This window comes from Phycodurus eques, chromosome 7, assembly GCF_024500275.1.
Source record: "Phycodurus eques isolate BA_2022a chromosome 7, UOR_Pequ_1.1, whole genome shotgun sequence".
Lineage (NCBI taxonomy): Eukaryota > Metazoa > Chordata > Actinopteri > Syngnathiformes > Syngnathidae > Phycodurus > Phycodurus eques.
In genome coordinates, this window is record NC_084531.1 from 23,916,856 (window position 1) to 24,061,034 (window position 144,179).

A 144,179-nucleotide genomic window follows, 5' to 3' on the forward strand; every position below is an offset into this window, starting at 1 on the left:
TTCATCAGTGCTAATTGTTCATGTCTCGCTGATGTGCGGATTTATGAGAAGAGTTTCCCAGCATTACCTGTAAGTGTCGCTTAAGCACCAAAAGCTGCAGAAACGTGCAGTTGGCGTGAGGCACCGCGCAGTTCCACGGTCATGTCACTATTGATATATCTGAACTTTGCCATGAAAAAGAACGGACGCCACGTTTTTGTGCGTTCGCACTTTTTGTACATGAGGTCCCAAGTTGTTGGTGGGCCGCAAGAGGTGAGCACTGGTTTGCAGGGAGCAAGGGCAGATGGCAGACCGGGGACAAAGAACAAGAATGAGGTAGAGATAAAATTACGAGATCTTTGGGAAGCAAGCGATAGACAAGGTGGCTAGGCTACGAACTCGACGTAGAGTGTTGACAGTCTGGTGATGAGTTGGAGTCCCACAATGTCTTAAGAGTAGTCAGGCGTAATTAGGAAGATAAGGTGCAGCTGCTAGACTCCAACACGTCAACCCTGCAAAGCACTCATGAGACACACACACACACACACACACACACACACACACACACACACACACACACACACACACACACACAAGGGCTGGACTCAGCCCTGACACCTTCTACGTCATTTGCAGTGCGCCACCAACTGGGCTAGTATGGGAAATGAATCTGGCATTCACTAAGTATTAAAAGAAACTATTGAAGAATACAGCAAGATGTTATAGGAGCTGACAGGCTTAATCAGCATTTTGTCATCTCCTACTATTGACTTGGGTGAAAATATTTTTTTTTAACAAAAAAAATCAAGTTGTGGATTCCAGCTTCACAGTACTCAAGGCTCCTATGCAAGCCTAATTTCTACCTTGTGTGGGCAATGTTTACTTTTGTTAGTATTCCTTGTTTATCTCTGCTAGAACAAAGCCATTTTGCGGTTTTGCATTTGCCTTGAGGGAAGGCCGGTGAAATTCACTCTGCATGTAATGTACTAACATCGACTCAGGCTGGTGACCTCACCTCTTTCCTGAAAGTGAGCAGGGATAGGCTCCAGCTCAGCTATGACTGTAAAGAGGACAAGCGATGTTGCAAACGGTAAGATGGACAACAAGGACTTTTCATGATGATGTCTTGTAAAAAGAAAGCAGTATCGTTTCCTCGTGGCTAAAGGCCTTCATTGAGGGTGTCTTTTGTTATTATTTTTGATAAATGTTGCATTTGAAAAATTTCAAGGCACATGGAAGTTGTGCTTTTTTCCCTTCCCTAAGACTGAGATAGAGCATCACTCTACTGCTATGCTGATGCAACGCTGACGATATAGCTGCAAGTCAAAGATATGGCACTTTTTCCACAACACACACAGACTCACACCAGTGAGTCATAAATAACACGATGCGGTATAGGTGTGAAGAAAGCACTTTTTTTCACATTTTGCCATACATCACGCTCCAACCACTGCAATGAGCCATCAATACGTGCGCTGAGGGGTGGGTGGAATCGCCGTCGGGTTAAGAGGACTATCTGGTAGTGGGTGTGGAAGCCTTGTCAATCAATTCTCATCAGTCACTCGTTTGACTCTTCTCCTCCCCCTCCAAAAGCAAAGTTATCTGAAAATAGAGTGACTCTAGACTGTCCTCTTTCTTTGAAAACGGATGAATATTCTGTTGTGTGGGAAGTACAGAGTGCTCACACTTGAATAAACCTGCGAGAGCACCAATGGATGTCACAAATTCAGTGCTCTTCTTCATTATTTTGCAAAGCATGTAGCATCTTTAACATTGGAAAACAGAAGCCCAATATTACGGCACAGTGCAACAAACCTACTCCTCACTAATTTATTATAATTTTAGAAAAACAAACTATCTCATGGTCTAGAGTCTAGACTCATACTTTTTGATAAAATACTGCACACTGAAAATGTCTGCAAAATAACACAAACGGAGGCTTGTAAAAAGATCATATTGTTGTTTGGTATAAGCCAGTGTCACGCATGACCTGAATCAAAATCTATTTTTGGATACTTCTTGACACAGATCCTATTGCAATTACCCATAAAGTCCTGTACTATCCCTGCAAATGTACAGCATGATTGAAACTCGCTACAAAAAGGACTGCTTTAAGGGCTGGTGTTGGAAGTAAAAAGAGAACTCATAAAATGTAAGGTATAACTGTCAAATGTGGAAGCAATAAAGTCTTAACTGGTTCTCTGACAAAGTATGGTGTCCTTGTGTTTAGCGCTTCAGTCTCACAGTTCTGAAAAATAGAGGTTCAGGTCAAATTTTGGGCAGGGGCATTTTTGAAAGACATTTTATCCAAACTTGGTAGACACATCAAAGGATTACAGATGTTTTTTTTTTTTTGTTTTTTTTTAAACCTGTTTAAAAAAAAAAAAAACTGTAAGGCATAGCTTTATGCCAGGTCAAAGAAAAATGGCAGAACAGATACCCCGTCATGTCACCTAAAGGGTGACTTTTGTATCTGTTTGTGTGGGATTAATAGTTTAAGAAGTTCCTCTTCATGCACACATTACGAAAAGACTTCCAGTTTCTCTTACATATTGTGGGAACGGCACTTGTATCTCAATATTCTTTGGTCCTTGCAAATCAATAATTACAAATTACAGTCAGCTCTAGTGTGTGGCCCTTTGGTCCTCTAATTTGTAATAGATGTAACTGCATATATATGTGTATATATATATACACTATTTGAAAAGCTGTTCATACAATATAATTCATTTTGGATGTTGGGATTGGATGTGATACTGATGTTGAACCTGACACAATGGATGACTTTTCATTCGTCAGTGAGCTACGCAGCCCAACAAAGAAGCTTTACGCTGTCTGAGCATGAGTCTCATCTGCAGTACACAGTGCATATTGCATGTGTGCGCCACAGAGACGGTGACCCATAGTTGATCTAAGGGCTGCTGAATGTGGCTGCGCTCATAAATCCGACCAGCAATAACGGCAGTGATTTGCAGCTTCAGAGGAGCCATAAACATGGGGACTGAGCGGCCTGCTGCCCTCACAGGAGGCTGAATTAAGCGGTGAGTGCTTAGCGCCGCACGTTGTATAGTGTGTGCGCTTATGCTCAAGGACACAACTTGCTTGGGGTGAGAGCCAAGTTCTTACTGGCTGAAGGTTTGAGGGAAATTCATCGACGCTGCTCCATTGACTGTGACAGCAGAGAGGAGGGACTCGTGCAGCTGGTCAGTTAGCCGCTGTCACCTTTCTAATCGGCGACATTCTTCAACAGTAGATGGAGCGCACAAAGAATTACAGTGGTTAAAAGGAATTCACTAATATAATACAATACAATTCCTCCCGTTGGTCCCTTTTGCTTCCTCCCTATGTTTTATGCTGCAAAGTCACTTGCTTGTTTAAATTACATTAAAAAGTACAATTACATCCATTTTTCTGTACCGCTTTATCCTCACAAGGCGTGCTGGAGCCTATCCCAGCTATCTTCGGGCGAGAGGCGGGGTACACCCTGAACTGGTCGCCAGCCAATCGCAGAGCACATATAAACAAACAACCATTCGTGCGCATATTCACACCTCAGGGCAATTTAGAATCTTCAATCAACCTACCACGCATGTTTTGAGGATGTGGGAGGAAACTGGAGTACCCGGAGAAAACCCACGCAGCCACGGGGAGAACATGCAAACTCCACACAGGCGGGGCCGGGATTTGAACCCGGGTCCTCAGAACTGTGAGGCGGATGTGCTAACCAGTTGTCAGTACAATTACATATGTAGAGAAATTGCTTTAACATTGTTATGCTTTTCTTTCAAGTATTCATTTCAGGCTGACTGCAGTTTTTTTTTTTATTTTACTTTTTTTTTTTGCAAGGAAGAGTGATTCAAAAACACCTAATGCTGCAATTAAAGCAAAAGGTACTACACCGATGCAACCATTTTTATATTTTTTTACATTTTCCCCCAAACAAACTGTTTCTTATTCAATTAAATTATACATATTGTTATCTACATTATTATTATTATACCTACATTTTTTACATTTATTTAAGCAAATATTTCTTATCATTGTATTATAGTCTTATTTTATCAATGCCATTATATTATCATTGAACTTTTTACAGGCGACCATTTCATATCCACAATTTTCGACATCCGCTTGCTTATGTGCATTCTGCCAATCCTGTTATGACTAAGTAATGTTGCTGTATGCATGGATGCATAGGCAACAATGGCAAGTTTCATTGTTTGTATGTTTTATCATTTTAGCGCCAGCTTTGTTGTCTCCCACTGTAAAGCTCCCTTCTTAACATGACAATAATGATTGATGCAAAAATCGTTAGTGGTGACGTGTAAAGGTTAGGAAAAGGAGGACATCAAAGTAAAGCTGCATACTGTACGTCTGTGCAATATACCATTTGTGGAAGTTTGCAGTATTGATTGATTTAGAAAATCAATCAAATCAATCCAGAAAGCTCTTGTGAGATGGCGTGTGTGGCCAGTGATGTGACATTGATCCAGTATTAGAGAAGTACTTCAAATAGAAATCTGAGCAGCAAAGCATTGTAAGGGGAAGCAGGGTGGTGCCGGTGGGAAGCAGAGAATCTGTTCCGTTACAATTCTTCTCGCGTCTTACCATGATGGGCATCTTAATAAATTGCTGCAAATACACGGAGCACAGATATGGAGTTTCTATACTTGGCTCACTGGAACACAACACTGATTGGAAAAATCCCAACAAATAGTTGAAAGCAAATCCACGTTCATCTTTGACAAACACACGCAAAGAATTCCGAGTGAGCAGTCATTAAACAGAGCAAGATTTAATTCCGACATCCCTCTGTTTGTTCTTTTTAAACAAGTGTGCTACTTTAATGCTGAGCGATCTTCACAGTGTTCTGGCCCATCTGTTGAGCATCTGGATTGTGCGGAAATGGTTTACCAAAGAGAGCAATACCAGCGGTCGTGATGACATAAAATACTAATGCGTCCTTTTATAAGGATGCTGAGTAAAGTGTAGGAACCGTAAACCAAATCATTTCAAGCTGCTGCATGAAGCAAGTGACAATGTTTTTATTCCCAAGTGGTTTCAAGGGATGTGCTCCGAAAGCTATTTGGAAGTCTGCCTTTTCCTGTCAGAGGAGGAAAACCCACATGACAAAAGTCTGCGATCCTATCAATTCTCAGTCGTCCAACTGTGGAACATCACCTCCAATGTTATATATACACTGACATGAAAAAAATCAGTCCATTCTCTAAGTCAAAATATTTGTCCTCTATTCAAATCATTCATCCATCCGTTGTCATGAACACGATCAGGGTGTAAGCCTATCCCTGCTGACTTTTGGGAAAGAGGTGGGATGCACACAATCACAGGACACATATACAGTGCAGATGTTAAACAAACCATTCACACCGCAATTACGCCCGTGGGAAACTTTTCGTCTTCAATTAACCTAACAAGCATATTTTTGGAATGTGGAAGGAAGCCAACGTTTCGAATGCAGAATATTTGACTGAAGAAGACGAGTTAAACACATGTGGCAACTATAAGTTGAAAATTCTCCTGAACATCGTACCCATTATTAGCTGAAAACATGCAGGGCGGAATTGAAATAATCTACCTTCAGAGGTATTATCAGCCAGAATGACACCTATGTAAACAGGGGTGTGAAGTTTAACACTCGACACTTGCGACGCTGTTAAACAAGTATTTCATGTCACAGATGTATGTACTGTATGTATGTATATGATTGTACGTAGGTTTTGAGTTGGGCTTTGAAGGTGAAATAGAGTCTTTGTTCAGTGGAGTAAGGTTCCAGAAGAGGGGGCAGGCGGGGCAGTGAGGTGGAGAGAGAATTAGGATCTAAGGGTGACCAGATGACTTTGGGCGAAAGGCGGACTACACCCTGAACTGGTCGCCAGTCAGTCGTAGGGCACATATAGACGCAGACAACCACTCGCACTCACATTCACGCTGTCACTGAGTGGGAATTGAACCCACACTGCCAGCAACGAAGTCAGGCGACTGCACCACTGCACCATCAGTGACTAGGTGGACTACCAGAGACAAATTCCTGGCAAATAAAGATGATTCTGATTCTGATTCTGAAGTAACAAAGTACAAATGACATACTGTACTTCATACTGAGCTACATTTTGCTGGTCACTGTAGTTTACTGAAATACAGGAAGACTTTTACTCACTGCATTCGAAAACAGATGTCTGTAGTTTCTATTCCTTTCTCAAATTAGACTCATTACTTTTTTCAAACTTTGCTGATGTCGACAAGCAAAAAAGTTGTAAATAGAGTGAGTTAAAGGATACGTTCTGAAATACACTCCAAGCGCGCTCTCTACACTGTTGTTGGAGTGTGCCGTTCGGTTATTCTGGGTGTGCCGGAGTGTCAGGCAGGTCGAGATGTTGACAGGCAGAACAGACACATTCAATATGGCGGACGCACTGACATTGGCCAATGGCCAACGCGCTCGTTCGTAAACTCATAGAAAAATGGAGCGCGCTCTGCTTCTTAGAGCGCAGTGAGAGCATCAGATTGAATTTCTGAACGTACCCAAAATCAAGATTTTGTATTATGGATGGACTTGGAAAGTAAACATGCAGATGGATTTTTCAATGTATTTGAAATTTAACGGGCATCCAGTGGAACTATTTTTATGACTACAGTGATGTGGTGCAAGGAGGGGTTCTACACAGCTTATCTTCATTAGGGTCACACGTGAGCTGGATTCTGACAATTGCTGCTTGAGGACTGTTTTTCAGTGTCTGAATTTTTCAACCAGACAAATCTCTCCTCTACTATTCCTGAGGAGTTCCTTTTAAGGTCTATGAATGATGCACCAATGCTTCAGTGTGCTGGGACATCAGACGTTGGAGTGAAGAAGAGAGAGAGACAACATGAAGCGATGATTGTAGAACAGAGACACAGGAAACTACGATGAAAGCGGGATCATGGGAGGGTAAAGGTGCAAAGTGTAGAGATGTGCTGATAGCAGACCAGACAGGCACAGAAGGAGGAAGAAGAAGCAAGACGGCACAGCAGCACATAAAAAAAAAAAAAAAAAAAGTAAAAAAAACCTTCAAGTATTGTGAGCCTCAAGAGGGGATCAGAGTACAGAGTGACGAGTGACCTTGTGGTCATCTGTCAGCTCCTCTCTAGAGTCACTGAGAAACACAAACACACAGTTGTAAACTCACTGGTCACAACATTAGGTACACCTGCACAATCTGATGATATCCAATACAAGAGCTATTTTTTCATTGATGCGATCATAAAAATATTAATTTAACAATATAGTAGGTGGCTAGATCACAAACTAATAAATATTCTTCTCAAAATTCATTTAATTTTCGTATTTTATAAATAAATGTAATTTTCCTTTTTGGTTGTATTTGTGATCGCTTGGCTATTTATGACTTCAGTTGTTCCTATAAATGTAGCTTTCCTTTCGGGATGATCATAAAATCTATAATAATGACAATAATAATTACCATTGCAATTGTTGCACCTATTGAATTGATGGCTGAGTGAAAGGTTTCCTCAAATTGTTTGGCATCAGCGACAGCAAAGTGCCTGAAGGGTGACGGGATGCAGGTGGTAATTTAGTGCCATCATTGAGACGAGCCTCGGGAGTGCGTGTCAAGTATCTCACCAGATTCTCTGCTGCACGCATTGGTATCGCTCGATGCTGCGTTTCTCGTCATCGGACAGAGAACTGCTCCGCTTCTCTGACTGTTTTTTTTTTTTTTTTTGCTGCTCACTCCAGTATTTTCAGGTCCGTCTGCAGACTGGAACACAAAATGTACAATCCTCTATCACGGACAAACTGAGTTTAGGAGCTGAGGTCGGATTGGCCACGGCCGACGTATCTGAAGTTTGTTTGTAACTGAAATGTTCTCTCGCAAAACGAATTGACCAAGCGATGACGCGTAATTTCGAAAGCTCATAAGTTCTGGCGCTTGTAAGTCAAAGTGTGAAGTGTTTCAGTTGCAATAAATACGTTCCAGCCCTGACAAGGAAAAAAAAAAAAACCCATCAACATTCATTTTTCAAAGGTATTTTTCACACTTTCACGCCTTTTTTGCCGTGTATAAAAACAAAAAGTAATAATATTTGCTCTCCACAGATCCTGTCAACGCGTAAAATGAGAGCACAAAACACGACTGTACCTAGTGTATTGTCGGTACTTCTTCCTCTTTGGGGACTACTGGCGGCCGGCATACAAGCTTAATGGTGCAGTTAGCGTCACCAACTGATATTGTTCTCCCATTGCAATGAAACCAATGTGAATTGATCATGGCCAGATGTTAATTCTTGTTTTCTGTTTGTTTGTTTGTTTGTTTTTTGTTTTTTTTTAATGAAATGCGTGGATGTTGTGAAGTTTACTGGCGCCATCTAGCTCTATCATCCATGGGCGTCGAACTGGGGGGCATGTAGGGGTGCCGGCAGGGAGTCCCTGCTTGTAGTCACCTGAGGATTCTGCTCCTCATGTGGGTTAAATTGTAAATCTCTCTGTCACGCTTGTCTTTGATGTAGTAGACATTGCTGATCATGCTGTCGGCCAGCATTTGTTGATGTTCCCTCTCCAGATCCTAAAAAAAAAAAAATGACTCAGTCAACTCTTAACTAGTACTTGAGACTAGACAATAATAGTAACCTCACAAGCAGCACATATTAAAAATGACATGTTTGAAAATGGTCAGTTTTATGTTCTTAGCCTTGAGACTTTCTTGCAGCTACAACCGAATCCTTTAAAAAAAAAAAAAAAAAAAAAAAAAAGGAGCAAAGAGTTGACATTGTGGATTAAGTGTCTCCCCTTTTGCAAACTGTTCCAAGAGCAACACTGAACTTGAGGATATATTCTATCTTCATACCTGAAACTCAGCAAAGTGTTCGGCCCTCTCGGCATCGTACTTATATTCCGGATCCATCATCAGCTCGTGAATTTTAGCTTCGTACTCCTCCACTGTCTTTTTCCTCTCCGCCAGACTCTCTTGCTGCGAGCACACCATCGCTCATTTTCATGCACAGCTGATGAATGACAAATGCAAATGTAAAAGTTTTTGTCTCCTGACCTGCTGGTCCTACACCTCCTTGAGGCTCTGCTCCCATTCTGTCTGGTCTTTCGTGAGCAAGACTTCATGTTTCTGCTGGTAGATGCGCCACAAAGGAAGGGTGACCATTAGTGACACGTTAAATAGCCTGTGATAACCAACCCACGGACAGCAATGCTTTTAGCTTTAATACTGATATGAAGCAGATGTATGTTGTCCTATTAGTAGTAGGCACACGTGCCAACTACATGAAAACCTAACGAACGGCATTGATGTTATTGTGTTAAAACGCTTTAAGCAATTGATATTTGAACACAAACAGTGATGTAGACAGATAATATAACAATACTCACAGGCATATGTTCTTTATCATCTACAAAGAATGCATAATATGAATGTGGCTTGTACTGAGCGATCTACTGTATGCAGAACGTCATGTGATCAAACCCTGAAAACAGAGTTCCTGTGCATGCTATGCTAACGAGCATAACTATAGTTTGATTCCCTGATTGTTTGAAGCCAAATTTTTCTTCATGGCTGGTGTCTTTCATTGAAAAGATTCCCTCATTTCATCGTTTCCTTGTTTCCTTCCTTGTTTCCTCATTTCCTTGTTTCCCTGTCTGTATGTATGTAATGTATACTGCCCCCAAGTGGCCAAGGCATGTACACTAGAAGGAGCAGCATAACCAGTTGAAGTGAAGCAAAAATATGTGGTAACATTTTCTGAATTTCTTTACATTCTATTTAATTATGTTTAGGGTTAGTTCAAAATTCTAATCTCCGTTGCACGGCGTCTTTATGTCCCATTTTACATTCAACCAAAAAGCTTTCCCCCTTCGGTGAAAATACATTGGTGGGTTTGCGAGCTGTGCCACCGCGTTCCCTCGGCTCAAGCCATAGTAATAATACATAAAGGATCAAATGTTGATTAACATCAATGCTAAACTATATTCATAATGTGCCTGTTGATGAAAAAGCATAGCTTGTGACCAGAATGTATGCAAGGTAGATCCCTCGCTCGGTACGTTAAAAGATGAATGGAGCCGGCAGCTTCCTTGCTAATATCCACACTTTCCCTATAATTCTCGCCAGCGTCCTCTGTCTTTAACAACCTGCTTCTTCTTTAACTCGTCATCTATCTTTTTATGGTTTAAGAAATGTGATCAAGTACAATATATTGTACAAACAGCATCAAACGCCTGTACGTCCATATATACAGTTGCTATTTGGGATGGACATCTCGTTCCATCTGCGTAGCCTTCCCTTTCCGCGTGCAGCAGCCAATCATGTTGAAGTGTGGCGGGTCTTGCCGAGAAAGGGCGTGGGATTTCTCAGAATATCTGTGAAATGGGACATTCCCTTTCCGGGTGTTTCGTCTTTTGTAATTTGTTTCGTCTTTGTGTTTCGGTTTTTGTTAATTCGTTTTCTGAAATGTAAAAGTGTTTTTGGCTTTTGTTTATTTGTTTCCTGAAATATAAAAGTGTTTCTGCTTTTGTTAATTTGTTGTCTGAAATGTAAAAGTGTTTACACAATTCGTTATATTATTTTGCACTTACAGGCCACTGTAAAAAACAGATGTACCATCAATGAATCAGTGAATAAGGGAAATGACAAGGTACTGTATGTCACACCGGAAATACTCACGTTATTAGAGGGAGGGCAGAGGAACTTGAAGAGATGTGGAACCCTTTACTGAACTTTATTAATCAATGGGGTTGGTGGGGGTTGGCTTGGGAGGAAGCATTGGGTCCCTGCGGCCTCCTCTGGGTGGCCGGTTGTCGGGGTGCCTCGGTGGGGCCGGTGGACCGCCTGGGTCCTTCGGTGCGGGAAGCGTCCCGTCTGCTGGGCTGCTCTCGGGTGGACTCCTGGGCCCGGCCCCACCTCTCTTGATTGGGTGGGGTCCTCAGGCTCCGCGGTGCAAGCACAGCAATTACAGGACACTTCTGTCAGTCATTGTGCAATGCGAAACGCTATCAATTCACTTGCATGTGTCGGCAGGGACACACCCCTGGGACTTTTTCGCTGGGTGTGGGGCCACTCACTTATTACGACATATAACTCATGAATATGCAAATTGCTTGAGTATCCCCTCACTCTGGTCCTATACCATTCTATAATTTACATAGCCACTCCCACCACACTTAATTTTCACTACCCTTGTCCTGCATGCTTCCTCTCCTGTCCTTGTCCTGTCTTATCTTGTCCTGTCCTTCCCTCACAGGGGTGTAGCACTACTGCCCCATACAACACTGATATCTAATGTGTCATTGTTCTAGATATATAATGATTTACTTTCCTCATCTTGTTTACAGTTAGTGCTTTATCTTTTGTTGTCTTCTTTTCTCACTCCCCTCCAGAAACCTTGTTCTGTTCGACCGATCGACTATGATTCTCAATAAATATTCATTATAATACTAAGAAACCACAGCAGCAGCTTAAAAACTCCACTGTGACACAGTGAAACTGTTCCGGTATAAAAGGGATACAGATCCTCCTTTCTGCTTGACCTAACAGCTGAACAGGACAAAAAAAGAAATCAAATCAATGGGGTGCATAACCACCTATTGTATTGTAATTTAATGTGGAGTTGCCTGACGTGTGGAAGCTCTGTTGTTGTTTTTTGTTTACTGTCATTGTCTTTATAAAATTTGAGAAAAATCAATAAAGATTATTGTGAAAAAAAGTTAGATGCAGGTCATACATGTTTACATGAACTGTTTCTCTCACACAGCCACTTGTATGAATCTTTCTCTTATACACACACATTAAAGGGATCAAAATGTTCTATTTACCCACATTGACACCTTTGCTCTATATGCCGTTCAGCAGAGCGAATGCAAATAATGCTGTAAGCCAACGCTAGTCTGTGCTAACATCTGCCTTCGCTTTGGCTCTGACATGATAGTAAATCTGTGCCGTCTGAAAATGGCAGCACTGCTCCAAGCCTGGTTACCAAATCATTGACAGAAATTCTGAAATGTTTACATTAAAAAAAAATAATTACAATCGCTCACTCACACACACATTTCCGAAGATTCGAAGACAGCTAACAACACATTTACTTGGTTGTATGATTTCCCATTTATTGGATGGGCAAACACTCCAGAGACACAACTATTTGTATACAAGCGATTAAAAATAAATTTCTATACATTCGGTGACAGCAGCTTCCTGACAATGACACACACGGTCCTATTACGGCTGACAAGCATTGTGTCATGGTCTGTGTTTTGGTTTGGGTTGTGTTTAGTTTTGTTCCATGTTTTCCTGTGTTCCATGTTTGTCGTGTGCTCATTAAGTTGTTGTGTCCACCTGTTCTCGTCTGCTTTGTGTCGACCAATCAGCTCTCTCCAGCCACTCATGTCTTGTCCAGGTGTTCCTCGTTGTCTCGTCTATCTGTTTGTATTTAGTTCCCTGGTTTCTTTCAGTTCTTGTCGGTTCATTGTCGTTGTCACATGTCTCTGCCATGTCATAGTCGTCAGTTGTCTTTATCATTGTGGTATGTCATTGTCAGGTGTCATTTTCCCTTTCTATTCCACGTCTTACTCACAGGTCATAGTTTGTTTCCAGTTTTAGATATTTGAGTGTTTCTTTGTTACTTTGATTTGATTGGTATCTGTTGTGGGACTTTGTTCAGTTTTCCCTTTTCTAAGATTAAATATTATTTTGAGACTCCTGCACTCCTGCCTTGCCTCCCTGCTTCCCTGCAATTGGGTCCACCATGTTCTTACCTTGTGTTACTCGCCCTCTCCCTAACCACGTACGTGACACATTGCAAATCAAGAGGCTGAAGAATTGTTGGATTTATCTCACCCAACACCTATAAAAATGCACAAAAGGAATGAAGACGCTGGTTTCTTTTTCTCATGAGGAGGGCGTATGGGAGATTGTTCAGATTACAGCCTCTCAACACGCTCTAAACAATCTCTCTCGTCGCTCCTGTATTTATTTGCAATAGGGAGGTTTCTGAGTTTACAAGACATAATGTACTAAGCTTCAAGACACAACACAGTAGGGTTTCAAGGTGAAAACATGGGACCAACACCTGCCACGTTACCGACCACGTCCTTGGTCAAGGCGCCCTTCCATCGGATGATTCCTGCTGAGTCATCTTGAAGGCGAGACATCTTCCTTTCTCAAAATCGTCCATAATACTAATGCAAGCTAAGCAAATAAATGATAACTTCTACAATATATTTAACATTTCCCTCCTGTTTATCATGTATTTGCACAAATTCTCATATCATTTTACAGTCACTTCATTTCGATTTTTTAACTGTAGAATCATTTTTATGAAACAAATACATTTACACTCAGAGTAAACTTGACATACATGAATGTTGTAGTTTAAACATCGTAATCACCTGGATCAGGAAACAAATCCGGTAAAACAACATCATCATCGTCATCATTATCAACATCCAATAAATGATACATCTGCTCCATGCGGTTCCATGTGGGTAATTGCTGTGGTGATTAATCTACAAAAACATCCATCCAGCTGTCCCACAAGGAGTGTTGATTGAGGGTCCGTAGACCATCGGTGGCTCTGGTCAAGCTGCCATCTGAAGCAGTATTGTTTGTTCTCCAAACATACCGCAAACACCTCCCTCTTTTGCGAGGAGCATGTCGACAGCTATGCGGTTTTGGAACGTCCTTGAGCTGCTCATGCACAGCTTCCAACCCACTCTGAGTCCAATTTCCTCATCTCTGTACATTGAAGTGGATATAGTTTATCCCATCAACATTTTTATTCATCGTACACCACCAGCATATGAAGTGTTCAAATCCTCCTGCAACTTGGTCAGCTAATTTCTATTGATTAGGAACCCCACGTGGAACACCTATGGCGTCGATGTATGTTTTATGTTGGATAATTGTGCCTCTGCCAGGATAAATCTCTTTTTTGTCTATGTTCTAGATTGGACAAAAACATTGGTGCCCTTTCCATTAAATCTTGAACAGGCATAGGGTATACTGACACATGCAATATCAAAGTGATAATAGCGCACAATCCAGATATATCTTTAGGTAATCTATCAAACAGTCTATCATCTCCGCACCACCGCCAGATGTCGCTCCGTGATACTGGCATAAACTTTGGTCCGACTTTTAAGGTTACTTTACACTGTGTGTCGTTCAGTGGTCCTCATTTTTTGCCTTTACTAATCATGTTTATACAAGTAAAATTATTCGGTGCTACTAAAGTAGAAAACATTGGTTTGTGTTTATCTGCTTTTGTTATGGGATATATAGGATCCCATGATTTACACCTCTCAGTTGGTACAGTAGCGTTCATTAATGGAATAATACAATCTTGTGATAATTGTGCCGGAACTATGCGTAACAAAGGCCTGGGACCCATGCAAACCACACAATCTTTTCTCGTTACATTTGCTGCTTGTTCCACCAATAGTAACCAATTGTTATTTTGTCCTCAAACCCCTGTGACAACAGGGAACCAATCATCAGTAGTTATGTTGTTAACCATTCAAATTTGTCCACCTTTCTTTGAAGTTTTCAATGGCATTTCTGGTTCCCATAACACAATGCTACTCGGAATTGGGGATCTTTTCCGCCAGAATATGCCCACAAGCTCATCATCAAACACACTGGATGACTTGATTTTGTATTTCAATATTAAACTATGGGCCGTTTTGCTTATGTTAAACTTCTTTCTATGTTCTTTTGCTGTTTTTTTTTTTTTTTTGACCAACTGGACCAATCATAACCTGTTTCACCAATGAGGTGTTCCCATCCAAAGCCTATAGTTGCATACCAGTCATATCCAAATCCCCAATTCTGCCCATTCTCTTGAGCATCATTGGTGAGAGCCGCATATGGAATTATGATTAAAGCAGTTTGATTTTGGGGGGCACAAAATATTAAACCAGTTTGCCGCGTTTGGAGGCCATGCCCACAGTTCTGATCATCAGCTGTACTCCTTTTGATACGAGTTAATGATTCAAAATTTTCCATTATTGGGTTCGTCATATTGGTCCAGCTGGTAGGTGATTTTCTATCTAAAAAATGCGTTGTATCGTTTAGGGTGGGACGTCCCGTGTACCACATCAACAAAACCAACACCATAGTAGCCAAAGTTGCTACATAACAACTTATCGAATCTCGTAACCAACGTGGGTGTGCCATTCTGCTGAGTTCTCACTAAACGCGTTGGTGTCTTTTTTTTCACTGACCAGCAAGTGTTTTCAGAATCTACACATCTGCTCCCGCTCCGTTATCAGACTTTTGCTCACCTTCCCTATTTGAGTACTCACCTGAAATGACTCTTTTACAGTGTGTTAAATGAACCCACGTATTTCTTTCTGCTATTTTTAGGGCTGTTGGAGTTGTCAATAACACTTGATACGGTCCTTCCCACTTTGGTGAATGCCAGTGCTTCTTTTTGATGCTTCGAATTAGGACCCAGTCTCCCGGTCCAACCAACTTGGTTTCCTGCTGGGAAACATGTTTACTTTCAGCAGATACTTTTAAATCATTTTGTTTCTCTAACAACTTTCTCATGTAATCAGCTAAGTTTGTTTCGTCATCAAGTTCCCATTTTTGTTTAAACAACGGAAGTCTATAAGGTCTTCCAAACAATGTTTCGTAAGGTGTTGAACCTGTGGTGCTTGTAATGTTGATGTACATTTTAACGAGGTCAAGACACTGTGTCCATGACTTTCCTGTCTCTTCCATACATTTTTTCAGTCTATTTTTTATTGTCCCATTCATTCTATCCACTAGACCTGCACTCTGAGGGTGGTAAGCACAATGGTTTTTCAAATTGATGTGGATGATGGTTCCTGTTTTATTGATTATTTGATTTACAAAATGAGTCCCATTATCGCTGTAAATGGTTTCAGGTATGCCATATCTTGGAATGATGTCTTTACATAGTGCTTTTGCCACCGTCAGAGCATCAGGTGATTTTGTTGGGAATAATTCGATCCATTTAGAAAATGCATCTATGATAACCAAACAGTACTTCTTTCCCTCACTTTGACTTAATTCTATGTAATCCATGTGAATGCGTTGGAAGGGGTATGTAGGCACTGGGAATTTACCTCTAGTAGGTCGCAATTGTCCTTGCGGATTATGTCGTGCACAGATCATGCATGCTCTACAATAATTCTTTGAATATAAATTGAAACCATAGGTTGTAAAGTGTCGATGTATCTGTGCCACCATCCCTCCGGTTGAGACATGTGACACACCATGGCTCAATATAGCAGCCCATTTGAATAGTTTTTTTTTTCTTTTTCTTTGCTAATGTAAATTTCATTTTGTAGTTTTGCACTTTGTTTTTCCCAATAATTGCGTTCTTGTTGTGGAATACGCATATTGGCTATCAGTATAGATTGTAACATCTTTATTTATCATTAGTTTGCATGCCGCCGGCACGGTGGACGACTGGTTAGAGCGTCAGCCTCACAGTTCTGAGGACCCGGGTTCAATCCCCGGCCCCGACTGTGTGGAGTTTGCATGTTCTCCCAGTGCCTGCGTGGGTTTTCTCCGGGCACTCCGGTTTCCTCCCACATCCCAAAAACATGCATTAATTGGAGACTCTAAATTGCCCACAGGTGTGATTGTGACTGTCAATGGTTGTTTGTTCCTATGTGCCCTGCGATTGGCTGTCAACCAGTTCAGGGTGTACCCCGCCTCCTGCCCGATGACAGCTGGGATAGGCTCCAGCACGCCCGCGACCCTAGTGAGGAGAAGCGGCTCAGAAAATGGATGGATGGATAGTTTGCATGCCTCGGTCAATGCTACTAATTCAGCAGCTTGTTCAGCCAATTCCTGACAATCATACTGCGTGCCTTCATCAAGTAAGGGTATTAGTGTGGCTGGATTTAAGGTTGTGTATCGCTCAACAGTCAAATGTGGTTGTGACAGCAAGATGGCCATGCAAGATAAATGTCTTGCAGGTGATAAAAACGCCATATTCGTTTGCAATAGGAGAGCAGACCCTGTATGTGGGACCTTAAGAGTTAATGGATGAAATAACACAATTGTGGAACTGCTCTCTACTGCCATCAAGGCTGCCACAACTGCTCTGACACAATGCGGTAATGCACACGTCACTCTGTCCAATTTAGTTGAAAAATAAGCTATTGGTCTTAGCTTATCACCGTATTGTTGTGTAAGTACGGAGGTCATGTAATAGCTTTTACAATCTACCATTTGAATGAATGTTTTATCATTAAATTTGGAAGGACCAGCGCAGTACTGGACACCAAATGTTGTTTAATGTCACAGAAGGCCTTTTCTGCCTCTGTACTCCATTAAACAGGTGATGTCATTTTAAGGTTGTCTTCATGCATTAATTTTGACAATGGTGCAACAATTTCTGCATAGTTTGGAATCCATGCTGTACAATAATTCGTCAGACCTAAAAATTATTATTATATGTTTCTTCGTCTGTGGTTTAGGATTTTTTAAGACTATAGCTTTCCTGTCTTCTAATATAGTCCTTCCTCCTACACTTAAATTATGGCCTAGATATTTGACTTGCCTTTTACACAATTGCAATTTATTTTTGTTAACTTTATGTCCCTGCTAGATGATGCAGTAAGGCTAATGAATCTTTGCATGTCTCTCCATCTGGAGATGCCAGGAGAACATCATCTACATATAGTAAAATTTGGCTCCCTCCTCGGGGAGTGAATTTTTTTTGTCATAACTTGTGAATAAATGGTTGGACTTTCACAGTAACCTTGCGGTAATCTAGTAAATGTATATTTTTTGCCCTCAAATGTAAATGCAAAACCAAAATTGACTGCTCTCTGTATTACTGCAGTATTTACTGCCTTTAAGTCTTGTACCATTCTCCAACCCACTGAAGGTGGGGCCTTTTTTACGGGAAAAATGGGTGTGTTACATGGTGATTCTGGACACTCCACTATTACTCCTGCCTTAATTAGTGCTTCAATTACCAGTTTGATTCCTTCACGTGCATCTGGTTTTAATGGATATTGACAAATCCCTGGTCTATATTCTGTTTTGGATCTAATTTGTACTGGTAAAGCCCCTTTAATAAGGCCTACATCAAATGGTCCTGTTGACCATAATTTTTTTGGAACTTGTTTTAATATTTCCTCACCAATTTCAGTGAGGATCATTTGGTCTAATCAAACAGGATGCATGTGTTTCCCTTCATCACCCTGTATTGTCCAAAACATCGCCTTCCTATTTAGGCCAGTTGATGCACTGTATTCCAGCTTGTTTTCTATTTGCTGCCAATCATCTGTCTCCTGTCCTTGTTTTACTAATGTTCCCATATGTTTCCACTGTGACTCAGAATCTTTGCACAATGAAATGTGTGGGACACTTGTATTTTTATACAGTTCCTTTAATTTGTCTTGTAAAATAATTCCTGCCGCGACTTTTGCTTCATTGTCTGTACAGATAATCTACAGTAATGTTATCAGTCGCATGTCGTAACTTTTTTTCATATCCTGGGTTTGGCCGTGGTGTGTTTTTTGTACCACAGAGTTATATGCCGCTCATCACCTTTTTTATTGTCTTCTACTTCCGTTATAAACTGCAAGGCTGCAGACAACAGGGCTTTTCCCATGTTTAACGGTGGTTTGTCTGAGATATCGATTGCGTAATAGAATATGATTTCTCTGATTTCCAGTGTCACATAGAGGTCCTCTCTTTTTAATTCATTTTTTTCGTTTCACTACAATATTTCCATTTGATGATGGAATGAGTACAAGTCCTAGTTGGAATAAGCCATCTCTTCCCAATAAATTCACAGGGCACTCTGGGACTTCGAAAATGGACATTCTACAAGATCTCCCCTGTGGGTCTCTAATCCGCACAGGCTCAAGTTCCATGGCAAAAGTAATTTGCCCATTTGCAGATCTATCTATTGCCTTATGTCCCGATAGTTTGGAACCTGGAATATTTTCCCTACATGCAGTCCTACATGCTCCTGTATCGCAAAGAAATTTCATTTCTTTCCCATTTACTGACAAGGTTATTTCAGGTTTTTCAGTGTTCAAACTCAGAATGTCCTGTAGATTGAAATCCACTTCCGCATTCTCTTTAACACAAGAGGATTTGTTAAATTGGGAAGCAGGCTGGCTTAGTCATGCGGTAGTTTGTCCGTATTATCTTTTATTTCTTTTAGGGCAGTCACGTGCAATGTGGCCTTTCTCTCCACAGCACCAACAGCCTGTATTATCATAACTAGCTCGACCTCTAGCATATCTTCCTCTCCCACGGCCTCTGCCGCGTCCTCTAAAATTTGCTCCCCCTCTGCCTTGATAGTATATTTCTGCTCCTTCGTTGAGGAAGACATCTATCTTCTTTTTTTTTGTCCTAACACTCTCTCTGCGTGGAGGGCATGATTAACATATTCCTCCAGAGGGCCAGTTGCTAGGTTTATCCAATATTTATCTACCCATCTGTTAATGTGTTCTTTCGAATTCGCATGTAAAGCATTTTTTAACTGTTGTTGATAAGGGCCCTGAGGATTGGCATCCTCATTCAAGCCGCTGTTTGCTTTAAAACAAGCGGTCATTCTAACCCTATATTCTTCAAAAAGTTTGTCGTCTTTTTGTTTCACCCTAATAATTTCCGTGTAATTTGCCCTTTTGCGGAACCTGGCTATGGTTCTTTCTATTAAAGCCCTAACTCGATGTTGTAATTCTCTGTCATTATGTGGCATTACAACACCATGGTGTTTTGGGTCCCAATCTCCTCGGCAAAGGTGCCAATCAGGCCCCATTGCAGTCATCCAAATTTGTTGAGTTTCTGTTTCATTTAAATGATAGGACTGTCAAAGATTTTCCATTTCCTCAACAAACTGGACAATGTCTACTTTGTAGGGTGTGATGCCGGCTACGGCCTTTTTCACATCCTCATTAGTCCAGGTCCTATAGACCAAAATAGTTTCTTTATTTTTGTGTCGACACTTTATTTCGTTTCGAAGTTGAACTAATTTTTGCGAATTTAGCTGCCCAGCGAAACCGTATTTGGTTATCCACGCGTTTAAATGTTTTATTTTGGAAGGGTTTTGGAGTTGAACATATTTCCAATCTTTAAACGTTAGGCGTTCTTTTGGATCCGTTTTACTGTTATTTTTTTCCCCATTTTGTGAATTTGGAAGTCAGTTTATTTGCACCTAGAGTGACCTAAATACTGACTTCATTCAAAATGACACGGTGACAATGAATGTCTGAGTTTTGGTAATCCCCCAGCTTCTACCCACACGGGGCGGAGGATTCTTGCATCTGCTGCCAAACCCAGTTGTCACTTACAATCCTGTCTATAGATTCATACTTTTACACATTCACACGATACTAGTAAAATTTTTACAAACACACGAAAACACGGAATTTAAGTACGTACAGGACTCCGCCGTCCTCGCGGAATTTGTCGGACTCCGCCGTCCCTCTTTTACTTGTCAGTGACTAGAATTACACAAGGTTTATTCTGCCGCAGACTTCTTAGTCGTGCAATTCACTCACTCTTTAATCCTTTTTCCTAAAAAAATTTAAAATTTAACTCACCAAAGTCATCTTCAATCCTGTGGATTGTCGTCAACCTTCAGATCCCAGTTGAGGAGAACGAAGACCAGTCCCGGAAAGGGTCTCAATTGTCGTGGCCACGGTCTCTTAACTGGATGTCGGCTCCACAACTGGAATCCTCGGGTGTATTGACATCCGGCTCGAAGGACCAATTTAAATGTTGGATTTATCTCACCCAACACCTATAAAAATGCACAAAAGGAATGAAGACGCTGGTTTCTTTTTCTCATGAGGAGGGCGTATGGGAGATTGTTCAGATTACAACCTCTCAACACGCTCTAAACAATCTCTCCCGTCGCTCCTGTATTTATTTGAAATAGGGAGGTTTCTGAGTTTACAAGACATAACCTACTAAGCTACAAGACACAACACACTAAGGGTAGGGTTTCAAGGTGAAAACATGGGACCAACACCTGCCACGTCCGACCACGTCCTTGTTCAAGGCGCCCTTCCATCGGATGATTCCTGCTGAGTCATCTTCTTGAAGGCGAGACATCTTCCTTTCTCAAAATCGTCCATAATACTAATGCAAGCTAAGCAAATAAATTATAACTTCTCCAATATATTTAACAAGAATCCCCAACTAATGCATGCACTGCGTTCCTGTTTGAGAAAATTAGGTTTAAAGAGCACTGCGTCCATCTGTGGAAGGAAGTAATTACCTTTTTAAGGACGCCAGGTCTGGTGAGGTGTCGTGCCATCAGCGAGCAGGTGGGAGGTGGGTTCAAGATATGGCGAGTTTGCATGTGATTGTCTGGGTGTGGGCTGTGGCCGACAGCAGCTCCTGCGTGAGTGCGCTCATTGTTTAGGTGTTTTACTCTTCACCCGGCGTTCAATAAACAGTGGGAAAATGAATCGATATAGCAGGGAACACTTTATATATATACTGCAAACCACCCCAGTTTGGCAAAGTAAAACAAAATACATTTCATAAGAAAAACATTATTCAGTGACTCACTACAATGAAAATTTGTATGTCTATAGCAGATTAAATTTGTTAGACAATGTGCAACAACTTTGTTAAAGACTAAAAATCCATTAATGCAGTTACTTCTCCCATTTTGCATAAAAAGATAAACCGAAGAGAGAATGAAAAGTTAGCCAATTTTTCGACACAAATGAAGAAAAGTTGAGTTTTTAACACAAGTCAACTTGACTTGTGTTAAAATTCTTTCAACGGTTGCTTCACTCTGTTCTCCTGCTACTTTCCATCAGTTGCTTATTCCTCGCTCTGACCCTTCTCTATCCATCTTTCCTTTATACTTTGGCTCTCCACCCATTTTCAGTCATGTCTTTCCTTCCTATTTAACTACTTCTCAATGATTTCCCCATACTTTCTGTCTCCTCACTGCCAGCAGCACCGCCCTGTGTCACTGCCTCTTTCCCGCTTGCTCTTTGTGCCAAAATCCAATTCTCTCCCTTTTTCCTACCTGTCATTCCGTAACATTCCCATTTTGTTACACAGCAGTGTACACACAATACCCACGTCGTGCTCACAGCACAAGCCTGCACACAGAAGTACATTCATACACAATCACAAACATTTGCACAACTGTATAACACAGTCGAAAAAATCATTACAGGAAAAAATATACGGGAGCCATGTGGTACCATGATGTACATTGTTTACATAGTCTGTCAGCCCAGCACGCAAACACACGTGCAGTGAAACACATTTGCTCTTTCACATATGTAAATAGTGAGACAGGAGTGGCGAGGTAAATAACACTTTTCTGGAGAGCGTTATAAGCACAAATGCGCTTTGGTCCGCCATTGTTTTGACATGGTATTTTGGAACATGGTATTCACAGACAACCATTTTCAGTGTTTACGTGGAAACAATAACATTGTCTTCGAAACCATCTTCACTGAAAGAACGTGGTAATTTAAGCCTCCCTGAGGATAAGCGGCATATAAAATGGATGGATGTGCCAATTTCATTAAGAAATAGGCCAAAATTATAAAATTGCAGTTAAAAGTGGTGTTGTAAAATGGCTCCTAAAATGCACAAAAAGCTACAACACAGTTGAAAACAACCAGCAAATAGCATTACATCTTTATTTTTGAAGAGAATAAATACAATTAGAAAACACATTCTACCACATGTCCTATCATTGTTGTTTAAGAAAGAGGGCTGCGCCAGTCTGTACCCACTGGCTGGGGTTGCTTCTGCAGGGCACACTGATGTGCGTGACCACCTTCACCCTCTCGGAGCTGCTATACAGCGGCAGCCAGATGCTCTCCTCGGAAGCAGCGTGGTCAGCAGTAGAATTCTAAGTGTGAACATGAAGCACAGATGACAGCTGACATCATTCCCACCTCGAAACAAAAGCAGTGAGAGAGCACGGACCTCCTCCGAGGTTTAAACTAACATTTGTCACCTGCCAAATCAATGAGTGAATGGCTACAATCCTGGATAAAGCAGCAAAAGGGAGGTTAAGTTCCATCGCAATCCAACATTTCCTTTCGATCCAAGGAAAGATGCAATAAGATCCTACTTGAACAAGACATTTTATAACCTGTTTTCAACTACATTTGACATTGGGATATTACTTAGTTAAGTTGAAATGTACTGCAGGTATAACAAAAAAAGGTCAGTCAAACGTACAAAAAAAGTCAATGATGGCCCAACTTGATATTAAAATACAGGTACATCTCAAATTAGAATAGAGTCAAAAGTAAAACATTTTTGTTACGTAGTTCAACGAGAACCTTGGAAGAATAACTACCTGTCTTAAAACAAAATCTGTGTGTGTGTGTGTATGTATATATATATATATATATATATATATATATATATATATATATATATAAACAAACAGTTCCATCCCCATACATTCATGAAAACTGTCAAAACACAAGACTTAATCTAATCTAATCAATGACGCCCCGGTGCAGTACTTAGGAACTCATACCTGATGAACCCAAGCCATGTAGCAGAGCGGCACTGCTGACACACTGGGAGAGTCATGCTGGTTTTCACAAAGATGGACACCATCAAAATTACAACCCTCCAGCAGGAGACCTCCCACCTAAAAAAACGAATAATAATAAAAAATATTGTTGGACAGGCGTGAAGGGGGAAGAAAGAAAACATTTACATTCTAGAATGGGACCTCTACCAAGGTTGATGTATTAACGCCTTCATTTTCTAACCCTAAGAATATTAGTTGTAGGGCTGCACAATTAATTGAATTTTAACCCTGATCGCAATTTTGGCTTCCATGATTAAATGAGCCTAATGGTCGGCGATTTTATATTTTTAAAATGCGGGCAATGCATGGCGGTTAGAGCGTCTGCCTCCCAGTTCTGAGGACCGGGGTTCAATCCCCGGCTCCCCCTGTGTGGAGTTTGCATGTTCTCCCCGTGCCTGCGTGGGTTTTCTCCGGGCACTCCGGTTTCCTCCCAAATCCCAAAAACATGCATAGTAGGTTAATTGACAACTCTAAATTGCCCGCAGGTGTGACTGTGAGTACGAATGGTTATTTGTTTATAGGTGCCCTGCGATTGGCTGGCAACCAGTTCAGGGTGTACCCCGCCTCCTGCCCGATGATAGCTGGGATAGGCTCCCATAGGATGTTGTGGGGCTGTCCTGGTGGACACGCCTCTGCAACATCGCGTGGACACCGGGGACAGTGCCTCTGGATTGGCAGACTGGGGTGGTGGCCCCCCTTTTTAAGAAGGCGGACCAGAGGGTGTGTTCCAATTACAGGGGATCACACTCCTCAGCCTCCCTGGTGAGGTCTATTCAGGGGTGCTGGAGAGGAGGGTCCGTCCGGAAGTCAAATCTCAGATTGAGGAGGAGCAGTGTGGTTTTCGTCCTGGCCGTGGAACAGTGCACCAGCTCGTCACCCTCGGCAGGGTCCTCGAGGGTGCATGGTAGTTCGCCCAACCAGTCTACATGTGTTTTGTGGACTTGGAGAATGCATTCGACTGTGTCCCTCGTGGAGTCCAGTGGGGGGGGTGCTTTGGGAATATGGGGTACCAAACCACCTGATACGGGCTGTCCCTGTACGACCGGTGTCAGAGTTTGGTACGCATTGCTGGCAGTCAGTTGGACTCGTTTCCAGTGATGGTTGGACTCCGCCAAGGCTGCCCTGTGTCACCGATTCTGTTCACAACTTTTATGGACAGAATTTCTCGGCGCAGAGGGGGTCCGGTTTGGTGGCCTCAGTATTGCATCTCTGCTTTTTGCAGATGATGTGGTTCTGTTGGCTTCATCAGGCCGTGATCTCCAATTCTCACTGGAGCGGTTCGCAGCCGAGTGTGAAGCGGCTGGGATGAGAATCAGCACCTCTAAATCTGAGACTATGGTCCTTAGTCGGGATCCCCTCGGAAGAGCTAGAGGAAGTGGCTGTCCCTTTGTTCACATCTTCACCAAATCCAGCCAGTTTACTGTGGACTGGAAGCTGGAAAAGTTGAATAGGGAGATGGGACTATGCAATGTGAATTCTGGGGCTGGGGCAAAATCCCATCGTGACTTAAAATGGGAAAAAGTGCAAGTATCCATACCTTTATCCATATTCTCACCATATTATGTTTTGTAATCCTGCAAACAAAATCATAATAACACCTCTCACATCACACTTTCTCACTTGCAGCAAAGATTGTCAAAGAAAAGAAAGAAAGGAAAAGCAATGATTACATACATGTAGGCGTTTAAATCCCCCAAAGATATATCGATGCTAAATAGCATAATAAGAACAATAGAAAACAGTCCATGAAGAAAGACGAAAAGAGGATGCAGAGGCGAGCTCATATGAAACTTGAATGTTATGCTTGCAGTTCATGTTTGTGAGTGCTTTCACTCCGGTGACTCAAAGATTTTCCACTGCGGCTCAGACAATAAAAAGAACTCTGGCGTCGAGCCAGAAATACAAAGACAACTAATAAATCACCATAATCTGGGAAAGAAAAAGAAGGGCGAGAGAGACAAATCCAAACAAAGCTACACTGTGTGCGTGTGTCTGTGTGCATGTGTGTCAGGAAGAGAGCACATCGCTTTTCAACAATTATTCCCTCACTATCTTCTGCTGTCAGCTTTTGAAGTGTTTTCTTTCCCTCCGTACAGCCGCATCTCCTTGTTAGGAGCCCACATTCCTCCCATCTCCCACTGTTCACTTAAAACTGGTCAAGTCATAAAATATGCCTAACGCATCAAGATTTCTTTTTCAACAAACATCTAACCCAACGGAATGGATAAATCTATTTGAAGTAACAGGGTGCCGTTGAGCCACCATAGCTGCATTATTGGAAAAACTTATTAACTTGTCAAATGACATAAATCAAGATCACGAAAACGGGCAAAGTGAATTACATATGAGTAGGCCGCAGTAAATGATTGATTTAGATTAACAGCATTGGCCTAGTGCACATTTAAATAATAATAGCTTCAACAGGGATCTGATGGTATAGATCAGGGGTGCCCAAACTTTTTGGCTCAGGGGCCACATTGACGTAAAAAAAACTGTCATGCGGGCCAGCATTAATTTTACATGCTACCGACGAGGGCAATGCTTTTTTGTATTTATTTTTATTTTACTTTGTTTTACTATGCTGTCTGCTGCTAGGTAGATCTGATAACTGCCTGACTTGGATAAATGAAGGTTAAAATAAAAATTAATGAAATGCAAAATAAAGTATTTTCATGAAATTTGACTCAAACTCAAACTTTATTCATCAGAATCAACAAACAACATGTTTGCATTCATGTGAAGGGTGATACTGAGATCTCGACTGCAGTAAATGGGGCAGGTCTGGCTCAAAAGCGGTGGTTTTAATGCGCAAGATGTCACGCAGGTGGGAGTCACTTAGTCTTGTCCTCACGTGGTTCTTATTCATGTTCATGACTGAGAATGTCTTCTCACACAAGTATGTCGAGCCAAACAAGCTCAACATTTTCTTAGCAAATGTAAGAATCTCTTGGAACCTGTCTTTATCCAGCTGCTGGTAAAGGTTGACAAGAGGGAGTTGTTGGTACCGGCTGCGACACTCCGTGTCACACTGCAGCTCAATGAGCTCCAACTGCAGGTGGGCTGGAACGTCACTGAGATCCACGGAAACGGGAGAAGAAAAAAGCGTGATCTCCTTTTCAATAGTTGCAAAATCCCTGAAACGCTGTTGAAACTCCTCAGTCTGAGATGAGATGTTTGCGGCATACCTCCTCATTTGCGCACTGATATTGTGCGCTGGAAAACAGGTCATTATTTCTTGCAGAGATTGGAAATGTGTGGTATTGGGCTGCGTTTGTGACAGGTAGGTTATGAAAAGTAGCAGCTTGGTCCGAAAGGCTTTAATATGTGAATACAGTTGGCTTATCAATGCATTTTGCTCCTGAAGGCTCGTGTTCAGGGTGTTAAGATGTCGGGTTATGTCAACTAAAAATCCAAAATCAGACAGCCAAACAGGATCGGTTAGTTCTGGCATCAGTTGTCCAATTTTCTCTTTGAGTGAGTAGAAACGCTGCAGTGCAGACCCCCGACTGAGCCATCTTACATCTTACTGAATACACAACATCTCCGTATTCAGCGTGGATATCCAGTAGAAATTGTTGAAACTGGCCGTGGCACAGGGCTTTGGAGCGAATATAATTAATAGCCTTCATCACCGGTTTCATAACGTGATCATATTTCAGATGTTTGGCACATAGAACTTGTTGGTGAATAATACAATGGAGTTTTATAGCTTTACCTCCTTCTTCGCTTACTTTGTTACACATTAGGGTTGATAATCCACTGTGCTCGCCAACCATGGCAGGTGCGCCATCCGTAATAATCTCCGTGATTTTATTCCACTGTAATTTTATGTCATCTACGGCGGAACAAACAGAAGCAAATAAATCTTTCCCTCGTTTGGTCCTTAAGGCTCTGGAGGTCAAGTAGCTCTTCACGCACGTTCATTTCACTGTCCACTCCTCTAAAAAAAATCAGTAACTGAGCGCTGTCGGATGCATCTGTGCTTTCGTCACAGGCTAACGAAAAAAATTCAAACTCCACTCCTTTTGCGTCCAACTGTCTCTTAATATCAGAAGAAACTTCTTCGATCCTTCGTGTCACAGTGCTACGAGCCAGGAAAACATGAACGAACTGTTGCTTTTTCTCAGGACAAATGTTCTCCACCATTTTCATCACACAGTCTTGAATAAATTCACCCTCAGTAAAAGGTTTGCACTGCTTGGCAATCAGCGTTGCCACCTCATAGCTTGCCTTTGTTGCATTTTCATTCGACTCACTGGGTCTTGTGAAAAAGTGTTGCTGTGCCGCTAAACCAGCTTCCAGTTGCTTCAATTTTTCACTGCGTTCGTTCCCAGTTAGCTTGTCGTAATTAGCATGTTCTGTCTGGTAGTGCCTCTTTATATTGAACTCCTTGAACACAGCCACAGTCTCTTGGCAAATTAGGCAGACGCAGTTGTTTCTATACTCAGTGAAAAAATAGTCAGACTTCCATTTGTCCTGGAAACGTCGGCCCTCGCTATCAACTTTCCTTTTCTTACTTCTAGTTGCCATTTCAGAAATGGGCAAAAAACAGATCATGCGCAAAACGGCCCCGCGAGAGTTCAGCCACAGGTTTACTGCCATCCTGTGGTAAAATATAAAATTGCGCGTATATTTTGTACTGCCGGGCCACATATTATTGGTTTTATGACAGAGGCTTCGGGCCAGTGGAAATATGAACACTGGCCGGATTTGGCCCGGGGGCCGGACTTTGGGCATGTCTGGTATAGATGGACAGCAACTGTGTCTCTTTGTGTTTGTGCCTGTCACTGCTTTCACTCTACCTTGGCTTGAAGTTTGGCTCCAACAATGGGACTCCTCCATGACGATGCAAATACCAAACTATCTATAGAACAACCTAAAGATCTAAAAGAGACAAAAAAAGATGTTAACTAGCAGTCTCGTCTTTGTAGACCAAGGTCAAACAAGTCCTACCTGGCAGTCTCCTGCCGCAGAGCATTGAGGAAGGTATCGGCGTGGAAGAGCTCAGAGAGATCCATGGTGTCCGACAGAAGAGCTTGTTTGCCTGCCCGTTCCACCCAACTCTGTAAAAATGGACACAAAGACCCCCGCAAAAATGCAAATAAGCAAGGAACGTGAACGATAACGTGTAAAATTCAGGTATAGGATATGCTTAACTCAGATGGTGAGCAACTCATTTCCTTAAGTAGACATTGCATGGTGATACAAAATAGGAAACCTCACATACTGTAGTTTATAGTTTTTCTGAAAGTAATTTGTTAGTGTTCATTTGTAAGCTTGGTAATTTGTGCATCCCAAATGAACATACACTCACGATCAAAACTCTGCTTTGTCAAAGATATTGCTCAGTTTTTGATGGGCGCTGTATTGAGGCAGATTTTTGTGCCAATATGTTTATTGTCATGGTTGTAGATAGCTGTGGTGTAGACCTTGTTTTTAACTATTTAGCGAAACGAGGGAAAATATAAGAGAAATACAGTCAGAATTAAAACTGCTTGATGAACGGGCCCTTGCACCACCTTTTCACAGTGAATCATTTAAATGTTCATCAAATTTTAAAGCCACGTTCCACCCATATTAGGACGTAAACCTTTGCATTCAGTTCTAGGGTGAGGTTTCCTCGACTCTAGGATACCTACTTTGGGGTGGGTCTCGTTTGGAGAGAATTGTTTGGTTGGGGTTCGTCAAAGTATGCGCCCTGAAGTCGCCCCCAGAATGGTAGCTTCAAACCAAAAATGACATATTCCTATTCAATTTCAACCATAGAGTCTTTGAGATTTTTTCTTGTGACTTGTTATGATAGTGAATTGGTGGAACTCGTGCCGCGTGCTATTTCTTTTTTACCTTGGGACCCCTAAAATACATACATTTTCACTAGGATACATGTTCTTGCAGAAATGTTGTTTTCTGGCCTCTGATTATACAGGGTGATTGAAAAGTAACTCCATCCATCCATTTTCTGAGCCGCTTCTCCTCACTAGGGTCGCGGGCGTGCTGGAGCCTATCCAAGCTGTCATCGGGCAGGAGGCGGGTACACCCTGAACTGGTTGCCAGCCAATCACAGGGCACATACAAACAAACAACCATTTGCACTCACAGTCATGCCTACGGGCAATTTAGAGTCTCCAATTAGTGCATGTTTTTGGGATGTGGGAGGAAACCGGAATGCCCGGAGAAAACCCACGCAGGCACGGGGAGAACATGCAAACTCCACACAGGAGGGGCCCCGCGGGGATTGAACCAGGGTCCTCAGAACTGTGAGGCTGACGCTCTAACCAGTCGTCCACCGTGCCGCCCTGAAAAGTAACTCCCTATTTTAAATAATAATAATTTATTCCTATGTTGTAATTTTTCTCAATTTGTTTGTGTATGTTCCATGATTAAAGGAGTAGGTGTATTCTACCAAACCAACGACTTTGGAAGAACTTGAAGAGCGAATACGAGAAGTTATGTCTTCCATCCCACAAGAGTTTCTTGTGAAATCAGTTAATGCAGTACACAGGCGGCTTGAGAAACTGGTGGCTAATGCTGGCGCCCGTATCGAATTTGAAATAAAACTCCATGCAATACACTTTCTTCTCATGATCACTTCTTGCAAGAATTATAATTCAGAAATAACTTACAAGTACTTAAAAATAAGGAGATACTTTTCAATCACCCGGTCGAAAGTTAGCATTACAAACATTACAGAGGCCCAAGTTTTGACACTACTCTTGTTTAAGTATGTTTTGGTCAGTGTGCAACAGAGGCTCGATTCCACTAACACTTATGAAGAAGGATCATCCAGTTAGCAGTGCTGCTTAAGTCTGCTTATTTCTAACTGCAAACATTTCACCTCTGCCAAAGAATTTTTCATCTATATTCAGTATGCTGTTCTTTGTTTCTTTTGTGTAGGCGCATGCTTTTTCAGATTCAAAGCTAAGCTTATAAAATGTCAGCAGTACCACACTTTTATTCATGGATGAGGACCTTAGATGGCAGTTTTTATCTCTTACACTCTTGTTTCTCTTTTTTAAAACACCATTAGACAAGGGAATTTGGAGGTCAGTAGCATGGCAGAAGCTGAATCAGCAAACATCTGATTTTAGTGCTTTTTATTGTGATTGCAGAAGGGTAATTTTCTTTAAAGATAAATGGAAATGAGCACTTTGACAAATATATACAAATGCAAACTCATACAGTACGCACGTCAACACAGATGTATGCATTCTGGCAAGCACACACACACACACGCACACACATACACAGCGAGCCAGTGTGTGTCATTCAAGCTATGGCCTGTTTCACCTGTATTAGGTTAGCTGAGCAGGCTGCCATTAAGAGGGGCACAAACAGATATTTATAGATAGTTACATCAAGACAGAGACACAGGATGGATGGAGTGCAAGGAGGTTATCAGATAGAAAGAAACAATGATGCCATGCACATGCACACACACACACACAAAATCGGGTGTGGAGGCAGACGAGATAGCGGACCAACAGATGTAGACAGAAGTTTAGCCTCACACTGATAATGAAATGCATCAGATTCTCATGGACATAAATATTTCTGAACACAGGCAAGTGTGTGTGTGTGTCCAAGCTAGGCTGCCAGAACATATGGAAGTAGGCCTTTATATATTCTAATACAGTCAAGATTAGACAGAGCCAAAGCCTTTACTTCCTGGCACCAACATAGTGCGGATACGTCTCTGAATTTCAACCATTTTATATATGAAAACATCATTGGAAAATGGATCTACTTTATTTAGTCAAAATATTAGCTTCATTAACCATTAACAACGGTTGCGTAAATATCACTTTATTCAAGGCCTTCATGCTGGGACATGTAACACTCAAGAGGAATAGCTAAATCTTGCGAGGGTGGCATAATTCTTTCGTAGACAAATGCACTTACAGGTACACTACGAAGGAGCAATCTTAAGGAACAGAAAAGTTCCTAAAGATTGATTTCTTTAAGATATATATATATATATATATATTGTATACAAGATATATATATATATATATATATATGTATATATATATATATATATATATATATGTATATATATATATATATTGTGTATATATATATACATATATATATATATATATATGTATATATATATATATATATATCTTGTATGTATATATATATATCTTGTATATATACATGTATATATATATATATATATATATATATATATATATATATATCTCTTGTGTATATATATATATATATATATATATACATATATATATATATATTGTATATATATTGTATGTATATATATATATAGAGAGAGAGAGAGAGAGAGAGAGAGAGAGAGAGAGAGAGAGAGAGAGAGAGAGAGAGAGAGAGAGAGATAGAGAGAGAGAGTGTATCAATTACACTGATGAGACAACTCTCAATGCAAGGCCCTATATTACCTGTAAGGCGAGGGCACGCATTATGACAGCTCCCAGGTACTGCATTGGCTCTTCAGGTCCCTCCCACATATTTTGCCATGTCAAAGGACACTAAGAAAGAGAGCAAAAATAAACAAGCAATTTATTTATTTATTTATTTATATATTTTTTAAAACAAATCAGCAGTCTCGGACAGCAGTATAAGGACGCCCTTCTCAAATACAAGTCAGTCAGAAAGGTACATGCTTCAGCTGATGCGTGGTCAAATGAATGGACATCTCTCACTCAATTTTGCTGTTAATGCAGAAAACTACATGGCGCAGCATGAAATCAAATTCATTGAGCTGCATTAAAGCCAGCCCTAAGGGCAAAGAAGCCCATGTCTGCCTAAAAAGTTGCTTGGATTAGTCCCTTGGCTGTGTTTTACATAAAAAAGTGAAAGAGTTTTTAAATCAGTACACTGTGGTGTGTGCAGTTTCCAGCATGTATAGTGTGATGGGAAGGGGAGCAAAATGGATAAATGAGGATTGGAGGGGTGGGTGTGCATACAAAAGTACCAACAGAGAAGATGACCTTCACTGGGTTTTAGAGAAAATATTCACATTTTATCTTAGTCAGCATTGTTTTCAGAACTAACTAAAACCAAAATTAAATCTTATGTGGCACTGTGGTGCATGCATGCTTAGGTTCTTAGGTGCCTTCATTCGACAATTTGAAGTGAAGTAGCGGATCAATCACAAAAGTAAAAATAAAAAAATCTTCATAATCCCAATAATCTTAAAACTGTACTTTCTGCAACTACGCTAACCAAATGCAAGGTTTGTTTACAGGGGCGTATCGCTTTCCTATTCATATGCTGTAAAGACAAAAGTATCAGTATCCTTGGCTACTACGTTGAAGGGAACTGAAACTGATACATATAAATAAAAACTCTAAATAATGTGGGTCACAATCTGCTCACTTTCATCCCAGGTGTTTGGTCTGACTGTGGTCAGGGATCTGTATGTATGAAGTTCTTCCACACCAAACTCATCCAAGCAGACCTTTATGAAACTTGATTTGTGGTTGTGGTTGTGCAGTCATGCTGGAACATAAAAGGGCTTTCCCCAAGCATAGAAGCAGAGAAGTGTGCAAAATGCTATGGTGAGATGAAGAATTATGATTCAAGGGGAAAAAGGGGGAAAGTCCAACTCCTGGCTGTTTAATTAAACAAATGAGAAATGTCTCAGTACGTTTGTCTGAAATTCTAATTCTGGACCAACTGAATCTGATCATAAGGCACCAAATGATTGGTAACTGACTGGGTTGGCCTAGTTATCATACAGGTGTGGACAAACAACGGCCATTGTTTTGGAGTTATAATAAATAGGTATACTGTACAAAACCCTGGCACCTGTGTCCCAGTTTCCCCTTTTCTTTCTCATACTTGAATCCTATTTAGTCAATACACACAGCTCTGATGTGTGTTGAAAAGTCCTAAAGCTATGTATAGGTTAACTTTCTATTCGACACAATGCAGCATATCCAACAAAGTTTGGACATGCAAAAAACATCTGGGCTGCAACCATCCTCAAAAACGCCATGCTTGGAAAGGAATGGTTTGTGCCAGAGTTGGAGAAAGCAATAATGGGATTATGACTGCAATTTTAAACTCCCGCTTAAACTTTTTCGGAACCGCTAATCCTGTTCAGGATAAAAGGGAAGCTAAGAACTATCACAGATACCTTCCACTTACCTCCTGATTGAGTAAAGCAGTTGCCAGTTTTTGGACCTTGGGAGTTAGAAGCTCAGTCCCTCTAATCACCTTGCTCAAGGCAGCAAGGGATTGGTGGATACTCTGCAACAACAACCACAGTTTACAGCACATACCACCTTTTATATGTAATGACATTGGTGTAAGCTTGTTCATGACCTTCCAGTCCTGTGATTGTGATAGTCAAACTTATGTATGGCGGTGATCGTCTCTTGTTTGTATTTGGCACATTAACTGTATATATGTTATGTGTAAATTGCAAAACATATCGTTAGCCTAAAAGCATAACTGCCCAACCGATTTTTTTTTTAGCATATTTTGGAAAACAAGAAAACAACAAAATCTACAAACAGGAAGAGTCCAGTTCCTGCAATTCAACTTTTGCAGATTACTATGATCTGGATGACTGAATTTACACAGACAAAAACAACAACAACAACACAATTTTTAGCAAGCACATTGGTATTTTTGGTTTTTATTGCTATTGTGACAATGTTAGTTAAAAATGACAATTTTGCTATTAGGCTAATGTTATGTTATTTAATTGGAGCATCTCTTAATGATGGCTGTCTTACACACCTGAACCAAACGAACGGCATTGAACTGCTCCAGCACAATGAATGACAGTACTGGGGACGCATGTTGATCTGTAGGTGGCGTGACCTTCAGTTGGATCAGTGCAGAACCCTAAATATTTTTTATGGTAGCCAGACAGAAATATGTTGCATTGAAACGATGGGACAAGTATCACATTTGTTGTTATTTCATAACTATTTAAAACAAACAAACAAACAAACAAAAACAATCCTCCTGTTACTATAAATTATCATGGTTGGCATTTAAAAACATTCTCCTTAATTTAAAATGACCATTCTTGGTATTTTAGATTGAACATGTAAGAGTTTTAACGTTCATTTCAAGTTTTTACATTGTCCCAGTTCTTGTTCTGTTTTGATAATTTTATCAAGCAATCTGGGTTAGTTGTTGCGTACCCCAATTTATTATTTTTTTTAATACATTTTATGATCTGGAGGACAGAAGGAAATTAGCTTTCTGCTAAATGTGATGAAAGTATCTTTTCATGTCTATTGATAATAATTAATGTATGTGTACATTGCTCATAAACAAAATAATAAGTAAATAAATAAACAAACAAACAAGATTTCATATCAAGAAAACATGTATAGTCTGGGTAGAATTCAACAGCACCATGAAAACACGTTCAATCCATTAATTTTTCATATCACTTCATGTTCAGAGTCATGTTCATGTTCAGAAGCTGGAACCTAAGGTTAGAGGCCGGTTAGGCCTTGTACTAATCACCTGTCAATCACAGGAAAATTATGAATGGAGCATTGAGTGAGAATTGATGCCATGAACATTTGCATTGAAGGTCAGCTATTATTCTGATTCGCTGCATAATTTTCTCAAATTTGAGAGACAGAAGACTCGGCAGTTAACAATGTATGTTAATTCATGACATCCTGCACATTTTTTATTAATACTGCCAAAGAAGTTGGAAAATAAAGTGTACAATGTAGCGTCTTGGTTTTTACAAAGAGGGACTTCTATCGTGTCATAAGAGTATTGTGGGATGTTGACTTAGCAAAAGTGCTAAACAAATGTTCCACTATGCTGTCTGTCTTCATTGTAAAACAGTTTCTTATTTTAGATAATCTAATGAGTTCAGTATGTGGCAAATATTTGTACACACATTTTCATCCGATAGCATGAGGAAGTGTGTCCAACCTTTTGGATTTCTTAAAACAGTGAATGATATCCAAGACTATGATTGCACTCTGCGCCTTTCAAGAAAATGAAAAAATGGTGAAGAAATTAACCTTGTTGAGTTTCTTCCACAAGTTGAGGATGGGTGAAAGTCCATTAGACCAGAGCTCCCTGTCAAACTTTGACCCTGTTGCCACTGAGCGGCTCATCACACGAAGTTGGGAAATCACCTGTAAACCAATGACAAACAATATGTAAATGCTTGTTACTTACTAATTGGTTGCTGTTTGCAAAGTTCCTCATATAAGGACAGTTTTGGTCTGTTGTGTGATGATCAGATGATGATGATTTACAGGATACCCCCATTATTCACGGGGGATAGGGAATAAGCCTTGCCGCAAATAGCGAAAAAACGTGTGTCCTTAATCAAGTAAGTCAATCCTCGGCTCTTTCACTGTTCTTACGTTGCGGTCCTGCTGAATTGCAGATTTTTATTGCAGTTGTTACTCTCTTTTATACTGTTTGTACAATATTTTTGTTATCTATTGCTCTTGCTCTCTCCCTCTCAATATAGTATATGTGTTTAGGCCTGCCATGATAGCAAATGTTTTAGAACAATATATTTTCCCAAAAACTTTCACAATAAACGAGTATTGTTGATGTTTTTTTTATGCCACTGATATAATGATATGAGAGCATAATAAAGAGCTGTATTCATCTTACCAATTCTGCCCTGGCAATCAAATATATGAGCACAACTGTCTAATGTTCTCTCAATAAACGTAGGGCTGCATTTCACAATAAGAGCAAGTAAATGAAAATAGAAAGTTATACGTGTTCAAATAAAGTGCCTAACTTAAGAAAAATATAAAGGTTTTGAATTTCCCCTTTTCTGTTTGGCACTTTTTAAGTGCCGTTTGATCCAAATGTTCCCTTGCTTTATCTGTCATTTTCTGATCTTTCTCCGATCTTTTCTCTTTTGGTTATGGTGTGGGTCCGTATGGGACTGTTTCTGGGTCCGGGCACGGAATGCGGTCCGCCAGTTAGTGACCTGTTTAAAACAATGTCGCCTGGATCGAGCGAGCCAGAGCGAGCTGTTTAGCTCCTTAGCTTGCAAGCTAGTTAGCTCCTGGGCTAGTGAACGTAATAAACTGTTAACTTTCCCTAAAGTGTCTCAGTTGTGTGCATCAATCTATTCAAAGCCATTCTGTCAGCGGCTCGCTGACAGAATTAAAATGTCTGGCTGTCCAGGTGGTCGAAAACGGGGCTACAAACACAGTGACAAAGAAGTTAGTGACTAATTACCTGTTGGCTAACCAACTAGCTTACCAAAGTGCCACATCCTTGATGTGGCACTTTATATTGTTGTATATATATCAATATATTGTTGATATATTGTTGTTGTAGAGTATTATGGCCTCAAAATTTAGAGACAAGCACTTATATGGTGGATATTGCATGTTTTTGTGCTGGTTTGATCACGCCATGGATGCGCTACCCAGTATTACTGCTTCATTGTCTTCTCATAACAAATTCATTCATTAAATGTTCCAGCTGTTAGAATTTGTGCAAACAGACAAAACAATATATATATATGTTGTGAAGGCAGCACATTATCACAAGACCATCACAAGGGCAACATTGCTTGTAATTTGTTTTTGTACCCTTGAAACCTGAAGTTGAAACTTGATGATTTTCATGTTATTATTGAGAAGGTATGCGATTAAAAGTGGAGGGACAGTGTCAGTTATACAGCGGGAATGGGGAATACGTGTGTATAAGTGAGCATATTGCGTACATGTGGGGCAATCAGGTAAGAATGTGTATGGCCATGTGGGTGTTTGATATGCACCTGGGAGCTGATAATTCTCTGGGAGGTCCTTTCTATGTTAGCAGGCAGACCAAAGAATGCAGGCCTGTCATCCTCTGGGAGATTCTCCACAACTCCACGGTAGTCCTGAGGTCACACAAACAATGCACACATACACACTTGTGTGGACAAGATTACCGCAATAATAGTACTTATACAAACAATACAATAATACAACATTTTAAGGGAGAAACATTTTTGCTATGTGGGAGAAAACACAGTACAACTTAATTTGAATTATCTTTGATTACAAGTATTGGTTTCATAACTCCACATCCACTAACAATCATGTACTAAGCTTGCACAACACAAGCTGGTGAGGTCACACAATGTAGCATTTTTGTATTTTTAAGCAAGCAAGATGTGAACTTAATGTTTTGTTGTGGGAGAGCAGACAGCTTAAGTATCCTTGATTACAAGTATTGGTGACATAACTTGACAAAGGTCCACTAACAATATGTAAAAAACATATATACCAAAAGCTTCGTTCCCACTTTAGTTGTTACTTTCCTTGCAAATTCACAGCACATATTTCCATATTGACTTTATTTCTTTCCATATGGCTCCCCAACTTTAAGTGGCTAAAACAACATGCCCTTTCAAAGACACCAAGAGGTGTGAGTCAGTGATATAAGCTTAGGTGGCTTCCTTCTAGAAGCCACCTAAGCTTGCCACTGCAGCAGATTTCATTTAGGATACAGATACAATAAATTGTATCATTTGCTTCCAGAAGCAAAAGTGAAAGGGTTCCTATTTATATTTCTCTTTAGCAGGATTTAATTTTTGGACTGCTTAAAGGGGATGTTACATAGGAGGACCTCCATCTTAGCAACTGTAAATTAAAATGTCTGGCTGCAAATTATTTGTTGCGTAATCCCCTCAACCTACCAAGATAGAGCAAGAATTTGGAAGGCTGATCTGAGGCGGAAGAAAGCGTGCTCCTTTGCTCTTTCCGGCTGAGAGGGAGGAGAAGAGTCGTGCAGAGAAGAACTGCTCCAGGTAAGAGCGCAAGATGCGGAGGTCAGATGGGTTGTCGATGCGTCCGCCATAGATGGCACTCGCCAACAGGCCATGGACAAACTCCCACTGAAAAGGCTTACCAGCTGAAAGATATTAAAACACACACAAAAAATCCTGAAGTGCAAACAGAATGCAAGAGTACAATCATTTACAAGCATACTGCAGCTAAACAAGGTCTAATGTGCCAGAAACTGTAATGTTCGCTTGATCAGAGAGCAGAGGATTAAAAGGGCCTCCTACCTTCAAAAAGTCTGTCGATGATTTCAAAGCCAGCACGCAGGTCTGATAAAGAAAACTCATAGAACTGAGTCCAACCCTAAAAAAAGAGGGTAAACATTACATATTGCTTCAACTGATGTATTCATGTATTAAATTGCTTTCTTTTGTTTATTCATAAAATAGTATGGTTAAATGTGAACATTTCCTCTTAACACATTCACTGCCATTGACGGCTTTAGAAGTCAAATATCTATGTTAACTGGGAAGGCTGGCAGTGAATGAGTTAATGCCACTTGATCATGTTTGCTTGATTCATGATGTATTTATTGGCTAGAAAGACGTTTGCACGTTGTCTGGGTGTTGGTGGGGAGGATCATAGGGACGGTGCAGGAACAGAATTCTTGCCTGACCTGACCTGGCTTGACCTAGTGCTAACACAATGGAGTTGTCCAGGCAGGTCCACCAATATTATTGGTCCACCAAAAAAAGATCTACACAATGGCAAAGTTCTTATTTTGAGATAAAATTACAACATATTGGTCCTAATTGTTTATGGGTACTTTGACCTCCTCTTAAATTCTAAAAACATGCACATTCGGTTATTTAACGACCCATACAATTGTCTTTAAGTGTAAATGTGAATGGTAGTTTGTCTATATGTTCCCTGTGATTGACCTCTCACCCAAAGTCAGCTTGTATAAACTCCAGCTCACCCATGATCCAAACAGGATACGAAGTACAATACAGATACATAGACGGTGCTATATTAAATTACCTTGCAAGTAAACTTCACTTAACATCAGCAGTTGGTGGCCAAATTCTTTCGCACATTCACAACAGTGAATCAGCGCATAGAAGGTCAAGACAATAACACTGAATACTCAGCAAAGGAAAATAGTTTCGTAGACAGCGTCCATATAAATGCACATAGACACATACAAATGCTTGCACATACACAAATGTGCACGCACACAGACACGCGCACACATGCACGCACAGTATCTACAACATTGACAGACCTAGAAAAATAAATTACCAGCGCGTTAAAACATAGCTGGGTGTTTTCTGAGCATTTACTGAAAGCAAATCAGCAATGGTAGTCTTCCTGTTGATGCTGCAGGGGACTGTGCTTGCATGTTCAGTAATTCCTGATTTAATTCATTTCTGTATGTTGTCTCCCAACTAAAATGTTAAGTTGTAGGTTGTTCTTATGCATGTATGTTATTGTGCAATATTTCTACAACCGTGTGTGTGAATTCTACCTGAGGTATGTAGTTACGTCTCTCTTGGCAGACAGCATGGAACCAAGCTAGACAGAAGAGAGACTGGGCTCGGGCCAGGATACCGCCTAAACAAAAATAATTGGCTCCCCATTTAATAGCAGCATTAATGTCATAATAATAATCTATTAGTTGAGCTCAATGTTACTGTAAAATACCAAAGCAGATTTCAACAATAAAATGTCACCTTTACTGATCTGTTCCGGTGTCCAGGATTCATAGGTTCTCAACAAGTTCCTCTTCAGCCCAGGGGGATCCTAGATACAGGTAAGGAGTTGAGTGTGTGAGTGTGAGTGTGTGTGTGTGTATATATATATATATATATATCCATCAATCCATTTTCTGAGCCGCTTCTCCTCACTTGGGTCGCGGGCGTGCTGGAGCCTATCCCAGCTGTCATCATATATACATATATATATATATATATACATATATATTTTTTTTAAATATATATATTATATTTATATATATATATATTTTTTTAATATATTATATTTTCATATATATAGATTTTTTATATTAAAAAAAAAAAAAAAAAAAACACAATGTATCCTACTGGCCATCGAATGTGAAAATGAAAAATGTTCAAATGCTTAATTCACAGTAGGACAAAAGGAAAGTTAGAGTGCCGTTGCTCCACTGAGTGCAAACATTGTTAAGTTACAGTTTCATAAGCCCTTTAAAACTTTTGACAAATGACAATGTGGCAACAACTTAATTTTGAGAAAGCCTCTGCGGTCTATGTTGAGATGTGTAGTGCTCTATTTAAAACAACAACATGAACGAGTTCCAAATAAAACTGCAAAATGTGAAAAAATAAAATAGAAGCCCTGCAGTACACACATTTAGTTCATCACCTTAAAGCTCATTATGATCAATTGAGTGACTTTCTAAATCACCCAAACAATCCATTCACATAAAAGACACGCTTGCACTTTTGAGTTGATGAGATATATAAGATGTGGCTCCTTGTGACAGTCTGTCGGCTAAAAGAGAACGATGGAGAGACAACCACAGAGGAGCAGGTTATGCTGCATGCATGGTTGCTAAAACAGCTTTTCCCTTGAGCAGTACGCTCATGAGTAACACACCATGCATTAAAGTATACCTCACTAACACGCACACTCTGCATACCATCTCTGGCCAAAAAATACTGCAACTATATAATGTGGTTAAACTGTATGTACAGTAAATGACTGTTTAAAAAAGATTGCTTCACCATCACATTATATTACAACCCCTAATTTACACCAATAACCAACCAGCGGCAAAGATAGACATATTCAATAGCTACTGGAACCCAAACGTAATACAGGTAGTGTTGAACATTACTTATGGAGAAGAAAGTGATTGTGTGTACCTCATAAGTGATTTTGAGGCTGGACTGCAGCAGTATGGGAGGAAATCGGGGGTGAACCTCCGATGTCAACCAGAGACGGAAGCCTTCTTTGGGACGAAGCACATTTAGCTCCTGTGAAATGAGGGTGGTACATATTTAGAAATATAGTGTGTATACTTGTTTTCTATGATTATTCATTTGTTATCCTACAATGCAGTATAGCTACTGTCTGAACATACCAAAAGAGGTTTAAAACAATTTGTTCTGGCTTTTTAATTATGCATGTCACATGCCCATCCACAGTCACACTATGGACAAGTAGTTAGCACAGACAATTGTAGGATGGCCATCCACATTTACGTTTCGGCCACAGGTGAGCTGGAGCCTATCACAGCTGAAAACCAATATTCACGCTCACATTCATACATATTGACAGTTTAGTCTCCAAATAACCTACACATTTTTTTGGGTGGGGGGAATATGGGAGGAAGCTGAAAAAACATCCATCCATCCATTTTCTGAGCCGCTTCTCCTCACAAGGGTCGCGGGCGTGCTGGAGCCAATCCCAGCTGTCATCGGGCAGGAGGCGGGTACACCCTGAACTGGTTGCCAGCCAATCGCAGGGCACATACAAACAAACAACCATCCGCACTCACATTCACACCTACGGGCAATTTAGAGTCTCCAATTAATGCATGTTTTTTTTTTGGGATGTGGGACGAAACCGGAGTGCCCGAAGAAAACCCACGCAGGCACGGGGAGAACATGCAAACTCCACACAGGCGGGGCCGGGAATTGAACCCGGGTCCTCTGAACTGTGAGGCTGACGCTCTAACCAGTCGGCCAACCGTGCCGCCACTGAAAAAACAAACAAAAAAAACAAAAACAAAAAAAAAACACATAAGCACTGGAAGAACATGCAAACTCCACACTGGAGAGCCAGAGCCAAGATTCGTACCAGGAACCTCATAACTTTGAGGCTGGCATACTAACCGCTAGTCCACGGGGATGCCAGTTCAACACAATGTTTAGTGAAATTCTTTCATATTTAAATTTTACAACAGTATAATGTACTATGCTCATGTTCTCAGCATGTCTCATCCAGGTATTACACCTCACATTCTCACTTCTTGCATTACCCCCCTCCATCTTGTTCTCTTTCTCAAACACTCAGGGTTAAAAATAGGATGGCCACAAGGTGACACTTTAGGGCAGACATGCCCAAAGTCCGGCCCCCGGGCCAAATCCGGCCCGTGTTCATATTTCCACTGGCCCGAAGCCTCTGTCATAAAACCAATAATATGTGGCTCGGCAGTGCAAAATACACGCGCAATTTTATATTTCACCACAGGATGGCAGTAAACTTGTGGCTGAACTCTCGCGGGGCCGTTTTGCGCATGATATGTTTTTTGCCCATTTCTAAAATGACAACTGGAAGTAAGAAAAGGAAAGTTGATAGCGAGGGCCGACGTTTCCAGGACAAATGGAAGTCTGAATATTTTTTCACTGAGTTTCGAAACAACTGCGTCTGCCTAATTTGCCAAGAGACTGTGGCTGTGTTCAAGGAGTTCAATATAAAGAGGCACGACCAGACGGAACATGCTAATTACGACAAGTTAACTGGGAACGAATGCAGTGAAAAATTGAAGCAACTGGAAGCTGGTTTAACGGCACAGCAACACTTTTTCACAAGAGCCAGTGAGTCGAATGAAAATACAACAAAGGCAAGCTATGAGGTGGCAACGCTGATTGCCAAGCACTGCAAACCTTTTACTGAGGGTGAATTTATTAAAGACTGTGTGATGAAAATGGTGGAGAACATTTGTCCTGAGAAAAAGCAACAGTTCGCCAATGTTTTCCTGGCTCGTAGCACTGTGTCACGAAGGATCAAAGAAGTTTCTTCTGATATTAAGAGACAGTTGGACGCAAAAGGAGTGGAGTTTGAATTTTTTTCGTTAGCCTGTGACGAAAGCACAGATGCATCCGACAGCGCTCAGTTACTGATTTTTTTAGAGGAGTGGACAGTGAAATGAACATGCGTGAAGAGCTACTTGACCTCCAGAGCCTTCAGGACCAAACAAGAGGGAAATATTTATTTGCTTCTGTTTGTTCCGCCATACATGACATAAAATTAAAGTGGAATAAAATCACGGGGATTATTCCGGATGGCGCACCTGCCATGGTTGGCGAGCACAGTGGATTATCAACCCGAGTGTGTAACAAAGAAAGCGAAGAAGGAGGTAAAGCTATAAAACTCCATTGTATTATTCACCAAAAAGCTCTATGTGCCAAACTGTTTCCGTGGATCTCAGTGACGTTCCAGCCCACCTGCAGTTGGAGCTCATTGAGCTGCAGTGTGACACGGAGTGTCGCAGCCGGTACCAACAACTCCCTCTTGTCAACTTTTACCAGCAGCTGGATAAAGACAGGTTCCAAGAGATTCGTACATTTGCTAAGAAAATGTTGAGCTTGTTTGGCTCGACATACTTGTGTGAAGACATTCTCAGTCATGAATCATGAATAAGAACTGCGTGAGGACAAGACTAAGTGACTCCCACCTGCGTGACATCTTGCGCATTAAAACCACCGCTTTTGAGCCAGACCTGCCCCATTTACTGTAGTCGAGATCTCAGTATCACCTTTCACATTAATGCAAACATGTTGTTTGTTGATTCTGATGAAGAAAGTTTAAGTTTGAGACAAATTTCATAAAAATACTTTCTTTTGGATTTCATTAATTTTTATTTTAACCTTCATTTATCCAGGTCAGGCAGTTATAAGATCTACCTAGCAGCAGACAGCATAGTAAAACAGTAAAATAAAAATACAAAAAAGCATTTCCCTCGTCGGTAGCATGTAAAATTAATGCTGGCCCGCATGACAATTTTTTTTACGGCAATGTGGCCCCTGAGCCAAAACGTTTGGGCACCCCTGCCTTAGGGTGTTTCATGCACAGACTTTCTTCCAATCAATATGTTCCCCCCTCATTTGAAATTCACATTAATGCACACGGTCACAGAAAAACAAACGCAGGAACTGACCTCCCTTTAAGAAAACGTGTCTCTATGTGAGAGACAGATACATGGATTAATAGCTAGAGTTAAGTGGTAAGAAGGACTTTAGTTTTTATCTTTGCACCTAGCTAGTGCTTATGGAGGCTCTGTTCATCTTTGTCCATTTTCCTCCTTTCACAACCACTGTTTTGTTCATTCATCATCTTCCATCTTAACTTCTTTTCTCACACTGCCCCCATCATTCCCTCATCACAGCAGTTTTTCATTTCAAGCCTGACTGCCGAGACCTCATTCACTGATGGGTAAGAGGGAACAAAGAAAGAGAGTGATGAAGAGAAACAGAAGGAGGGTATAAGGTTCACAGGCTATGTGTTACTGTTAGAAAATAGCTTCAGATGATATCAAGGACGTAGAACACAAGTGAGGGAAATACAAGAAAAAGCTTTATTCTGTACTGTGAGCACCACCGCTGGAATGACGGCTCCGTTGATAAATATTTTCCCTTTTTTGATATTGTAGTTAGTCGTTGTGTGCATTTTAGTTATGGATAGTTATGAATATAGTGTGTTTTGTCTGTTTTATTAGTTATTACTAAAACAAAGGCTGAAAATTGGTCTTCACTTATGACATGCACCGTGACTGAATCAAGTGTCCTTGTTATTGACTTGCCTCATGTTCACAAGCACTGTAGTTTGTTAATGATGAATATCTATTGCCTGACCATAAATAGCATAGCATAGTGTGCAAAAGTATGTTAAGAGCTGGTTCTCGTGAACAAAAAAGTAACTATTGGCAGCTAAATCAAAGTAACTGTAATCTGACTCCTCTAATATAAAAAGTAACACGTTAGATTATTTATGATGTGTGCTACCACTAATCAAAACACAGCATTCTGGTTAATGACATGACGTACGAAACGTTCGAGGGAGTAGTTGTGATGTTAATTTCGGTCGCCAGCAGATGGTGCTATTGCCAAAAATGGCGACCCCCCCCTGAGATTACTGGAGATTGATGAATTATTCTGTCTAATTTTTATTTCACAAACGCAATACTATCCAGTACACCGTGTTTTGCTTAGTGGTGGCACATACAATTTATTATTGCAACAAGAAAAAAGAATGGAGGGGTTAAATCCCCTTTGGGATTGTCTGGTTTATGTATTTGACCGTGCATAGCCTGCATTGTTCCACTGTACTAAGCCAAAAAGCACAAGAGTTCATTTGCATCAAGACTCATCTCTTCAGAACACGGTACAGATGATAAGCATAAACACACAATCAGAAACATTGCACTATATACCATTTCAACCAAAATGTGCAACATAAATGTAACGCGAGAGTTACAGTAAATAAGACACACATTCAATGAACTACAGGTAACATAAACACACATGATCAATGTTACGTTAATCCTTATCGTTAATGAACATTAACATCTTCTTTACAGCAACAGTTCAACATTTTATGGCGAAATGCATGTTGGGAGCACACAGCTTCACAGTTCTACTGCATGCAAAATGCAGTAATTCTCTGTGTGACGTCATCCAAAATCCCATGATGTAGTGGAAGCTGTAGTTAATTACTGTAAAATCACTTTGAAGTATTTTACTGTGAGGTATGTGGTAAATAACAAGAATTTACAGGAATGTCTAACAGTGTAGAGATGACAAAGTGGAGTCTAATGTCTGGAACACATATGCCTTACATAACAACAACAAGTGCACTTAATCTAAAAAGAAATATCACACAAGAACAGATACCAACAACATGACAGAGTGCTTACTTTTTCTAGCAGAGGTAACCATGCTGTGACAAGATGAAGGTTTTTCAAGCAAAGCCACTCTCCGTTTCGGGAACATTCTCTGAGTGTGGCCAAGGCCACGTCAGCTTGTCCCTGACCCATCGAGATCTGGGCAGAAGGAGAGCCACACTCAGGCAGGGTACCAAACAAAGGAAATGGGATGGAAAATCCAATTCTGTACTTGGCATTTGAGGTTAGTGGGTACATAATGTGATTGCACCATCGAATTTTTCTTTTCAGCAAGTGAAAGCATGCAATTGCGAAACTAGATTACATTTCATATTTCAATCCAATCAAATATGTAGATAGCTGACTTGAGTTGAGGTCTGACAAATTAACTCATTTGCATTTAAAGTTGCTTGCAATTACAGCTTTTTCAAAAACAAAATAACCAATTTTGGAACTCCGGCGAGTTACCACCAAAAGCCAATATTAACTTTAACAGCAAATAAGCTATCTGTGCGCATTTATAATTTCTGAATTTTAATTTCTGTTGTCTACCTCATGATACTGATCCCGACCCACAGTGTCTGTGGCGAGTTCTGCAAGCTCCTGGGAGGGGTCGGCCCCAGGAGAGGTGATGATCAGCACTGGTTCCCACTCCAATGTCTCAGCATAAATACGCCGCAGATTCAGAGGAGGAGGGGAGAGATCCTTCATACCTGGAGATACAATGAGAAATGGCAAGAAAAAGATATTAATTTTGTGTGGATTTAAAAACAAAAATACAAAAATGATACATGTGTATTGTTGTGAGCTGTGGGATTCACTGAGAGGGGATAGAATAATGTATAAAGGGGTTTCTCCACCAACCCACCCATTTTGGATAAATTGTATTTGTCAGAGTAGTTTTAATGAAGCATACTTTTTACTTTTACTCAAGTATTAGTTAAGAAGAAATTGTACTTTTAATCCATTACAATAATCTGCATGTCGCTCGCTACTTTCATTTATCAATAATTGCGTGCACAATCTATTTTTAGACTTTCGTTTTCGACTTCCACATTGGGCGTTGTTGCTCCAATCCCCTGTGATTACCTTTTTATATTCACTGCAGTCTTGTTCCCTGTTTTTATAATCAACATGGTGAGCTGACGGTATTGTGCTGTTTAACAAGTAGAAACAATATAGTATAAGACCATTTCTTGGAGAATAGACGGCACGGTGGCCGACTGGTTGGGGTGTCAGCCTCACAGTTCTGAGGACCCGGGTTCAATCCCCGGCCCCGCCTGTGTGAAGTTTGCATGTTCTCCCTGTGCTTGCGTCGGTTTTCTCCGGGCACTCCGGTTTCATCCCAAAAACATGCATTAATTGGAGACTCTAAATTGCCCGTATGTGTGAATGTGAGTGCGGATGGTTGTTTGTTTCTATGTGCCCTGCGATTGGATGGCAACCAGTTCAGGGTGTACCCCGCCTCCTGCCCGATGACAGCTGGGATAGGCTCCAGCACGCCCGTGACCCTAGTGAGGAGAAGCGGTTCAGAAACTGGATGGATGGATTGATGGATGTTTTAGAATAGGAGCACGGTGTTATAGTGGTTCGCACATCTGCCTCACAGTTCTGAGGACCCAGGTTCGAATCCGGCCTCGTCTGTGTGGAGTTGGCATGTTCTCCCCGTGCCTGCGTGGGTTTTCTCCGGGTACTCTGGTTTCCTCCCACATCGCAAAAACAAGGACGGTAGGTTAATTTAAGACTCTAAATTGTCCGTAGGTAGGAATGTGAGTGCGAATGGTTGTTTGTTTATATGTGCCCAGCAATTGGCTGGCGACCAGTCCAGGGTGTAACCCGCCTCCCGCCCACAGTTAGCTGGGATAGGCTCCAGCATACCCACGACCCCAGTGAGGATAAGTGTTATAGAAAAAAGGATGGATGGATATTTTACTTAGCTTTTTTTATTTTATTTGACGTTCATTCTCTGATTTAAAAAATAAATCAGAAGTTACTTACTCGTTACTCAGTACTTCCTTACTCAAGTACTCCTCATTTGGAGCACTACCGTACTTTCACGACCATAAGGCGCAGTTAAAAGTCTTACATTTTTTCCAAAATGGACGGGGCGCCTTATAATGCGGCGCGCCTTATGTGTGTACCGAGTTCCAAAATCTGTAAATGTTGTCGTGTGACTTTGATGAGCGCTCCGCTTGACTGACTGGGAGCATTTCCTGCCGACGCTTAGGCGGACGTGACTGAGGACAGCATGCGGACGTTGTGCGCGCATGAAAGAGGACGCTAAAGGCATGCCCCCAGTAGGTATATAGTACCGGGGTGTGCATTGTGCAAAACAACATCGGTTTGGCTAAGGACCCCCGAAAATGGCACCTACGAAGAGACACGCTTATGAAGCACAGTTTAAGTTGCAAACTATCAATTACGTAGAGGAATATGGGAATCGAGCAGCCGCGAGAGAATACAAGATCAACGAATCCATGGTTCGCAAGTGGAGGAAGCAGGAAAACAAGCTTTGCCAAGTCAAGAAGATGAGGCTGAGTTTCCGCGGAAACAAGGCGAGGTGGCCCGAGTTGGAAGACCAAGTCGAGCAATGGATTAATGAGCAAAGAACAGCCGGGAGAAGCGTCTCTACAGTCACCATTCGACTGAGTGCAATAACTCGGAGCTTTCCATTATACCGGGAGGCTTGACCAAGGAACTCCAACCGCTGGACATCGGTGTAAACAGGGCGTTCAAAGTGAAGTTGCGAGCGATGGATGACTGATGGCGAACACAGCTTTACTAAGACTAGAGGCAGCGCCGGGCGAGTTACGCCACAGATGCTTGGGCTGACGTGTCTGCTTGCACTGTTGTTCGAGCCTTCGTAAAAGCTGGCATAATTTCTGAGGAGCCGCACGGCAACGAGACTGACTCCGACAATGACGAGAGGGAACCCGGCGTGTTTGATGGAGAACTTGCCCAGCTGTTCATTTCGGATACAGAAGATGAGGACTTTGATTGATTTTTGGATGAGGATTGATCAAAAAATAACGTGAGTACATTGTTAAATACTTAAATAAAGTACAACCGAACTCAGTTTTGCTCCCGCTGCCTTTTTAAAAACATCGTTTTAGCATGCATGCATGCTACCTGTATGTTTAAAGCTAGCGTATGTTTTACCATGCCTGCGCCCAATAATACGGTGCGCCTTATGTATGTGTTAAATACAGAACTAGACCCCGTAACTGAGACTTATGGTCGTGAAAATGCAGTACTTTTTACTTTTACTTGAGTCATATTATTCCACAGTAACAGTACTCTTACCTGATTACAATATTGGTTACCCTTCCCAACTACGTTTACATCTTAATCTAAATATTTTTTTTTATACCTTTAAAACCTAACCAACCCTTTATCCATGTGAGGAAATTGAGAACTGATTCTTATTTGCAATGCCAACCTGGCCCCATACAGTCTTTGAGATAGGGAGTTTTAAAAAATACAGGTCCATCTATAGTCATCTGCAGGCTTCTACATTTATTTTTTTCTAATGTCTTGGCATTCAGGCGATTACATTTTTCTTCATGCAAGTCCTGCAGCTTTTGAGAACATCCACTCACATGCCTTTCATCGACCTTTTATACACCATGTGCTATGATGTAATGTGATATTTAACTTGTTACTATATCACATTGTACAGTTTGCATTGTACAGTATTTGCTTCTATTTTGCTTTGTTTTACTCTGCTCTCTGCACCCAGGTTGGCATTGTAAATACATTACCTGGATAAGGTTCAATAAATAAATAAATAAATAAAAAATATATGACTTCATGGCCCGCTTAGTCGTATTTTAGTATTTGGTATTTGTAAACGTGTTTGCATGGAAAAAAACAAAAACAACAAAAACAACAGGCCGTACATTGCAAATCCTGCCTAGAAAGGTTTTGTTTTTTTCCCACCAGAAGGAACTAATCAATCCAGGGGGAACCTTTCGTATCCTTGTAATTTTTTTCGTTGGGGACACAGAGAGAACTCAAGCTACCAGAGTTGGTAGGAAAGTTCCTGCAAAGGTTCCTGCGGTGGGAAAGCAAAAATGTAAAACACATTGTTGTGTTTTGATACAAATGTAAATAAGGAGCAGTGCCAGAAAAATGTGAACAGATGGTTTCGTGGTAGCTCACTTCCCAGAATACAGGATAAAGGTGGAGAATGGGTCATCAACGGGAAGGCAGGGGAGGCTGGTCCACATTGAAACAAAGAAGAAGGGGTCAGAGGGGAGATCAGGGCTGGCACAATGATGGAGAATGGGAAAAAGGTATAGGGAAAAACTGGCTGATAAAAGACGGTGAGGGTTATAAGGAAGCTGATTCATTATACATACTGAGAGAAATGCAGCAAGTTGAGAAGAAAACCTTGTACACACTGAATACATTGTCAGTCCTTTGTTGTTGAGTGTGTATTCATCATTAATGTGTATTCATACAACACAAGTAGTGTGTGTGTGTGTTCTGTTTGTCACGGCGTATGAGGCTCTAATCCTGTTTGAAACATCGGATATTAGCTAAAAGAGGCCCACACGCTGTGATACAGGAACATTTTCAAAATCTCAGCTTAATTCTCACACACGCACGCACACACACTTGTCTTAGAAAATGCCAGCGGATACCTTTGGTGGCTGCTGCCAAATGCAATCTGCTACACCTATCCAAACACACACAGACACCCAAGGTCCTGGTAGAAAACATCACAGATCAACCTTTAGCTGAATCACAATGACAACATAAAGAAAAACATCTTCTGACCGTGCACAAGGCTTTTGGTGTGTGTCTACAAAGAATGGAGACATTTCCAGAGCATGAAAGTGCACAAACACGCATATCACCACCTATGAAACCAGCAGGTAATCAGTATTCTTGCTGCAAACCAGCATTCAGGCAGCAAATTACAACATTCACCTTGATTTTTGGAACATGCAGTCAGGGCGAACAGGAACCTAGAAAGAGGCACAATGTTTCAAACACAACTTCGTGGATGAAAAAGTGTGTTTGTATGATCATGTATCACCCCAATAAAAGGGCGGTTTCGTATATAGGTGAAATGGCCATCCGCCCAGGGTGGCATTTTCTGGGGATCAGCACTCCAGACTTCAGAACACTTCAAAACTGTGAGACTGATGTGGTAACTACCCATTCAACATACGCCCACAGGCTGACATTTAAAAATAAAAAATAAACATTGTAATAGAACAGTATTTGTATGTAATAGGTGTCTCGTCACATGTAGATTCAGGTTCAGAAATAAGATGACTCAGAGAGACATTCAAAAAAAAATCAAAATCAAAAGCTGTGGTAAGCAAGGCATGACTGTGTTCAAGCAGTGGCTAGCTCTCGACCGAAAGGATTGGGCGAGATTAGTTGTAAAAGGATTACAGACAATGCCTCATTAGCATACTGATTTACTGCCAAAGAGACAAATACATTTTTTTTACCCTGCACCTGTTTAGTTATCAGTGCATCTGCCGCCCACTTGGATACAAAGTAATACTCCACAAATTCTGACTGCAACTTTAACGGCAACATTATGTACAATTGCACAACCTGCGTAATAAGCTCCAATACAAGAGCTGTGTCAAACATCCAAGATAATGCTCCATTTTGAGAGTGGTACTTATGTACTGTAATATTTATTTAATTGTGGTGGTTTGTAGTAGTGTTAATAGTTTGTCCATCTTATGCAAGGATTATTTTCACTTTTTCTACAACAACAATAACAAATGTGTTTTGTTACTGGGTCTAACAGTAAACCAAAACACAGATTTAAATAAGAACAAAATCAACTTCATCACACTGAAACAAAATCCGCTAAAATCAGCATGTTGAACAGACTTCCACAAAAGACACTAAATAGTGAGTAAAATGAAGCCTTGCGTCGTCAAACAGAAGTGTGGATGTACAAAAATACAAATGAAGAAAAATTGATACCACCCAGTGCCCTGCGACTGACTGGCGACCAGTTCAGGGTGTAGTCCGCCTTTTGCCCGAAGTCAGCTGGGGATAGGCTCCAGCGCCCCGCGACCCTAACCCAGATAAGCGGTGTTGAAAATGGATGGATGGATGATACCACCCAAAAGATGGTGAGATTGACCAATGGAAGAACAGAAATAATATAAACAGAAGCTGGAGTCACTTCTGTTTTGTCTGGATCCTTTTCTGCAGAAATTTAAGGCAGTTTTTGGTATATTGTAAGCAAAGTAGTGCTAATACTCTGCTTTAGCCTGATTCTGTCTGCCTTTGTCATCTCCCTTCAATCCACTTTTCTCCCTCGGCTGGGGCTTCTTTTATTAATAGCAATACATGAACTATGTATATTACCACTGTGGGGAAACAGACATTAATAATGCACTTCCTGACTTCATGAATGTTACAGAGTTAACTGACAAACATTTTGTTGGTGTTGTTGTTGTGGTTGCTCAACCCCCATGCCCCCCTTATTACTGTAGTTGTGAGCCCAATACTCGTGTGAGGTAATTTGTTTTTTCTTCTCATCCTTATTCAAAGAGGAATGCCTTTGCGAGATCTGTGGTGATACAGACCCTGGTATGATAAAGTACAGGACCCATAAAACAGTCTGAAATTTAAACACTTACCCAATGCCTGGGAGGCAAATGCTGTCATGGCACTCTGCAGACGATCTGGTCTGACTGCCTGAACCAATAACAGCTGGAGGGATGAGAGAAGGGTGAACAGATGAGAAAATACGAAAACAATTGGGTTGCCAACCTGTTAAAAAATTTTTTTACCATTAATACCACGGAATATGATTTTTTGGCGTTAAATTGCATGTTCGCTCGAATTGATTGGGCACACTGTTGGTGGGCATGTTGCATGTGATCTACTAAGATTGTGATCTTTTTTTAAGATCCCAAATAGCATGCGCTAAATTGTGTGTTCACGCTTACAGACTGCAATCAGTGTTGGCAACAGCTGTAAAAGTGGTCTACAGTGCCATATTTAAAACTGGGTTTTGAAGTTCAGTTAGCAGTTTTCACCATGGAACGAACATTTGGGAGAGCACCGCAAAGGCAAAAATTAAGTTTGAAGTGATGGAATTGGAAGAGTAAGTGGAAGAGGCAAAAAAAAAAAAAAAAAACATATTACTGAGTGACAGAAAATAAATTGGTCGCTATTTTGGGGTAAGCCAGCAACCATATAAAAGCCATGTTTTGTTTGATTTGACTAATCCCAAGTGCATTCCAATTGAATGTACGGATCATTCTGTATAATGTGTTTAAAACGTAGGCCTGCACCCCGAAAACCGATCTTAGAGACGCCAGAACCAATTGTCACAGTGCACTGAAATGACCCACATACACGGAAATGCAGAGTTGAAAGAGTTTTGTCAATGTTGATATGGCATGACTTTCTTGTGACTGGCTCCAAGTCAGCCATTAAATCATTCAGAACCTCCACAATTTCACTGCTAACTCGATCACAGAACATTTTGGCTGTGAGTGAGAAATGAAAACCGCTTCACTATTGTGCTGCTAGTGCTGATCTTGATATGGGATAATCGCATTCACGTGACCCCCCAACTTGACAACCACAAACCCCACTTAGACTTTGGAGACTAATCCTTTAGAAGGGATTCATATACATCATATATATCAGCTATATTCCGCACCCATTCAATATAGAACATTAAATGGAACTAGCCTTCTGGCTAATTCTGGCTTTTTTAACCATGTGTATTTCATGTGTTTTATGAAATTGCATTGTCCCCTTTCAAATAAACTGATTAATAATAATAATAACAAGATGGAGCACAACAATGAGAGAGACCCCATCATGGACATCAGCCTTGTAAGGCCCAGCCGTACTGCAGATAATGCAATCTAGTAACATGAATACATTCATTTTCTGCCTTTTAATCTGTTCAGGGTCACAGGTGAACGAGAGCCTATCCCAGCTGAATTGAGTTAAGAGGCAGACAATGACCTGGTCACCACTCACCACTCAATCACAGAATTTAGTAACATGGACCATGTTTTTTTTTTTTAGCTCATTAAACATCGTACAGCATCAGAAAGTAGCATAATTTATATCTTAGTTGCATAATACAAGGCTTAATGCAGTTTATTGTACATGTCATACAAATACAGTTGAATTAACATCAGGGGTTTTGAGTAAATCATTCTTTCAGAAAGTAGAAACGCATTGTTGGGATTTAAGAACGTTAGCAAGTACAGCAAGTAGTACACCAAAACCAATTAATTTAATAAATTTCCAAATGTTTCACTATGTATTTACAAAGTATAAAATACAAAAAACATATAATATAGCAATATACATAAAGGTGTATAGACTTCTGATTTCTCCAGCACATACAGATAAAGTGTTCCAAAGTGTCATCCGTAATCCAAATCGATAATATGAATTTAAAACATTGTATCTGATGGAAATCTGACCTGCTGGAAGGGAGTAATTTTCTTGGCAATGGAGGATGGAATTTCATGTTCGCAGTGTGAGCTCCGTGCGAAGGACAGCCAAAGGTCTGAGTCACTCAAACACAGGGACTGATAGAGGGCTGTGAATGTAGCCTGAGAAGAAGGGACAGCAGATGTTGACTCAGGCCACAGAAAAATTGGAATGTGAGAGTTAGAATCACATTCATTCTGCAGTACCTGGAAGAGAAAATCACTAATTTGGCTTCACATAATTATATTGCAACGTTACACATATTTGCAGATATATATTATATAAGCTATATGTCACATAATAAGACATATGGACGATAGTGTTGTCTAAATCCAAATTTATTTTCACTGTTTACCTTGTAAACTGCTAATGATCTGTGTCTCTCCTGATCGATCCAAGATGGGAACTCCTGACATGGGGAAAGAGAAAGGATGGAGGGAACAGTGATTCTAAAGGAAAAGGCTGCAAGCAGTGTGGTCTACTTATACAGAAAAAAAAAATCCCACCTCTTGTTTGAACATTTCACTGACAATGGAGCCAATGAAGACCTCCCATTCCTAAAGTAAAATTATTATTGTGGCTGACATTTGATGAATATGTTTTGTTCAAATAGTTCAAAGCTTACCGGTATACTGAGGATTTACTGAAAATATACGCATACTCACATTATCCTGGAAGAGTTCAGGGTATATGCCTTTGGCAAAGTGTATCGCAAACATTAACTGGTGAGCCTGAAAAATACGAGAGAATACAAGAAGGATATGCAATACAATGAAGATGATTTCTATATCATACTGTGGGTGTTGTGTGCTGTGTTGTGAGGGAATTATTTTGAATGTAAATAAAAAAAACTGCCTCGGTCCGCGGTGAATTACAGTATTAACGCCCACATTTGCACAATAATGTTAAAGTGTGCACCAGGGGGGTTTCAAAAGAGCAAGGGATCAAACCAGCAATCTTCTAATTACTAGACTGCCACTCCACCACCGAGTTCAAGCTACTGTGAACAATGTTCACCTGACAAGGAAACGCTATCATTTAATCTTTATACTAAGTGACATTTTAACAATATTATATACAACCGACATGAAAGGTTGCAGTATCTTACTCTTCTCAACTGCACTACCTAGCATACCATCTAACTATAACATACATTATTTGATACACCTAGCAGCTCACTGGGCTGAATCACTTGTGTTTATGATGGCTGGATGAACATAGACAGGGAGACTTGATCATCTTGAAGATCTGAAGTCTCTTCAGTAATGAACCTTTGTGGTTTTTATACACACTACTTTGTGCCACTGTTTCCAAGTTTTGACCAGATCCTTGGTTTGTCTTAGTGGCATGTGTGTTTGTAAAAGTGCTAGACATTTGTCAGCAGAGGATCAATAAGCAACTGCCTGTCTCTTCCTGATTCTCCGTTAACATAGAGACACATAAAGATGTAGCACATGCATAGAAATTACACTATTATTCACTATATGTGCGTTGGAATGTAAGTAGCCCTAATCAATAATGGACACTTGAAGACTGTGTTAATTGGAAAAGGTTAATTAAATAAATTTACAAATGCATGCATTTATTGGATTGTTGGATTGCTTCAGCAGCTGTTTGACATACATTATTCCTTTCCCCGATGTTTAATGAAGTGTTGTTGGTGCATTAGGTTCAATATTAATACATATTAAAATGACAAACAATAATCTGCAGGTCTGCAGTTGAAGATGCTGGAGGGTTTGTTTGCACGCGTGTGAGTGTATGCATGTAGCCATAATACCTTAAAAAGTGAGCGGCAAACATACTCATACACCATACTCTTCAAGCTTGCTTCCAATGAAGCGATCCTCGCTTCAGTATCCTCAGCTTCCTGGAGTATACAGAAATACATGTGCATAGGATGAGACATGAAAAAGAAGACTAGGTGTGCTAAAATAATTGAAATAATTCAAGAAGTTATTCTTGATTCTTGTGAACAGATAAAAAAAAAAAGTGTGAATAGATAGAAACCAATCGGTCTTTAATTGTAAGGTTTTATAAACAGATTGGAACAAATCCTAATGCTCACTAGACAGAGTAAACGATTACTTGTCGATGATTTTATTTGTTATTATTCTGATTATTTTTCGCTTACACCTAACAAAAAAAAACTAGAAATTTGAATGTTACATAAGAAAAAGTCAGAAAGATTTTACTATGGAAATGAGGTTGGAATTAGCCTTCTGAAAACTAACCCATATTTTAGAGAGTCATTAAACATGAGAAAATACTTTTCAGAAGGCCTTCATACAGTATTTTTTTTATTGAAAATATCTTTCATTGTTTCCAAAGTAATATTTCTAATTTCTTGAGAGAGTGGATTTGGGTTTTCATTAACTGTAAACTACATCATCGTTGTGTACAATGAATCTGTATAATGTATGAGTTTAACTTTTTGAATTGAAATATATCTATTTTTTGCAGTATTCTATTGTGACACCTGTAGATATACAAACATTGTATCTGCTTTTGCTATTTATAGCGATATGTTTGAGTAAAATGAACATTTTAGTTTTATTTCCTAAACTACTGACAATGTGACTCCCAAATTACAAATACAAATACTGTAGTTAGGCATTTAGAACATGTATTTGCAGAAAAGTAAAAATTGTATTTTGTGTATGTGCGTACATGTGTGGGCATAACCACACAAGTGCCTGTATTAAAATGTTATTTTGACGGGAAGAGATGTGAAGGACTGGGTCACCTTCTTGGCCTGAAGAGCCTTTTGGAAGAGGCGTAAAAATGAAGCAAGGCTGAAGCGGTACATGTTGTCAATCTTCGACAGGTCCGTGATGACAAAATACATCTTGCTGGCACTCTCTGCAAGAGGCAAGTAGGCATCCCGTTCCTGAAATCCAAACAAACTAATGTGTGATGAAAAGATTGACAGAAAAGCGTTTTAAAGGAATGGTAAAAAAATGAAAATAATTTAAATGCAGAAAGAGTTTAGTGATCACAGGAAAGAAAACAAGAAGTATTTGTTTTGATCAAGATAGAGGGAGAGCATGAAAAGGAATAGAGATAGACAGAAAGATTAGGGTAAGACAGGAAATGTGGGGGGAAAAACAATAGGAATACAAAATATTTGGGATGAATAGATGAATAGTGTTGGTAGAACACTGCTGTCTAGTTGATGACAGTGTAAATAAATTAAACAACTTATGCTGGAGAAGTTTGAAAAGTCAAACAGTAAATATTACTGCTAATATTACTGTGTTAGTATAACCGAGTTAATATTGCCGTTTTACTAAAGCACTTTCATCCAAAGTATGGATGTGAATTTCATCATGTGTTGAACAGTCATCCCACCAGTCTAATCGAACTCACTCTACCGCTTAAATTTGGGAAAACGCCTACAGTAGCAGATGGTAGTGAGGGAACATATTACACGCAAACAACTATGACAATTGCTTCACATTTATTTGTGATTGTGATTATTTTTTAAGCCAATGTATTTTTTGTAAGTACAAAAACAATATAAATTGTATTGTGTTACATACTTGATTAAAAAAAGAAATCTGAATCTTCCACATACAGTTTATACTGTATACAGTATCTTGTGTTTTCTCAAATGTGCCATTATAGCACACATAAATTCTGATATCAACCAGATTGGAGTGTGGCTGAGAAACAGCATGAGCTCTGGAGACATGATATCCAACTTGGGGAAAATGTGCAGGTGATGGTAGGATAGAGATGCTCCTCAAGAACAGCTTAAGATTGTTCCTCGTTGTATTACTACTGTAGTCCAAAGGCCAGGCATAATGAGGCAAGATAAATAGTGTTTAAGAATCAGACAGCGATTGCACGCTTGAGAAGAAGCCCAGGGAGCAAACAATTGGCCCCATTTCGCAGAGACTTGCAACTACTATAATCATCAGCAGACGTAGCTGCCTGAAGATCTTCAAGGTCTACTTTTGAGCAAGGTTCCAGCCAAGCACTGAGACACAGGGAGGATATGTCAAGTTAACTGCCTGGGCTTGATGGTGGGGCTGATAAGGATGGATGTTACTTTTTACTGTGTGTAAATACCTGGTCCAGAGATGCTTGCAGACGGTGTGATTCCAGTAGTGACTCCTGGATGAGAGCACTGCTTGCTTTGGCATGGTTCAGACTGTCTATAAGCTCTCGGTTCTCCAAAATATTCCCCTGTGATGTAGCCAGGGTCTGACATGGGGGGGGGGGAGACAGAGTGACAAGATCTGTTCTAGCAAATGCTGCCATCTTGTAACAGTCTCATGTGGGACATTAACAGATTTATCAAATACATCCTCTAATCATATTTTCTAAAACTGACTGAAAATAAAATGCATTCAAAAAAACATTCAAATAAAGCAAATGGAAAAGCAGTGAAGCATGGAAATGTTAAGGTGACAATAATAAATCTGAAGAATGTTTTGTTGTAGCACTGATGGCCCATGTGTGTATATTTGTTTGTGTGTAAATGTATTTGATTGTGAAAGTTTTAATGTGAGCCTAACTTTGACAATCACAAACTATTTGGCATTGCATTTTTATATTCTCATTACCAACTTTGCAGGGAGGCAATTAACCTTTTGTTTCTGTACTAGTGACTCCTTGTCCGGCAAAAAATGCACTTTAAAGATTGTATGATGAAAACATAAACAGGGCAGTACTGGGACTATATTACTTCCTCTGTTGTCAATAAGACTGATACAGTGATTGATTACTAATGAATTAAGTCATGACTATTTATAATCTGTACTGATATTAGATGATAATCTAATCATGTATTATCATTTATAATATTCACAGTTATAAAAATGCATTCTCTTGACAATTAAACATGAACTGTCTAGTCTCGTGTATAAAATAGTAAAATGATAATGGAGGAAATTTTGTGCAACAGAGCCTCAAGATGAGAGATAAAAATCATCCAACTGTAGAAGCAACATCTAATAGACTCATGGAACGGACAGAGGATTAAGGGAACAAAGACTTATCGACGTGCTAACAATATGAGACTGAGCTCCCTCCAAGAGTTACAATAATGTTTGTTGTTTTTATTTGGAAATGATTCTCCACTTTGATTAAATTTCTGTGGCTACCTGTTTATGCAGCAAACTTACTTCAATTGCGCGAGCTTTGCAGCCTCATTTTGTTGCTGCCAAGCAGTAAAATTAGTTATCCCTTTATATTTTAATGCAAAACAAGTAGTTTAAAAAAGTCCAAACTTGATAAATAACTTATTATCGTGTCTTTTATTGCGACACCTGCACCACATGCAGTTGGAGTTTCTAGCTGTTTGGAGAAGCTAACTAATAATGATTCAGAGTGAAACAGGGGGGTCTAGTCACAATCTATGACTGTTTAATTAAGAGATACATGTCGATGTGATGCCCAAGTACCACAAATAACACACTACCATACGACATGGGCAACGAGCGTTGGTTTTCTTCGTTAATGGTGTACCTCCAACAGTGATTCTTCTAATAGCGCAAGCTGAATCTTCTTGTCTTCCTCTTGTTGGAGTAGTCTTGTTTTCTCCGTCTCTAATTCTGGTTTCTCATGTTGTATGGTCAACGCCAGAAGCTATTCACAAACACACCAGTAAACAAACAAACAAATCTGACTCATGGCACTGTTCAGCAACAAGAAGTGCTTAAATTGATAAAAGTACAGTAGACTTTAATGCGGGCTTAGTACTGGGGTAAACAAAAAAATAGATCACCTGTCCTTGCAGGCCTGCCCTTGTGGTGGTAAAGTTGACCTCCGTAACCACAGAAACAGCATCAGGAGGGATGAAGGGAGCAGGATTACGTGTTGCCAGGAAGAGCCTGGAAGTCCTCATTGTAATCAATAACCTTGTCTCCGATCTGTACAACGTATCTCGGGCCTGTGCGCAAGTGCATTCAAATGTGTGATATCAGAAAGAAAAGACAAAACAGGGAATGGGTTATCTTAAAAGTAACTCACAAGTCTGACCTTTACTCTTTTTTTTACAGCCATTGTACTTAGCGTATAGACTTTCTAATCCCTGCAATGCAACATGGCCTTTTTCTTACCACTTCCTTTCTCCCATGGTCAACACCCCATTATCTAGCTATTTCAGAAAATGTGTGTGTGTGTGAGGGGGTTCCGTACCAGTAAAGCTAATTTACATAATACCTGCCCCCACACTAAGTTTCGCCACCTATGACTTGGCAGCTAGGGTAAGAGTAGCGATTTCTGGCCTCTGGACTACACATATGCATCATGTCAAAACAAAAACCGAAGGAGAGCAGCAGTGTTAGCACAAATTAGCATTAGTTCAAAGCATTATCAGCATTAGCTTCTGACATCTGGCACATACTCAAATATTCAGTAAAATTGGCAATATGGGGTATTTGTGTTGGCAGTGTGTCAAGGTGTGTGTCAATTGGCAATGTGTCCACTGCATGCACCAATTGCAAAAATCAGAACACTAATTGACCAGTGTAATTTGTCAGGTTGATGATGAAGTGATGACTAAACACAAAACACATTTCTGGCCGAAAGTAGAGGGGTTCATTTGCCTGACACAGAACCGAACCCCCCAAAACTGAGTAATTTCAAGTGGAGCGTCAAGAAGAGTTTACCGTTTACTGATGAACTGTGATAACCTTTTAAAAGGTGAGTATTACAGTTTCAAATTTGAATAATCATAACTACCATATATAGCATAATAAGTTGTGCTGTTTGTACGTGCCATGTTTAGGGGCTGATAAATAGAGTGAATCAGTGTAACCAACTCAGCGACTTTGTTGCTATATTTTGTGAGAATTTAGACATCTCTAGTGTCTCTTTTTCCAAAAAAATTCGGGGTATTATATTGGTGAGTTTTTAAGATTCTGAGACTGACACCCAGATGCAGACAGAACAGAGCAACCCCTCCGCGTCCAAACTGTGAGAGTATTGTGCTTGCGCAATGCCGCAGCTGGGTGATTTAACTACTGCCTTTTCGAAAGTGTGAACAAGCATGGGGGGAACATGTAAATGCCACAAAAAAGGTGGGAGTTGAGACTTGAACCCAGAACCTCTGAATGGAAGCAGAACTACAAACCACATGCTTCAGTGTTCCACCAATCACCATTTCTAAATGCTTGATCGTTTTTCCAACCAAAATGATTTAAGTCCAAAAATGTATCGATTCAATAAAAAATGTGAGCACTGTAAAAATTAAGTTGAACAGGGTAATGAGACATACATTTAAAAAGGCAATTGATGATTAACCTGAATGATTTAATTCCAAATGTATTAATTAATATGATGTGGATTACAGTATTTTGAATGGAATTGTGATGCATCTGAGATAAATAATGTTACCTAACAACCCTAAAATAATAACCAAAAGTGTTTTTGTGCATTGTGCAATTGTACCTTGTGCGATGAGATCCCTCCTCAACAGTGGGTAGAGTACAGGTTCCACTCCATCCATTTCTTGAATGATGAGAGTTTTTCCAAATCTGACTGCCAGTTCCAGGACTGTCATGAAGTTACTGTCCTTTATAGACATATAAATGTGTGACCCATTATGAATTTCAGAATTTCATTTTACAACCCCAATTCCAATGAAGTTGGGACGTGGTGCTAAACATAAATAAAAACAGAACACAATGATTTGCAAAGTATGTTCAACCTATATTTAATTGAATACTCTACAAAGACAAGATATTTAATGTTCAAACTGATAAACTATTGTTTTGAGCAAATAATCACTAACTTTTATGGGTGCAGCACGTTCCAAAAAAGCTGGAACAGGGTCATGTTTACCACTGTGTTACATCACCTTTTGTTTTAACAACATTCAATAAACATTTGGAAACTGAGGACCCTAATTGTTGAAGCTTTGTAGTTGGAATTCTTTCCCATTCTTGCTTGATGTACAGCTTCAGCTGTTCAACAGTCCGGGGTCTCCGTTGTCGTATTTTATGCTTCATAATGTGCCACACATTTTCAATGGGAGACAGGTCTGGACTGCAGCCAAACCCGTCTAGTACCCGCGCTCTTTTACTACGAATCCACACTGTTGAATCTGGTTTGGCATTGTCTTGCTGAAATAAGCAGGGGCGTCCATGAAAAAGACGTTGCTTGGATGGAAGCATATATTTCTCCAAAACCTGTATGTACCTTTCAGCATTAATGGTGCCTTCACAGATGTGTAAGTTACCCATGCCATTGGCACTAACACAGCCCCATACCATCACAGATGCTGGCTTTTGAACTTTGCGTCCATAACAGTCCGGATGGTTCTTTTCCTCTTTGGCCCGGAGAACACCACCCACAATTTCCAAAAACAATTTGAAATGTGGACTCGTCGGACCACAGAACACTTTTCCACTTTGCATCAGTCCATGTTAGATGAGCTCGAGCCCAGAGAAGCCGGCGGGGTTTCTGGGTGTTGTTGATAAATGGGTTTTGCTTTGCATAGTAGAGTTTCAAGTTGCACTTACGGATGTAGCGCCAAACTATATTTACTGACATTGGTCTTGCTCTCCTGGGGGTGGAGGGGGGGGGGGCAGTGTGAGGGGGGGGGGGGCATTGGGTCCCTGCGGCCCCCACCGGCCAGCTGTCGGGGGGCGCCTCAGTGGGGCCGGCGGACCACCCTGGGTCCCTCGGTGTGGGACATGTCCCGTCCGCCGGGCTGCTCTCGGGTGGACCCCTGGGCCTGATCCCGCCCCACGATTGATTGGGTGGGGTCCTCAGCCGCTGCAGTGCGGCCACAGCAATTACAGGTCACGTCTGTCAGTCTTTGTGCATGTAAAATGGTATCAATTCACTTGCATGTATCCGTAGACACATACCCCTAGGCCTCTTTTACTGGGTGTGGGGTCACGCACTTACTGCGACAAAGAACTCATGAATATGCAAATCGCTTGTGTATCCCCTCACTTATACTCTCCTCGTGTAGACTTTTATAATTCACATAATTAATGCCACCAACCACACTTCAGTTGTACAGTCGGGTTCACGACCCCTGTCCTGCATGCTTCTTCTCCTGTTCTATCTTGTACTGTCCTTCCCTCACAGGGTGTAGCACAACAGCCCCATGCAACACTCATATTTCAGGTTTCATTGTTGTAGATAATGTAATGATCTACTTCGCTCATCCAGTTTACAATAAGTGCTTTGAAGAAGAAGAAGAAGAAGAATCACCTTTTATTGTCATGAACATGCATGCATGCACACGAAATTTGTTCTCTGCATTTAACCCATCACAGTGAACACATACACAAGTTAGTGGAACACACTGGAGCACGGGGCAGCTGAAGCACCCAGGGAGCATTTCGGGGTATCAGTGTCTCAGCCGTGAGTCCAGGAGATGTTGGCGGATGGGCCAGTCGGGGTCTTGAACCTAGGTCCCCCACGGTGGCAGGCGATGATCTTAACCATTGGGCCACGGCTGTATTTGTCATTTGTCTTTGTTTCTCTCTCCCTTCTATAAACTTTGTTCTGTTCGACTGATCAAGTCTGATTCTCATCCATCCATCCATCCATTTTCTGAGCCGCTTCTCCTCACTAGGGTCGCGGGCGTGCTGGAGCCTATCCCAGCTATCATCGGGCAGGAGGCGGGGTACACCCTGAACTGGTTGCCAGCCAATTGCAGGTCTGATTCTCAATAAACCGCAATTATAATACCACAGCGGAAGCTTAAAAACTCTACTGCTTGACCTAACAGCCGAAAGTAGTTGCTTACCACCATACATTAGTCATTCTAGCTGTATTTGCTGGATCACTGCTCTAGTACTCTATGTGCACTGTTCTGCCATGAAGTTTAATACCACAACAATTTAAAGATAAACTAATACAGAGTTTGTTAAATTAATACCTACGGTGTTGGTCAAAACAACTATCATAATATATTTTCTGTAATTCACTTAACATTCTGCGGGTATGTATCAATGATAGTTAATGATGTAGTTGACCTTTAAGACGTATTTACCTGTTGGTTGATAACCTCAAGTCGGTTTTGTTTGAGATGTGTGCAGAGCCACTCTGTGGCTCGGGAGGAAGGATCGATGAGAAAAGGACATGCAACACTCTAAGAAAAAAGAAAAAAAACACAAATGGTTTAGTTATTGTAGGATGTCTTATACACTACAGGGGCCTGCATTACTTTACTAGGAAATGAGGTGTATGTACACACAAGTGAAGATCAGTTCTGTCTCTGCTACGCTTATTCGTCAGCATCAATCCTGCATACGACAGGTGTATGATTCCCACCTTGGCTCTGTACTTTTTATACTTTCTCTGTCTTATTAGTGTCATCGCAAACGTGATCATCCTGAACGTGTAAAGGCTAAATCCATGTACTGAAGTACTATTTCTGCTTGCACAGTTATTTTGTTGTAGCTATTAACATATACTTCACATGACGTTTGCTGCAGGTATTCAAAAAGTAAACAAATTAAGTTAATAGGTTTTTATGTAATATTTTCCATGAGTGGGTCACCGTCCGTGTTTATAGAATGTGGCATAATAACATAATAAATAACATAATAAGCACAGTCAAAACAAACACACTGGGGCTATGATGGAGCAACTCCTTACCCGTAACTTAAGTTCATTGATCTATAAGACAGAAATGGAAAAAGAATACACAAAAACAGATGTAATATATTTATATGGATGACAACAGGCTCAGTGCAATTGTTTGATACTTTGAATGATGATTCAAAAACGGGATGGAAGAAAGGGGTGAACATGAGGGATGGAATGATGAAGGGAGGGCAAGACAACATAATACTATAAAACTGGATTCTGGTATCTGTAGTATAATTTATGAGCGTAGAGCTCATTAATATAAATGATATTATCAGTAAAGACTAGATTAACAATTAGTTCCCGACCTGTAGTATGACAATAGCGTTCTCCATGGAGAGGTCATCAGACGGCAGCCCTTGACTCTTCCAAATCAACTGTTCACTCTCCAAGGACAGGAAGGACCTGAAGTCAAACTCTATACAAACATACCCAAAAATGAGAATTGCGATGAGTTATGTTCTATTATGAGTAAACACAAATAACATTATTTTGCATACTGCAGTGATTCCCAACTATTAATGTGTCGTGAGAGTAGAGGTGCAACAATTAATCGATTAATCAACAACTAATCAATTATCAAAATAATTGACACCTATTTTGATGATCGATTAATCGTTTAGGGCTATTGTTTAACGTAACAAAATCTGAATCCTCTGTTTTCAACCTCTCAACAGTAAATATTATCTGATTTTGCTAGTCCTCCATGAAAGCAGACTGTTTATCTTTGTGTTTAATCAAAATAAGAAATTCGCAAACATGTTTTTACTTTCAAAAACAATTATCAACATGTTTCCCTATTTTCTGGCATGTTGCGGACCAAACCAGGAACTGAATCATAATAAATTTCTAGTAAAAAAAAAAGCCTGTTTAATATATTGCGGAAATAATCGTTATTTGCAGCCGTAGTATGAAGTAATTGAACTTGAAACAGTCTTAAAAGTGCATATCATATATTAGTAGGTCTTCGCATTATCAGGACCCAAGAAGTAGCGCTCGGTTTCAAAAAGGTTAGGGAGTACAAAATAATTCCCTCTCATGTGATACTGCCTACGGTAATTATTGTTTATCTAATTTTGTTTAATCATTAAATCAGATTTTTTGCAATAAACTCTTACGCAATATTAATTTTATCTGATTATTCGATTAGTCGATAATCGGTAGAATAATCAATTCCCAAAATATTTGATCGCTACAGCCTTGTGTGCAGAAATAAAAAAATTAAAAAACTTAATAATTAAGATATTACTTAATTCTCTTTACCTAACTTTCTTCAATTCCTCCAAGAACATTAAGCTTTGTGCGAAATTAAATCGGCCCAGATTGCCCATTAAGAAAGTAAATTTGGGAGTAAACTGAGATGAGATCATCATTATTTTATTATACCATTTGTTGTGAGATATGTCTTTCTAAGGTTGGTAAAACACAGACTAAAGTTTATAGTCTTAAATTTAACTTAAACCTCTTAATTGATTAATCAATCAGCGGCAAGCCAGTGTGTGTGTGTGTGTCTGTGTGTGTGTGCAAGTGTTTAAATGATCTTTTACTTTGCAGTCCAGATTGAGCCATCCAGGTTTCCAGACAATGTCTACGACGATCTTCAGAAGCTGCAGACAAATATGTGATGAATGCTGCAGCAAGCATCGCCCTCACAGGGAGTGTATCTAACTCATTCTTTATCTCCAACATCTGAAGGACAGGAAGACAAAAAAAAAAAAAAAGGGGGAAAAATTGAGAGTAAAAAAAAAGTCAGGATATGGCATAGCCATGATTTAGGTAGCTGAGGTCAATGATAAAATTGGTCTTCTTTTCAGCGTTCTATATTATCTTAATTTCTTATGGTAATCACAGACTGTGGCCAATTTTTTTTTACCTCAAGTTCTATTAATAAAGCCTTATATCATGACTAAAATATAAATTTCGCATAATGTGGCTGTGAAACTTTGTGCACTATATATATATATATATATATATATATATATATATATATATATATATATATATATATATATATATATATATATCTCTCTCTCTCTCCTTGGTGATGTTCCACTGTGTTGATGTTCCACTGTGTTGATGTGAGTGTGACTTTGCATGTGTGCGTTAGGTGAAAAGAAATGCAAGCAAACAGTGAAGTGATTCTCTGAAGGAAATGTTGAGGAAGGTAGGGAGTGTGAGGGAATGAGTGTGTTTGTGTCAGGAGGAGATTGAGTATTTTAATTAACGCCCAGACAGATGCAGCAGAAAGAAGTTAAACAGCCAAATAAGTGACCTGCGAAATCAGGGCCCCATGTCTTTTGTCAAAGCAAAGCCTTTTGTGCTTCAATTTTACGACAAAATGGCCATAATACCGATAGCAGTATAAATACTTTACACAACCTGTGTATTCCACCGCTTATGTTCTCCGTCCAGTTGGGAAATCAGTTGCTGGGCAGCATTGATTGTGTCCTGAGCTTTTGTCACCTCAGCCTCCAGCTTTGCTGCCTCTGCAGTGTGACACTGAAACCTGCCACAAAGGAAGACAAGCGGTCCGTATGTCCATATGTGCTTGCAATACAATCAAAATGTCTCAAAATACTTTGAATAAAACGGAGATTTGAAAAGGTTGCAATGTGTTCGCTGTATGCGCCACATGCACAGATTCGCACACTAATTGATATGAAGTTCGGCGGCTTGGTGATGAAGTGCTGACTCCACGAATGAAAATGTCGAGCTTTCGCTGTTCTTTTCCTGCTCGCCTTTCTCTCCATCAAGTGGGACAGCTGTTGTATTGGCTCTCAATTGTTTGTGCAGATGTACATCATATTTTGGTCAGTCAATGTGTGTTAATGAGAAGATAAAACAATAAAAAACAATTGCTGCTCGAGCACATTTTGCTGGCATAGGGGCAGAATCCTCAAATCTCCAAAACCATCACTTTTTAGGAAACCCCCCAAAACACGTTTGTTGCGTCATTAACATTGCATCGTCAAAGAGAACAAGCCATTTTCATCACTTTAGGATGGTCAATAATTTGTTAAAATAACACAAAATATGAAATTTACTAAATTGGGACATTTTTGTTAAGCTATTTTAGGGAAAATTGCGCAGAATGAATGAATGAATATACAGCCATAATGTTCTTTGGGATGAGGCAAAGAAAAATCATTTCAACCAAATATATTTTTTGCACTTCACCAAGGCAGCAAAAAGAAAGGTGATATTAAACACATATTAAAGATATTTATCTTGTTGAAAAGCACATTGTAAGGACAAGAATACAAAAAAAAAAAGAGAATTAAGTCATTTGATATATGGAGTATGTTATTGACCTTTAACCTGACTGCAAATATCACGGTCCAGTACATTTTAAGAGAGGGGGAATAGATCTGACCTTCAGGCAGCCATGATTGTTTATATCCTTGATGACAATAATAGCCAGTGGCAGTAAACAGACAGTAACGGCAAATTTGTTCAAGGATGGCAGGCTGACATGTAGAATGGGCATCTTGCAATGTGATGACTGGAACCTTGAGGAACATGCTAAACAGCCGGTTACTCCTGATGTCGTCAAAGTCAATTTCCCCAAGGTGAGAGCGCAACAGATTATATGGCGTAATATACGGTACTAACCGTGGTAGCTCAGTTAGCTTCTGCAACTCACCTGCAATGCGATGACATTTTTAAAGTAGGCTGATTTCAAATGCTCAAATCAAAGTTTTATCTTATTTAGCAATACAAGTATGATTGAGCCCTTGTTCTAGATTTGCTTTGCAACAATCTACATTGTACTATATTGTATTTTTCCCCATGTAATCTCATTTCTTCCTTAGGTTTTTATGAGATTTAGGCCAGAAAAAAAGGTGTTCTCCCACACCATATTCAAAACTGTTTTTTATGAATGTATTAGTGCTGGAAAAGAAAAACCCAAAATGGTTCTCACAAATCAAAAGCATACAACTGGCCTAACACAATGCAGCATAAACCTTTTGCCATGTTCCCAAACAACCCTAAATAAAACATTTATTAACAAATATGAAACAACCCTGGTTGAAAATATAGCAGAAATTAAAGGAGGTTCATACTTCTCTTTGAGTTCATTAACCTTGTCTCCCACAGAGTTGAGCAGGCTCTCAAGCTTATTCTTTCGACTTTCCGTTTTCCTCAGGTTGCTGGACAAGCACAATAAATCATGTTATCAACATTAAGCAAGGCTGACTGGGAAAAAATGAAATAATGTGTCCAGGCTTGTTTAAAACTCAGACTGCAGTAAATATATTAATTGTAGTCATTTGACATAGAATAAATTGAAAAATAAAACACAACAATTAACATGGCGGCACGGTGGACGACTGGTTAGAGCGTCTGCCTCACAGTTCTGAGGACCAGGGTTCAATCCCTGGCCCCGCCTGTGTGGAGTTGGCATGTTCTTCCCGTGCCTGTGTGGGTTTTCTCCAGGTACTCTGGTTTCCTCCCACATCCCAAAAACTTGCACGGTAGGTTAATTGACAACTCTAAATTGCCCGTAGGTGTGAATGTGAGTGCGAATGGTTGTTTGTTTGTATGTGCCCTGCGATTGGCTGGCAACCAGTTCAGGGTGTACCCCGCCTCCTGCCCGACAATAGCTGGGATAGGCTCCAGCACGCCCGCGACCCTAGTGAGGAGAAGCAGCTCAGAAAATGGATGGATGGATGGAACTACTAACATTGATTCTGCTCACATTCATCCCTCTTAGTTTAGTAAGTAAATCAGGCTCAATGTGTACTGATTACTTCACATGAAAACGGCTGCATTGTCAAAGGGCTATCCTTCAACTGTGGTATTGTGGGTAGTATGTGCATGAGTACTCACTCCTTTAGTCCAGCCTGCTCTCGCTCAAGAGGCTCTATCCTCTGTAGGACATGGGAGTACTGGACATTGGCTTTGACCCAGGCAGCCAGGGGGGCGGCTGCTGCACTTGCACGTTTTGCATTCTGACCATGACAACAGAATCACATGTTACATTCAACACTCTCTGTTAATCAGAGCAATAAATGCACTTGAATATTAGGGTCAACTGACCTTGGGTTCAAAGGACGCCTTATTTTTGTAAAGCAGCTCTTCCACACTCTGACGAATCTCGGGGGTGATGTTCCTGACCTCGAATGTAACTATGTCCTCCCTCACGCCACGCTTAGCCAGGAAGCTAAGGAGTAGGATGGGTGTGTGTGTGTGTATATATATATATATATATATATATATATATATATATATGTATATATATATATATATATACACACACACACACACAGTTGTGCTCACCATTATTGGCACTTTGGCATTTTTTATGGACAGATGAAACAAAAATAGAACTTTTTAGCAATTCACACAAACAGTAAGTTTACAGACGGCATAATGAAGCCTTTAAGGAAAAGAACACCCTGCCAACAGTCAAGCATGGTGGAGGATGCATAATGCTGTGGGGATGCTTCACAGTATCTGGTACTGGAGGCCTTGACTGTATCACAGGCATCATGAAATAAGAAAATTATCAAGAGATTTTAGAGCGAAATCTTTCAGGCGTTTGTTTTGGGGCGTTACTCCCGTCAGTCTCCTCTTCAGCAGGTACATTGTATGCACTTACTTCTAGAGATGAACTTGGCCATTCTAAAACCAACCACTGTTTTGCCTTAACTCATTTGATATTTTGGCAGGGTGCTGCATGATTTCAAATCTCCACATCAGTGGTGTTGCATCTTTAAATTCACAGACAAAATTTTTCAGTAGACTTCTCAGTTAACTTTAATGCTGCCGTCGTAGGTTACATAAATAGATGGTAGATGCTTTGATGATTCATTAACTAGTCCCAGATGAAGCCATGCGAGCCCAAGATAGGATATTTACCTCCACTGTGTTTCATTGATAATAGATCATGAAATTATATTGTTTTTTTCAAAATTTAGTCTTTGCATCTCTGTGGGGAAGGTTCATTTTTGGTTCTCTCTCTTCATTTTGGTGAATTCCATCTTGGCCTTCGTATTCCTCTAGCTAAAGAGTTGCCTCTTCTGATGTAGCCTTTGTATTTTTGTTCATCAAGTCTACCACTAGCTTTTTGCAGGTATTTGCATATCGCTGCCATCAGGCGGAAACCCTGTATCTCCAAAATAATCAGTTTTCAGGGGGGGGAAAAAAAAACGGCACCTTTGCTGAGTCATTCATTCACATTACATCGTCATAGAGAGGGAGCCATTTACAACACTTAAAAATTGGTCAATAAATTTAAAAAGTATTGAATTATGAAAAAAATATGAAATTGACCTAATTTTGACATACTAACCCTTACCCTAAGAAGTTGGCTCTCGGACGTGGAATGTCACCTCTCTGGCAGGGAAAGAGCCCAAGCTTGTGTGCGAAGTTGAAATGTTCCGACAAGATATAGTCAGGCTCACCTCCATACACATCTAGGGCTCTTGAGAAGGGTTGGACTCTTTTCCACTCTGGAGTTGCCCTCGGTGAGAGGCGTCAAGCAGGTGTGGGCATACTTATTGCCCCCTGACTCGGTGCTTGTACATTGGGGTTTACCCCAGTGGACGAGAGGGTAGCCTCCTCTCTGCCTTCTGGTTCGGGGACGGGTCCTGCCTGTTGTTTGTGTCTATGCACCAAACAGCAGTTAAGAGTACCCACCCTTTTTGTAGTCCTTGGAGGGGGTGCTGAGTGAGAGTAGGAATGTAGATCGACCATTAAATCGAGAGCTTTCCCTTTCGGCTCAGCTCCTTCTTCACCATGACAGACCGATAGAGACGATGTACCGATCCGCCTGTTGATCGCCAGTTTGATTCTTCCCTCACTCGTGAACAAGACCCTGAGATACTTGAACTCCTCCATTTGGGGCAGGATCTCCTCTCTGACGAGGAGAGGGCACGTCACGCTTTTATGACTGAGGACTACGGCTTCAGATTTGGAGGTGCTGATTTTCCTCCCAGCCACTTCACACTTGGCTATGAACCGTTCCAGCGTGAGTTGGAGATCACGGCTTGATGACGCAATCAGAACAACATCACCTGCAAAAAGCAGTGACGTGATACTTATGTCACCGAACCGGACTCCCTCAACACCCCGGCTGCGCCTAGAAAGTCTGTCTATTAATGTAATGTACAGAATCGGCGACAAAGGGCAGCCTTGGCGGAGTCCAACTCTCACTGGAAATGAATCCGACTTACTGCCGGCAATGCAGACCAAACTGACATCAGTTGTACAGCGTTTGGTTACAATTGTATATTACAAAATAGATTTTTTTAATAGAACTGATTCATGCATCTTTTTATTTAAAATGTTTTATTTTTTAAAAGAGTTGCACAGGAGGTAGCACGTTCACCCCGTGAACCCATGGAAGCTGCTTTATTACTATAAGAAATGTACTTCATTAGTTTAGTCACAAAAGTTGAACCTGACATTTTTTTACTATTTCCTCCTCTGTGTGTATCCTTAAAGCGGTTCCTCAATCTTCTACCTCAACTCACCTCTTCATGCTAACCCAGGAGGTGTCGAAGGTACCCATCAGTCTCAGGACCCCCTCCAGGATGTCCCTGATGACATCAGGTGGCATGCGGAGAGAGCGGATCTCAGACAGAGCTTCAGGCTTGATGTTTCCCACTGCTTGCTTCGCCTCATCCACCAACGGCTTTAGGAGTGAAAGAGAGCAAATGAATGTAACTGTGCCTAAGCCATCCGCGGTGAAGGGCAGCTCTTGACAAATCAACCAGACAACCGACCTTTACTTCCTTCAGTTCATCATCAATTTTGGCTTTTCGCTCTTCTATCTTGGACACTTCTTGAGCCATTCTTGCTTGAATCTTTTCCATCTCTGCCTTCTGGTCGCTGGCATTCTGGAGGGCCATAAATTATGAGCTAGTGTTATTTATGGTCCACTTAAAAGGACCTAAATGTAAATGGGTGAGACAACCACACACTGAGGTTTGAATTAAATCTATGAAAAGCCACTCGTTTGAAATGTAGACAAAGGATATCACTTGAAAATTGTCAGAAAAAGGATTTAATTCTATCACTGCAAATGCACCTTTGTCCAAAGCTAACCTTTTCATTGATTTCAATGTCTTCCCACCTACCTGATTTGAAAGGCTTCTTTTCCATTTTTCCTCTAAAAATCTGATTTTCCTTACACTGGGCATGCTCCTTTCATTCTTTCATCCTGGCCAAACCTTTATAAAAAAAATATCATTACTGAACTCAAAACTCATTCTAATTAATCTCCTTCACCATCTATTGTTATCCGCTACCGGCCACAGGGATCAAACGACTATCACTCTCTCGTTAACTCTTTCTTTTCTTTCTTCCTCAATCACAATTCTGCAAAAAAGATCATGCTTTTCAGAATTATGGATACCAACAGAGAGAACACAACAGATGGAATGAAACAAACTAAAGTGCACTTGTGCTCAGCGAACACCGCTAAACACCGCTGGGAAACGAAAGAGATATGCAGAGGAGACGAGGAGAAAAGGTGCTGTACATCATAGAGGACGATGAAGGACGATTCAGTAAGGACACCGTCCTGCCTGACACTCAGTGTACAATTTGCAAACGACAATACAAATCTAATCAGATGATATACCTGCATGGATGTGGTGATTTCCTGCAGGGCAGAATCAGCCTCCTGTTGCTTAGTCTTCAACAGTACACTCTGCTCTGCAGCCCGTCTCTTCAACTCATCAACCAGTGCCTTGGCTTCATTAAGCTTAGACACACCAGCCTGCAAACACAAGTCAGGGTCCTTTCTGCCATTTCTTCCATAAGAACAACTCGTCTGGTATTAATAGTACCAAAAGAAAACAAGTAACACATCACTGTGACTGTATTGCCAAACAAGCTTTCAGTTACATAATTGCATTCATTACCTGCAGATGCTGTTGTCTCGTTGTGAGCTGCATCTGTTTCCGGCTATAGATTGCATTGTAAAGGTGTAGAAAGGCCATATACTGGCTGGGTGTTGCACCATGTTCTCGACATGACTCATGGACCATCAGGAACAGACGGCTCACATCTTCCTGTCCAGTTTCTGACCACACATAATAACAATAGAGGAAAGAACAATGCCAACATTCTGATTTACTGTATGCTCTGATGAAATAGTAAAGAGTAACTATAATAATACAAAATAATAATAATGAATAACAGTTTCCCTGCATTTAAACTTACCCAACTTAAAAAAAATATACCTTTTCATTAAGTAGGCTCAGTCAATCCAAGGCTACACCTCTAATCCCATAACGTTCCAATTTTCTGATCAATACAGCATGGCTCATGCTATCAAATGCTTTCTGAAGATCAATGAACAGTTTATTTTTGTCTATAGAATCAGAGATTTCTCCAATGTCTCAAGAGTTCTTGCAATGGAAAAATGATAAAAAAGGAAATTACTCTTAAAAAGTATTCATACCTTTCCTTGCTTTCTTTTCACCTTCATTCCTCTCCTCATCACTGCTTGCCTTGGCAAGCAACAGCTCAGGAATCTGACAAAATACAATTTTATTAAAGGAAAATGTGTGGTACATGTTAAATTCAACATGCTTAAAAATATTCATAAAAAATAGACCTTCTTCATGCTGCTTTCAGACCATCCTTCCATCCACTGGACAGAACACTTGCGGTAAAAAGCTGGATTGCTCTCACAGCTGATGGTGAAGTTTGGGTTTGAACAGTCCATGATTAGAACAATGTGGAGATTCTGCTGGATTCCTAACAGAGATTTTACACAGAAAGGTGAGAAGTGGAGTAATGAGCAGGCGCTACACTATTGTAACCTTTCCACTGGTAGCACTGGTGCGACCAACTTTCTCAGTTTCTCATATCTGCCAGTATTCCAATCCAAACCGTTCCCCCAAAAAATAAACATAGGAGCTCTATTTCTTTTTGCTTTCGTGGGGTCGCCAATTGGATTATAAATGTGCATGCCAATGATAATCAGCGGGAATATGTGAACCAATGCGCAAGCGTGGAAAGCGTCCTGACGTCAACCTGTATGTGCATCTGCCTTATGCATTACTTTGAACCACAATCTCTAATGCAGTGTGTTACAGGTAGCATTAAAATGTATGCACTCGCACAAACGCAACTAGATGAAATTCTTACTTTCAGACGCTGAAAAAAAGGTCACATATGTCACCATTTTGGTCAGAGTCTACAGCCCGATTACAGTAAAAGCCTTTTTTCACATAATTGAGACTACAAGTGAGACTAGGTAGTGTGTGTTTGTTTCTTGATGCTTGTGTTATAATGCCTCTTTTATCTTTTAATTCTCTGGCAGACATAAATAATGTGCTATTTAGTGGGTTGACTTTAGCATTAAGCTACTCAATAAATTCTCTGGCTACAGATTCAAACCCTGCAGCATTTCAGTCGTACATAGTCTCATAAGAGAAGAGGAGAGGAGAAATAGACAGATACAGATACAGAGCAATGACGATGTGTACACACACACACACACCTTATAAACACACACAAATATATACACACTCCTGACCACAAGTCGTATACACACACAGTACAGAGAAAAGAAGAACAGATATACCACACAGGGAGTCCAAAAGAATGATAGATGAATGCAGCATACTAACTGAAGGAGAAATAGTTGTATAAGGGTCCAGTAAATCCATCCTGGGAAGCAGAATCTTTGAGGGAAGAGAGAAGAGGCTCCAACTCTTCTGGGGTGTATAGTCCAGGAACCTCACCTTGAAACACATTCAACACAGACTGTAACTTGAAGTCAAAATTGTGTATACATTTCCAAGTTAAATCTTTCCTCATAAAATGAAAACACATACCAGACGACAGCAGGCTGTTGACCATCTCGAGGAAAGCAGGCTGGACAAACTGATAGTCCTCCAACAGGAAGACAACCTGCTGCGCTTCTAGTCCAGCCAACTGCATCACCTGTACGCATATTACTGTGTTAAACACCAAGAGTGTCCACAAATTACGAGCTAACTCAGATGAAAAAACCTTGAGTGAAACCAACACATACCGTCTTGAGATCATTCTTAAAATGCTTCAAGGAATAGCCACGAGAGATCTTTGGCGTAAACACAGGGTATCCATGCATGTGTGACACCAGAAATGTGGCTGTGTGCCGCCCGACTCCACTTCGACCTGCCAGGAGCAGCGAGCCACCAGGCCGGCTCAGCACGCGATCGAGCCTGGACACAAAGTCGCACACTTCCCAGAAAAGGAGGAGGTCCAGCTCTCTGTTATCACGACTGTACAGCACTAGTCCCTAAAGAGGAAACAAACATGGGTAAACGATGCACTGACAGTATCACTTACATCACGTACAGTTACAAACACAACAAAACTAGGATAGAGAAATGAAAAACAAAGAAAAACTGTACTCCTCAGTAAAAGGTATTTCCAATCAATCTATATCTCAAAATAAAACAGATTGTAAGTGAAATATTGTGACTAGGACAACTGTGAGTGAAGGAAAAATGGATTATAAATGTGCATGCCAATGATATAAATGTGAGTTCAATTCACACATAGTCGAGAGCTGTTGTAAAGTTATTCAATTTCCTTCGAAATCAAAGCAAATAACCCAACATATTGTTGTGTACCTTCTGAATGACTTGCTTGAGGTCAGAAGAATGCAGGCATCCCAGTTGTTTACCATGTGGAGGCAGAGACTGGCCCGGAGTCATTACAGCCCCCTCAGATACTCCCCACGTTACATAGAAACCATCTGCACATAGGGAGAAAAAACTGTCAGTAGCTGAACACGCGCACATCCAAATTTGAGAGTCGCGTTTTCAAGCTGTTGCTATTTTAAGTTTGCATCAGCTAAAGATGAAAAACAATATTCAGGTACGCTGTACACTCTGCTGTCGACAGTGTTATATAGCTTCAAAAACCCTACGTCAATTTTGAAGAAACATTTTGAGTCGCGTGGCTACATTCAAGCTTAAAGAGAATGTCCCACCCGTAGAATGAATAGGTCGTCATGCCCCTTTTTGAGACGCATGCCAACGAAGACGCAAAGTGTCAGCGTGTGCCATGTTTGTGGCAAAATAACAAGAACGCCTGCACATTGCATATTGTACAATGATCACAACGAGGAACTAGGAGTAACCTTTCAAAGTTAAAATTAATTTTTTGTCTCGTTTTCCAAATGTTCTTGATTGATAGCACACGCTTTGGTGTCGACAAAGAAAGGTAGCTGCTTTATACATAGATATTTTTTTAAATGATCTATGTAAAGTGAAGTATAGAAATACTGTTGTTTTTTTTATACAAAACAAGTAGCCTATTTATGTTAAATGAAATCCAGAAAGACTGTCAACATTATTATTATTTTTTTAATATAAAAAGTATTTATGTTGAGTCAAAAAATGTTGTCTATTTTATTTTTTAATAAAAACTTTATTATTAAACAGCAACATTATGCTTTTGTTACTTTTTAATGGTAACTGTGGCAACACTAGTAAGGAATGATGGAGCAAACCAGAAATAGATCACCAACCATTCATGTTTTCAAGAGCGTCAGAGCTCCAGTCCCCACGGATGATGGAGGAGAGGATATTATCAAAGGTGTGAAGATCTTTGGAGAAAACTAGCTGGTCTCTGAAAAGCCTTCTAGCCTCGTATGCTACCACCACCAGCACACTGTCCGTCACATCTGACTGAGCTTAAAAAATAAAGATTTAAACAAAATAGACAAACATGTATTTTACTCTATTTTACTAAAAGACAATAGGACTATTACCAAATGTGATTCAAGAGTGGCTTAAAAACAATAGAAAAAGTTATTGCCCATGTGTTTGTTACCTGCAGTGAGGTCATATCGTAACAAGCTTAGGACCCATTCTGTGAGGATGCACGGGGTAAAGAGGTAGTGACTATGATCATCCACTGTAAACTTGGCTTTCACCTATTTGAAATCAAACAATTAAGTTACAGTACATGATATTAACATACAGTGCATCAAGACACAAAATAATTGGTAATCAGTACATTTATGGTTCCGAAAAATAAATAACATGAAGTACATCATGCTTTTCTTCAGGTCAGAGTCCGGAGCTGCATTATCCAGCTAATTTAAATTACTTTTAAGCAAATGTTGTAAATACAAACATGTAGTTCATGTATTTTTAACTGACCAAGATAAAAGCTCAAAAAAATGGTCTGATCATTTGTGTGGCAAAAATTGAATAACAACAGCATATAAGGCTGAACAGTGATAATACGGTAATATATTATCATCATCATTATTGCTAACACAACATGAGCGGTAGGCAAGCACATTTTGAGCCTGTTATTCTAAGGTTTACGATATAACGTTCGTAGCGGACATGCACGCTGCAACTTTGAGGTTTCTCAGAGACTCGTGACCACCTGAGAACGCCGACTCCTCCACGATGCCCTGCTGTGAGACGGCGACAAGGACAATGCCAGGTGTACGTCAAGTGGACCTTAACCTAATTAGCAGCTTCCCGTCAAATCTTGATTCCTGTCTTCAAAAGACTCCTTCTCTGACCAAAAGATTGGAGGGACGCTCCCTTCAAGCAGACAATGTGGTTAATATCCAACCATGCGCGTGAGGCGCCACCCACTGGCGTTGAGAGGAACTGCAGGCAGAACTTGTGGACGTGCCTTTGATGTTTGTTAACAGAAGATTGAATGTCCGTTTTTATACCTTCAAACTGTAGAAATATTCCAAATGTATGCATTGGTGTCTATGTCCCCATTCTCACTTTGACAGGTCCTCTGCATGATTTTGAAAGCTGTTCATGATTTGAAATCAAACCGTACGAAATGTTGTATTGAACAATAAGCAACCCATCTGCCACGACTAAAGTTTAAACAATGATTCTATGCGTGAGAGTACAAAGTTGGGAGTGTTTGAGATTATTATTTTACAAGCTATTTACTCAAATTTGTGGACAAGATTCAGGCTGGTGGGCGTGGTCTTCTCTCAGTCGGCATTCCCTCTTCCTACACTCCGCCCCTGGGGTATTTAACGCTAAACTCACACCTGTCTCAGTTGAACAGGAACTGGACTGGAGTAGAGTTGAGCTGAGTTGAGTTGAGGCTTCTTTTTCCTTCTGTGCTGGTAGCTCGCCAGCTGGGTGGACTCTGGCCACCCCTCCCCCTTCTTTTGTTGCCTTTTTGTCCTCGGTCACCACCGGGTGCCACCACATGCGCGAACACCCGCCGCAACCAAGTTGGCGGCGTTTTCGATCGAAGAAGTCGACCATGCGGCTCCGATCCCTTAGCCTAGCCACGATCGGTCGGCGGGGCCTCAACAAGCAGCTGCCGACACCCCAGACGGATGCCGAACGCCACTGATGGCCACTGATCAGGTCAACCGGCAGGGAAGTTATGAGCTCATCCTAAATGGGCCAACAACTTTCCTTTCCTCCTACTTTTTACTTTTGTGCATCTGGTTTTCTTCAACCGAACCTGCTTCTTTCCTGCCTGAGGTCCGGAGGAAGACCACCCCAAAGACCAGCTGATCAGCGTTCGTGAGTCGACACTGCAATCCTTACTATGATGTACAACATCAGTGCGTAATAATTGGGGGAAATTACTAGTTTCATACGAAATCCCAACTTTGCCTTTTCTCGCGCTGACTCAACGCATTAAACGCTCATACGCTCATTTAGTTTAGCCCCTTATTTTCTTTCTTTCGTTTACTCTTAGTGTTATGTTCTTGTTGTAGTTTGTTGTTTTAATTGTCCATCCATCCATCCATTTTCTGAGCCGCTTCTCCTCACTGGGGTCGCGGGCGTGCTGGAGCCTATCCCAGCTATCATCGGGCAGGAGGCGGGGTAAACCCTGAACTGGTTGCCAGCCAATCGCAGGGCACATACACACAAACAACCATCCGCACTCACATTCACTCCTGTGGGCAATTTAGAGTTGTCAATTAGCGTATCCATGCATGTTTTTGGGATGTGGGAGAAAAGGCACGGGGAGAACATCCAAACTCCACACAGGCGGGGCCGGGGATTGAACCCCAGTCCTCAGAACTGTGAGGCAGACGCTCTAACCAGTCGTTCACCGTACCGCCTGTTGTAGTTGTGTGTTTCATTAAATATACTATAAAATTCCACCCGTGGTCGTATTTTGTGTGTGTTCTGAATTTTAGTAAACCTCTGTAACCTCGGACTCAAAATGTCGTAGAGTGTAGCAATCATGAGACTGATTAAAAAGGTTTGTCGTCATTTCGCCTAAAGTTAAACTTGAAAAAATTGATGTGGTGCCCTTTTCGAGACATTAGTTTGATTTTTAACAATTAAATCAAAATTACGATAAACCGGTAACGCAAACGTCGCTCCCGTCTTATGACTTTATCCTAAATTAATTACAATTCTTATTTCATACATAATCGCTGCACGTTCCCAATCTGCATTACATAACAATATTATAAAAAAGAAACAACAATTATATTGCTATAGCGCACGAGGCAGCACTGTTGATTGATAAAGGTCATTGTTTTTTTTCTATTCTGAATGTTGAAAACGTAATTTAATTTGTACTCATTAAAGATTATGCTTTCAGTAATTCAGGAAATGGTGTTGCCACAAATACAGATGTTAACATAAAATGTTCTGTCCAGTTCAGTACCTGTTCATAGAGCTGCACCAGCGAACCAGCCAGCTGGTGTGTTTTCCCTGTGCTGGCCCACGATGCTTGGCTACCCAGACTGTGTTGGAGAATTGGCTGCAGGTACGCTGAGTAGATAGTCTGCAGCTGCTCCCGGTCTGGATAGCTGAGAGTAAAGGCACCAAAGCAGATGGAGACAGAGGCCAGAGAAACAGTAATAGCACAATTCATAGTGATGAGGTTGATGGTGGTGGGGAAATAATAATAAAGAAGGTGCAATTACCATTGCACTTACTCAATGGTGCAGATGCGAACTATCGATGAAAAGCGGGATGTTAGCGAATGACTCCCTACAGCACCACCTGTTGACATTGAGGCCACCACCTGAATGTTCTCCAGGCTCACCCACTCCAGATTTTCATCATAGAATCCTTTATATGTCAAAACCTAAAGAGGGAAGAGTGGGATGTACAGAGTTAGGACATTAATTTGGAGGAAATTACGATTAATGGTTAATTAAATTGTATTATGCCGACCGATTGTTCCGAAGTTCATATGTATTTCTACATACATTAAAGATGCTATTTGTGTGTCATGATAGAACTTGTCTTTTTCATTTTTTTTTCCATTCACAGTGAATTACTATTATTGCATTCAGCAGTCCAATTGCTGATGTGTAATAAGACCATCCGCCTTAGTTACCACCCTTTTAACCATCTCATTTAAACCCGTCACGTATTGCATCTTTCGTATGCTGTTTAATAAGGTAATACTGACAGATTACTGATTTGAAATGAGCACACTTAGAATAGTTTTTTTAGGCTTGCTATTCATTTAGACTCTTTGTACAAAATTTGTACCTGTTGCAAAAATGCTGTGAGGTTGCTTGTCCCCCATTTGTCAGGTTTGGGTAGGTTGATGTCTTTTAGGTAGAGGACCAAGTTCTCACAGTCCTTGGGTCTGAAGACTCGACCGGTGTTGGAGCTGAGCAGCAGGCAAGTCTGACTGAGCTTCTGGAGGACGTGGTGAGATGAGGTCTGGGCACTACAATGGACCACCGCCACTTGTGTGGAGCGTAGCCGTGAGAAGGCAAAGCGCAGGAGCATTCTAGATGTTAAAAAAAAAATTCTTTAGGATGTGTTTGTTCAGAATTTCATATGATCCAAGACAGCAGTGAAACAGCAGTCTTTCTAAATTAGTACATTAAGGTCAAGGCCGATTTCAAGAAGGGGTAGATAGCTAGGTCAAAAGTGATGTTTCATGCTGAATTATATAAAATCAATTTGGGGAAAGTAATGGATTACATAGTTATTGTAGTTAGGTCCCCAAATGACTTGGCATGCCATGCCACAACAATAAGTACTTTACACTCCAATGAGATTGAGCATGACAAGAGCTACACAAACATTATCTACCCTTACAAAGATAATAAATAGTTTTAATTGACACTGTCAAGAGATGTACTATTAAAAGTGTAGCAATGCATCAATGAAATGCATTTTATTCCGGTTACTCTATTTACATAGCTGTATGAGCGGTGAACATACTATAAAGACTTTCCTGTGCGCATCACTGCAAAATTGTGAAAATGCATCTCAGAATCTTTTTAAGTCTGAATTTTTGATACAGCTCTATTTGTTTTTCACCTTAATAGATTGAGCAAGTGTATATAATAAGTTTGTTAAGTGGATATATTTTCCACATCCATGTGTGTAGTTACCCTTTCCCACAGCCCTCTGGTCCCACCACCATGAAAGGTTGCCTGCGTTGAGCGGTCAGCCAGGGGGAGAAGCACTGCAGTGCCCTCTGCATATCTGCAGTCTCAATAACAGGGAGTGAATGTGAATGAGAGAGCTGCTCCAGCCTGAGACTGTCAGGCCGCTGCAATGTATAAGCTGCAAGGTGGCCGCTGTCAGGGTCATAGTAGGTATCTAGTGGCTTCCTGGTGTTTGGTGGGGTTTCTCCGGCCCAGCTTAGCAGCTAAAAAGACAGATAAGCAGCAGAAAGGTTTATGCATCCTTGCTTCTACACTCAGAGGCCACAACAAATAGGTAAAAAGACATCATTTATTGGGAGGGATTGTGAATGCAAACACCATACCAAAACACCATTGCATGGTGTGCTATTACAAAAAAAAACAAGTGCTCACCCCTTTGGCAAACTCTTGTCTTGTTTTGAGGTTGAGGTTTCCTCCTAAACCTCTGAGAAGACTAACGATGAACTGACCCCTCTCTGTCACAACACTAAGGTGAGACAGACCATTGAGTACTGTACCCACCAGACTGGTCTCCACCACAAAGTCATTCTCATAGAGGAAAGAGAGAACAGAACAATTTAGGTTGGACACTTTTTGCCCAAGTGTTTCAATACAATTTCCCAAATGTTTTCAGTACTTTACAGCTATAGTGTGTTACAAAAGTCTTACAAGTACTATAGATGCATACGCAAAACTCAAATTTACTTTATCACCATAATTTTAAAAAAAAAGATCATGCACTTAATCCAAAATCCAAGCATTTGAATATAATTGGAACTCAAATAAAATGGACTTGAGATAGGGAGTTTGTATGTATTTCAAAACTCAAATATTACCAAAAAAAAAAAAAAAAAAAAAGACACGACACACAGTGTAGTTTTGCATTAATGTCGGTCACTTAATTGCATGATTAGGCACCAAAAGTGCCAATAATTGACATTAAATTAATACATTTCCATTCATATCTGGACTGAAACTTCATTAGGCACACTTAATAATAGTAACTTTTGACCAGAGCGATATTAATGTAGGATGTTGTTCGTTATTGTTGTGATTGTTGATTACAATAACGTAGAATTGTAGTGCATAATACTGAGAGGTGCTTAGATTTACAAGAGCCTTGAAAGTCATTAGACTGTGCAAGTGTCCTCAATGAAATATCAGATGAATATTTACTGGAGAAGCAGGGCAAAGGTTACCTGTTTGAGGACCCAGTCCAGAGCTCGTTGAAATAAATCTCCCAGCCAGTTTTCTAAATTAGAGCGACACTGCTCGGGCTGATTCCACAACCATGATTTCACCAAGGCGCCCACATCTATGTCCTCATCGCTAAAGAATTAAAGGGAATGTTGGAAGAGGGAAAACAATGGTATCAATTGCAAATAAACACACATTGTTAGATAATACTGACCTGAGAAAGATCATGCCCATGCGTGATATTGTAGCTGGGGAGGCACAGCTCAGATCGTGAGTCTCAAACAGGAAGTTGACATTGGGTCCGAACTGGATACGTTCTCCACTTGGCATTGTCAAGAGGCGATTATCATCAAGCACAGAATTTAGACTCTCAATCCATTCTGGATCAATGTCACCATCACACACAATCCAGGAGCTTGTATCTATTAAAGAAAATTAGAGAAATGCACTGTAAATACACGTAAAATAATAATAAATACAGAGCACAACCAAACAATCTTCTCACCCTGGGATTCTTTAACCACATTTCTGGCGCTATGTGTAAGGACGCCATCGGCCCACTCTCTCGTGTCCATGTCAATATGTCCCAGAAGTTGCTGTTTGGGCATTGCCTTAGGGTTTACTGCATACAGCTTCACCTACAACATTAGGAAACAACAACATACCATAACTGAAAAGTGTCAAATTTGCATTCGGAACAAGATAATAATGAGTTGCAACTAACTAGAAACCAGTGGGTTGAAAAGTGGGAAAGAAGAATATCACCACCCACCACTTTGCCTGTCTTATTAAGAGCAGCCCGAAGCATTCTCCACAGAGTAGACTTCCCCGCTCCACTTGGTCCCACGATCACCACACCCATGCGCTGTCTGAGCTGCTCATTCAGCTCCAATGCCTTTTTGAGCTATACACACAAACAATTGTTTAAAGGTACAATTGCCCTGTATGTTTGGCACATTCACACAATTCATTTGTGATTCAGCCACCAAGGTGAGTGTTTGTAGCAGTTCTGACAAACGTGTGAGCAAGAGTGTTTGCACGCATCCACGCACTTACACACTTACGCAAGCAGCGTGCACGCACACGCCCGCACACACACACGCACACACACACACCTGAGTGGGTATAGGCTCGAGTCGATTCTCTTTGTAGACTTGATTCAGGGCCTCGGTGAGGGGCAGGTCCTCAACATCAGTGAAACTAACCCCAGAGAAGACGTCTCTGAGCAAGGCATCAAAACGCGAGCTATCAGCAAATGTCAGCTTGGACATGGTGTTCAGTCGCAATGCCTGGACCACCAGATTGATCTCTTGAACTGCAGACATACAGTAGAAGGAAAATAAATAAAAATTCCACCATTTGAATTAAATTATGGGGGGGAAAAAATCTATCTGGGGAAAAAAAAAACAAGTTCAAAGAGTAGAAAAAACAAATCAAGTCATTTAAAAATGCCACTTGTTTAAGAGTGTGCCATGTTTTAAGAGATTGGCAGGACTTAAGATGCATGCACTTCCTGCCCAAGCGTGTTTTATTCAGAGAACAGTAGAATAGTTGATTAGACTACACACTGAGCCAAACACCAGAGAGGCTTGACGACCCATTGCCACGCAGAGGAGGAGAAAATGGACTGTGTGTGTGTGTGTGTGCATGTGTGCGCGCACGTATGAATATGAGTGTGTTGGGCAGATAAAGAGTGGGTGGTAGACCACAAGGAATGGGGATTTAGGGGAGGGGGGGGGGGAGAAAATGAGAGAGAGAGAGAGAGAGAGAGAGAGAATAGAAATGGTGCAGAGGAAAAGTTAGAAACCGTGTCACAAAGCAAAGAAAAATTGCAGCCTGAGGTTACCAAAAAGTTTACAGCAGAGTTGGGGTCAATTGATGTTTGGAAGGCAAAGGCAAAACTGGCAGAGAAACAGTGGCCAATAGATCCATTGTCATACTCATGCATAGCCTTAGATGTGCTTCATTAAAGCGATATATTGCTTTTCAAAGAAGTAAATTAGGCTCCTCTGCCTGTATTGTACAGCCTCACATTAATTAGATATGTTTTCAGCTGCTGATGATATGGATGTTTTTGCTGCAATAAACAAGCCTCAAGGTCACCAAATAGGTGGCCCGGTTAAGTTTCACCCTTGCTAGTAACACTACAAATGTTTCGCAATGTTTCAAATATTGAAAGTATTCATAGAGGGTCTCACTCTTGTCCTTGTCATGGCTCTTTCTCTGTTGCTGCAGCAAACTACCACAGGCCTTCAGCACTGTTTTCAAAGCACGCAAACCCCAGTCGTAGTGCTGTTGCGGGGTCAACAGCTCCCTAGACACAAAAAGGAAAGACGCTTGCTTAACCATCCTCAATTGACTGTAGGACTGGTCCAAGAGCGAACTTAACTTTTTCTCAGACCTCAATAGACTATGCTGGTACACAGTTTTTAAAATGCAACATACACCTACAGCACAATTGAATACAAGTTGTACCTGGCCAGGTTAAAGATTGCAACCAGCTTGCGACCCAGTATTTCTCCATTTTTGAAGCCCTCTGAGTACAAAATGACTTCAGCAATCAGCTCATTGTCAGGTCGGCTCATGGCCACGGGCCTGAAAAGCTGCTTTAGGTTGTCTGGAAGTTTCTGTCGACCTCCGTAACCTTTGCCTGCTGGGTTCAGTGTGATGAACACTCCTGAGTTTGGATCTAATTCAATCTGGAAGAGGAGGAAAATAAATAAATAGACAAACAAACATTGGTAATCAAATGTATATTTTAGAAGATTGAATGTTGAAATAAATTCTGAATAGGTAGAATGAAAACACTGCAACCGACACCACAGTATTTGTTAAACTACGTCTATCAAAAGCCATTGAATAATTTAAGAACAGAGGCAATAAGACACAAAGTTAGTTTGGCAGCCGTACTTGCAAAACTAAATTGTATTGCATCAGTTCATAGTCACTGACCTCCCTCCCCATCAGTTCGCATGTGTGCTTGTGCTGTTTAAGGGAGTCTTGAATGGCTTGAATCTGCATAGAAACTGCAGACAACACTGCCTCCTCCAAACGATTGAACTCATCAAAGCAGCCCCACGCGCCACACTTCACCAAGCCCACAAAAATGCGGCCCATTGATTTCACATCAATACCCTGGTTAAAAGACAACACGGGAAAAGAGACTTTCAATTTCTCTTCCTTTGGAAGTCACAAACCTGTAATTATTCATACATGAGATGATAAACAAAGATTAAAGAATATAATACATTTGTCTGTACACAATGTACTAATCCCTAAAGATACTCGCTGTATTAATATTTAGCCTTGTTCAAAACCAAGATATCAACAGTGTTTAAAAGCTGTGTTCACTAATTAATCATGTTTTTCTTGTAATAGAAAGCCTGTGATTAATAAATGCTATATTATCTTTATTTATATCTAAATTTGTGATTTGGGGTATAGATTATTTCTCCACACGTTACATATCCACACACTGTACATTTTTTTTACCTCATCACAATTGAACACCAACACCTGGCGTCCAAACAGCCCACCCAGAGCTTTGACAGACTCAGTCTTGCCTGTTCCAGCTGGCCCATAGGGGTTCCCCCCAAGCCCCATCTTCATGGCCTGAGTCAGAGTCAGGTAGCATTTATCAGTCAGTGGAGTGTGCACCAGCTTCGCAGCATTCCCCTGGCAGACCAGAGAGAGAAAGAATGGAGAGAGAATTGAGAGACAAAGAGACAAAGATCATGACGACGACATGACGAAGATGATACGATGTGAACAGAGAGAATGCAGGTGGATGATTAAAAAACTGAATCAGAAAACATTTGACTGACCAGAAAACAAAAGGACATATGCTTTAAGTGTCTTTTCAAATGAGCTGAATATGCGTTCACTTTTACATTCTTAAATAAACATCCATCCATCCATCCATCCATTTTCTGAGCCGCTTCTCCTCACTAGGGTCGCAGGCGTGCTGAGTTGTCAATTAACCTACCATGCATGTTTTTGGGATGTGGGAAGAAACCGGAGTGCCGGAGAAAACCCACGCAGGCACGGGGAGAACATGCAAACGCCACACGGGCGGGGCCGGGGATGAAACCCCGGTCCTCAGAACTGTGAGGCAGACACTCTAAGCAGTCGGCCACCGTGCCGCCAAATAAATAAATAAACAGCTCCCCCAAATGGTAGCATATTCCTGGGACATTAAACAATCCGCACTTGAAAAGTTCCCCAAATTAAGTTTTGCAAAACCCCATCAAACACACCTTCCTGGTTGCTATAAACTGGGATGAGCATGGATGAATATGTACGTATGTCACTGTCCGATGAAATACATGCATTTCCAAATTGTGTGAGTTATTTTACTTAAATAGTTTGTGAAAACCCAAAACAAAACCACACAAGTTTGTTGCACTCACATTTCATTGCATAGCAGCCAAGAGTGCAAGACACAATATTGTGTGGTAGAGGTATTCACAAGGGATTATTATGTAGTGTCACACAATGCTGAGTGTTAGCATTACTATCTCTGTTTTTCATAGTGTGTAAGACTATTAAGCAAGTTTTTAATCAATTTATAACCTATTATATCATGTTTTCACTGTTGTTTGTTTCTCTATTCTTTTTAGGATTTTTTTGATTTGACTGACATTTATTGGTGAAACACAGAGCAGTAAAACAACATTATATTTGGGGGCAAATTAGGGATTTTGTGGGTCACTAACATCTGAGAATGTAATTCAGTCATATGCATGTTGAGGACAGCGTGAGCGAAGGACTGCACTCTACAGAGTGGCATGAGATGAGTCATTCATCTGTCTAAAATGCTCTATATACACAAATTTGATGCCTGACAAATGACTTCTATCTGAGTAGATATTCTCACACACAGCCTATTGTAAATTAGATGTTAAGCACGAGCTTTATCTTCCCATTTAAATTCTGACTTCAAATGATGATTTTGCTATTTTTAAACACTAGTTCAATTTTCATATCTTTCTGGGACAATGATTAATGGTGACACACGTTATTGGAATCGGGTGTGTGCCAACATTATGGAAATGATCCTTGCAGATGTCTTCTGGAATAAAACACAAGGTCATGCTCAAGGAGACGCCTCCTTCTGAATTTGTGCGGGAGGCGCATTGTTGCAAGAAAAACAATAATACATTAAAAGAGGAGGCATAACAAGTTAGAGTTACCCACCTGGTACTCGTAGGTGTAGCTAAACTGTGCATCCACCATATGAATATGGCAGCATTTGTCAGGTCCCATGTAGAAGCGAAGTTGCTTCTGCCAGGCCCAGGCCTCAAGGCTGCCGACTTCTGCTTGCTTCAACTGCTTCACCACACTGATGTTGTGGATAATGTCCAGGATCAAGGCCTTCAATTTCAGCTGCAGAATACCAGTGTCTATACAGGGCCATTATTATATGAATAGCTGCATGGTTGAAATGTGATAAAACATGAACTGTAAAGTATTTACAAAGTAAACAATCAGCAGTGTGAGATGGCTTGTCTTCTTATCGCTTGCAATCAACTGAAGAGAATATTGTCAATAAACTGAGCATTTAATTTAGTAAGACTGATGCAAACTGAGTACAATACATTTGTTTACAACAGTGACGGGCAACTGGCGGCCCGCGGGCCCACACTCGGAGTGGCCCTTCCATGAATTTTTGAACATTATGAAACGAAAGTTGCAAATGAACTCTTTGAAAACTTAATGACCGCCAGAAGGTGGTGCTGAAATCAACGAAGATTCCCCTCGCACATGCGCAGACCAAATATGCATAATAAAATTTACACGATCAGGATTTTTGAGGCCGATCTTTGCACCTAAAGGCCACCTAACTGTTTTGCGCATGGCGCACAGAATGCACATTCACTTTTGCCACTTTTACAATCAGCATTTCAATTGCACTTGCTTATTGTTTTTTTTCTTTCACTTATTCTTTTTTTTATTATCACCAGATGCATGCCTTTTAACTATTGCCTCTGACTGTACATAATAACATGGCCTGCTACGTATACTTTTGCTTGCTGTAATATGCTTGCAATGTTTTGTAACTAAGATTGCAGCTTGCCTAACGGGATCATTGGAGAGTAGTAAGCTTCTGTGTTGTGACATAGAAATAAATTTAATAAAATTAAATTAAAAAATAAATAAATATTAGTATTATAAGTGCATAAAGAAATACAGTGGTCCTGCCTGTGTTTGTGTGGTCGTCAGAGCTGGTGTCAATTGTGGTGTAGTGTTCCAGCTTGGCATTGAGCTCCAACTCAAGCTGCTGTAAATTGTGTTCCTTGAGCGCTCGCTCCACATCTTCAGTAAACTGGATTTGCTCTGCAAGACACAAAATCTATACAAAAAATAATACAACCTTGACTTTTCAGGCCTTTTTACTAAAAGGGAATTTTGCTTAAAAAACTGACGAAAACAAATATGAATAAAGCAAAGGGCACAAAAGTCTAAAAATTGTATAAAAAAAAGGATGAATACGTACTTGTGAGGGATAACGTGAGGGGTCGACATCACCATTTTTCCCTGCCGTGACACATTCATGTAGCATTTCCCTCAAAGTCACCTTCATTTCCTTAGATAGTTCATTTAACCACACCTACAAATCACACAGATATATTCAGAAACACTGAGCAACAGACTATGTCTACATAACAATGAAAAATACTAACCTATTAAAAAAAAAAAAATTCGATGATCCAAATAACACATTTCACGTTTTTTTTGTTTTTTTTTACCTCCACAAGGCTGGAGATGTGAACAGTATTTCTGAGAGGAACAATCTCTCCGTCCAAGGAACACATGGCCACAATGTGCTGGCACTCCTCATCAAACACAACACTATGGATGCCTGTGCAAGTAGTACACTAATTAGCTTCCACAAAGCTTCAAGGTTTTAATGGGGTCCACAAAAGCCAGAAAAAAATTACAGAATAAAGCTTTGTGACCTGCAAACAGTTTCTTAAGGTGTGTCTGGATGACCGTTGGGTTGGTGGCCTGACCAAGAATCTCTAAAAGATCATCATCTCCTATGAAATAAAATCGTGGGAAGGCAGAGCGCTTCTCCTAAAACAGTCACACATAGATATGAAATAGTTATACATGAAGGGATGCCTTGTGTTGGTGTTCTTGTATGTACCTCCAGGAACTCATTGAGTGACTTTTGGCAGCGCTGCAGCTGGTCCATTATGGTCACCAGGGAGTTTCTCATGCCAGCCCTTGAGCTCAGAGAAATTACTCTGTTGTCCCTCTGGATGTCTGACATTATAGCCCTGTGGCACATGGGATTTTGATGTTCATTAATATTTACAGTACATATTCTGTCATAGTAGGGACAAAGATATTGACCGTGATGAGAACAAGAGGTATAGACAATGAATGCAGGTATATGAAATGGATGGATGGGTGGATGGACTGAAAACAGAACACCTGGTTTCAATATACAGTATGAGTGAAGCCTGATGTCCACATAAAAAACAGCCGTTTACTTTTAAAATATTCTCTTTTTCTACGTTGTCTGTGTTGTTCCGATATATTTTTTCATCCCCGTTGATAGTGTGCCCCAAAATTCAAGTTCCAGTGAAACCATACAAACATTATCCTGAAATACTTGAGGGGTCTGGCACATATTATATATTTGTCCACCATCTTCCGACAAAGCTCAGACCCATACTCCAAGTTACCTGAAGTCTTCATCAACCCGTTTGAAGCGGGCCTCCTCCCGGGGCAATGCGCCCCGTCCAAAGATAGGCTCAAGATAAACCCATCTTCTCTGGATGGCATTTAGATTTAGTAGGTATTCATCCAGGTCTGACAGACGTACCTCCCACAAGCTGACCTGAACATAAATGAAGTAAACATACATATACAGCAGTTGTCATTTGAATCTTTATTGATCTTAATTATTTATGTTTACTCAAAGGACGCCAATCCACATGTTCATCAGACCTTGTCCTGGAAGTTGCGGTAGTAGGGAGAGTCTTTCAGAGACTGCAGCAGACAGCGGTTATCTCCCACCTGGATGGACACAAAGTGGTAATAAAACTAATAGTGTAGTAGTGTCTGTTAATGTTACTGATAACAGCTACATCTTTGTAGCAATTAAAGTTCATCTTGATGAGACATTTAAATGAGCTGCCTGAACTATTACAGAACAAAAAAGCTTTGTAAATTAAACATTGTTCTGCATGCAGACTGCACTATTTTGTCTTTTAAGTAACACAATTATAAATGAGCCGTTATCAGAGACAATAAAATAACTTACAAGAGGTTTATGTTTAGCCATGGTCTATGTTTATTGACTAAGATCCCAAATAGTGGGCGCTAAATTGCGTGTTCACGCTAACAGATTGCACGCACTGTTAAAAGGGCCTTTTGTGCGTGATCGACTAAGATTTTTAAGAGCTTTGAATGAATCAGTGGTGATTCGGATTGACTCACAAATCCCCATGAAAAAATGTAATCCTGAATCTGATTTTTTGCGTTTGAATAAAAAACAATCAAAGAATACAAAAGTTCTTACATTACCTAACAAGAACTGATTCCTCAAATACAGGTAGGGCAAATTTACAATGAACTGGAACAATACAGATTATCTCGCAGGATATTAATAAAGACCTCCAGTAATATACTGTAAATCAAATTTAATATTGCCAAGATATCCTGAAGGATTTTGTCTGAAATCAAATCAAGGGTGCTTCAACTTGGCCATGGTGCCAGTCCAATATTCTGGATAAATAGGATGAGGGGGTTTGAGGTATTGTGCAACAAAACTGGATGCATTTGTAAATGTCTTCAGATCTTTTTATGACTTGGCAATGCGTATAGTAATGAGTCTGATAGCACATGTACATACAGTGTGTCAAAGCAAATTTGGTTCAGTGTGTGTATGCATCTACCTGGCTGACTATATCTTTCCAGTCTTTGATGATGGTGAGAGGGTGGCCACTGCTGCCAGTGTAGTCTGTGAGGTTAAAGGTAGCTGATGCTCCCCACAAATCCAACTCTCTCAGTGCTTCTCTAATTGTCACCTCTGCCTGGGCACGGCTGTTCAGGTCCTACACACAGTAAAACATCCAAACATTTTCTGTGTTTGAAAACCACAGATGTTTACTTCATAATAAGGGTTTGACTTTTTAACGCATTCGTAACACTTCAGAATCGTCTTTATTTGCCAAGTATGTCAAAAACACACGAGGAATTTGTTTTAATTGTACTTCTGCATTTATGATACGAAGAGCAGCAAGATAAAGAAAACATGAGAAAAAGGAGAAAATTATTCCAACACCATTCCAAAATGTAGTCACAGTATTTTTGCAATGAATCAGTGCAATGATATAGTGTTTCCCTTTACCAATTATAGACTGATCTGAAGGTATTTCATTTTTTTACGACCTTTTAAAAATGGCAGTTGAACACCTCTCACTAATATGCAATGCATTGTAGTGCTACAACACTACAATAACATGAATATCTCTTTGGCAGTGTCAATCAAAACCGAGCAAAGTAAAAGTTGAATTTCTTAATGTACAGTAGCTCTCATATTGGATCCAATTAAGACTGTGCAGGTGGTAGCAGCATCATGCTTTAGGGGCTGTTTCGCTGCAACTGAGCCCTTAGTCAAGGTGGAGGGAATTATAAACAGTTCCAAAAAACAGTCAGCAGGACAGGTACGTGCAGACGCTCTTTTAACATGAGCTTGAATGTAGCTGGTTAATTCTGAACACAGCCACATACCCACTTATCAGAGGGTGTCCATATCGTAATTCATTTTTACTTCCCCTTTTCAAAAGATTTTTTTTTCCAATTGTGTTGTACTGGTTATAAGTCACATTAACGGTAGAAAAGGTTCAGAAATGATTTATCTTTCACAATTTATATTTTAAAAAAGGCATTTGAACAGGGGTGTGTAGATTTCTTTTATATGCACTGTACCTTGAGCTCCATGGCCTTTGCAATAATGTTATCTGCCACTCCAAGAAGGTCATCAAAGGTGAGTCTTTCTAAAGTCATCCCTCTCGGAAGACCAAGCAAACGGAACATGTCCAACCAGTGGTCTTGAGACAGGTGTTCCCCACGCACATACTTCAGCACTGGAACAATGCTCTGAACACACAGATGGAAAAGGTATTCATTTGAACATTCAAACAAAATCACACACAGTAAGAGGGTACGAAATCAATCCCTATTATCTTAATAAAACAAAATTGTAGTCTATTAAAAACAGTTTTGCCGACTACTTATGGTTTACAAATAATATCTTATATTCAAAGAAAAGCATGAACAATGTATATTTTACATGACCAATGCAATTTTAGGTCAGTTGCTGAGTGTAAGAAACACACAACAAGCTCATTTCATGTATAAGAGACCAACTGACAAAGAAAATAAGAATTAGTCTTTAACTGGATTGTGTACCTTATATTTATCCACTTCTTCTTGCAATTTAACAGAAATGGCTGTAGGTTGTTCCAGTTTCTTAAGCTTGTCCTGCCATGTAAATAGGAATTCCTCAAACAGATAGGTCTTACTCCTGTAAAATGGGGGGGTGGGGGGGGGGTGGAATGTAAATACATAGAACACATTTAAAGAAAGAAAAAAATGCCATCTATGGTATGATTTTGATATGTCTCTGTTACTTTACCTGAATGAGATCCAGTCCTCGTGAGCTTTTTCGGTAAAGCCTCGGTGCCACTCCTCATACAGACCCCACATCTGGCTATACTCTTCCATGTCTTGTTTTGTCTCTTTAGCTAGAGGGAAAGTTGAAACCTCCAGGTCGAAGTAGACACAATCCTCACTAAGGAGAAGTAGGGACAATAGAGGAGGAGGGTGGTAAGATCAGAAACCATGCATCCACTCGACTGCACGAGAAGTGGCATTTTCATTACTGTATGCGCTTTATATAAAAAAATATAGTAAACTACTTACATTAGTTTACTGCGAACTAACTCTAACTCCTGGAACTCTTGCTGCTTATCTCTGATGGTCTGAAGACTCCCAAGTAGGGTATCATGATCACCAGACTCAAGAATCTCCTCTTTGGGCTTTAGCTGGTCCCAGCGGGCCTTGAACCGCTCCAGATCTGCCCTATAGGCATTGATGCGATCTGTCGTGTGACTTCGCATTACGTCCACCTACAAAAAGAGAACATCATGAATGATATCAAGAAGAGTCAGCCACCAGGAGGTACAGTGACGAAATGGGATTTTAGTCAGTGGATAAGGTGCTTTGGAGATATGAAATAAGTACCAGCAGATAAATGCTGCTGCAAAAAAATTGTTACATCAAGAACTCAAACCATGATGCTCTGTTGTTATACCTGATCTTTGATCATGAGCTGATGGCTCTCCATGACAAGCTCCAGTTTGTCCCATTTGGCCCTCAGGGAGGAGAGGGAGTCCAGCCCTGCCCCTGATACTGCTCGCAGCAAACGGTTCTTCTCCTCCGCAGACTTGAACTGAGGTAGGATCTAGTCAGACCCAAACAGTTTAGTCAAAAATAACGACTACTTTGTCAATGACAATTGTCATAAAATCGAATTAAAACAATCTATGCTCATACTGTTTTGGACATTAGTTAAAATGATAGTAGACACATTTTATTTTGAAGGTGGGGGCAAAAAGGAGCCTCAAAGGGTCTAACAGAAGGTAAACGACATAGTACAACAACAGTTGTGGGAGACATGCACCCCTGAAGTCAACCTCATCGTGCATCATAGTACACGAGATGTCAGTGTACCACAAACGACCTTAGCAAATGTCGACTTCAACTGAGTCAGCACCTAAATATGTTGTGCTTTTTTCATCATTTTTGTGATGCAACTGCAGAAGGGTGTCGGTGATGGCAAAGAGGAAAATAGTGATGATGACCATTGAACCGGAAATCGGTCACAGGTCTTTGTCCAAACTGCTCAGCACAATATGGCTAAATCGACGGTCAAAATCAATAATAAAAGAAGAACAGAATGTAAACTGCAAAGTGAGCTGTGTTTCACCCCCAGGCTCATGCAGTAATACTCCCCTCTGGAGGTTCATCATGTCATGAGTCTGCATCCGCTATGCATTATAAAAGTTAATGGGCAGAGTGAATTGGATACACACTTTAGCTTTTTTAGGTTTTACTGTAAAGCAGTTCACTTCTTTTAACAATTGTATGACAATTCAAAATGAATTGGGGGGCCAAAGGCATCCTGGAATGGTTCGTTTTCAATCTTTTAGATTCAACTATTTGAATAGAGAAAAATGTAATGATATTTTAAACAATACTATGTTCTAAATTCCAAAGTATGGCTTATGTGTCTCTTACCTCAGGTTTTTGGGCAACTATCTGGCTATATTTGCCACTGGCAGCACTAATCGCTTCAATATTTTCTGGTCGCGTGGACAAGATCTCCATTGACTCCGACACAAAACTGTCTATGGCCTGCGTGTGGCCTGAAATTGAGCCACAGAAAGAAGAGCAAAATGGATGCCATCGTACAAGACGAATTATGCATTGAATTAGTATACAACAACAGAGACAAAAAGGCTATATAGAGCAAGTGAAAATATTGTTTTCTGGTTAGTAAAAAGAAATGTACACTTCACCTTGTATGGACTTCCTAAGAGACATAAGCAGCAGGTCAAAGAGCCTCTGGATTAGCCCATCGATGGCAGCTTTAAGTGGCTCACAGTTGACTGTGACACAGTCAACCTTCTCCTGGCTAACAAAAAAAAAACGGACATGAATAAGCATTGAAATATATTAATTCCAATAGTGCTCAAAGTGAAATAATTTTCCATTGCTGTTTTATAGATCACTTGTTTATTTTGGCTATATCCATTGTAATAATGCCAATTACCCAAATCCCATTTTAACTCCCTTTAGAAATAAAAACAAGTAAATATTGAAAAACACATGGGAAGTCTTTGAGTCCCAAGACTCTCGCCCAATGTCAGCTGGGATAGGCTCCAGCCCGCCTGCGACCCTAATGCGGACAAACGCTACACTAAATATATATAATATAATAATAATATATAATAAAAACAAAAACAAAAAAAATCCTTTAAAAACGTATTGCTTATTGTTTGCTTTTTTCAGTTGTTGAAGTAGCCATATTGCTTTAAGATTATACTTGTTGTTTTGTGTAATATGTACCTAGGCAGACGTTCTGATTCTTTTCCTCTGGCTTTCAGGGCCTTGAAATTTCTCTCCCAATCCTGCACGGACTTCAGATGTTTCTGTAATAACTTCTCCAAATCCACTTGGCCCAAGACCACCCACTCCTAAGCGCACAAACACACACACACACACACACACACGCACGCAGGCATGCACACACATACATACAAGAACTGAGATGTGCATACTTATTTTATATGCAACTGTGTCAAAAGTGAGATAAGTGACGATGACTAAATAAAAAATGGAACATAAGGAAGGGTTGGGCGTTCCCTTTCTAACAGAGATGCAAGAATGCCGACAGAAGACATTTAACAGCCTGTGTTTGTTACTGGGGAAAGTTGAATTATTTAAATGAAAATGTCACTTCATTTCACCCATTTTGTTACTAAAGTAGCCTACTTTGAAAAGCAAAATAATTTAGCGAATAACAGTCATGAGTTGAAAGACGGCTGAAAATAAATTTGAAATGTAAGGACAAAAAAATGGGGGAAAAAAACAACTACCAGACCCTATCAGTTTGCAGCTTCTGTTGCTGACGGCCATCCATGATGGCGCTTCTTCACTCCACTCTGTGCTCAGCCATGTCTCAGCATCTATGTTATGTATTTAATCATCTTTTATAATTTTATCTACTTTTACACACAGGTGTTAGGTGTCCCAGGGGCTCAGCTATTGCAGGTGAGTGGGAGTGATGTGTTTGTGTCTTGTGAAGCACTTAGTGTTGTTTTTTAAGTGTGAAATGTGCTATATAAATAAAGGTTTGAGTGATTGATTGATTGATATACATTTGACATCTGGGGCAAGATTAATTTGCCACAACAATGACCTCATGATACAGTAAACCAAACACTTTTTCCGTCCGAGCCACAGTCAAACATTACCAAAACCATAATATAATGCGATAATAAACAGTGTTTCAACAGACTGCTGAAATACCATACTCGGTCACCATCATCATCAATATAATTATATGTTGTTCAGGAACCTTGTACTTGTGTTGAATAGCCTGCAAGCGGCTGAAGAGGTCCTCTGCCTTGCTGAAGATGGTCAGGAACCCAGAGGCATTCCTGTCAATCATAGCACCGAAGATAACTGGATCCCCGGGTGCGCTGACACCTTTGAACTGGTTCGGGATCGAGATGAACCTCTTCATCTCCCTGTAATAGCGTGCTCGTACCTCCTCAAATGGTGGTTGGAACTGCAACCGGCCCTGTCTGCTCAGAGAAAGGACACCAAAAATGTGTTGCGTGAAACTGAAATGAGGGATAATGGGTAACAATAAAGACATCATACTCACTTAAAAGTGAGGTCAATGTGTATTTCGGGTAGGTTCTTGTTCAGAGCTTCCAGTCCGGTCTGGTACTGGTGTTCAAGGGCCTTGTATAGCTGATGGTTCCAATGCTGCCGCCATGCCTGCATGTCATCCGACCTAAAGCCCTAAATTCAAAGATACAAAGGTTGTGTATTGAATGAAAAGCCTCTGGGCTTCCAGTACAACCTCCATCCTATACAGTGATACATTGATTTCATGGTAAAGGACAGCAAACAATGGACAAAGGTTGTCATATCCATACTCACACGCACACACACGCACGCACACACACACACGATCACTACCTTTGCCTCCAGAGTGGCAAAGCCAGTGCGCAGCTCCTGGAGGCCTTCTTTCCACCTCTGTTGATGTCTCAGCAAGTCGACATTCATTATTGTCACAACCTTTGGAACCACATGAAAAAAGAACATCAAGCCAAGTGTGCGATAATTTCCACAGATAGGTACGTAAAAGGAAGGGGTACAATTATTTGCTCCTTCCAAAGTTACAGAAGCCTAAGGACAAGCTCTAACCTTGTCTGTGAAATCTGTGTGCCATTTACGTAGCTTCCTGTTCTCAGTGGAGAGCTTCTCTGTGGCAGACTGCAGCTTGGAGATGTAAACTTCCAGCTCTTTAGGATTGTTCCAAGTGATGTGCAGTTTACCACCTGTTTCTTTTGACTGAGAGCGAGGATTCTGTTCAAGAAAAGAATTTATATTATCATGTAATAATCATCATAGCCAAGACACTGTTAAAGAAACAATTATGTAGCAATTTCTTTTTAGATAAGATAACCTTTATTAGTACCATAAAGGGAAAATATAAGTAATTTCCACAGCAATACAGGATACAGGATATAAATAGCATGCAAGGAGGACACCAAAAATGTACTGAATGCATTTGCTCAAGCACAATAACATAATTTGATTTGTCCTTAAAATAATGAACTGGCTTGTAATAAGGACAATCGCATGTCGTCATGTTGCATAAGCGCCAGCTGTCCAGAAATGTACATTCATACAATCTATATGTAGTTTTACTCAGCATTCACAAGGTGAAAAGAGCAAAAATAGTTACTGCTGCTTAAACATGCCAAGAATACCTTTATGATTTGCTCAAAAGCCAAAGCAAGCGTGAGCATCATTGGCCTCTGAGAAGGGATCATTTGCTGGTCGATGGTGTTGTAAAAGTTTGCCACCTGTAGCAGCACAAAGGTTTTTTACAACGCAAGACTGATTTAGATGAAATAAAAAGAAAAAATTAGCTCATGCAAACATTTTTTTTTACCTGTTTGAGGACAATGGCCTGCCTGTGGAACTTGTCTGCAGTATTAGCAGCCAGCTGGATCTTAGCAGGAATAGCAAAGCCCAGAGCAGAGAGCTGCCTGACCTCCCTGAGCAGACTGACCAATCTGTCTGAGTAATGGATCTTCAGCCTGCCATCTGCGTGGTCCAATTCCATCACTCGATCACTCGCCTGGAGACTGAGAAGTGACAAATATTTTGTGCATTCTATTGGAGTACAATACATAGAATTTAGTTGTAATTGTGTGCTTTTTTTGTAGGTTTTATAAATAGTTTTATTAAAAAGGTACAGCGTCTCACCTGAGTCCTGACTTGGGATCAGCCAGACTAGACAATAAATCTCTAGACCAGTCATTAAACTGTTCCTGTTCATATGCTCTCAAAACCTCTAGCAGGTCATCACAGAAATGCACGAACCCTCTGAACCCTGACAGATCTGACAGCAGAGCCTCAGCGATGCGGATACAGTCCTCCACCTAATGTAAGGATGAAACCCCAAGAAAACACAACTCAAACAAGTTTGAACATATAAACCAAAATGTCAACATCACTGACCAAAGGTTCACCACTAGTTTTCTTGTTTTAATGAACTTTTTCACAGTGGCATTTTAAAATAGGAACAACTTCAAAGAAATCTACTTTAAAAAAATTAGTTTAATTTGGGATTCCATTACATTATGGTTTTAGACGCGGGTTCCTGCAGCTTTACATTGTTATGCAATCTGTTGTTTTATTGTTTATTTACTTAACTTTAGCGCTGCCCTTAATTGTGTATTTTTTTTTTAAATGACAGTCAACTTCTGTAAAGGGAGGTCACATCACATAACACTCAGGGACAGCAGGGCAACAGGGCATTTAAATATTATTTGTAAATGTTTTGATTATTTATTATTCATTCCTATTTTAAGATGCGTAACTGTCTGACTTTTAATATTTATATATGATTATTGTAGCATTGATAAACAAGCACATCTAAAATGCCTAAAAACCTTGCATAGAACTATACAGTTCTATATATTTGATAATAAGCCTACCTTGTGTATGAAGTGTTGGACCCAAACAATTTTATTGACCACATCAGAGAGGTTTCTGCCCATAAGTGGGCCAGCCTTCTCTCCTGGACTTCCTTGACAGCGACTCTCAAAGTCTGTCTTTAAGCCTATAAAAAGGGTTAAAAGACAAGTGACAGAATTATTGTCTCATTGAGAAAAATTGCAGATACAAAAAACAAATCTAAAATAAAATCAAAATCTAACTCAAAATTCTATACTACTGGTTCAAAACGAGTGGTTAAAATGTGCGAGCTATCTTCGTTCATAAAGGAGGCGCAGTGGAAGACAATAAAACAATGTGCCAGAGAAAAACTGAGACAGACAATCAAGTTCACCCTTGTTGTAGTCAAGTAGTCTGGCCAATAGAGTGTCTCTCTCAGACTGCAGCTCTTTTCTGATGGTAGGACGCCTGATTAAATCCTTGTGCTTTTGGAACACCTGCAACAGCTACAAAAAAAAGCATGCACTTGTAAATGAGCATGCATTAACATTAAACCAAGACTAAGGAATACATTTTAATCAGAGCTGTTACACAACCTGTTGTGGACTGTCTTGTACATCTGCGATGTAGCTCTTTAGTCTGCCAGCCACCTCACGCTCCGATGGAGCCATGATGCGCTCAAACTGAGCCACTGCTGCCCTCCAAAGGGGCTACAAACATACAACAAAATATTACACATCAGGGAGAAAAATGGTTCGTCCTTCACTGGTGTACACAACCCACCTCGGTGTAGGGGTTGTACTGGAGAGGGTTAAGGCCAGAAAAAGGTTCAAAAACACAATCTGAAGTCAGTGCCTGCTGCTTTCCTCCTGGTAACAAATGCAGCAGCTTCTCATGGAAAACCCGCAAAGACACCACCTGACAGACAGAGAAAGTGCACTTCATACTCAACTAATATGGTGGTGGTCTCAACAATGTATAAAACAATACAAGAAACACTAATATGTCTATTAAGTTTAATTAAAGTTATGATGCAGATGGGGGGTAGGAAGGTCTTCAGATAGGTTGGTCGGTAGGTCGGTAGGTAAAATAGATTAGATGTATTGGATCACTGCAGTATACCTCATCCAATCGTTTGCCAAGGCAATGTAGGGTTTGTGGGCAGTGTTTGTTTCCCTTCCAAGGGTGAGGAGCATGTCTCTTCCAGACCTGACAATATCATTTAAAAAGGTTAAAAAACTAACAAATTGAGATGGGTCAAATTTTTTTTTTTTTTACATTTCAGTCAATCCAGTGATATTCTATATTTGTAACCACTTTGTCATTAGTTTTATTCTCTATTCCAATTATTGTCATACCTGTCCAGTCAGATGCTCACAAGTTGCAACCCAATGCTCACAGATAGCTACCCCCGTCTTCCATCTCTCCCTCACGGACACAACTGGCTGCTCAAAAATCTTGAGGTCACTGAGCTTTTTCTGGATGTATCGTCCGAGGGCTCCGCCTTGATGAATTAAAAGAAAAAAACATTACATATTCCTTCAAAAAACAAAATTGTTAAAAAGTACATTCACTGACGCAGGAACCAGGGTGTCTTAACTTACTTACTGTAGTTCTACAGCAAAAACCTAACTCAAGCCAAGAACTGGGTGACCCGACACACATATATTTAACTTTGATGATTACCTGAAAGAAATTACGCAGTAATCCACTTATTCCATCAGTTTTGTTAAATTGTATTATAAGGTCATTGTGAAATCAGTTTGTAATTACTTAAAAAGTCTGTGTAACACGTATACATTTATTAGCATTACCGCATTGCGAAGCCACAGACTGCCACGGTCAAGCAGGACACTTTCAGCCTTCAGGCTTTATAGTAGCATAAATTCGAACAGCTACCTGGGAAAGAAAATGGCGGCTACGAGGCAATTCAATAAATACTGAACTATGCATCAGTATTGTGACATTGCTTGAATCCATGTTAGTTTCGTGCTACACGGCCTGCGAAAATTGATGAACACTGTGTGGTCAGATCGGAAGAAGTATAAAATGTCTTCTTGTGAGCAGGTCTTACCAATAACGTCCATCAGTCGGACCATGCGTGTTTCTGGGTAAGGCTCATAATCAAGCTGCCGCCAGACCCCATCGAGTGTGTCTCTGCTCTGGTCCACCAGATCCAGAACATCGGACAAAGACAGACCATCGAGACCACAATATTCCTGGTGGAGACACAAACACAGATGGAGTTTGTGTGAGTTTGTCTCACTTCGATTAAAAGCGTCACATTTAAAAGCAAATATCTCCATTGTCTAAGAAAAAAAACTTCAGTGAATTGTTACAACATTATTGTTGTCCTAGTAAGAAAATGCTAATATTTGAGCACAGCAATTGGTGGTCAACTTTTAATTTGAAATTATTTTGTATTGAATATTTTTTTTGCATACCTTCTCTATAATATCAAATTGCTCAGTGAAATACGTAGCCCTTTCTTTCACATTGGTCTTCTTTGCAGATTTAGATATGGCCGCCCAATACAGGAACTCATCACTGGGCGTAAGAATACCTGCGTAGGTGAGACACATAAACAACGTCATGAATTGTTGAATACAGTTGCACAGATGGCCTTTTTGAAAGATATGAATCATCTGAAAGGTATTATGGCATCTAAAAATTTAGATAGTGTAGTGCTAGATTTGATATACTGTACTCAAAAACAAATATCTATAGTTTGGAACTTTTCTCCTGTAAAAGGAACATTCCAGTTTTATCAGTCTATAATATGTGCCATGTATTTTTTACGCCATTCCTCGAGGGAGCATTACTGACCCATGTTTGTTGAAATGTTGTTCACATTTGTTGCACAAGACAAACTGTGGAATTAACCTCTGTATCATGTCACCCTTGAAAATTAGAATCACAGACCATCTCTAATATGATTTGTCTTAAATTGCCATTGCGAGTTCTGTCCTTCTTTAACAACCCAATTATGTGATTTCATAGCAGACTAACTGTCAATTTCAATCATTTTACAGAAAATTTAATCTTAATTAATTCATGGGCTATCTATTTGTTGTTAATGTTGTAATCATTTGATGCAAAGCACTGGTCTGAATAGTATTTTAGAAAGAATACAGGCACAAACCTTGGCAACTTTTTCAAACTGTTTAATAATTTAAACAATTTGAAAATAATAATTTAATAATTTAAATAATTTGTTTAATAAGAACGCCCGCGACCCTAGTGAGGAGAAGCGGCTCAGAAAATGGATGGATGGATAATACTTTCATTACATTTGATTACGTATATATATTTTTTATAACTATAGCGATATAGTGTGGGTCAGGTTGTGTCACTTTTGACTCAAGTTAATGTTGTTGCCCAATTCTTGACCTAAATGTTTTACTTATTTTATAGACAAATGCAATGACTATAAGAAATTCTCCACACCCCTGTTGAAATGCCAGATTTTTGGGATACAAAAAATGACACCAAGATACAGCATTTAAAAGAAAAATCCACCAATAATGCGACTACAACCCATCCATCCATCCATTTTCTGAGCCGCTTCTCCTCACTAGGGTCGCGGGCGTGCTGGAGCCTATCCCAGCTGTCATAGGGGAGGCGGCAGGGTACACCCTGAACTGGTTGCCAGCCAATCGCAGGGCACATACAAACAAACAACCATTCGCACTCACAGTCATGCCTACGGGCAATTTAGAGTCTCCAATTAATGCATGTTTTTGGGATGTGGGAGGAAACCGGAGTGCCCGGAGAAAACCCACGCAGGCACGGGGAGAACATGCAAACTCCACACAGGCAGGGACGGGGATTGAACCCCGCACCTCAGAACTGTGAGGCTGACCCTCTAACCAGTCGGCCACCGTGCCGCCCGCGACTACAACCCAACAACAAAAATAACTTGCACAACTGAGATAATGTTGCACAAGTGTGCAAAGCCTCTTATGACGGAGATGCGTCTGTGTTCGGAATTAACCAATTACTGGTATATTGAAACTGAAATTAATGGGAGTCAATGCACAGCTGCCACCATTTAAAGTCATGGCCAAAAAGTTCAATCTTGGTTTCAATGGCCCATAACAAAATCTCCCTTTCTCGTGTCGGAAAATGACAAAATGACACGACAACTGCAACTCATTGGACCTTGGACATTGACCCATAAATACAGTATCTTATTGGTCTCTGTGCACATACCCAAAACATCTTCTTCCGAGTGTCCTTTCTTCAAGTCAGTAGGTTGTGCTCCAGACTGGCGGACCACTGAGCCCAGACCCAGCTCCAACTCACTGAGCAGACCCGCAAGCTTTGGATCAAATGATGAATGCCAGCGTTCATCCTTGAGCAGCACAGGGGAAAACACCTGTCTCACAGCCTGGTATAGAGAGGTAATAGGGGATTCCAGCATGGACGACACAAGGATGCTCTGGTGTAAGTTCTCCTCTGTGATCACTGTGGGATAGAGCTTGAAGAACACCAGCACTTTCTCTCGGCCGCCGTCCAATGCGTCGATCTGATGTAGAAAGAGTAATTAATTTAAAAGGGACATAATATGGAAAACTGACTTTTTAAAGGTCTCATGCCTTGATTTTTTTAATAACCGTTGATATGCTTTTATTGGGTTTGCACGATAATATGGGTTGAAAATGCCAAGCATGGCCTTTTTCAAGCTATTCTGGTTGGTCTTTTCCGCATGACATTTGAGATGGACAGATTTCTTATTAATATTAAATATTTGAATAGCTTTGCGCTGATTGGATCGCTGATATTTCTACTTTAAAAATGGAAAACAGCGTTGCTCTGATTGGTCCTTGCCGACATTTCTGCAACCGTCTTATGGCAGCCAAGCGTTCATACCGAATGTCCACCCAGGTTGTGAAGGTTTCAAAAGTCGACCCGCCATTGGCCCAGTAGAATATGGGACAGAATTAGAGCTCACTAACTTGTACGAGACAGTACAAAGTCAATAAATAGGGTGTGAAATGTGTAATATATCTTCTTCAAATACATGTTTTTAAGACACCTAGGAACTGATTTAAATTGTGAGAAAAAAAATCTAATGTTTTAGAAATTACAAGTAGGCTAAGTTGTTTGTTTCCTTTGAAGCAAAAAAAAAAAAAAAGAATAAGAAATTGTGTGTGATAATTGCCAGTACTTTGTGCTACCTTATTTGATAGGCGAAGATTATTTTCTTGTCTGGTGATAGACAAGACAAACTGGTTTCCATCATCCAAGAAGTTGTTGAGCTCTGGGCTGTCATTTAAAAGGGATGGTGTCTTTAGCTCATAGAAGTTACCCGTAGTGCTAAGAATGAACTTCTTACGAGCATCGTTAGGTTCCTGAGCCATCTCCTATATGTCACATATGTACTGAAAGAGAGGAAGCAAGAATATGTTGAATCACACACCAGACAATGTGGAAAATAACATTAATGGTTCGGGAAAACACATCTGAAGTGATACAAAATCTAGGAACAACTAATACAAGAGTGCCTTTACAACAATAATAATGCTCCGCTTTAAAGGACTCTTTCAGTATTAGGTATTAATGTGGTCGCGGCTCCTGGTGGTTTAAGACAGCGCTCTCTCCTTCATCCTTCCTTCCATTGTCTAAAGACCTATAGCCGGTCCTGGGTCGCGGGTGAGCTGGAGCCTATCCCAGCTGACTTTGGGCAAGAGGCCGGTGCACCCAGGTTTGGTACCCGGGCAATCGCAAGACACAACCACTGACACTCACTTTCACATTCATTAGAGTCTTCAATGAATCTAACACGCATGTTTGGACTGTGGGAGGATGACTGGGAAGGAAAAAAAACACACACACACACACACACACACAAGGACAAGAAGAACATGTCAACTCCACACAGGAGTTTCGAACCCAAAACTCCACAACAGTGAAGTCGATGTGCCTACCACTAGTACACTGTGCTGCAAGACCTCCCAAAACAACATGCTACACAAATATTGGGTTATCTAAATGATTCTAGTCACTAATAACTAATACTACTCGTTTTATTTCGTGACGATTGATCACTTGATTGTTTACACCGTGTAAGCCCGTTATTAAATTATTTCTCGTTGCGGGACAGAAAAACCTAAACGCGCGACGTAACAACAACATAACTCACAGAATATAAACACGTCCGGCAATGATAAACTTCAGTGCGTTTAACACACATTGCATACAGTAGAAGCGTTATTCGGTTTCTTAGACGACTAGTATTGGACGAGTAAAATGTTAGCGGTGTTTTAGCGCAGCCTTGCTAGGTTTGGTTAGCCCAATGGCTCGGTAAAAGGATTTTTGCTCACGTTAGCAGATTAGCTTTTGATGGCGTTGTCTCATGGGGAAATACAACACATTCCCCGTGCTCAGCCACATACTGCTTCTCTTCCCTCCAAAATAGGTCTCAAACCGCACAGGGAAGCATAGCAAACTGTTGCAGTTGTCTCCCGTGCTTTTCCGAGGTTACGCTTGCGCGGTTCCTACGCAACGACACCGAAGCCTGAAGTCACATGATCCAGTTCCAGCGTAAATCAGAAGAAATCGTCACTCAACACAAGAAAACACACTCAAGTTACCACTCAGTACTAACAGTACTAACTGTTTTTCGATTGGTTGGATGGATGGAGGGACGGACGGACAGACAGATATAGATTCATTGACTCGTACTTTAGTTCCGCTTAATTAAATAGGAAGTTGTCACATCACTCTCCCGGTTCCATACTCGCATTCACTTAGCGAGGAAGACAGCACGATGGTGAGTGCTTATTTCACTTCTTTGCTTTGACTTATCTCATTTTGATGTTTACCCTTAACTGTATTGTATAACAGTTATTGTATGAGTAAAACTATTGCAATTCTGGCAATTAATGTCTTTTTTTTTTGTCACAACAAAAGCCATGAATTATTAGTGTGTGCCTGTGTGAAATTATGATGTAAAACATTTGACCATCTGTCTGGCTGTCTCGCAGTAGTGGTTAATAATCCACAGAAAGTATATAAGTATAACTATGACTCTTTGATAATGTAGCCAATTTCAGACAAATGAAGAGGTAACGTGAGTCGGTCATTATTGTCATCACCCACAGCTCTTTCAGATCGAAGCTAATTTGCATTTTAATACACTTAATGTGGCATAAAGTAAAAAGTGTAATCATCCAGTGTTGGACATTAAATTGTGTGGCAACTGGCTACTTACAGTATAGCTTTACTGTGCTTTCTTTGTGTTTTACCTCAACTAGTGTTTGACAGTTTGGTTATTTAGTTGTGCAGCCACTATAGGAGCAGTTGATTTGGGAGAGGATGATCATTTACTCATAAAAGTTACTTACTCCTCCGAACAATTCGCATCCAATGCCCTTTGAGTGGGCGCTCTGCAAAAGGACAGCCTTACAACACTGCATGCACTGATTTGTTTACAGGAATACACCAATAGTACACATTTGTGTATGCATTTTGCCTGATGTGATATGAAAACATTCGTATACTACAGCTACTGGGAGTGTTCGGTGCTCATTCAAATGATTATGGAACTCTGTTTTATCATTTAAATATTTTCTTTTGAACAGGTATCGAGTTGGGTTGCACTGAAATTTCTGTAAGTAATCATTCCACAAATGTTCTGCTTATACTGTAACTATGTGAGTCAATAGTATTCAGTATTTTTGGTAAATTTGCAAAGTGAGAAAGGTGCATATCTTGTCTCTCATTAGAAAAACGAGTATTCTCTGGCGACTATTAACTGTAATCTTCACTGTAAATTTGCCTTTGGCCCCCCAAGGTGAGTAGTTCCTTCTGTTAATACCAATTCATAATTTTCTCATGACATCCATGTTGGAGGTCCACACATTCTTTTGTACCAGTGTTTATTGAGTCTATTAATAGAGTACCTGCCGATCTCTGGTTAGAGCGTCTGCCTCACAGTTCTGAGGACCGGGGTTCAATCCCCGGCCCCGCCTATGTGGAGTTTGCATGTTCTCCCCGTGCCTGCGTGCGTTTTCTCCGGGCACTCCGGTTTCCTCCCACATCCCAAAAACATGCATGGTGGGTTGATTGAAGACTGTGAATCACACCTATGGTCCTCAGAACTGTGAGGCAGACGCTCTTACCACTCTCCAACATGCAGACATATACTGCAGACAGTACTGCAAAATAATCTATCCATCCATTTTCTACAACGCTTGTGGCGAGTGATCTGGAACCTATTGCAGCTAACTTTGGCCAGAAAATGGGCTTTCACTTGTCTAGCGCTTTTCTACCTAAGGTTATCAAAGGGCTTTAACAAGGTCTCCTCATTCACCGACTGATGACGCAGCATCAGGAGCAAGTGGGGGTTCAGTATTTGCTTAAGGATAATTGGAGATGGTCACAGGGCCCGAGGATCGAACCCACAACCTTTGGGTTGACAGACAACCACTCTACCACCCCAGTCAGACACAGGGCACATAGACAAAACAGCCATTCACACGAGTACAAAATGAGCCGAACATGCATGTTTTTGGAATGTGAGAGAAAGCAGAAAACCTACTCACGTCGGCCTATGAGGTGAAAATGAAAACCCCACACAGGAGGGCCGGAGCTGAGATTGGAAGCCCAAATCTGAGAACTTTGAGACAGACAGACAAACTACAAAATAGCACATATTGTAATAAATATAATATGAATATATAATATATAATAATTTTCTTTGTAAACATAAGGTTGCCATGGTTTGGAAATGAATGGGGATGGAAAATTGTAGGTACTAATTTCAAATTTTAGGCTTTTGAAATGGTCAGAAGAAGAAGGCAGGTATTCTCATTCTCTTAGAAGCGGTAAAATCCAATCTATCAGATTATATCAGAGATAATGTTGCTTTTAAAGAAAGACCAAATCAAGGAGATAATAATGTATAGAAAGATGGAAGTGAAACCAAGTCAAAAGGAAGGTGACTCATGGAAGAAGAACTTTGTAAAACTAAAAAAACAAATCGTCTGAAGAGGAAATGATATTTACTGCATCACAAAGAGAAGCTCCCAAAGAGCACAGAAAACCTGACCTTCAAACCCTCACATTCCAAAGTGAGAACCGAGTAGTCACCATTAATGGTTTATTTTGATTGAAAATCTAATGTACATTTTCAGTAAAGTTCTAATTTCAAATGTTGTGATATAGTTGAGGGTGAAGACAACAACATATAAGCTTCAAAGTAGTTTTTATACAGGCTTTTAATTTGAAGAATGTTACTTTTGTTATTGCCATGGAAAACTGGATCAACATTAACAATCATTATTGGTAAACTAACCTGGACACCTTGCATTCTCTGTGCAAATAATAGCGTTCAGAGTTGTACAGTATATGTACAATGTCTACTGTAGGACATGATGTCATATAATGGGAAGAAATCTGCCAGCGTTACCCTAAAAGCGAAATAAAAACAATTTCTAATTACATGTTTGAACATGAGCGGCACGGTGCACGAGCGGTTAGCACATTTGCCTCACAGTTCTGAGGTTCGATATGTTCCAAAAGATGCATGTTAATTGAAGACTCTAAATTGTGCTTAGGTGTGATTGTGAGAGTGGATGGTTCTTTGTCAATATGTGGCCTACGATTGTCTAGGGAGCAGCTCAAGGTGTTGCGACGACACTCATCTAAAGGCAGCTGGGTAAGGCTTCAGCTCACCTGTGACCCTAATGAGGATGGGCCATATAGAAAAGGGTTGGATGCCTGTTGGTAATGCAGATGACCCCATTGGATCCCACCAGGCAGCCTCAGATTGTTTATAATAGCATTTAAGTTGTTTTTTAACTCATGAGGAAAACGCTTTGTCAACATTGAAACAAAGAAACAAACAAATTAACAAATAAACACGTTATTTTGTTACGAGTAACGTTACAAAGAAAACTGGGACACGAGGCCTGCATTTTGTGTATAAAAACATCCTGTCTATTACCAAGACTATGGATCTAATGATTCTCCGTGGTTCCCACTGCTGGACACAATAGATGCAGTATGCGGTTCACTTCCATGGAGGCAGCATGGATTCAGTTCCCACTCAGTAATGTGTGAATGTGAGGGTAGAAGATTGTCTGTCTCTAAATGTACCCTGAAAAATAAACCTGACTGACAACCAGTACACCCTGTGCAGTCTAGTATAGAAAATGGATGGATGGAAATTTGGGATTTTGGCTAGACATTAAGTTGGGGGTTATGGTTCTACTGCTACCCAAAGGGTAAAAAGTGACTTCCTAATTCTGAAATGCTTGTCCAAATTTGGAATTTTAATTGGGGCCTTTGGTACAAACCCATGGGCCTCCTCTTCACAAAGTTTAATTTAAGTCAGTTTTGTAGTTTTTGTCTAATCAGGCTAAATAAATGAAGCAGCAAAAAAAGCAACAATTGGATACATATCAAAACAGTACCTCTTGTCGTCATGCTTGCTAAAATGTTGAACAATTAGTCCAAAGTGCTGCTGTGCGAAACGTTTCCCTAGTTTAATGCCTGCTTTTGCTTCTCTTGCAGAAAGTTTTGCTCAGATTCAACTCAGAGGGGAGGTTGGTGAGAATGTGACCATTCACTGCCCTGTGGACAGACACAAGACCATCACGTTCTTCTACTTTCAAAAGGGCCAAGAATTTGTAAATGGCTTCCATACACTGAAAAAGATACAAAAGGCGAAATGGGAAAACACCAGCGTGGAAAACGACAGCGCAACAGTGCAAATGGTCAAACTGAAGGCTTCGCATAGTGGTGAATATCAGTGCTACATTCAATACAAGGGCGAACCAAATGTTTCGAACACAATCATACACCTCAGTGTCACAGGTACATGTTCCTATATTAAAAATGGTGTTTGTTTGTGTTTAACTCGCTTGACACAAAGTTTCCAGCTTGGCTGTTCTTTTTTGGGACTCTGCAGCCAACTTCAGCAAGCCTACAGTGATAACGTCCTGCCATGCAAACCGCTGCCTGTTGACGTGTTCCTCACATGGAGGTTATCCGCGCAGTGAGTTGATGTGGAAAGTTATTGGGAACAGCAGCGGCCCGATGTGGACAGTTCTGAATGTGAGCGAAGAGAGCGATCCAAACACAATGTTGTACAACACTTCCAGTACCGTGTCCTTCAACTGCTCCTATGGAGAAGAAATGCTCATTAGTTGTTCCATGGGCGGTGTCACATCTGAGTTGCTGTTTGTCTGTGAGTAAAACATTCTATAGATTCCAAAATGCACAGTCGGAAGTGTTTGTTGGGATGTGTGAAATGCCCCCTTGAAATAGACCCTCTTTGTCAGCGCAATGTTTTACCTTTATTGAGCCAAGGCACACATTTTACATCAAAAGAGTCTTAGTATCTTGTAATTTATTACATCATGCACTGACCTCCCACAACATTATGGTTACTTGCACAATGTCATGATATCGAATAAAAGAATGAAATATTCTGCTTATTCAGTTTTGATTGATTCTGTCAGAGAGATATTCATTTAACCATTTGGTTGCAGTTTGCACTAGTGTCGACCTGTACCGTATCATCTCTCTATTTAGATTCATATACAGTACATGTTCAGTAGGAGTATGAAGTAGCGAAAGACGATCGGAATGTTTGGAATGTGTTTGGAATTGGAATGTTCCGAAAGATACAAATTCATGTGAATGACTTCAGTGGTAGGGCAGTACGGTGCAATAGTGGTTAGCATGTCTGACTCAAGGGTTCCAATCTCAGCTTCAGCCTTTTTGTGGGGCGTTTGCATGCTCTTCCCATCTGTGTTACATGCGTTGCTTCCGCTCACATTCCAAGAATATGCATGTTAGGTTTATTGAAGAATCTTAATCATTTGTAGGTGTGTGAATAGTTCTTTGTTCATGCTATGTGCCCTGTGATTGGCCGGCGACTAATCAAAGACATACCCCATCGCTGACCCAAAGTCTGGGATGGGCTCCTTGACCCTAATGAGGATAAGCGGTGTATCAGGAAAAGACGAGTTATAGAAAATGGAGGAATGGCTGGACTTTAGAGGTCTGAACTGCATTTCGACCATTTAATGTGTTCTATGTATTTTATAACTACAAAACAAGAATCTTTCACAAGGATTATTTACTTTCATAATTTACTTACAGAAAATATGTATGGGTGTATCTGAAATTTTAAGTCTCAATTAAAAACAAACAAAAAAACTCAAAACAAACTCACTCATGATACTGAAAAACAAATAGTCTAGATATTGAACAAATACAGACATCTTATCCTGTATATATATGTGTGTGTAAGGTATATAAGGTTCTGTTTTCAACTTCTTGTTATATCACTGACAATCCAATATTGTAGTATTGCTCCAAAGTCATTTGTCCTGGCATGTTTTTGTTCATACTTTACACTATTTGTCCTCACCCACAGGTGTTCCAAAGCATCGGCCTGAAATTGTAAAACACACAATCTGCTCAGTGGTGTTGTTCAGCGCAATGATTTTATTGGTGCTGGTATGGAAATTAATAAAAAAGAAAAAAATGTAAGAAAACGGTAGTAATACATGTTTCACAATATTGCTGTGTAGACCTATTTCTGACTATGAAGATAGGCCTACTGTACTAAGAAATATTTTTTTACTTTTAACTTTTTTTTTTTTACAGGAGCTGCAGTAAGACGAATAATGTAGCTGTAGATCCAAAGTAAGATAATCAGAATCATCTTTATTTGCCAAGTATGTCCAAAACACTGTATATTTTCACAAGGTTGTCTGTTTGATATGCACGTGCAGTATATCAGTTAAATGTAAAATTAAGAGTTTGCCTCTTTCATGTACAAAGTTAAGTAAGGTGTTCAAAATAATAGAAACACCTCTTATGGCACAATCAAGTTCTACACTACTGCAGATTACAACTATACAATCATAAATATTTTTTAATGAATACTGTATACACTATTATAATTGCACCTACATGACTTGTAGCTATCTGTGGTTAAGCTTTTGTATTACATTTATTTCATTCAAAAAGCTGTAGGCTGAAGTATCCAGTTGTAATTAAACATTTATATCTTAAGTTCCCATTACTGTTTTACATGCACACCATATTTAATAGAAGCTTCCACTTCCTTTGTCTACATTGTGTATTTTTTTCCCACCCTCATTATCTTCTGTGACCACAAGATGGAGCAACAGCACCAATGGATAATCAACGGAACGTTGCTCTTAAACAACCACAGCCCATCCTAAGCACACTTAACATGAACAACACAGCAAACGCAATAGTATTTTCATCAGAAAATGAAACGAGCAACATTTATTTTCAATACCAATCTGTAGTCTCTTTCAGGGGCAGGCAGGGTATCGTCTTATTTCAGAAGAAAAGAAAGATTGAATAGGGTGACACGAGAAGACATTTAAATCATAGTGTCCAAATGTCAAATACTTCTCTGTCTTACCTTCTTAAATCTTTTTTTTTTTGTATTCCACCCACTTTGAGAGATTCATCTTGTTGTAATTCTATGACAGACTGTCAGTCCTCCTCTCCATTCTGTGTTTACATTGGGGAGAGGAGCACCACCAGGTTGGTTGCACTTCTGGAATGTAACCCTGAGGTCCCAACCCACCCATCCTTTCCCTTTTCCCCACATCTGTTCTCCCTGTCCATCCCTTCCCTCCCCACTTACATTGACAAATTTCCCTCCTCTTCTTATATCCACTTCTGTTTCCACTTCTTCTACATCATTTTTGATGCGCTCCTCTCTCTCCCTCGAATGGCCTGGTCCTCAGCTCAATCAACCCCGCAGGACACCACAAAAAATCTTCCTCTCACTTTCATCTACTCTCTCACCTTTCTTGGCTACCTCCTTATAATTCATCATTGTCCATAGTTGTACACCCCCACCTCTCTGTCACCACCCCCCCTCCCCACCCGCCCACATCCCCATCGCCCCAAATTTCTCTGTCTTCCTCCCTTCATTCCTCCGTTGTCTAACCCAAACAAACCAGTTGGACTTTCCTCTGCGGTGGCTGTAAGAGAAACACACAGCATGTCAGGCTGGGTTGAAACATAAACATCAGTCTATTGAAGAGGATATGAGGTGTTTAGGCTCAACATGAAATAGAGCTACTATTTGGACACTGGAACATCTAAACGTACCACTTTCAACACACAAATTATTGAATAAAACGTCAAGAGACAAACTTGCTTTGACCTCAGGGAGTGCAACTAATAACCAGTGCATTTGAGACAGTGAATTACAAAGGTTGAGAAATATAATAAGCAGGTTTCTGTTTTTCAGTGACACAGTAGCCTCTGTATACAATCTCTTTTTGAGGCGTTCCTCATCAAGCAGTTTGTGACCCCTGCCGCACAATTCTGATGGGGTCCACACCAAAGGATTTATAAAAATATTATTTTTTATTTTTTTTACATGGAACCAGAGCACAAGGCATTGATTTAAAGCAATTAAAATGAAGTTGGTCACCATGGTGAATATAAGGTTGTTGGCATTCTGAAAATAATCCGAAACAACAGGATATTACAGTTGTGATTACAGTACTGTATGGCTACAGATACTCAGTGTGCGTGAGAGACTGTGCAAACAATGTGGCCAAACAGAAATCTTATCCTTGTATAATGTCCTTTTAATCATTCTAAAAAAAATCTAAATGCAAACACTGCTAAACACACAACATAACATGCACACAATTTGAAAGAACAAAAGTTCAGGCATGAATAAACTTTAGTATTTTTCATCAAGGGCAGTACAGTGGACACCTAACGTTTCTGAGGTTAGGGGTTCAAATCTCAGCTTTAGGCGTCCTATGTGGAGTTTGCATGTTCTCCATGTGCTTGCACGAGTTTTCTCCGGGTATCTTGCTTCCTCCCACATTAATTGGTTAATTGAAGACTCAAAATATGAGGGTGAACGTTTATCTGTTTAAATGTGTTGTGCAATTGGCTGGCGACCAGTACAGGGTGTACCCGGCCTCTTTCCCAAAGTCATCTGATTGACTCCAGATGAACTACTAAATTAAGGGTGGTTGGATTTTCCATAAATTGGTCAAACCTAACATCAGTCATGTCAAAATGATCATAATATTTAATTACTTTGAGTGTGTTTTTGTCATTCTGTTTTGGAACCTCTACAGTCATATGCTACTGAGATCATACAATTTGGAATGTAATCAAAATCCATCCATGTGGCCTCATTCGGATCACGGGTGAGCTGTAGCCTATCCCAGCTGACTTTAGGTGGGGCGCAGGGTACACCCTGGTCTGGCCGCCAGCCAGTCGCATGGACAAAGAACCATTTCCTCTGATATTCACACCAATGGACAATTTAGTCTTCAATTAACCTAACAAGCCTTTTTTTGGAATGTGTGAGGAAGTCAGAGTAACCAGAGAAAACCCACGCAAGCATGGGGAGAACATGCAAATTCCATCTAAGAGGGCCCGAACCAAGACTGGAACCTGGGATCTCTCGACCGTGCACGCTATCCACTATACTCACATATTTACCATTGTGCTGTTTTGATCAAATGGCTGGGGAAACGTGTATGAAAATCAAGAATTACAAGGTGAGTTGTGTGATACGACTTACCTTTGCAGTATGCCTTGGAGAAGAAAAGGGCTTTGAACAAATATTTGGTTCGGGGAAAAAAAGGACTGACAGCAGCAGGAAAACTCAGACTGGTTGTGGCTTTTCAAAAAATGTTGCCGGTTTGGTAACCTAAAACCAACCGTGCCTCAAAGTATTAATCACAGATAGGATTCATTAAATACGTATGCTACTGACCTCCCTGTTGTAACTTGACAAGTTGCTGCAGAAACCAGGTATCATCTGATCAGGCAACATTATCCAATTATTGTTGGCCACACAGCCACATTTCCTAAGCATGTCTGATTGTATCTCTGCATATTGATGGACTGATTAGGTTTTATTCATTAATGAAAAGGGGACTTAACAAACTGACAAATGACTGTATATAACAATTTTAAAATTATGCTGGTTGTGTGTGACTATTGTTGCCACTTCCTCTCTTAGTTCCGGTATGACCAACCTCCCAACATGTTTTATGTATGCACAGCGGGGCCTTTCGGAAGTTTATTTTTTTGAGTATTCCTAACTGAAACAGCCTTTGTTTAATTACTTGTTGTGGAAATTTGAATATTTTTGGAGCGAGATTCGACATATTTCTGAAGAAAGAGGGTTTAAGAGGCTACAGGAATCCAGTGTGGGCTGTGTACACGCAAGTAACATTAATTCTCTGGCATCTCCTTAACAGCCGTTTTAGGTCAGGAATGTTACACGGCTGTTGCATCTCGCCACTCCAAGTAAACTTTTCAGGCATGATAAGCTGCTATGGAGGAACTAACAGTCCTCTATAAACAAACAAGGCTGCAAGATGGTGGAATCTGACTTTTAAGGCAATGTTACACATTTACCTTGTAAAACAGCTGCTGGCGTTTGGATTAGCCCAATGTAATCAGCACTTTTGAAATGAGTAGAGAGAGACAGACATTGGCATATACCCAATGGAGTTATTTCCACCTTTATGTAATGGTGATACACCAAATGAGTTCTTAGCCCAGGCATTTTTAACTAGGCTGGGACACAATATCTTAAGTGTGCGTGTGAGCGAAATCTGAGCAGACGTTGCCAATATTTATAGAACTGCTTAAGATATGACCTTTCCTTCCCAACAAACAAAACGCCCTCACACTTCTACATCCATGGGTCTATCCATCCATCAATCAGCATAAATATTAAGACAGGTGATCAGACTAAAACAGGCTGTCTTCTGGGAGGCTCGTGTAAGGGAAACCCATGGGAAGAAACACAATGGGGGGTGGGGGGGTTGAGGTTTGCAACGAGATGTCCACTTGGCTGCAGTTTGTTGGCAGCTTCATGTTTCTGCAGAGGATCAACATCAAAGGCCATCACAATTTGAAATGTATGTCATGAGAGCGAATGACTGTATGCTGTGTTAGCTCTACCGAACTGTTCCCCTGTGGAGTGATCTTATCTATGTTTCGACAGCGACCCAGTAAAATGTTTCATGTAAATAAGATGACAACATTGTCGAGCAATCCCTGTTCACATGGACCTGCAAAAATGACCTAAATGCACGAATGTGCACGCCAGCTGGCCATGTCCCTTGGAAACATTACACACATGCACACCAATTGCCTGTCACCCCAGGTCCTACCCTATAATGAGGATGAATACCCTTTACAATTGAGCTTTAAATTTGATGTTGATTGTGATTTTTTTCATCCTTGCTCACAGCTGTTCTTTCCTTGAAAGAAGGAAGGGGTGGGGGGCTTACTTTTGACTCATACCACCCACTACCCTACAACACAGAGTGGATTATATATATATATATATATTACAGTCACCTTCAAAAGTATTTGTACGGCAAGTTCAATTCCTTTGTTTTTGTTGTATACTGAAGACATTTGGGTTTCGGAACAAAAGATGAATATCAGACAAAAGTTCAGAATTCCAGCTTTTATTTCATGGTATTTACATCAAGATGTGTTTAACAACTCACGACAGAGCACCTTTTGTTTGAACCCACCCACTTTTCAAGTGAGCAAAAGTATTGTAACGTGTGACTGATAGGTTGCTCATGGGTTGCCTTTTAGATTGATTGCTGAAACATTGCTTAAACATTAAATAGTGCTTATTTTTTGGCTTTGGGTTTCACCTGTGAAAACTGCATTTGCTGTTCGGCAAACATGAAGATCAGAGAGTGCAAAATGTGCAAAAATGAGTTTGATCTTGATTTTTCGGACAAAATGTTGTGAAAATGTGATTTATTGAGATTAATTAATTACAAAGCTGGTAATTAATTTTATCCATTTTTTAAATTGAGTCCCACCCCAAATGTATATATACATACATATATATATACAGCACATGTATTGTTAGTATATATGAGTGTGAAATGAGACACCTTGGAGAGGGCTAGAAAGGTCATTCCTGCATTCAGCTCATGTAGCTTTGATCATTTTCCCATCACCTCGGAAATAGACCAGAGGACAGCACAGGCACAAACTCTCGCCCGTATGTAAGACAGCGTGCGTGTGTGGGTGGTGGGGGGTCGTGTGGGAGTGTTCTCCCAATGTGATGACAGGGAATCGACACTTGTTTGCATGACTACACTAATGCGTTTGCAGCCGTACTTCTGTTTGCCAGCTCTCTCATTGGCCAATTGGACTTGTCCATTCACATGAATATGTGCGCAGTCATGATTGTTAAGAGGTAGCTTCAGGATTCATTTTAATCACTGTTAAAATCTAGCTTCAGTATCTGCTTCACTGAAGACACAATGAGAAGCGAGACATTCCTAATCTAAAATGTAAAAATCAAGATCAATGATTTTGATCAAAAATCAATCAAGAAAGCAATGGTAAAAATGGATTTATCACATATTGTTGTACGTGTTCATTTTTTTTTTTCCAAATGAGAACTAACAGCAATTGATAGATATTCATCTTTTTAGAATCCTGTAACTAATCTAGCTAAGAAAATCAGGATTTGGCATAAAGACTTTGTTAACACGCATGGAGAAAAAGGTCAGAAAAAGTTCCATTCCACGCCCACACTGATGGCTCATTTTACTTTTGGCACTAAAAATAGATCTGCCAATAATTGTGTGACAGAAACCAAAAACCCAAATATAATGATCCAAGCTGTCTATCCATCAGAGTAACCACCACAAAACATCTAAACATAAGAATTTGTTTGCAGTTGGGGCTTATGTTACACATACTATGAAAGAGCACTTAATGCACAGATTCATGACAATAAGTTAAGAATATGTTCACATCACACCAATGGTGTAACTCATTGTATGACGTTTCTTTTGCTCAGGATTTGAACTAAAATTGCTCTTTGTCTGTGTTAACCTTTATTTGATGGGTCCTGTTGGAGCTGTTTCACAGAGAAAAAAAGATCCTGACTTGAGTTAATGCCCAGAAAAAAAGGAGAGCTTTTGTTTCCAAACTTTCCTCAGAGATCTTGTTTGGTTGCATTTCAAATGGCTTAGAGGCCCAAAGGTACCATCACTTCATTATGGAGGTATTGCAGCATCCTGCCTTTCTCAGAGAGGACCATACGCAAGTGGGGGAAGGATGCAACAGATGCTTAGTTGGGTGTCCCAGAGGTCTTAGTGGGAGAAATTAATGGAAGCAGAATAAACATTGTCCAAGTATTAGACAAAGTAGTGGCGAAAGACACCTTAGCGTGCAGGCTGCCCAACACTGCAGGGGAAAGAAACGTTCATACACATTTACTCAAGAGACTGGGTGTAGATCAAAATCATCTAGCAAGCAAACTGGCCAACGGGACTCACAAGAGCGAAGGAAATAAGGATTGGATTGCCCAAAATATACAACACTGTACTTCAAAATAAGCTTTGTCCATATAAGTTCTGCAAACAAGCAGACAATCTTTTGCTTCCTGATTTTTTAAACATTTCTCTTTCTTCTAGTACGGGGGGTCATAATCTCCCGTGTGCGTAAATCAGGAAAGGTTGCGCACTTTTCTGGCGGTGCGCATTGTCTCGTCCACTCAAATCTGTCATTTACACACTCTCTTGCCAGGTACGCACTCTGGGTGGAGCAACCGTAAAATGTGGGCATACCCTGTCAAACCGGCTCTGCACGCATGCTGCGTACTTTCTCCCGGGGACTTAAGCACTTTTCCTCTTCTGCATTTCAGAGGCTATGATAAGATAAGCACCCCATTAATGTGAAATATCATTTTGCACGTTTTGATTCAGTTAATTGCCTGCCAACATCCTGGCAACAGCTGACTAGTGCTGACACTGTGGGCCACATCTGGCCCATACCGCTCACCAACGCTCAACAACTGCCCAATGGCCGTAATGCGTCCCTAACACATTACGCCGATGGAAAAAAATTTTAAGCGCAGGGCTCCTACTATTACAACTATAGTCATCGTAATGGTACAATGGTGAGCTCGATATTTGAATCATTTGTTTTTATTTGCTTCTATGTCAGTCGTCAGCTAACTTAAAGCGATTTGCCATGTCTGTGGCGTAAGGAAATTAGGGCACCACTAAACTGTAGAATGGCAGGCACAACTCCTTTTTTTATTGCTGGACCTGGTCATAAGGAGAGTATTCTGATTAAATTACTTTTATTGGATTTATTTCATAGAGAATAAAAGAAACAGTTATGCGTGAATGGGAGAATTTGGTGCATAATAATGATTTAATGTTTATAATATGCACACTATTTTAGACACTTCCTATATTTGTTCATACCATATACAGTACAGTATAGACCAAATTAAGCTGGAGCATATCTTGCAAGACTTTAGTATGTTCCATAAGACTTTTTCATTTTGTTTGTCTTTTGGGTTTTCTTCAGCTTTTTTTTTTTTTTTTTTTTTTTTTTTTTTTTAATTGTGAGAAAACTACCAGTGTTGTCGAAGTGTGATGTTGACCCAGGAACCTGATGCAATATCATTGTATCATAGCAAAGAAAGCAACATTTCTGTCCTGACTGCTCCTCATATCAATAATAGAATAAGAATAGAATGTACACAGCAAACCGAGATACATTTAATCTTAATGTGAAGAGACTCACTTCCAAGAACATACAATAATACTTTCTCTGCACATTCGTCACCACATCTGTGACACCAAGGGAAGGGCGAAGGGAAGGACACTTGTGTGACAGAGAAGAATGCTAAAGTATTAATAAACGAGCCATGATGACAACAACTGGCTGTCATTACAATCTCTTCTCTCTCTTCCATAAAAGCAACACATCTGCCATGTGTCAAAGAGTAGGTAATTGTATTTTTTGTCAGTTTGATTTAACCTCAAAAAGTAGTTAACCTTTTTTACATGTACAGTACATGGCATTTAAGACTGCTGAAATGTAATTTTAATAATACCTATACAGCAAGGTTTAATGATAGTTTGACCCTAGAATCGATTTTTTTCTCTATATAAACTATAATTGTGAATACATTCAATGATATTTGTTCTGAGTCTGCATATGCTGGTGTTTCTATACTGTTCTTTCATACATGCTCTACCTACATACAGTAGGGATTGGATGTCATCATATATTCTGCCACTTTTTCTGTAACTCTGATGGATGGTGATTTATGGTGAAGGACCCTCTTCTACAAAAGTAAAAGATACTCTTTTTGTTGCGGTCTTTTTCTTGCACTTCCATATTTTTCATCGATCTGTTTTCCGTTACCCCAATCCCAAATGTTCTCTTTTGTTTTCATTCTTTTCATGGTTGAGGGGAGGCTAGGGAAATTACAGTATGATCCGCATACCTTTTCACTAAATCCAATGTTGCGTGATTATGCTGCCGAACTCTCCATAGGCTTGGATGGTCTCAGGTGGACCAACTTCTCTGTCTTACAGCTGGATGACTGTTATTAATGGCAAGAAAGTGCAAAGGTATGACATACACTCATTTCACTTAGGTTTTACATCACTTTCACATTGCTTTCATCCAGTATCTCATCTGTTTTCTTCTCTGACACACACACACACACACACCTACACGCACGCACTATTGATCCTGTATTGTCGGCAGGGGAAAAAAGAAGCAGGTATATTGGGATCCATCAAATATACATCAAACACAGTCGTACCAAGACTGGCTGGGGAGGCGAAGGAACAGAAGGGAAATAAACACAGAAAACCCTTCTGTTAATAAAGACCAACAAACAGCCTCTAGGAAAGCAGCTGCGGCTCATAAAATAAAACATTGAAACCCCATTCAAAGATATCAATCATCTGATTTGGTTTTTTTGGAAGTAAATGTTCAGCCATCATATAATACAATAGTTACAATGTCAACCAATGGGCATTAACTTTACTAGATTAGCCCATACTGGTTAAAAAAACAAATCTGAATAGTTGAGTAGACATATTTAGAAACAGACTGGCATTTCCTCCTATTGAGCAATGATGAGTCGTGTGGCTCAACTGAGTTTCACACTCGCAGCAGCCTGAAGCTATGTAAAGCCACAAATGACCAGCTCACAATTGGGCCAGGAAAAATCTGCTCAAAATATTCACTGAGCCAAGATACATTGTAACTTGTTCAAAGATATTACAAGGGGCTGCCAAAGAATATTCATAAGCATAAAGCAGCTACGCAGAATTTTGCAAGAAACCAAAATCTGCATTGGTCTTTTGCAGGAAATAATTTTTAGTTGGTGGTGGGAAGAATTACACTGCAACAGGGGGTAGAATTACACTGCAACATATTGAGAGCTGTTTCTAATATTTTGATTACCTAATTTAGCAGCACAAGTCTATAAAATACAAACACCTCTCTATACGTCCGGAGTTGGACATGTGCCTTCCCCAATTCTCTCCATCTGTCCTGGCCCTTTGGTTGTAGTATTTGTTGAAGTGATCCAGGTCATCTCTCCAATGAGTCTTCCTCTGCTTCTTTTTCCATCTCTCAGTTTCCAGAGATGTTCATTTTTCAGGCTGGGTGGCCTTTCCAACTCTGGGAAGTTCTCAGCAATGTCTCCAACTTTGGTCTGTTGCCGTTTCCGGTGAGCCCTTTTTTCTTTTCTTTTTTTTAATTGTTCCAGGTGATGCTTACCATAATTGTTTCATGAACTTGCTGCATCACACTTTTTAGGTGAGTTACTTCATACATTACCAAGTTACCACTCAGTAGCTGACTGTGGGGCAGATTATTTGGTTGTACACTTTTGTCCTTTCAGTCAGAATGGAATCTGTATATTTTAAAAAGAGGAATCTGAAAGCTTGCCAAAAAGGATGACTTCTTTATTTGATAGCTTCCTTTTTGGAGGAGAAGTGAACTGAGATACACTGTCAGAATTCGGGTTTTAGGGCCATTTTCTCCTGTTGGTGCCTTAGTCTTTTTTTACGTGCCAAAAGAAAAATATCCACCAATTCGTTAGTGATATATTGACGAGAGTCTGATGGACATTAAATGAGCTGGTGGACCTCATGCGCTCAACTCGTGGTGCACACTCCTGCTCACCTCATCGTGGCACTCTCTGCCCTCCCAGGGGTGACAAGGTGTGGACGTGGCAGATAATTACAATATTTTCAATAAAACATGATATTCTGCATTCTGTGACCGTATCCTGCCTTGAACTGGTGGAAAATTGTGAACGTACCAAGAAACGCCAATGGACAATCCTTTGGTGTACTTGCTGTCCCCACAGTTATTTGGTCATCCTGTTGCCATATACATTTTACTTCTGTAATAAACAACCTTCAAGTGAATGGTGGTGGTAAAAAAAGACGACAAAAATAGCTTTCCGGGAGTCGCTTTCACGTAGTAGGGCGTGTGTAAATGTTTCGCCTTTTTCGATTTACAGTACGTACACAGGAAAATATGGCCTCAAGTTATTGATGATGACTTCGGTCATTGATGATGATTTTGTTTTTTATTTTCTATTTTTAGGACTACGTTCTTATTTGAGTCATTCAGTCTAGTAAGCCACGTTTTTATTTTCGCAGTATCATTTGTGGGTGGGATATTTTCCACTTATTTTGACGTCTGTTTTTGAACAGTTGAGCTCTGAAGAAAACCATTTTTGACAAGCTGTAAGAAGTAGAATGCAGTTGTACACCACTGGAAATTACAACCACAATAAATACCATATTATTAAGTGGATAACTCCTGACAGTATCAATCAAAAACTGAGAAATATTTTTTTAAAGGCGATTTTTATGAAGCCCTTGTATTTGATCTCAGATCTTAGATTGCGTAAGCGGTCATGTTTTGGCCGGGTGGTGAGTAAATATCCAAATTATGGTGTCTCTTACCAGAGTACAAACATTATTGTCAGCTCCTTCCAAGTCTAGGATGGTTTTAGCTGCAAATAACTATGTTTCTAAAAGTTTTTTTTATTTATTTATATAAAACCTGGAGGGAATAGAGATGAAATTCAAACCGGTCAATTGTGCAATCTCATCATTGGAATAACAATTGGTCTCTCACAATGTTGTCGCCACTCTGTAATAGGGAATAAATTGCCTTGGAAGCATAGCAGACCTCTCAATGAATTCACCCCCAGTGTGTCCAAAGTGGCCTCCCCCCTGGCCTTCTACAATTACCCCCTCCCTCCCCAACTCTCCTGCCCGGGCAACTTCTTTGCCCTCTTGTATCCGGCCTTTTAGCGTGACAATCCATTATTTTGACGGCTCCCACAGAAAGAAAGAGTGAAACAGGGAAAAGACGGGGGCTACTTTGACTTTCAGACTACACCCCTTGTTTAAAACCCTCCCAATTGATTATTCTCCTCTTTTCATAGTCAAAAACATTCAATATCCCTCATCATATCTTATCTACACCATTTTACATCTCCATTTTATATTTTCTACCCTTTTACAGTTTCTCTTCCTATAAATTCTGTGTTTCCACCCTTTGTTACACTCCATACCTTTCGTTTCTTCACCCCTGCTCTCCCCCGAGACTCCCTTTACTCAAACACCCACCCCCACCCTTGTACTTGTGCTCCATCTCTTTTTGGCTCTATATTGCTTTGTAGCTGGCAGCATTTAGGAAATCGGAGTAGGCCTAAAGAAAGAAAGGAACTAAGGTTTAGAATGTCTCCAGTCAGTTCCCTCCAAGGAGCCCCCACTTGTACCAAACGTATACCCCCCTCAACCACACAGCAGCCAAACTGACACCCACCTGAGTGCCGTCCAACCCTCACCCCTCTGTGATAACATCTTACAGTACCTACAGTACTCTGCACCAAATTTTGTTCTGACCTATATAACCAGAGACATTTATTGCATGTGCAACCCAACATGCTGTTAAACTCACTCGTCTCCGTTAGCACAAACTCGACGATTTGCAACCTGTGCATGCTACTTTTCAACCATCATTGGAAGTCTTAAATTACAGCTGATGACTTTACATGCTGTGATATGTATACAAAAGAAAGAAAAATAAGACTTTAGTTCCAGATTAATGATAATTAAATATGTCATAGTCATAAGAACAGCGAGCATAAACTGATGAAGTAAGCTGGTTTATAGACAGTGCTGCTGCCACGCAAACAGTGTGCAATGAATACTGTTTGTTTCTGTTCATACGGCCTAATGTCAGTCAATGGCGCACAAAGCAGAAACATACTAACAGCAGTATGATAAATGGTGCATGCAGTAAAACAAGCATTAATGATTGCGAATGACCAAATGTCTGCATCTGGGAAATATCTGACATTGTAGCTCTCATGAACGGAACAGAGGATAGGACCCAAAAATGCACGACTCCAAAACAAATGGACAGTTTCCAAAAAGAGGTTTAATAGACGGGCATAGGTCTGTACGCAGGCAGGCAATCGAAGAAAGGCAACAGTATCCAAAAACATGAGGCAAAGAGTCAAGGTCGATAATCGGAACAGGGTCAAGTCTTACTGTGAGTCTGTGACGTGGAAACAAGGAATGCTGGAACGCGACGACAAGGTACAACGAACTGGCAACGAGAGGGAATGAGACACGAGGTTAAATACAATAGGTAATTAGGGTGAACGAGACACAGGTGGTGAAGATGCTCATAGGAGCAGGTGTGTGAGAAACGGGGGGGGGGGGGGAGACAAAATCTGGAACACACACACTTGACAGTACCCCCCCCCCCCCCCTTAACGGCCGGCCCCAGACGGCCCTGGGGCCCCTGGATGCTCAACGTGGAAGTCCCGAATGAGCGAATCATCCATGATAAACGCAGACGGTATCCATGAATGTTCCTCAGGCCCATAGCCCTCCCAGTCCACCAGATATTGAAACCCCCTCCCCCTCCGACGAGACTGACAACAGCCGCTTCACAGAGAAAACAGGGCCCCATCCACAAACCGGGGGGGAGGAAGGGGCCTGGAAGGCGGGACCAGAGGGGACTCCCGGGCTGGCTTGAGTAGGCTGACGTGAAAAGCAGGGTGGACCCGCATCGACCTTGGGAGCCTCAGCTTCACGGTGACAGGGTTGATGATCTTTGTGATGGGGAAGGGCCTAATGAACCTGGGAGAGAGTTTCTTGGACTCCACCCGGAGTGGAATAGGTTTGGTCGAGAGCCAAACTCGCTGACCCACTTTGTAGTTCGGGGCCGGTGTCCTCCGACGGTCAGCAGCGGCTTTGTAGGGCCGTCCCTGGTGCAGCAGCATCCGGCGGGCTCGCTCCCAGGTCCTCCTGCAGCGTCTCACCAAGGTTAATGCCGCTGGAATTGTGGACTCTGGGGCTATGGCAGGAAACAGAGATGGTTGGCAACCATGCACAACGTGAAAAGGCGATAGACCAGTGGATGCAGAAGGGAGGGAATTGTGGGAGAATTCGACCCAAACCAGTTTCTGAGACCAGGATCGCGGCTCCTGTGAAGAGAGACATCGGAGCCCAGTCTACAGGTCCTGGTTCAGCCTCTCGGTTTGGCCGTTGGTTTCAGGATGAAACCCAGATGACAGACTGACGGTAGCACCTATGAGATTGCAAAACTCCTTCAAAATTGCGAAATGAATTGGGGACCCCTATCAGACACCACATTCTTGGGGAAACCATGGAACTTGAAAACCTGATTAATCATTAGCTCGGCAGTGTCTTTAGCTGAGGGGAGTTTTGGAAGTGCAATGAAGTGTGCCATCTTAGAGAACCTGTCAACAACTGTAAGAATGGTGGTATTGCCTTTAGAGGCCGGTAATCCTGTCACAAAGTCTACGGAAATGTCTGACCAAGGACGTTGTGGTATTGGCAGGGGTCGCAACTCCCCAGGAGGACGTTGATGAGAGGGCTTGTTAGCAGCACATACCTGGCAAGCATTGACGTTATCGATAACATCCCTGCTAACATTAGGCCACCAAAAGCCCTGTTCGACCACTGATTGCGTCTTGGCAATGCCTGGGTGACATACAGTTCGGTTCGTGTGAGCCCAGTGGAACCACATAAAGCCTGTTTTCAGGGCAATCTTCAGGGCCAGTTCGTTCTGTCATGAACGGAACAGAGGATAGGACCAAAAAATGCACGACTCCAAAACAATGGACAGTTTCCAAAAAGAGAGGTTTAATAGACGGGCATAGGTCGGTACACAGGCAGGCAATCCAAGAAAGGCAACTGTATCCAAAAACATGAGGCAAAGAGGCAAGGTCGATAATCGGAACAGGGTCAAGTCTTACTGTGAGTCTGTGACGTGGAAACAAGGAATGCTGGAACGCGACGACAAGGTACAACGAACTGGCAACGAGAGGGAACGAGACACGAGGTTAAATACAATAGGTAATTAGGGTGAACGAGGCACAGGTGGTGAAGATGCTCACAGGAGCAGGTGTGTGTGAAACAGGGGGGAAGACAAAACACACACACATGACAGTAGCGTAAAATTTAAAAACAGTGTCCCACTCCCATGAATTAAAATTGTGAACCATTTTCAGTCGTGATACATTGTTTCGGGGCATTTGCCTCAATTGGTTGGGTTAAATGAGATATTTATTTACAAAATGGAATTGTTATTTGACAATTAGTCTTTCTTTTGGGACCTAGAAAGATTTGGCCATGATTTTGAAATTGTGCGGAATTTCATTTTCACAGTCGGCATGTATTCTTACTTTGTGCTGTAACTTGTGTTTATCCTTAGGTTCCAGCTTCTTGATGGTCTTTGAATGTAGATTATTTTTTATTATCATTGAATAGCCACTCACCTGATAGTATACAGTCAGAGGCTGGTTTTGTCAATCTTTAGGCCCGCCACACACCGAAAAATTACAGTCATTGACTCTCCACCTCAGACGAGCAATTAAATACTCTACCACACATTGCTCGACGAGCTGCAACTATTACCCTGCATCTGATTTTGAGGACTCTGCATACAACAGGGATCTCGTTTGATATGTGTCCCTCGTTTGAGATGCACAAAAATGAGCAGAGATGCATAAAGTACTATCAATCTGCATCTTAGTACGCAGAGCTATGGCTTAGTACTCCATCGTGGTGCTGGAAATCCTGCATATTAATCAATTTTTTGACCAGACAGGACTTTAGAGTGCGACTAATCTGGTCAGATATCGAGGCCTAATTTCTGAATGGTGCGGCAAATAAAAAGGCATACAGGTGGCCAGTAATTTCAGGAAGAAAAACACATTTCTGCGATTTGAACGTAGCACATATGAAACCCATCGTGGTCCCTAAACCAATCAGAGATACTGAAGGGCGGGGACCCTCAGTCTGATTGGCTGTGTGTGTGTGTGTGTGTGTGCTTTTTGAAATGCGGGCACTCGCCTATACAAAGCGCAGTTTTCTGACGGCGAGCCAGTAGCTACACTGGTACAGAAAGTTGGCCGGCATAAATGGAATTAGTTCCAAAACCTACTCCCACCGTGACGATATGGGAACATTTTGGATTAGAGACAGATGAATGCAGTCATCCCGCTAACACCAACGAGCTGGTATGTCGAATTTGTATGAAGTCACAACAAAGAAAACACCACTTAAAACCTCAAAGAGATACAATCCATTTTAAATACAACCATCCCACCCAATTTCTTCAGCTGGGAACAAAAAACACAGTGGGACAATTTCCGTTTCCCTTCAGCTTGCAGTTATGGAACCCTTTGCCTAACAATGCAAATACAAAAGTGACAGCGTACTGTATATGGTGCACGCATGCTCACATTATAGTACAGTACACAATAGCGTTACTCACTATTGTGTGAGATGTAGCCATTGAACATGTTGAAGCAGCGTTTAAAGAAAGGCTGAAAACTTTTGAAAAGTAGTACAAATCTTGAATCAGATCAGGTTGCTCTGATCTACTTGTTGTGTTGTTACCAACTGGAAACTAGATTGGCAGTATATTGCCTGTTAAGGCATTATAGACTGTTTACACCTATGTGCCAAATGTTTAACATTTGTTTAAATGCAATTTTTTTTAACGGAGCCTGAGTCTATTTTATTTATAGCCACCCATCCATTTCAACACCGCTTATCCTGGTTCAGGTCATGGGGTGCGGGAGCCTATCCCAGCTAACTTCGGACAAAAGGCAGACTACACCCTGAGCTGGTCACCAGTCAGTCGGAGGGCACATATAGACACGCACAACCATTCGCACCCACATTCACATCATTAATGAGTGGGAACTGAACCCATGCTGCCCGTACCAAAGTCAGGTGAGGGTACCACTAAACCATCAGTGACTATTTTATTTATATTTTTTTAGTCTAAGATATTTTATTTTTTGTTCTACATTACAATGGCAATGGTCATTATTCTTAGAATTAGAATTAAAAGTTAATTGTTCTTAAAAAGGATGTACTTGCACAATGATACTCTAATATCATTCTGTCAGTGGCATAAAAAACATCGATACTATTGTTTGTCGTGATGGATTTTGGGACAATATATATAATTTGCTTTTGTGAAAGGCCTAAACACTTAAACTATATTGAGAGAGAGCAAGAGCAATGGATAACATAAAAATATTGGACAAACATTATTAGAAATTTTGAGTAACAACGGTAATAAAAATCTGCAATATAGCAGGATCGCAACGCAAGAACCATGATATACCGGAGGATTACTGTATCTATATTCCGTGAAGATAGGTTGCAGGGATTTATTATTCCCGGGTTGGGAACTCATTGTTTCCATGACATATGCATCCTAGGACTCATATAATCTCAAGTTTAAAATGATCCATAATACAATATACTATTCTGTATTACTTTTTTATTGAACGACAAAAACATGGTGTGATTGTCAAGGAAGAAGTGGATTAAAACAAAGACAGGAAACGGCGACAATAAATTATTGACACAATTATTAGATTATTGACACAAAAATACAGTATGTGTCAGGGCCTTGTGTCAAACACACAAACTGACACTGTAGTACAGTTTCAGACAGTGGTACAGTTGAATGTTGCGATACAATTGATGTTGAGGCTGACAGGCACTTGAAGGGTGGGAGAAACAAGGGGAATGTATACTGTATATCCCCCACCCTTCTTACTATGTAGTTCTCCCTGGTGGTGTGTCATGTTTCGAAGGGATAATAGGTGTCACAGTGAGACCCTTTGGTCTGTACTCTGTAGGACTTCAGTGTCACATACACACTAATGCAAAGGCTTGCAGGCACACTTTCTCTGTGGCTCATGGGAACCACAGATGAGCCTCCACTGCACTCCTCATTTTCTTCCGATCTGTTTCACTGTGCTCCAACTAACTCCTATTTAATTCAATCCAAAATCACCTGTTCCCTTGCTTGCTCGAACAAGTAGTCTTCCATTGAGGTCTGTATGGTGCAAGTGTGTTTGTCATTCTTTAAATTAACCATTTTACTCTACATTGAGTCCAGATGTCAAACTTAATATAGACCTTATTGGGTTACCACAAAGCAACAGCAGCAATAAATCGACATCAACCCACATGGACTCCTCTGAATGACACTATGATCCACGTGTCTTTGGAAGATCACCAAGGACCAGAGGTGGGTAGTAACGCGTTACATTTACTCCCTTACTTTTACTCAAGTGGAATTTTGTTGTACTTGTCAGAGTAGTTTTGAATGCAACATACCTTTTACTTTTACTTGAGTATTTATATGAAGAAGAATCAATACTTTTACTCCTTTACAATGATCGACATGCCGCTCGCTATTTTTCCAGTATTTATCCATTATTGCGTGAATGATCTGTTTTTTGACTTCATCTTGGACTACCGCCAATCACCAATTATATTGCTCAAGCCAGTCACATGACCACACACAAACCCTTCGTGGGCCAATACAAGTGACTCATTTTGGGGGGGGGAAATAGCCGTCCGAGTGTTTATTTTACAGACAGCTTTGTAATGCGGGGTAGGTAGTCTTAAATTATGACTGCCCAAACGTCGATATTTCAGCCTACTTCTAACTTGAGAAAACATCTTGCGATAAGTTGCAGATGTTTCTCTCTCTCTCTCTCACTCAAACACACACACACACACACACACACACACTATCAATAAGTCTGGTAGGCAAACAGCTTCTACATTCAGTCATTTAAGTGAATAAAGCAAATAATCCATCTGTAGGGCCCAATTTATATGTTGTTGGGTTTTTTTCACCAATTTCCACCAAAGTCTGCAAAGCTTTTGATGAGAAGAACACCCCCCTTTTTTTTCGTTTTTTTTATTGCTGTGAACCTATTTAAAAATTTTGTTTTACATTTTCCTTAATATGTCAATGAATAATGCATCAACCTTAATATTAAATTGTAGGCACATGCAGGAGATAGACATCTATGGAGATACCTTATTTGATGCTTATCCCAATTTGAATTGTTGAGACTTTGCAGCCTCTCAACATGATGAAAGATATACCTCCAACTACTATGGTCTGACCCTGTATTGAATTTCATGTATGCCTCTTTCTCTTGGGATCTCACATGACAGGAAGGACCCATCATAGCCTGAAGGGAGAAGAGAAGTAGGCAAAAGGATGGAGGGGTGAACCATGAGGAGCTATACCTTGGCAGGTAACCACAAGGGGATACAGAAAGTGTGCGTTCATGTGCCTCTGTGTGTTTGTGTGTGAGTGTTTGCATGCGTGCGTGTGCGTGTGTCTGTGCGTGTGTGTGTGTGTGTGAGAGAGAGAGAGAGAGAGAGAGAGAGAGAGAGAAAGTATTTCCCTTTTTATTGCTGTTGATCGTTTGCGCTGTCAGTGAATGGCATACATTTTCCTGTATGTAGTTGAAATGTAAGCCATAAAACGCGCCTCATCTCTCACGCTTCCCAAACACCTCAGTTAGATGAGCCTCTCTCCTCAGCAAATCATCGGAGGAGATTACAACACAATTAACAGTTTGCCGATACACCAGTGGTGGCTGGTCAATAGAAGGTGGTAGGTTGCCGCCCTACCATGCATGGTCGAACCATATTAGGGTACGTTTGACAAATCAGTCTGACGCCCTCACTACGCTCTGAGAGTTCAGTGTTCAGAGATTTTTTATGAATTTACGAACGAGTGTGTTGGCCATTGGCAGGAATACATCAGTAAATAAGCTTTAAAATCAGATTGATTTCATTTCAGTGAGAAAAAAAAAAGCATGACATTTTAGAAGGTGTATGTCAACATCTGGTTTCAACTGTATGAATTTGGGCAGGGATGCAATATTGCATCACTGTATACCCAGATTCAGAAAACATATTATCCACATGGTGCTATTAAGGTATGAGTGTGCATACCTTTCAGGACCATCTTCATGACTGTGACGCAAGTAACAACGGTTGCTTCATGTATCTAACAAATGAAGTATTTTTTTAACTACCTTATATTTAATCTAGCAAATGACAAATGACAAAACACGATGACGCTTTCTCCCTCAAGACCTCACTCAAGTGCAACATCATTTCAACATAACCTTGGAAGGTCACCAACAAGTGTCAGAGATGTAAGAAGCAATGCAATTCTGTATCATTTTAGTTTATGTTCACCATAGTCTCATTACCTGTAATTTCTTTGTACAGTACTACAGCTTCAAACTTGAACTTAACTTTAAAGTGAACAGCAGGTTATCATTATGCTTCCTGTTGGAAAAAAAAGAACACTTGGAGAAACCACATCTATTGTCAGGGCATTGTTGAACACTCAGCAGACTACTTTTGAGGCGAAACCAAATAATTTACTGCTCTATGCAGGCTGTTTAACCACAGTGGAGCTGCGCACTCCCTCGCCATCTGTGATTTTATTTTAATTTTATTTTTTTACTTGTCTCCATGGAAGCCGCAAGACCATTCAGCCTCTTTACTGTTGTCGAGCATCAGTGTGCAACCTCGTCACCGGTGGGACAACAGGCAGCTTGTACAGGAGCGCAACACCCACGCACGCACACAAAAAAGCTCATCCTTTAATAAAGTTCTGTCCCGCGATAAGGGAAAATCCACGATATTAGAAATACCCTATTTGAAAATACCTTAAAAGCATGATTTTACCTGCTTTAAGGCACTTACATTTTTTAAGGTCTTTAAACACACTTCTAAAACAAGAAACACAATTTCACACATAATATATTAAGAGAACAAGAGCAATGGATAACACCAAAATATTGTACAAACTGTAAAAAGGAAAAATGGAGTAACAACTGTAATAACACCCAATAAAGTTTTCGATATAGCGGGGCCTTATCGTAAGCAAAGCCACCAACTGCCGAGCTGTCATATTCAATTTGAGCATAATTTAATTTTAATTTATTATAATGATGTTAAGCTCCCATGAGGGAATTCTATTCACACAACTCTACTTTCTGTGGCGGTGTTCAGAATTGACCAATAACAACATGCAAACCAATGTTAAATGTGAGTCAGCACACAACTGCCAGCATTTAAAGTGCCTCTAATTAACCCCAAATAAATTCATGCTGTTCTACCTCACAGGCCAGAAATACAAAAAGATGGCAGATTGTCGTCCTGTGTACTTAACAGGTAGTACTTGTACCCAGAAATTCCTGCAGCTCCTTCAATGTTGCTGTCGGCCTCTTGTCAGCCTCCCAGAAGCGTTTTCTTCTCGTCTTTTTCTTCAATTTCGGAGGGACGTCCATTTCTTGGTAATGTCACTGCTGTGCCATATTTTCCCCACTTAATGATGACTGTCTTCCATGATGTATTTAATGCCTTGGAAATTATTTTATACTCTTCTCCTGACTGATATCTTTGAAAATTGTCATCCTGCTGATGCTGTGGAAGCTCTCTGCGGACGGTGGCTTGTGCTATAAACTGTGACTACAAAATTAATGCTTTTGTAAGTTTTATCATTTTACCTTACATTGGTGGTTGATATTATTTTGCACCTGCGTGAGTTAAAAATGAGATGCGAGAGCCGCAATAGTTATTACTGCTCCTCATTTGTCATTAGTGTACTTTATTGTTACGAGCATATCCAGATTGGGGAAATTACACTGTATAAGTAGCACAGCTGTTATTATAAAATCAGTGTTTTTGGCACACTGAGATTAAACTGCACAAAGGCAATATCTTCTTCTACTTATAGATATATATGGATATATCTATCCATATAGTCTACTCAGCCATGTTTAAAGAGGTGCGTCACATCGGAATGTTGCCCCATGACTGGAGAGTTCTATTTCTCCTCTTATTTCCACAATGTCGCCATCCTCTGTCGCCGCATCAGCCCAGATGGGACAAACGGAGGTCACCTGCTGACCTCTGAACCATCTGTTGACCGTGAGTTGCCATGGTGAGGACAAGGGATTAGTGGCTGGAGAAAGAGTAGCTATTCTTGTCTTCTTTTTTGTTGTTGTTTCTCTTAGGTCTTCAAGGGAGTATTTGAGTTAGGGGACAAAACTCTTTGTTATTAGCAAAAGGAATTTGTGAATTAGCATGTGCGTTTGTTTGGTGGGGGTTAGTTTAGAAAGGATAACCTGTGACCCTGGGTTTCATAAATACAGCTCTCTCTCTCTCTCTCTCTCTCACACACACACACACACAAACACACACACACACGCACACACACACACACACACGCACGCACACACACACACACACACACACACAAACAGCTATGTAATTTTATCTTTTTATTAGGACATATACTCCCACATTCATTCACTGAATTCTTTCCTTGGGCAACACACCAGTGAGCCCTTTAAGGCTATCTCCACTTCATTTTCTTAAAAGCTAAATGTATTTTACCATAAGTAAACGTTTATGGTTGTATCACAAGGCCTTGTTTTTGACCCCTAAAGGAGGGAAAGTCCCCAAAATAAGATATGATTTATCTGTGTGACAGATTTATGCCCCCTTAGGCCCATAAAGTTAATCGAGAAAAAAAGCATACACTGGGGAGATGTCATCATTTGTTTCAGGGAGAGCGGGAAGAGTCTTCATACTTATCGTTTAATCTAATCTCGTCAGGTCTGAAACTGTTTTTGTTCAATTAGGATGATTAAAACAAAAGCAGTAATGTTTAAAAGTAAGCAAGTATTTTAAAAATTGTAATCTATTACACGGACAAAACATCCCTTTGTGCATGTGTACGCTGGTGGAGTCACTTAACTCAAGCTGGCAGAACAATCCGTCACCCAGGTCAAAGTTCAGCTCCAAGGTGTCTAAAATATGGGCCATAAATCACCTTCACGCCAGTTCCATTCACAAACACTCCCCATGGGTCCATGCATGCACTTAACAAGACAGGACTGCAAGCGCAGGCCCCACTGCATATTGCAACGTCAGATTCTTTCCCAAATGCGCAAACATGTGCAAATGAAATTCAATAGACTGTCAACAAACGTCTTAGGAAGCTTCTTTCAGTAAATGTGATCACACGTGTGACTGTGACGCTGCCAAACAAAAAGGATCCACCATTGGATTCTCTCAGCATGCTTGTTCTGCCTTTTGCCATACTGTGTTCAGGCTAACTAAAGAGAGAAAATGTGTTGCCCATCGAACATAAAAAGTAACATATCACTAAATGGCCAAAGGTGTCTGCCATGACCGTTCAGTTCAAATAACAGCAATATCAATAATATTAAGAGAAGTGTATATACTAAAGCTGCTAAAATGTGGCAAAAGGTGCAAGAGAGGAAAAAAATTAAAGGAAAAACTGTAGCCATTGAGAATGTCTACAGTCTTTATTTGCTTTGACTCATATTTGTGTCACACAAATGAAAGTGTTGTTTTAAGGTTTTAATAAAGGACAGCTAACTACTTTTTAGTGTATCTACTGTACAGTTAATAATAGCTTTATGATGGCCACAGTTTAACTGTCAAACCTATTGAGATTTTAAATGTTTTTTTTCAATTGATTTTTATTTTATTTTAAGACATCACCCTGCATCATGAAACAATGTGTTCCACGTGTAACTTCCACTGTAATTCAACTCTACTTTTCAGGGTAAGCCTATTTTAGATTCACAAAAAGTGGGTAAAGCAACACTTACTAAACCACAATTAATGGTCATTTAACACGATTGGAAAAAAGGAAAGAGTGCAGAGTGCAGGAAAAGACGTGTTGCAATAGAGAAACGTGTGTCTCCTGGGAAATCTGGATAGCAAAACAAGAGGAAAGAGGAAGAAGAAAAAGAAAAACACAAAGCAGGGGGTCAGAAGGTTATAGTTGGCCACTGGCATGAGTCAAAGGTTAAAGCCGGCCTGCATCCTGTCAACAAATAAGCAGCAGCAGCAGCCATGTTATCTGCCCATCAACATGTTGTTCACACTGTGAAGGCCATTTGTGTTGCTTAGGATTTCTTTCACAATAAAAAATTTATAGATGTGTGCAGGTACCTTTGGCAGCACTCTGAATATCAAACAACAGCAACCGTTGTCAGTGCTGTTTTGAAAGGATACTACCCCTTTCTCTTTCATATCTACTGTTTGAGGGCTAAAATACACGATGCCATGTAAAAACAGTTGTTTAGGGTGTATGACTACATTTGAGCCACTCGAATACAATTGATTGTTCAAGCTAATTTGTTAATTTTATATGAGCCTGCCTGTTCCCGGAAATTCTCGCCTAAGTATTCCAGCCTCTCCTCGCGGTACCACAGCCCACCTTATGTCAAGTAAGCTATACTGTTCCTCGCTTCCCTTGTTAACTCTTGTGTCCCCTCGTTTCCCAGTCCTCCCCTGTGTTCCTGACCCACATCATTCATGCCACCAAGCCAGCTGCCTGTTCTGTCCAGTGCCTGCCACCTGTCCACGCCGCCGCCTGCCAACACATCCAGGACCACCTCCATAACCTTTCCTCAATAAACTGTTCATCATTTTACATCTGCCTCCGTCTGCTCTTGGTCCAGCTACTCCCCATACGTGATAGAAAGGGCTTATTTGGTTTAAACATGTACTCATTGAGCACACTGCATCAGTTTTAAAGGAAATAAAATGGTATTTAGTTGCTAAACACATGATCCATCCATTTCCAACACCACTTATCCTGGTTAGGGTCACGGGACACTGGAGCCTATCCCAGCTGACTTCGGGCGAAAGGCGGACTACACCCTGAACTGGTCGCCAGTCAGTCGCAGGGCACATCTGGTCACGGACAACCATTCACACTTACATTCACACCGTCACTGAGTGGGAACTGAACCCACGCTGCCTGCACCAAAGTCAGGCGTGTGTACCACACACCATCAGTGACTGCTAAACACATGATTTATTATATTATTCTCTATGCTCTGACATTTTTGAATTACTATTAAGAACAGGCAGTGGGAGAAAAAAAAAGGAAATGACGTCAGGCAAAAAAAAGGGCACAACGAGAAGCCAAAGCATAAAACACTTGTTTTTTTCTACAGTAACAAGCTTGAAATTGCAGCATAATAGACAAAGGTAGTTACAGCTACATTTTTGGTATCCTTTTTTCATTCAACAGTTTCTCTGTGGTAATTGATATTTTCGGTGATATGATCCTTCTCTTCCAATTGCAAACACACGTTAATCAAAATAGACAACATTCCAATAAGAATGCATGAAAGTAATATATTGCATGGTCAATTTGAAAGGCTTGTGTGAAACTCAGCAAGTCCTGCCATTGTACAAAAAACAGTAAAGCCCAAGCAAGAGATGACAGAGATTGAAGCAGCGGCCTGCTTTTATTGGAATGTTATCAGGAAGTCACATATCTTCTCCCAACTTTACTGAGGAAAAATCTCCCTCACAGGTATTTGACAGTCGAGTTTAACAAAGCTCATGAACAGGAAGAGAAGAGTGGAGTAGATGACAGAATGGGGGGGGGGAAAGGGGGGGACCACTATTTCCAGTTCTCACATCGACATCAGTCAGAGTGTACAGAGCCAAACAGGTATGGATTCCCCTCAGTGTGAATACTCTTCAGGTCATTTAGCTCATTAATACCAAGAGGTAAAACATTCAGTTCTGTACAGTCAAAACAAGACGCTACCATGCTGTATCAAAACCTTTTTAAAGAAATCATAGAGAGCAGCATGTTAACACACTGTAGTTGCCTTACTCTTATGTCGCTGTATGTAATATTAGACCAGAACTTGATTTTTAAGGCCAGTTTGTTTTTTCAGCAGAGTAAAAGATTGGTTAGCAATGTTGTTTTACAGAAAGATTTGAGGTTAGACCTGCGTGGGGTTTGTTTGCCAGCCCTGTGCTTGGGTGGAGTTTTTCTCAAGGAATACTCCGGCTTCTTCCCAGAGTCCGTGCAGAAACATGTTCCGTATGTTAGGTTCAAAGACAAAATTGCCTATGGATGTGATGTGCGTGTGAATGGTTGTTTGTCTGCCAGTTATGATTGACTGAATAAAACTAAAAGTGTGCAGAAGCACAGGGCGATCCACATTTACAATGCAGTTGCGTTCCTACATATGCGACATAATGCAATTTGGAACACACTGTATAGCCTCTTTCACTAACCGACAGTAGTAAAGTCAGAATTGGTCAAAGATTTTATGAAAATCACTTTCAGGCCAAAAATATAGAATAATCAAATGGTAAAAAATACAAATTAAAAAACAAAAAACAACAATGTATTGCCTTTGGTCCTGTAGTTGGCTAGCACACTGGAAGGGGCACAAATTAATTAATTAGCCGCTGTTCATAACCACGAATCGTCATACTTTGAAACCACCATAAACAGAGGACCCCCTGTAATGAAGTATGGAATCAAAATCCAAGACTAGTATAATAATGACTTTTTTTGGCATGGTGTTTTTGTTCTGATATACCTCATAGCCACCTGCCTGATAAGAGATTGGAAATAAAACATCTGCAACACAGAACTTTGTTTTATCTCCCAAAGGTCAAAGGTTTGTTTCCATACTTTCTGTCTGCTCTTTTCTATACCTCATTCTTAAAACCAGTGCTTGCAACCAGGGCGTCGGGGCACACTAGTGTGCTATGACAGCTCATCAGTGGGATGATCCTTGTGAAACCGTCCAATTTCACTTCATAGGTCTGAAAATAATGATTTATTAATTACAAATATATCTTTGTTTATCTATTTATTCCAGGCAGAACACTTAAGAGCTTTTCCAGGAGATGGCAGAAGGTACAATCAACCTGTGCACCCCCTTTTTGCCATTCATCTTTGTGTTCAATACATTATTCTTCAATTAAAAAGGCCCAGATTTCACACTGACAACATAAATGTGTGAGTAAATTGAGATGAGATCATCATTATATTATTATTATTAGTATTCATACCTTTTCTGACATTACTGTTTGTAGGTGTCCTATGAGATTTTTGTGATTTAAAATGGGTCTCTTGGCTCGTGAAAGGTTGGGAAACTGGTTCTACAACCAAATCCCAGGGTTGCAGGTGTGTCAATGTATAACTATGTCCATTCCCCACCCCCTGGTGCCAAGAGACAGGTGTGGAGTTTACTGGCCTTGCTGTGACCTCCCTACCTGTGGTGTAGTGTTTGTGACCCAGAGATCCACCTTCCGATGGCTCCAACCCAACCTGGGACGGAGCTCGCTCGACGTGGGAAGGAGACTGGAAATGAATGCGGTAAAAGATCAAGAATGACAAAAGACTGAACGGAGGGTGGGGGACAGGACAAACACAAGAGAGTCACACATCTCCTGGGGTGAATGTACTGAGTGGGAGAGTGAATAACATGGCTAAGAGTCAGAGCATGTGAGACAGACATTTGATATGCCACAGACCACCAGTTTGCTTTGTTCTCGCCCTCCGGCAGCTGACAGACGGGACAATAGCACCGGGGCACCGCTCCTTCTCTCTCTGCCGCTACTCCCCTCCTTCTCTCTACATTATCCTCATCCCTTGCTCTCCACCTCTATTCATCTCCACTTCGCACCCTTGCATACACAGCCAACAAAAGCTCATTATCATATGTTTTGGCAAAGCCATGCTTGGATGACTCTTACCATAATGTTCCCACTCCTAATCACAGAGCCCGCAGGAAACACGGTCCCAAATTGTGAACCGTGGAAGAAAAGCAGTATCTGGACTGTAGAGTCCAAATAGACTCTGACAAATGAAAACAAGAGAAATGCATGCACTTTATCACACCATTGTATGTGTCAGCTCACTCTTAAAGCTGTATTTTCCAGTCCACATTTGCTTTATGTCACGACAGGTTTAGTGACTAAGCAATAATGGAAAAGGTTTGCGTTTATGCATGACTGAGTGTCTGCCTAATTCAATAATAAATGTAGACAGTTTTAAAGTAAAGTTGACCTTTCAAGTATGCAATTGAATCGTAAAAGATGCAAAGGCCTGACTCCACTAAGCAATGCAGTTTATGTTGTTTGTTAGACAATGCAAGTTTTTGGTTGTCACTGTCAAAGGTTGTGACGGATACCTTAATTGAAGCCTTCATTTGCAGTACCACTTACAATGCTACGCTGCCTAAAGGGTGGAGCAAGACACTGCAGTGAATGGATTGGTCGACAGAGAATTATCACTTTCACTCAACAGCGGATATGGAATGCAAAGAACTCAAAGCACATTTGAGAAAAAAAGCTTGTCTTCTTCTAATACACTGCCCACGAATAGCACAACACAAAATACAGGAGGTCACCATTGTAGTCCTTTGTTTCATGTATTAAATTCGTTGGTGTTGTGCCAATATGTCAGACTATATTCTAAGCTGCGTAGCTGATGCCACCTAAGAGCAAGCGTCCTCTAATGTGAAAACAAGTGCCTCTTCTTGCACAGACAAATGTTGCAGTAAATGCAAAAGTTCTGAAGTAGGCTATGAGGTAATGAGGTACCTCAAACTATTAAACAGGGAATAGTGTAAAGGCGGTCGAAGGCGGACTATAGACGGGCCCCCTTCCTCCAAAACACTCCTGAGAGCTATCCATTGTCCAGCCAACATCCTTTTTGTAAATGAGTGCATGTATGTGTACGTATGGAACAGGATGTCCTAACATTTCTGAAAAGCAACTTTACCCCCCTCCACTCCCCGCACACCCATTCCTGTGCATTGTCTCTGCCAGAGTAGCAAGATGTAGAGAAAATTTGTGTGAGGGAGCATAAGCAAGAAAAATGATGTGACATGGTAAATGGCGCCACCATAAGAGACAAAGACGGAGAGCAGATTATTGCTTTGCGGCAGAAAGAGAGATAATTTATCGGAAAGTGAGTCGAAAGAGGGAAGGGAGTCATGAGAGACAGAGAAAGAATGAATAAGGGGGAGGACAGATAATAATAGATGATGGGTGAAACAGAGCCAGCAAAAAGAGAACATTTGACCTGATGGCCATTCATGCAGCATAGTATGAGTAGACAAACACAGAGAAAGGCTAACTAAGAGATGAGGAGAAAACTACAGTTAAACGTTTGTAGCACTTTGCCTTCCCATCCGTCTATGGAATGTTTGTTCTGGAGCATGTCAATATTCCATCTGCAACCTAAATTTAGGGAGTTTAGTGTATAGGCTGTGTGGTAGGAGCAAGGGCTTCATGCCAGCATTCATGATGATAGTACATGGTGGCCAACCTGCCTAAAATCATGCCACGCTCAATCCCAATTTGTCAAATCCAGTTAGAGGCATGTACAAAACACAGTCAAGCAGCATGTACACAATTAAACACATTTCAATTTTGCTTTGTTGCAAGCGGTGAGCTCTGCTTCCATTCCATCTTGCTTGTGTGTGGGATGCTAAATATGTGAGCCAACTTCCGGACTGATTGTATGTTTACTTCAATCTAATTGCAAAGAAATCACAAGATTGAATGTTTGATTGGGCTGACTGAACGAGGTCCATTTTTTTTTGCGCTTTTTTTTTTACTTACTCTGTAGACCAAGAACATGGCTGCTTTGCACATGAGGGAGAATTTGGCTGGGACATAACATTGTAATTTGACCATATTTCCTTGGTCGTGTGCGTGCTTAATCCATATATAATGAATGCCATGTACAATATTTCTTGGACTTAATCTTTGATGACAGAGATGCCATTTCCACTAACAGCCCTACCTCTTGTTCTTTCTCTCCCAGAAGTTGCTAGCAGACTTGTTGTCTCGTACGCCTCCATCCTCGCTTCTCTTTCGACTTTTTTTAACGTCGTACTTTTCCTCTCCTCAAACGTCTAATTGTTGCCTTCTTCCTCTCTCCTGTGCTGACAGCCTCAATGAGGTGGTCCAATGGCAGACATCTGAAAAATGCACTTGGACAATTATTAGAACAGCATGTAGTCACAGACACATTTAGTATAAGAGGAACTAACGTAGCAACATGTGTTTAGAGTTTCAACACTTGGCACTCAAGCACACAATGAGAGATGCAGCAACTCGGATTGTACGAGTGTGTGTGTGTGTGTGTCTGTGTGTGTGAGAGAGAGAGAGACAACTGTGTATAAAAAAATAAAAGTAATTTAATAACACTTTGATTAAAATGCTGATGGACTGTTTAGTTCTGATGTCAAAACATTAAGACATAAACAATGCATCAAGAAGGTGCATCTTGCCATAGTTGTTAATTCCAACCATATTATCTGTACCTTTACTTCAAATATACACACCATACAGCACAATCCATATGATTAGTGCCACCGCTCAAAAAGCTTTGCGTAAACCAGCAATGTATGCAAGTGTGGACAACAGTTACGGCTCACAACTGCTGTAAAAGAAAATGAACAATCTGCATCCTCAAAGGCTATGACAGTGAAACCGAGTCAGAGGATATCATGTACAGCTTTTCAGGAAGGACCATTGTGTATCAGGAAGATTAATATCATCAAACAGGCCCAAACAACAGAATAGGGGACACCCCAGCGGAAGTTCAGAGGTGTAAGTGTTGACACCTTATCACTGGTCCCACCTGAATTTGTTGTTAATGGACGAACAGTACTTGTGGGCGTGGAGTCGCTAGCCACTTAACAGCAGCCGACTGTGGTCAGCTTTCCGTGGACTTCCATGACTTTATTGTCATGTAAACACATCCATGAAATGTGACTTCTGCATGTAGCTGAGCACGGTAGTGAACACAGCAGGAACACACTGTTCGTGAAACACAGGCGCAACGGGCAGCTTTCCAGCAACCACAAAGCAGTAGGGAGGGGGACTCGAACCTAAGGCCCTTCGCTGGCCGCATTCCTAGACACTCCTCCACAACTGCTCCAACATGAGGGGTGAAGGGTGGTGGACTATAAATATAGCTGAGTGTGTGTGTAATTGTTTTCTTTCTAGTTGTTATTTGATTACATTTGGTAAATCAAGTTGAGGAATTTTATTCTCAACTCTCTTTTATCAAGCTGCGTCCTTATCTTTATATTCCACCATTATCCATATCATGTTGTACTTTTAATGTGGATTGTTTTCATCACTCTGTCTGTAGTCAGACAAATTGTTCTCATCAAGAGTTCTTGTGGATTTCTTGACATGAATGAGTACAAAGGGACAGATCCTTGGAGAGTCACACTAAGAACCCAACGGAGCCTACAATGGGATTCAACTTTGACATGCAGAGAACAATGGGTTAGCAGTGGTAACCATCATCCTCTACAGTAGGAAGAGGATTTAGTCTTTATACTTTTACATCTCACTGAAATGAGTGTTTTTTTCTGACATATGACACTATCCATTATCGCTGCAATAGCCCCTAAAATATTATTGAGTAAAACACTTGCTTTCAAGTGGAGTGAAATTGAACTAAGGAGCCACACGAAGTATCATTAAAGCTTTGAGGTATGCAAAATGCTCCCATCCATGACAATGGGAGAAGAGGAGCAGCAAAGCCTTTTTAATTGCTTGAAGCGCTCCGTCCAAGCTCAAAGGCTTGAGACGGCCATAGCCAGCATTTCAATCAACACTCTCATTCAGTCTTTAAGCATTCCTCTCCCGCAATCTGCACCTCTGTCTTTCACGGACTAGGCCTCTTCATTCTGTGCCTCCCACACTTTCTTAACAAGTTCTCTAATTCTTTGGCTTTTGGTCCTTTATTCCGGCCATCCACTCCTGTGAAACCAGCAAACTAATTCGTCTCCAGACAAATTGCCAATCAGCTGTGGACAAAGAGAAGACGAGAAAAGAGACTGGTCCTCAATAGAGCCAGTCGCTGTTTT

At 40.5% G+C, this 144,179-nt stretch overlaps 2 protein-coding genes across 4 annotated transcripts; one reads left to right on the forward strand and one right to left on the reverse strand.

Moving 5' to 3' along the window:
- Window positions 1-20,861: 20,861 nt before the first annotated feature.
- dync2h1 (dynein cytoplasmic 2 heavy chain 1) lies at window positions 20,862-106,868 on the reverse strand. The gene is given in 97 exon segments (XM_061682719.1): window positions 20,862-22,836; window positions 23,479-23,595; window positions 28,341-28,422; window positions 28,492-28,601; window positions 31,953-32,042; window positions 33,667-33,768; window positions 34,264-34,371; window positions 35,526-35,642; window positions 37,265-37,369; window positions 38,171-38,385; window positions 38,543-38,618; window positions 39,784-39,869; window positions 39,989-40,058; window positions 41,162-41,272; window positions 45,937-46,062; window positions 46,456-46,616; window positions 52,530-52,602; window positions 54,348-54,479; window positions 54,713-54,766; window positions 54,864-54,914; window positions 55,023-55,088; window positions 56,138-56,227; window positions 57,104-57,247; window positions 58,432-58,566; window positions 59,833-59,952; window positions 60,092-60,199; window positions 60,201-60,256; window positions 61,759-61,882; window positions 64,322-64,420; window positions 64,930-64,950; window positions 65,229-65,338; window positions 66,468-66,609; window positions 67,300-67,426; window positions 68,985-69,071; window positions 69,751-69,872; window positions 69,961-70,084; window positions 72,399-72,559; window positions 72,651-72,764; window positions 73,511-73,648; window positions 73,794-73,954; window positions 74,336-74,408; window positions 74,492-74,634; window positions 75,513-75,626; window positions 75,720-75,828; window positions 75,920-76,168; window positions 76,506-76,630; window positions 77,408-77,572; window positions 77,713-77,815; window positions 80,515-80,659; window positions 80,789-80,940; window positions 81,354-81,600; window positions 82,214-82,473; window positions 82,643-82,798; window positions 83,449-83,578; window positions 83,661-83,868; window positions 83,952-84,084; window positions 84,219-84,350; window positions 84,562-84,761; window positions 85,645-85,760; window positions 85,922-86,145; window positions 86,399-86,581; window positions 86,939-87,121; window positions 88,643-88,848; window positions 89,648-89,798; window positions 89,943-90,056; window positions 90,196-90,308; window positions 90,406-90,523; window positions 90,597-90,729; window positions 91,141-91,295; window positions 91,406-91,474; window positions 92,356-92,514; window positions 93,392-93,562; window positions 93,875-93,989; window positions 94,101-94,256; window positions 94,388-94,593; window positions 94,779-94,928; window positions 95,765-95,892; window positions 96,046-96,161; window positions 96,596-96,723; window positions 97,608-97,836; window positions 97,920-98,059; window positions 98,240-98,338; window positions 98,468-98,629; window positions 99,037-99,132; window positions 99,222-99,417; window positions 99,539-99,714; window positions 100,273-100,397; window positions 100,626-100,737; window positions 100,828-100,941; window positions 101,015-101,149; window positions 101,354-101,440; window positions 101,590-101,735; window positions 102,306-102,450; window positions 102,676-102,794; window positions 104,444-104,759; window positions 105,412-105,615; window positions 106,558-106,868. Coding segments are annotated over 96 exon segments (12,915 nt in total). The 5' UTR covers window positions 105,595-105,615; window positions 106,558-106,868; the 3' UTR covers window positions 20,862-22,674.
- LOC133405601 (CD276 antigen) lies at window positions 106,805-113,291 on the forward strand. Of its 3 annotated transcripts, none has more exons than XM_061682720.1 (7): window positions 106,805-107,006; window positions 107,818-107,846; window positions 107,962-108,029; window positions 110,753-111,055; window positions 111,150-111,428; window positions 112,626-112,737; window positions 112,859-113,291. In XM_061682720.1, the coding sequence occupies exons 1-7, from the start codon at window positions 107,004-107,006 to the stop codon at window positions 112,899-112,901; spliced, it is 837 nt and encodes a 278-aa protein (XP_061538704.1). In that variant the 5' UTR covers window positions 106,805-107,003; the 3' UTR covers window positions 112,902-113,291. The 3 variants fall into 3 exon arrangements, with proteins under 3 accessions (XP_061538704.1, XP_061538705.1, XP_061538706.1); XM_061682721.1 differs by having other exon boundaries at window positions 110,753-110,980; window positions 111,114-111,428; XM_061682722.1 differs by having other exon boundaries at window positions 110,753-110,980.
- Window positions 113,292-144,179: the final 30,888 nt, after the last annotated feature.

Bases quoted from the DNA above. Each gene is read 5' to 3' on its own strand.
- LOC133405601 (XM_061682720.1), top strand. The intron at 107,847-107,961 runs GTAAGTAATCAT...GTCTCTCATTAG, and splicing joins TGGGTTGCACTGAAATTTCT to AAAAACGAGTATTCTCTGGC. The intron at 111,429-112,625 runs GTGAGTAAAACA...CCTCACCCACAG, and splicing joins ATCTGAGTTGCTGTTTGTCT to GTGTTCCAAAGCATCGGCCT.